This window comes from Ceratotherium simum, chromosome 31 (assembly GCF_057802395.1).
Source record: "Ceratotherium simum simum isolate JZ-2026a chromosome 31, ASM5780239v1, whole genome shotgun sequence".
Taxonomy (NCBI): Eukaryota; Metazoa; Chordata; class Mammalia; order Perissodactyla; family Rhinocerotidae; genus Ceratotherium; species Ceratotherium simum.
The window spans coordinates 14,835,054-14,979,232 of record NC_141930.1 but is presented as its reverse complement, the minus strand read 5'-3'; the positions used below and the strand labels follow the sequence as shown (position 1 = coordinate 14,979,232).

General features: G+C 39.1%; 1 protein-coding gene across 1 annotated transcript; it reads right to left on the bottom strand.

Moving 5' to 3' along the window:
* Positions 1-61,958: 61,958 nt before the first annotated feature.
* On the bottom strand, positions 61,959-122,147 carry TRPA1 (transient receptor potential cation channel subfamily A member 1). Its single transcript, XM_087420437.1, has 27 exons — positions 121,921-122,147; positions 114,972-115,131; positions 113,176-113,351; positions 108,910-109,017; positions 105,468-105,576; positions 105,141-105,286; positions 104,543-104,679; positions 101,346-101,394; positions 99,695-99,794; positions 98,919-99,019; positions 97,745-97,914; positions 97,495-97,659; positions 95,842-95,956; positions 88,013-88,179; positions 85,729-85,822; positions 82,896-82,955; positions 82,265-82,363; positions 79,202-79,272; positions 78,484-78,646; positions 77,483-77,572; positions 75,508-75,677; positions 73,482-73,611; positions 72,605-72,787; positions 69,179-69,247; positions 65,171-65,284; positions 63,464-63,561; positions 61,959-62,822 (listed from the first exon to the last, which is right to left on the bottom strand). Exons 1-27 carry the CDS (start codon positions 122,029-122,031, stop codon positions 62,618-62,620), a joined length of 3,360 nt encoding a protein of 1,119 aa, XP_087276563.1. The 5' UTR covers positions 122,032-122,147; the 3' UTR covers positions 61,959-62,617.
* Positions 122,148-144,179: the final 22,032 nt, after the last annotated feature.

Here is a 144,179-nt window from a genome sequence, read left to right as displayed (position 1 = left end):
AAAGTTCTTTAAGCCACTGGAAAATATATGTGATGTGGTTCTCAGGCGCTGCTTTTTCAGATTTCCATTTCTCCCTTGGCATCGCACCAACACTCATCCCAACAACGTAGCTGGGAACCCAAGTCTGCGTTAGACTGATGGCTTTGATTGCTTCTTTTCCTCAAGTACAGGTGATATTTTGCTTTGTCCACTCTGAAGGTTATCCAGGTGCTTTTCTGGCAAAACTGAATAAGAGCAGAGGCCTCAGCTCCTAGTGGAAGGGGCACATGGGGGCTGCCTATATATGGCAGCCATTTTGGAGGCAGAGAACAATCTAGTGCAGATACCTGTGTGGCTCTTCTGTGGGTAGCGTCAGCTCCGTTTCCGAGGAGCATCTCTCTTGGAACTTCTCTTTCTGTTTTCCTACTGGCAGTCTACCACCACAGCCATCAGCCATATACTTAACCTCTTTGTGAGGTTTCTGAATATGGATAATTCCAAAGTAGACCCAGATGGTTTAAGTAAGATAAATATACAGCTATGATGAGTAGCAGTCCATGGCAAGATTGATTTATATAGTTTTTTCTTAAAGTAACGAGAAAATATCTCTAATTTTTTGAAGTAACAAAGAAAATCTCTAATCTGGAATGCTGAATGCTATTTTTCTTAAAAAAGCAAATCAGAAAATAGTAGTGTGGCTGAATATGGCAACCAAATTTGGATAGGATAATCTTTTGAGGCAAAATTATCTCAAAAGTCATAGCATTTCTTTTGAAAGAAAGAGTTGTATGGAAATTATGAAATACATCATGCCCCTGTATTAGACAAAAATTCCTGGGAGGCTGCAACGTTCATCCTCAAAAGTTTATACTTGAAAGATAAACTCAAGCTGTGTGTTTTCCCTGAGGGGCTGGCTCAGCCATTAGAAGGCCAACCATGTCCTCAAAGGCCAAGACTGTCAGCCTGTCCAAAGTGCATCTTCCTACTGGGACTTGCCTCGAAATGCAATTAGTAGGACATTCGTGGACATCTTTTCGGTGTATGGTTACAGAGAGTGTGGGATCGACTCAACCTGGAGGATGGCAGCAAGAAGACCCTATGCTACTCTTTTCTGAAGAGAGCAAAGATCATTGCTTGAATCATGCCGTATTTAACATTTAAATGCATTTAACCATACAACTCCTAAATGCTGTTTCCCGCCACCATTTATTGAGATGCTTCCCAAGACATTCCATGGCCAGTGGCACGAACTCCATCCCAGGCTCCTCACTCATGGTTTGGAAAGCCTGTGTCATATTTGTTTGCTCTCTGTTTTTTCTCACTTCTGATGTGGATTAAAGTCTGCACTCACAGCTCTCTCCAATAGTTTAAGGATATTTGATCCTTCAGTATTTATCCATTGTTGGCTCTGTTTACCCAAGGGAAAATTAAGTGCAGGGCCTTAGAACACTGAGCGCTTTAATACGCGGATGCACATGCTGATCTCTGACAGATGTGGGTCTTTGGGAACAGAAGAGGAGGTACGTCATTTGCTTGGGAAGCTGCTTATGCAAACTGACTGATCCTGCAGGTGCCCGGGCAGTGTGGCCTGAGCAGTCTGCAACGCTGAGAAAAATGTCTGGTACAGGGACAACTCCCGAAATATTTTCACACACACGCCCGGCCAGCTGGCAGGGGATTCTGAGCAGTGCCTTGTAGGAAAAATAGCGGTTCTAGGAGGTTTTGATTTTAAGTATGTATTACTTGGCTTTAAAGTTTAACTTAGTGTTTTCTAGAAAAAGAAAAATCTTATTTGTATTTGTTACTAGGTCATCTGATTTCTAAATCTACCCAGGTATGGTCCATATCTCAGGCTAAAATGGATATTAGGCAAAGTGGCTTTTGTGCATGTAGTTGAGGGGGCGTGAGTGTGTGTGTGTGTGTGTGTGTGTGTGTGTGGTCTTGTGTATATTTGATGTAAAAGAAAGCCCTTCAGGCAGGTTTTGGTAAAGACTCTTTTGTTTCCAATTTAACTTTTTTTTCTATTTTTGCTGTTACAGGAGCCTCTTAGAAATGAGGTGACATCTTTGGGAACATGCCACTTTTCTGTTGTCCTGAGTCAGCATGTGTGAGGTGCAGGCCTGCCCCACTGCCCCGAAAGTGCCTTGAGAGCTGGGCTGTGTTGTTCTCCTGGGGGTCCCCTGTACCTAGAATGGCACCAGTTACAACCTGGGTGCTCATGTGTTCAACGAAAGCACGCCCCTGACTCAGGCAGGTGTCCCAGTCACCCTAGGTAATTGCTTCTGTGTATCTTATTCCAAAAGAGAAGAAACGCCCTGCAAGGGCCGTCATGGCCCTGAGACTTTATGTGAGAACTTTAGGAAAACCTTATTTTCATCTTGTGTGTAAAATCCTTGTTTTTTCAGCTATCACCCTTTACTGAGACAGCATTGGTGTAAATTACCATCAACATCTTATCTGACTCAGACACCCTCCTAGGACTCTATGGACAGCTGCCATTACCATCCTGAGACCTCCTCATTAAGAGGAGCAGCCCTGGAGCCAGTCAGTCCAGATTCAGATCCGGGGTCTGCTGCTCCCTGGCTAACCTTGACGACTTAGCCTCTCTCTAAATCAGTTGTTGGTGTGAGGATAGAGTCCATCTATGTGAGGTGGTTCGAACAGAGCCTGACATGTACTACGTACTGACTATGTATTAACTATCATATTTTATTGCTAAATTCCCTGGTAACCTCTTTCCTTCCATTCATACCCAGGGAATGAGATGAAACCCAAATGGAATCTGTGAACCTTTCCTTTCCTCCAGGGACCCAGAATGTGGCACTATCATGGGTGTTGGGGCTTTCTGTGACCTCAGGTCTCCTCCCTGCCCTGCCTGCCCATCCTGGCTCTGACTCCCCACCTTGGCTCTGCTCCACGCTGCTGCTGCCCCACCCCTGTCCCCTCTCCTGGCTCTCAGTCTGGACACCAACCCACATCTCCCCACCAACTCCCAGTGCAGATCGCACTCTACCCTGGGTGGTGTAACTTGAAGTGGCCGAAAGGATCTTTCTGCAATTTTAACTTAAACGACTTGAATCAAGTTCCCTTCCCTCAAGGGAAGCCAAAGTCTTACTTTTTGAGACTATCGACTGAGTATCTTCTCATTGGAAGACACTGTTCTCTGTGCCTGGGACACAGCAGTGGGCAAAACAAAATCTCTATGATCATGGGGCTCACATTCTAGTGAGGGAGACTGACAATAAGCAAATAGATATTTAAATGAGTGCTGGGTTTCTGGTGCACTCAAATTTCCTTAGGACTTGCAATGTAGCCACCACAATAATCTCCATCTGAGGAATGTTTGGCCCTGGGGGGCCTCCTATGCAAGTAAAGCCCAGGATGCCACTGTCATTTCAGAGCAAGCAAGAGTCATCACACTGGGTGAGGCTCACCCCTCCAGGAAAATGTCTGCAGCACAGGCAGAGTCACAAGGTTGAGCTGGAGCTGGCATAAGGACGATCCCCTACTCCCAGGATGAGAGCAGCTTCTGCAGGCAGAGCATCTCCCAGCATCACTGGAGAGCACGGGGCCATAGGAAAGGCAGGTAAGTACCAGGATTATAGGTTCAGGCTTGATGTCAGACAGATCTCCTTCAGTATTTAGTTTCACCATTACTTACCAGCAGAACTGTCATCAACAAGTTACTTCACCTCTCTAAGCCTCAGCTTTCTCATCTCCATAATGGGGACAAAATAAATATTTAGGTCATACAGCTTTGTGAGGAATAAATGAGATTATGCACCTAGATTTAAACGAGTACAAAATAAACTGTAATTAATGTTTAAAATCAACGAGCTGACTATTTTGGAGTTAGAAAGAACTACCCTATGACAAAATCAGGGAGATGTGCTGTAGAGACTGCAAATGGAATTTGATAGTAAAGAAAGAAGATTATTTAATAAAGCTCTTGCAGGGAGTAGCATGGTAGGAATACTGTGACTCCTTCTTGGCTCTTCTTACAAAGGGTGGTAGAATTTTCAAATAATAATTTCTCCTAATAATCGATTAGCGGTACTACAGCATCATGGTAATTAAAGCTCTCGAAGTTTGCCTGTATGAAAGCGATTTTATAGTAGGTGGATCTTTGTTATTCCTCCAGTGGCATTCACCAAAGCATCACAAGCAGGTGGAGGTCCTTTGCCAGCATGTTCCAAACTGTCAGTCCTTGGCATTTTCCCATGTGCCGCTCGTGGCCGCTGACTTTATGCCCAGCCTGTCTACACCCGTGCACGAGTTCTAAAGCAATAGTCGTAATTCGTCCCCTTTCTGTTCCATCCAAGCAAGCATCTCAGAGTACACATGAAAAGGTCTTACTGTAGAAATAAACTTGAAGCTCCTCAAATTACTTACAAAAAGGAATTTCTAAACTCCAGAACCATATTATTACCAATAAATCACTTGCAACACAATTCATAAATGCTTGTGATTTATGAATGGTTATAAATTGCTATTCCGATCAAATTCACCAGCCATGGATTTGTGTAAATCAAAATAGTTCTCGAATAATAAAGCAAATTAACATTTTGGGCTTATAAAGACGTGAACACCCAAATACTACCTAGCACCGTTCCCCTTAAATCTTCATTTATATGATCTTAATTTAATCTAGTCTCTTTGATTAGTATTTGCTTTTCTATTTAGTAGTCATAACTCTCAATAGTGGGCCCAGTGGTGCACTTAGCAGGAGTAAATTGGGACGAGATGGGTCTGTGGCTAATCTGAACTAACATGAAGGTAGTATTGGCCCCCAGGAAGTCAGTAAGGTAATTTAGAGCGTTCAAGAGGGCACGGTTAACGTTTGTCCTATCTGGGGTGCCACGAGGTGGTGGGGGTTGTCTGGCACCCCCCAGCAATATTTTGTTAAGCCAGAGGCAGCCTCTTGATTGTCTGGGAAAACCAAATATCTTAGGGATTATCTGAGAATATGGGGAGCAACGTCAGTCCTTAGGGAGAAGGCACCCTTAGGAAGCAGGACGGGGTAAGTTGAGGGGTTCAGAGCAGGTCTTCAGTGCTGGTGAGGAGTGAGCATGAAGGGAAATCAGACTGACACGCGAGCTGGGAAGCAGGGAAGTATGCTGAACCCAAAGGGCAGGCAGATGCCTAGTGTTTCACCCAGGGCGAGCTGGATCCCGGGTTCAAGACAGCAGATGGATCCCAGTGCTGAGGGCCAGGGCTACTACGGCTTGGTTCTCATTGGCCCAGGGGCTGTGCTTACAGGTGTAACAGGACTGCAGATCTACTCACATACTGCTCAGCTGTGCAATGAAATGCTGCATCTTTGTTTTTCTCTGCTGATCTAATCTCCATGGGCCCCATCTGCCAGACCATGGGATGATCAGGTATTCATAATTAAATTTTAAGCTCACTCTCTTCCACTGTCATAGTTTCTTCTGAATGACTCAGTCCCCATCAGATAAACAGTTTGCTAAGGGAACGGTGTTAGTGTGTCTTCTGATGTGAGAGACAGCCTTGAGGAAAAACTTTTATTCCTTCTCACAGATAATGTTAAACAAAACAATTAATTAGGGCCTCTCTACAAATGTAGATTTTTCATGACTTCATTGCAGGCTTCCTTTCCTCCTCCCTTTTCCCTCCTCTGGAACTCATGGTCTCTTTCCCTCTCCCACCAGCCTCCAGAGTTTGCATTCTTCATAAAGGAGCATGGGCCTGTGCACGAATCCCCTGTACACAGTAGACACTCCTCCCAGAAGGACATGCAAAAAAGGGCAACCTAAGCAGATACATATTTTTAGGGTAGAATTTTGGCCCCAAGGTTTAAAAATGAGGAAGACTTTTTTTTCTGCATACTTCAAATGTCACTACTGACTAGTCTCATAGATATAAAACAAGCTTTGGTATCAGCCGTGCTTTTTATATATACATAGATAGATAGACCATACTATATGTCTTAAGAACTGTTATCCTAAGAGAACTAACAAAGAAATTAGACATGGGAAGAAAGCTTGCTTATTTAAAAAAATAATGCCCAAGATTAATGACAGAGCACATAGAAAAAGAAGAGATAGGGCCCAGGATTGAAATAATCAAGGAAAATTGATTGATTACTTAGCTGATGAGTCTGGAGAAGTTTTCTTAGTTCAGCCAAGGTGGTCTGACTTCAGTACACTTGGGGCGTTGTTTACATGTTCCAGAGAGCTAAAGAGGAGAGTTAACCTTGAGGATTTCTGTTGGAGAGACCACATCACCCTGCCTGAGTCCCACTAGGGTATATTTCACTACCATCAAGGTTCTATCTGAATATGTTTCCATTCAGCACAGCATTGCCTTTCAATTGAGGTCAACGCGACCTAACAGATTCAAAGAACCTACTAGTAAGCCGACACTCATGCACAAGTCCCAAGGCAATTGTCATAATTCCTCCCTGGTGTGTTCCATCCAAGAAAGCATCTGAGTCTTCCCCCTCTCATTCCACTACTTTGCCTCTACAGCTAATGCAAGCAAATATGAAAGAAATTGCCTCTCTAGAATTCCTCTTGCATTATCAGAATCTTAGGAGTTGAGACTCTCCACTAATGCGAGGAATCTCTCTATGCCTGATCCAGAAACCTGTGCCCTATACTTTTAACAGAGCGTTGGAACAGAAAATAAGGATATCTGATATTTCAATCTAATTTCAGAATTAATATGCCTCAGAAATAGTTAATTGTAGCAATATATAGAACATACTAGAAATACATAAAACATACTAGAATATACATGAGAAGTCATATGACCATTTCCCTTAGTCCTACGGATGTGGTCACACACTACTCTACAAAGAGGGGAGCCTTTCCTATTGTGAAATGATTTGATTATTTCCTATTATGCTCATTCTAATATGTAATAGCCTCACCAATTCCTATCTTGCCTGGACTGTTACAGTAACGTGCTAATGGATCCCCTCGCCTTCTGACAATGATTCTTCTAACACCTAACCCCATCAGCATCAAGTTATTCCTTTGAAAACATAAATATGGTCATGTCAAATATTATCTTAAAACCTCTCAATGGAATATGATTGCCTATAGGATAAAATTTAGATTTTTGAACATGGCATGCAAGACCCTTTGCTCTCTGGCTTCCACATGCTTCTCCAAAATTATTTCCTGTCACTCTCCCATGTCTACTCCCGTCTCCGAGCACTCCTACCCTCCTGTTGTGCTGTGGTCCATGGTTTCCATGCCTCATACCTATGATCTGCCATTGAGTCCTTCCTTCAATTGATGTACATGCAAGTGCCACTTATCCTTCCTCAGTCTACCTTGGTTTCACCTTCACTTCTAGACAGAGCTAAATTCTTCCCTCTCTCTTCCCATACTCCCTTGTATTCTACTGAGAGCATTTATCATACCTTTGAATCTATTGATTAATGTGCCTGCCTCCTCATAAACCTTGGCAACTTAAAGACAGAGACTTTTCCTCTATTACTTTTATATGCTTCCAGGGGTAGGACAAAAGAGGAGTTAAGTATGTGTTGAATTAACATTAATCATTGAAAGTCTCACAGACGCAAATTTCTTTAACCCCTTCTTGATCCAAATCTACTGAAATTATAAAAAGCTTTTGAAATATGAATGATCTTAGTGGATGGCTCTGGATATCTGTCATTTGACAAAGATATTCTAAATATTCAAAGCCAAAAGACATTTTTAGTTGGGGAATGCAAAGATCATACAGCTATTTGGTAATCAGTTCAGAAGAACCCCAGCCAGAATGTTGGCAATAATGGAGAAAAAGAAAAGTCCCAAATAACTATCATATCATATAACATATATATAATGCTATATACAATTATAACTACAAATATAAAATATTTATTAGCATGTTTGAAAACTATTTTGTTTGTTTGGTTGTTTTTCGGGGCTCCTCAGATAGTGAACTTGGCCTGTGAACTGAAATGAAGAATGAGTTGGAAATTGCCAGGTGGATGAGGGGGAAATAACTCACCAGGAAAGGAGGCTAAGGAGAGCGTGGCTGTCTAGGAAAGGCTGGTGGTTGTCCTACTGGGAAGCACAGAGAAAGCTGAGGAGGAGTTGGGAGCAGATAATGGAAGGTCTTGCAAACCCCACTAAATTCCAAAGACCGTGGAAAGTCTCAGAAGCATTTTTTCCAGGGGAGGGATGTTATCAGACTTGCAAAAAAGCAGACTTGAAAGTAATTCTAAGGGTAGCATAGACGCTGGAAGAAAGAATAATGAACATTATTGACACTTAAGGGATCCTTATTCTGTGCCGGGATGTATTCTAGGCGCTTTACATATGTTACTGCATTTTATTTTCACAGCAACCTAAGAGGTAGGTACTAGCATTTCTTCTTTTACTAAGCTACATAAACAATAAATAGCAAAGCTGAGATTTGAATTGAGGTCATCAGACAGGAGAGTTTGTGTGCTTAACCATTAGGCTACAGTGCTTCCCTAAAGGCAAGGCAGATTGCAGACCAGAGGTAGATAGATTAGTTAAAAAGCAACAGTATAGGAGAGAAATAATAATCTAGGGCAGTGGTGAGGCTAACACAGAGATAATTTAAGAGATATTTAGGAGATACAATTAATTAGATTTGGTAATGCATTGGAGATCAGGTGGAAGATAAATTTGCATATCGTCTTGGGCAGGTAGATGTGATATTTGCAAAGTCAAGGAATAGGAGAAGATACTGGGTTTTGGGTGGAGAAGGAACCTTCAGCATGGAGTGGGATTCAACATGTAAAGCTAATAATATTAAACAGTGTTACAAACTGATGCATTCAGAGTTATGAAGGCATGAAAGAGCAAGTGATCCTTTCTGCTTGAAGAAGACTCGGATAAATAAGCTGGATTTTGAAGGATATAGAAATTTTCTCCAGTTGCAAAAGGAAAAAAGGGGCATTACAGGCATAGAGAGTAAAATTAGCAGGCAGGTTATGGTGTCAGGAAGGCAGGGTGAGTTCCAGGATGTAGTGAGAATTTGGGCAGGGCGCACAGTGTGCAGAAGGGAGTGGGAGGAGATGACACTGGGAAGGTAAGCAGGAACAGCATCGGGAAGGGCATCTGCATGTTTAGGAGCCTCTTGTCTCTGCAGACTAGCAAAAATGTCCTCATAAGTCCCAGGGTCAGCCAGTACCCACCTGTGGTCACACCTCTGGAAGGTTACGCCCAAGGTGACATGTGAAAGCTGCTGGTGAGCTTTCAGGGATCACGAAGGAATCTGAAGCCTAAGCTGACAGGTCAGCCAACCCCGGAGAAACTTCTGTTCTCAACTGAAGATTCTGCCTTGCACTCTGGCCCCAGAACGTGCATTGGTGGCAGCTGTCACCAGGATAGAATTTTGCGCAGTGGTGTGCTCCTGACCAAGAAGATATGCCCAGTGGGGGACTGGTGGACAATCATGGGCACTGTTTCTAAACCCCCCTCCAGGTCACTGTGTCTCTCACGGGGCCGTGCACACAGGGGCCTGCTATTGGGGACAAATCTAATTTATTCAGCAGCTTATTGTCCCCTGCAAGCCACCTTGCACCTTAAATGCAACATTCTCCTCCTTTTCCTTCCTTGTGCCTCAGTCCCTCAAGCCTTGGTTAGGAACCTTTACTTTATGCTTTCAAATTCCATAGCGAGTGCCCTGTGTGTCAGTATCCCAGCAGTTATCACATTTGATTTAGTTATCCCTTTGGTTTTTTGTCTCCTCCCCTGGACTGTGATCTCTTTGTCCCACTCCCAGCCCCTTAGTTCTATGTCAGTGGTACCTAGAATAGTGCCCAGCACATAGCAGACACTCACTCAAGTTTCTTACTGGGAGTAGTCGTATGTAAGATAAAAGGAAGCTTATTTACTTGTTTAACACACAAATTTCTCTCCATGTGATTATTAACCAAACTTTTCTTCTCTCTTCCCTTTTCCCCTCATAGCCAGAACCCCCTCACTGTAGGCTTTGGAAATGCAATCCTTTTGGGGCAGTATGCTTGATTACCTTCACAGAGGATCAAGGTTCTGCTCCTATTCCCATATTTCAAATGATAATTTTTCTTGATTATGTGTGAAATGTGCTTATCTGTGGAGGAATCGATCAGTTATGACCATTCTTGCAGTTCACATCTGCAGGAGGAAACCCTTTCATAAGTGAGAGGCAGTGAGGCCCATAATCTGTGAGATCATTTTAGCCCAAGTGAATTTTTTTACGTCCTTTGTTCATGGAGATTGTGTGCAACAGGGCATACATGTTTCAATAGTAGCTGTAGCCCCAATGAGAAAAGAAGTTTTTCAGTTGTGTCTTTAAAAATCTTTCTTGCATATGTGAGAAAAGAGAGAGAAAAGGTAGAACTGGGTGCAGTCATTTAACAGATAAGAAGGTAAAACTGTTCTCTTGAAATAGTGGAACCATTGGATGGAACCATCGGATGGAACCAGCCATCTCTCTTTAATCTGGCCTCAAATACCAGTTGTACACAGTTTGCTTCCAGTTCCAATGTTCTCAATGAAAAAGGAATGCTGATCATGGGGTTTATTCCGGGGCATTCGTGCCTTATCTGCTATGCGTAATGGGCAGAAAACCTTGTAGATTCTTTACCCTAATGTATGGACACAGGGGGAGGTAATGCTGACTAGTAATCTTGGCAGTTAATTGTTAGAAGATGCAAGTTTTATTTGTTCTGAATATCTAAATCACCTTAGAAGGAGAGAAACAGTGGGCTTCCCAAAGGGAATTGTATCTGAGCTGGATGTTGAAGCACGAGAAGGAGTTAGCGGGCAAAGTTCTTGAGGAGCCGGTATTCCAAAGCTGGGGCACAGCAGGTGCAAATGCAGAGAAACCAAAGACGAAGGTGTCACATTCAGAAAAGTAGTTCTGAAATGCTGAAACACTGAGAGTAGTTCAACAGGACTAGCGTATAGGGTAAGGAGGTGGGAGATGAACCTGGAGAGGTGGGCAGAAGTCAGGTAAGGAAGGACCTTATATAACTCCCCAAGGCTTGTGCAATTTACTTTGAGGTGAAGGAGGAGCTAATTAAAGATTTTAAGCAGGGAAGTCACATTGTTAGATTTTTATTATAGAAAGATAACTTTGAAAGTGGAATATCCAGCAATGGCACGTCAAGGTAGATATACCTGAGAAAATTCCTCTTGTGTGTGTAAGAGACACAGGCAGAGAGACTTATTACAGCCTTCTTTGCAAGAGCAAAGAATAGAAACAATCTAAATACTCGTTGTCAAAGGATTGATTATATCAAATGCTGCAGAGTCACATGAATAAATGTATTAACACAATTAAGTGGTATGAATTTGATCTTTATATAGAAGCATACACTGACTTAAAATAATAATGTTGAACCAAAAAAAGCAAAAAAAGTGATAATTTTAGTATGGTATCATTTATGTACATTTATAAAACACACATAGAACCAAATAACATATGCCTACCTATGTGTATAAGTAAAAATCTAAAAATAAATTGGAAGGTTATACGCCAATCTCATGGTAATGGTTCCCTGAGGAGAAGAATGGGGAAGGAAATACGGTTGAATAAGGGTGATGAATAAAAGAAGCTTTAGCTTTATCTGAAATGCAATATTTCCTTTTTATGTTTTAAAAGGAGGATATAGGATTATACTACTAATATAATTTTCCTGAGGGTATAATTAAGGAAAAGAAGAGACTGATAGAAAATATCACACAATGTTAATAGGTTATTAATTTCTGGGTTGTGAGTGTTTGTTAAATTATGCTCTATATCATTCTATACTTGAAAAATTAATTCTCTCCTTATAAGTAAAAAAGTGTGTACGTGTGCATGTGAGCAGTGGCCAGACAAGTGTGAGTACCAACAATCTAATCACCAAGGGATATGAAAGTTCAAGAAGAATTGTCAACAAGATGTCAAGAGGAGGACCAAAAAGAGTTGAATCAAATTGCGATTAGCAGGTCATTGGTGGCCCTGATGTGGATGATTTCAGCACAGTGATGTGAGTGGAAGTCGTATGGCAGTTGATCAAGAGAATGAGTGGAAGATGAAGAAGGGACAACGAGTTCCATCTATTTCCAGAAGTTTGACCGTAGAGGGAAGAAGTGGATGAGCCAGTACAGAGAGGGATATAGCTTTAAGGAAGGTGGTTGTTATTTTTAAGAGTAGGGAAACTTGATATTGTTTATCTGAAACAGGAAAAATATAATAAAGAGGAGAGGTTGAAGATACATCAGAGAGAGGAGACAATTGGTGGGGTGAGTGTCAGGAGAAAGAAAGAGGAAATGGAACCTCTGGTGGGAAGGCAGGCACCTTCCTGAGGAGTGGAAATTGATGGAAATAAGCAGAAACTCAGAGTTGCAGGGAGGGAGCGATGGAATGATTTTGAGGAAGTTCAGGTCAACAGCTGTAATTTTTTAATCAAAATACCAACTGTAATTCTGCCTTTATTGAATATTATGACTTACATAGAAAAAGTATATAAACATGTACTTTCTTGTACATAGATAATTGTGCTACTATTTATCTTCTTGTCATTATAAGAAATGATTAAAAGTAGTAAAAATGTTCTTCTGGCAATGAGATCAATTTTGATTTCTGCAAGTATAATGAATATTAGAAAGAAAAACAAATTACCAAGTAATGTAGATAGGGATATCCTTTTAAATGAAGCATTTGCCCTTTGATCATGAAGCTTAGGTCTACTCTATGCCAATACGTCATGTAGGAAATTAAATCAAACATACTATGTTCTACCATGTCCTAAGCACGTGAAATACTTTATAGAACCACATTGTTGCAAAACTTTCAAACGATCTATTGCCCCTCCTCTCCCATCCCTACCTTGATGAATTAATTTGGTATTTCAAATAATTAACTGGATTCATGGATATTTCAGTATTTTTTAGTGATACCTTCCTCTTATAATGCAAATATACTTGCAAATACCGTCTACTGACTTCATTCATTCAAGAATACTAATGGAGCCCCTTATATAAGAACCCCTTATAGTAACTTGATTTTCATAGCATCATGGAATTCCAGGACTGGAAGAGACATTAGATGGCTTCTACTCATCTACTTCAGCTTCTAGTCCATAGAATGAGTCCTACTGTCCAATGAAAACCTGGAGGCACATTAGAACCACAATGAGGGGATAAGGGCCTAGCAACATTTTCTTCTTTCTGTAGCTGAGGCAATCATGTATGACTTATTGCCCACTGATGAATATGCTAAGAGCAGCAGTAAGCATTTATTTCTATTCATTCGGCCAGTAGTGGCTGGGCATATACTTATCAAATAAATGCGACATTACATAGGAAACGGTCACCTCCTTTGCCAACCGGGAGCTTCCAGTCAAATAAGGTAGAAAAGCCCCCAGAAATCCAGTAAGACATACAAATACTTAGTATGCTCTACCCAAGGTAGAGCATAACTAGTTTTACAGTCAGACAGCAGCAATTGTTTTGGACAGATACATTGCTACAGAGATTTATGCTTGACAGAGATAACCACATTGGGGAACCAGGAAGTCTTTTATGAGGAAGCGGAATTTGAGTTGGACTTTGAAGGACAGGTATGTTGGGACATGGAGAGGTGGTAGGAGATGGGCATCCCCTGGAAGACTGAGGAGAGGAACAAAGGCACAGGGCCGGGCCGGCCGGTGGCTTAGCGGTTAAGTGCGTGCGCTCCGCTACTGGCAGCCTGGGTTGGGATCCCGGGCGCGCACCCACGCACCGCTTCTCCGGCCATGCTGAGGCCACATCCCACATACAGCAACTAGAAGGACGTGCAACTATGACATACAACTATCTACTGGGGCTTTGGGGGAAAAAAAAAAAGGAGGAGGATTGGCAATAGATGTTAGCTCAGAGCCGGTCTTCCTCAGCAAAAAGAGGAGGATTAGCACGGATGTTAGCTCAGGGCTGATCTTCCTCACAAAAAAAAAAAAAAAAAAAAGGCACAGGGCCATCCAGGCACAGGGCAGGCCTGGGAGCAGAGAGGGCTTCAGCTACAGATCTGATGCTCATGAGAACCGTGATTGGAGAAAATGCAGGAGAAGTGGGTCGAGGTCAGACCATGGAAGGCTCAGGGATCTGCGCTTTATTCAAGAAACTGAAGCAACGCCTATACCCTTCATGTTGCAGAACGCCACGTGGACACTTTCTATTTCGTATGCTTTATTCTTTTTAAACAAAGGTGGAAGGTAAATTTACGTACTAAAATTTCCTTATTTACCCTTTATTGGCTAGATCACAGATAAAGCAGTGGTCACTGATTTTACTACACTCTGTTGAGGGAGGAAGGAGTGTAAATCATGGTTGTGCAGAAAGCAAGGTGAATGATAAAGCTTTGCTCGTGGCGATCTGATGTCTGAGGATAAGATGGTGTTCATACCTAGGCCACCCTCTCTAAGCTATGACCCATCAACTATACTTACACTTAATAAAACTTTTTAGATAATCAAGAATTCATTCATCTAACGGCTTATATGTGCTAAATCTGACTAACTATATCATATTATTGATCATTGCTTTTGATTTTCACTCACCAAACCCTTCCATTCTCAACAAGAGAATTTCTTCTGGTTGGTGTTTCATCATTTTACCTGTTTCTTGGCTCTCTGAGTAAAGAACTATCTTGAATTAACAGATGTCATGAAAATACATGATTGGAATCAGATGGTAAAATCTAACAATTTGAGGATAAACTCAACAGAGATACCACAGAGAGTCACAATTTGTTTTTAAGCACAAGGAAAAGGACAGAAGAGGATTTTTAGGAGACCCACAGAGCTAGCCCTGTTTCTTTGGAGGTCCTGTGGATTTTTGCTAATTTGGGTTACTGTTTCAGTTATCTTCCTACGGAAGAGGTGTCTTATTAATTAATTAGTGAAAGGTTGAAAACCTTTCAGAGCTTCAAAGTGTTTCGAGTTACTAAGATCATCTGATTTATATATTCTTGGAAAGCTATTAAATTAGCTTCATGTAAAGAAATCTACATGAATGCTGATTATAACATGTTCTAGTTGCATATCAGCCCTGCTAAGAAATGACTGTGCCTCCATTCTACCTGATTGCCTAAGAGCAGTTTCAGTTTCCAATTAAAGCATTGTTTGTTGTGTTCTTGAAAAAGGGGGGAAGAGGAGGTAGAATGTGAAAGCAGCAAATCCTCACTTAGGGGATGTTTAACACTAGCCCAAAATTTCTTGTAATAATTGGACCCAAAAATTTGAGTGCAAAAAGGAAAAATAAATCAGTCAAATTTTCAGTTAAGAAGTTGTGTTGTGAGGCTGTAACCCTCAACTCTTTATTTACATAAAGAACTCAACTTTTGATACATTAATTAATTTCAGCCAAAACCCTTACTAAGTTGTACTTTCAGACAAATTGCACTATTTTTAGCAGACCTGTTGGTTTAGAAAAGCAGAAGTTGATGGCAAATTACCCTTTTATTTGGAAAGAGTTTTCGTACTATATTATTATACAGAAGGTCTGGGTAGATTGCATATTTGAATCGTTTTCTCATTGTTTTGACATATTTAATACAAAAGTGTTTTATCATTTTTTCATAAGAATTGATTAAAGTTATAATTTTTGCTAATGAAAGTCTAATTAGTTAAGAATGTGGAAGTGTATTTTGAATTTCCAATAAATCACTTTGGGGGAGGGAAGGAACAAAGGTTGCAGAGCCCCGAGCTATTGTGCACAGAAGCGCCATCTAGTGCCCAGAGTGAGTACCTGCATGCACACAATCCGTGAGAAAATAAAAGCAGAACCCATTCAAGTCCAGATACAGGGACTGGCTCCCATGCGCTCAGCCTCAGTGTTATTATCAAATGCAAACGAAGAATAATTTGTCACCTATTAGTTTCAAGCCCTACCCTCATTTACTTTCAGTAAATTCTTAGGGTTTTATGTTTTTATGCACTTTTCCTCTTTCGAGTATTGGCCCTTTCAAAATGACCTGATAATCATAAGTTGCAAATGACTGATAATTGACCTAAAGTGTCCTCCTCCCAGGATATATTTGAATTCTGAAAGACAGCACTCTACTAATCAACACAGGAATCTCATGGCTTAGTAGGTCTGTAGCTAGTTTTCATAAAAGAAAACTCCTCAACCATTTAAAATCATTGACCAACTATTAATAAAATTTCCCCTGATCGGATGGCATGGTCATTAGAAGACCACTTGGAAGCATCAGCCAGGCATTAAAATTGCTGGCTGTTAATACTTTTCCATTGCTTAGGAGGGCAATACATGTAAAGCAAAACACCACAAAGTTAGGTCAATATATGTTGATATTATGTGTTATTGTCTGCTATTTCTTATGCAATACCATGATTTTTTGTTGTTGCTTTATGCCCAAAATACAGCTTACTAAAAGCTAAGATGTGGCTGATGCCTCTTATGAAAAGAAACAGATATTCTGAGAGTACATCCAGATGAGTGTATTACAATTGTTTTTTCATGCCTGGGTTTTCATTCCCCACCTGATGTACAACCTGCCCATTCAGGACATTCCTACTTGCTTCTACAGCTCAGAGAAGTGTCATTTTTATCATCAAGGGCATCGCTACTACTTGTTAAGAAAATAGTGTCCACAAACTGCATGTCCAACCACAATGAAATGATTAAATAAAATGTAGCATATCTCTATGCTGGACTATATAGACAGCAAAAACAAATTGTCTAAGAGTATTTAATGACAGAAAAATGCTACCAGTATACTTTGATGAAATTTTTTAAACCCTCATGGCTACATTTTTACTTTGATCTCAAGTTTGAAAAAAAATAAAAGAATTTTTTATATCCCTAGAAAAAAATACTGGAACCATAAACTCTTTATTAATTGTGGTTATTTATGGATGCTGGGATTAGGGGCTAAGTTTTAATTTCCTATTCATCCTCAACTGTCTTTTCCAAAATTTCAGCTACTATTTCTGCCAGATTCTATTCTTGTTCTTAATTATTCACCTGTCTCTGTATTCTCACACTTCATCGTGTGATTTTGTAGCTCTCCCAATAAAAAGGAATATTTCTCCACCCCTTATATTTGGATTCACCTTTGTGACTTGCTTTGGTCAATAGAATGTTAGCAAGCATGTCATGAGCAAAGGCCTGAGCAGTGCTTTTGTGGTTAGGATTGCCCTCTTGTGCCTCTGCCGTCTCCATGAGAAGACTGACCCAAGCTTGCCTGCTGGTTCCAGGAGGAGGATGAAACACACGTGGAGCAGAGCCAAGCAGAACCGAGCCCAGATAACCCCTGCCTCCCTGAACGTCTTTGTCTGCAGCTGAGATTTTTGTGGTTGATTGTTATGCAGCATTATTGTAGCAATAGCTACCCAATTCACTATTATTACAAGGAAAAGGTTATATTTGTGATTCAAAGAAGTCAAGTCCAGGGTAATTGTGGGGTAGAAAAAAGAGACCCAAGGACGGAACAGACGTCTCCTCATTGCAAAACAGGTGCGCGGATGCTCATGCTCGGGGCTTCCTCCCACTCTTTTACGTTGTATTCTTAGACAATGAGGTCTTAAACACTTTGAAATCTATAGTCCAGATGTGTAGAGATTGCAAGGACTCCAGGTCGACTCAACTCATTTGCATACTTTTCCTGGGAATTCTTCCTTTGCTTTTCCTTTGGGTCATTAGTAAGGAAATTTATCAGTAGTATATTCCTTGTCAAAGAAGTCACTGTGTTATTTTTCAATTTTCCATGCTTCAGTTTCTTCTTCATCCTACTTTCTCTCTCTCTGTTCCTCCCTTCTTCCCTCCTTCTATGGTTTTCTTTATTACAACAGCAAAACAACACAAAGGGGCAGCAATTCTAGAGGACCACTCCTTTTTTCAAGGACCACTCCTTGGAGCAACTCAATTTAGTACAGGACTATTTCACTACTTTTTTTTCCCCAAAGATGTTACTCTTATATGCCATCATCCTCTGGCTTATGGAGACTCCAGTGCATTTGCAAACCATATTTCACGACATCGACCAGCCAGGGAGAGTGCAACAAGCCCAGTCACCATTCCACTTGCCTCATGCCAAAGCGAGTGGTGTATTAGTGGAGATGGAGAACTCAGAACTAAGCCAGTTTATCCAGAGGGGTTTTGAGGCTACTTCTCTCAGACACGTGGGGTGTTAGGACTGGCCCTGGATTATCAGCAAGGCTAAGGAAATAGCAGTGCTCCCCCATGCCCTGGGCTAGTCAATATTTGGATGCTTAATGCCCAGAGGGAACTAGGAGTCACTCAGGGCTGTACAGAGAAGCTGTGACAAAGGACAGAAAAAGATGGCCACCTCATCACATGTCTTCGAGCAGGCTGACACTAGCTGGTCTCCTTTTTCCTTCTGCCCACTCAACCTCCCTAGATGTAGGGAAGAAGGAGTCCCACTCCACCTCCACTTCAGGAGCCTCCAGCCCTTGCTGGTTTGGGGATGAGAAAAGCTTGGAGTGAATATGAGGTTCAAGCTTAAATAAAACAAAACAACTGGAGTACATTTTAAAAACTAAAATAAAACATGTAATAAATTGAAGTGACTTAAAAAGATGGACTCAGACTAGTATTGTTAAGGAAAACTGAAAGCCAGTTGGAATGGAGAGTTTGACAAAGCACAGTTGAGAGCAGAAATTGAAAACCTTAAACCATTTAATGTTTAAACTCCCAGCCAGTTGAGATTGCTTGCTAAATCAGCTTTGAGATTTGGGGTGGGGAGGAAGAAGAGAAAAACAGATGACTCTTTCTCTGACTGCTCATGGTAAGATAACTGTCCCCTGCGCTTCCCGGCCACACCTTCTCTTTCCTGCCCCTTTCTGCACATTCCAGTGAGGACTTGGCTGGTTTTGTGGACCAGTTACTTTCAGACGAGAGACAATCTCCAGTCAAGCATCCTGCAATCTGGTAGGAAGAGGGGCCAGGTGACTGAGTCCATTTAGGAAGAGGTAGTTGACGCTCCACATGCTCTGTGCTCCTCATAAGGCCTTTCTCTAATCTGAGTCCTCCTCTTGTATTAATGTGTGTGGGGGAGGGGGGAATAGAGGAGTGCTTGTCCCAATTCTCCTAAAATGGTCCTTGGAAATCTTTAAACCTGGAATGGGATGTACTAAGTCTCTTGGGTCCTCATCAGTGGGTTGTAGTAGTGAATTCCAGGAAAATAAGAAACACTTTCTGTGCTCCTCACACTGGCCTGTCTGAAATCCGTAACTCATGTGACTGTAGCACCCCGACATTGCCTCTCATTTGCCCAACCAGCCATGTGGCTTGACCCACTGGCTTGGACTTAACTTTTATTCCTACTGCTGCAACCACTAATGATAATGGTAGTTTATAAAATACAACTACTCTGCACCAGGGCGCTGCCTGCTTTCTGTCATTGAAGTCTCGCTACAACACAAAGCTTTATTAGTCCATTTGGCAGACGAGGATTCTCTGGCTTTAACCATCTCTCTCCCATCCACGGTCAGAGTTCTAATATTTCCTTTCTGACTTTGTGTCCTGCTGAGGCAAGCTAGGAGCCTTCATAGCCACACCCCGCCCAGGGACCCAGGACCACCCCTGTCTTCACCTGCTGCCGTTGCCAGAAAAGGGTCAGACAGGAAGTGATTTTCCAGAACCCGTTACAACAGTTCATGACAACGATATCCTGAGACTCTGCTGACAGCAGCATGCAGACTGTTTCTTCGAAGAAAGATAAGATTGATTCCCCACTGTGTGGGCAAGAGGTGTCCCTTCTTGGTGGCTTTTGCTCACTGCCTCTATTAACCTAGGACTCCTTTGATGGGTCCCCTTCTTTGCAGCTTTCGATACACACTGCCTCGCTTCTCCGAGGTGGCTCACCTTCCTGGTTGGTCGCCACTTTAGGTGACACTCACAGAGGCCTTGGAGCTGCTGGATAGGACCATGGGAACTAGCCATGCTTGTAAGTCAAAAGGTCAAATATTGGCACGTTTACATGCTTTAACCTAGCTCCTCACACCTACCAAACCCAAGGAGAGTGTAGCGGGAGCTGTGTGAAGCAAACCACCATACATTTTATCACAACTGTGTTAGAAGACTTAATAGATAATATACCTAATGAAAATCTTTTTGTCACTTCAAGAGTCCTCTTATAATACAAGTAGGCACCTGTGGCCCATCTTTGGCACACTGGGGTTTTTTGCTAAAATCAAGCACAGCGATGTCTGTTTAACAGAGTTAACTATAAACTGTCATATATCACATGGAATTTGATTGCACGTCAAGTTGAAATGTCAATAAAAGAAATAATATTAAGTTGTCTTAGCAAATGCTAAACCCAGAGAAACTAAGGAAAGTATTCATGGACTTGTTCATTTGAAAAAACTTATAACCATTGTTCAAAATGGCTACTTTTATTTGCTTGAGGTGTTCTCAATTCTGAGAAATTAAAGTTCCAAGTGAAAGAGAATAGAGTCTAGCCTTTCAGGGAAAAAAGTTCCCTGGAGGAAGGTAGTTCTCTTTAAATCTTCCTTAGCTTCAGAGTCAAGCGAATCCTAGGCTGCGAGTTCCTCTCCGATTCTGACTTGAAGCATTTAGAAAGGCCCCTTTCCTAGTTGTTCAAGTCACACGTCCTAAAATCCTGCAGCTGTCCACCCAAGATTGCCAGCAAGATAACAGCTATAAAACGTAAACTGTGAGATACAAAGTTTTGCACATTTTCTCAGTTCTAGCCTAGCGAATATCTTCAGCATCCTTCCCCGCTTCCTAAGACCTGTTGCTCTGGGGGGTTTTATGGCTGTTCACAGGGAAAGGAGAAGATTCTGCAGACCAGTGCAGGTTACCATGTGTCTCAGTTTCTTTAGGGCCTCCAACTTGCCCAGGAGTGACTTGGTTTAGAAATGCTGTGTTGGTTTCAAAGCCCAGCAAGGCAGGAAGGGCCGTCTTTGAAGTGAGTGGGTACAGACCACCCTTTTGCTTTTGCCAGTGAACAAAAGCACAGCCCTTTCTAGTTCTAATACAGTGTGAAAAACTAAATATAGAATACTTTTGTTAAAATCAGATTAGACTAATTCTATATGAAGTGCTTTAATGAAAAATGTTTAATGGTTGAAATACTATAACTCTGGAGTTAAAATGCAGGTGCAAGAATGATATTCTACACTCCCCAGAGAGCAAACTAGTACATACTGTGAAATATCAATTAAAGTTTATAGTTGCCTGGGTTGGCTAAATGTCTTTTTCATGGGAAATTTTCATTCTCTTATGAAATAATCATTTTGGGTTAAAATATGTGCTGAATTATGTGGGCATTCCAAGTTATTAAGAAATGGATTTATTTTACAAGCAAGCTGTAAGCATTCTTTGCTGTTTTTATGAGGTCATCGACATGACTTTTAAATGGGGCACTAGGCCAACTCTGATTCTCACATCAGTTCATTAATTCACACAGCTGTCTCTGAAAACTACAAGAATAATATATACTGCAGACAGAGGGCCAGAGAAGGGGTGGGTGAGATTTCAAGGCTGTATTTCAGTCGGGAGATCCTGCTGACATCATAAACTATGAGAAGACAGCTTAAGCTGTTTGGGGAACAGCAGTAGCCCCCCTGATGGAAATATGGCTGGTTTAATTGATTCTTTTTAGTCTCAGAATATACAGAGTGGGGACATCCAGTCGTTTTTATTCTGAGCAAAGTCCGAACATGAAAGTCGGGCCCTGCAGGAATGCATTAGCAGGGAAACTCCAGCAGGGACCTAAGGTGTGGGGACGGATTTGATTGTGTTAACGATATATGAGCAGCCGCGCTGACATGCGAAGAGCAGTGGCAGAGTTTACTGCACAATGATTTTGTTTTATAGGCGGTTGTGAACTCATCGTCTCTACGAAGAGTTTCTCCAAATGAGATGTGACGAGGATGATATGATTGCAGCGTGAGGGAGGGCTTGGGAGGACCAAATCCTCTGAAGAAGCTTCCTCACCCTCTTTCTACTCCCTGATTTGTAGCAAACACTGAATGAGGGACTTCTGTCAGCCTTTCCCACTTGGTCAGAAAGAGCCATTGCTGATATCTGCATTAAAAACTCATTCTGGTATGCACCCACATTTGGAAGGGTTTGATAGCAAACTGAATTCAGAGGCCACTTATGCAAAACTAATGTTTATAAGAATGCCCTGGTTTCTGAGACCTCCTTTGGCATTCATATGATATTTTTTAAAAGGATATCTGCTGTTTTATACCCTTTAAATTCCAAATTTGTTTTGGTTGCCGTGGGAAGGTGAGCTAAGTCTCTCTGAGAGTAATTTCAGTTTTACAAATAAATCCAGCCAAGTTTTTACGTCTTTGGATGGGGGAACGTTTTAGGAAATGTGACATTTTAAGTGTGCTCTTCAATGGCTCTCCATTAAAACATTGACACCTGTGTACATGTGGATATTGGAGATTTAGTTGCCCTTATCTCATCTGTATACACAAATGTCTTTTTGTACATGTGAATTGAAGCTTTGCATGAGAAACAGATGTGTCCTTAAAGAGTAGAGGACTGCTATTGCTTATGAAAGGGTGAAAAAATTCAAATTTACTGACGAGATCAGGGTTGAAGCTCCTCTCGGCTTCCTCTACATGCTTTTCATCCACCTTCTATACTTAATTATTCTGAGGACAAATGCTGTGGATTTTTCCCTTAGAATCTTGAAATTATGCAAAAGCCTAGCATGTTGAGCAGCATGGTCTTAATCCATTCGGGCTGCTATAACAAAACACTACAGACTGGTTAGTTTATAAACAACAGACATTTACTTCTCACAGTTCTGGAGGCTGGGAAGACCAAGATCATGACACCCCCAGATTCCATGTCTGGTGACAGCCCAATTCCTCATACAAGGCCTTCTTGCTGTAACCTCACAGGGGGGAAGGGCCAGAGGGGGCTCTCTGGAGTCTCTTTTACAAGAGCACTAATCCTATTCATGAGGGCTCCATCCTCATGACATAATCAACTCCCAAAGGCCCCACCTCCTAATACTGTGAGGGTTAGGATTTTAACATATAAATTTGGGGGGAACACAATCTATAGTATTTCACCCCCGGCTCCCCAAAATTCATGTCCTTCTCACGTGTCAACAACTCAAAGTCTAAGTCCGAAGTCTCATCTAAATATTGTCTAAATCAGACACGCCTGAGATTCAAGTACAACTCATTCTGAGGCAAATTCTTCTCTAGCCGTGAACCTGTAAAATCAAACAAGTTATGTGCTTCCAAAATACAATGGTGGGACAGGCATAAGGTAGATACTCCCATCTCAAAAGGGAGAAATAAGAAAGAAGAAAGGAGTGACAGTTCCCAAGCAAGTCCAGAAACTTAAGGCTCAAGACTAATCTTCTTTGACTCAAGCCTCTGCCTTCCGGGCCCACTGGGGCAGAATTCCCACCATCCAGACACTCTGGGGCAGGAGTTGGGCCCCCTCAACTTTGCTGGTTGCTGGGCACAGCCCACACTGCAGCTTTCCTGGACTAGAATTGCAAGCTGGTGGCTCTACCAGTCTGGAGTTGTGGGAGCAGCCCCACTCCCATGGTCTACTAGGCACTGCCCTCGTGGGGACTCTCTGTGGTAGCCCCACCTCTAAGGAGACCCTCTCTGTGGGTCACAGGGGTTCAAGGCAGCTTCATCCTTGGAAATCTGGGTGGAGGCATCCACACTCTCACAGCTTTGCTGGGCATACTGTATGCTGCATTGGGGTCTGCCAGAGCCACACCCAGGGTGACCAAGGGGAACAGGGACAGAGTGTTGGGAGCAGAGTCCAAGGTGTGGGGCTGTGAAGCACAGTGGGCAGCAGTGTCCCCTTCTTTGAAATAGTTATGCTTCAGAGGCCCTTGCACTGCTGGCCTGTGATGGGAGGAACAGCCCTGATGGTCTCTGAGAAGACTTCAAGGTCGTTCTTCCATTGTCTTAAATAATAGGCCTGTGTTTTGTTTAGATGGCTGACTAATCCCCCCACCATCTTGATGAATAGCACCAGACTCCTGTTGACAATGCCAATCCAGATTTATCTCCTTACCAAAGTTGACCACACCTTTCATGTTGTCTCCTGAACAGGTTTCTCATTTTTTACAAAATGGACAGGCTGAGAATTTTCCAAATTTTTAAGTTCTGCTTCCCTTTCTGTTACTGAACAAAGTTCGTTTTGCCCATTGCATGAAAAGCCAATCACTGAGACAAGTTTGCAGCAGAGAAAGGGTTTATTCACAAGGCAGCCAAGCGAGGAGATGGGAGAACAAATCTCAAATCCATCCCCCCAAAAATGGGGACTAGGCATATTTATGGGGTAGAGGGGCAGGGGGGTCTGAAGGGTGGGGATATATGATTGGAGGCAAGGAGCAGTGAGGTAATTGATGATGTGCACAAGTGTAGTCAGGCTTCATGGCTCTTCATAGGACACATGTTCACAAAATGGTAGTGTTAGCATGATCTGAGGGTGGAGTTTTTAGTTCCTTGACATTGAGAGTTCATCTATGGGACACCTGCACAGGCCTAGTTGGTCGTCTCGACCAGCCTGAACTAGACAGGAGTCAACTCTTAGTTCCTGAAAAACAACTCAAGCATCCATCACTATGGTGATCCAAGCCTCAGGGTTGTTATCTATGAGGAACCTAGTGGGAGTCGGATAATATATTGTCTAAGCAGCACAGCTAACAATGGGTGGGTGAGCAACTAAAAGCTACAATTAATAACTGCCTTAAAAACTTTAGTTACTAGATACCTAATCATTAATGGCTAACTGACCACAGATTTCATTTTGACTAACAATTCTATCCTTAAGTCATTTCTCTCTGCTCACATTTTACTGTAAGCAGTCAAGGGAAGCCAAGTTGTACCTTCAACACTTTGCTTAGAAATTGAGGAGCCAAATATCCAATTGCATCATTCACAAGTTCTACCTTCCACAAAACACTAGAATGCAAACATAATCCAGCTAAATTCTTTGCCACGTTATAACAAAAGTGGCCTTTCCTCCATTGTCCAATAAACATGTTCCTCATTTCCACCTGAGACCTCATCAGAATGGCCTTTATCATCCATATTTCTACCAAAATACTGTTTAGGATTGCTTAGGTTTTCTCTAAGAAAATTAAGACTTTCTCTACAGCTTTTCCCTTTCCTTTCTGAGCTCTCACTAGAATTGCCCTTAATGGCCCCTTCATGGCAATGTCGGCTTTTTCTAGCAGGCACCTCAAAACTCTTCCAGCCTCTACCCATTACCCAGGTCCAAAGCCGCTTCCACGTTTTTAGGTATTTGTTACAGCAGCACCCCCACTTCTCAGTACCTATTTTCTATCTTAGTCCACTCAGGTTGCTATAACAAAATACTATAGACTGAGTGGCTTTAAACAACAAACATTTATTTCTCACAATTCTGCAGGCTGGAAAGTCCAAGACCTAGGCACTGGCAGATTGGGCGTCTAGTGAGAGCTGGATTCCTTCTTTATCGAGGGCTGTCTTCTCCCTGTGTCTTCACATGGAGGAAGGGGGCAAGGGAACTCTGTGGAGTCTCTTGTATAAACCCACTAATCCCATTTGTGAAGCCTCCACCCTCATCACTTAATCATTTCCCAAAGCCCCCTCCTTCAAATACCATCCCATTGGGGATTAGAATTTCAACATGTGAATTTCAGTGGGACAAAAAACATCCACTCTATGATAGGAGCCAAGCAGACAGGCAGCAATCCCCAAACATTACTTGAGAGGCTTTCCAACTGGCAGCCACAGCTCTGCACCCACCACCCAAGGTCCTGTCTTAACCTCCACGGCCTCTCCCATAGCTCTGTGGTTGATGACAAGATGTTGGATCAATTGGGAGCACTTCCTCATCAAAGAAAGTTAGGGACTACTAATGGGGAGCATTTGAAGGCTTAGGAGGGCGGGTTCACCCTTTGATTCCCTTGTATTGAGAAATCCAAGTTCAGTTAAATATGTTGTAGTCTGCTTTAAAAAGATGTTTTGTGTTGCATTGGTGTACATAAAGGAAGTGTGACTACAGCCTATTAATAGGTTTTCATTTGTTAAAAGAGAATGATTTTCAATTTTGCATGCTAGGTGGTAGACGAATGAAATAAATGACAGCTCTCATGGGGAAAGAGACCACTATTAGGCAAAACTGGACAATTTTAATTAAAAAGGAATAAATATAAATTAATCAAGGGAGCAGGAACTAAGAGAGAAAATTTAGTGCAAGTAAGAACTTTAAATGTTCAGCAACCAACATTCAGAGTTGGTTGAAATCAGAAACTGCCCTTTCTAGTTTTTTGAGGGATAAGACTTCTGGAGTTAATAGTTGGCAGGTGATGGACTGAAGTTTGTGTCCCCGCAAAATTCCTAGGTTGAAGCCCTAACCCCCAAATGCAATGGTATTTGGATGTGAAGCTTTTGGAAAGTAATTAGGTTTAGACGAGGTCATAAGAGTGAAGCCTCATAATGGGATTAGTATCCTTATAGAAGAGGAAGAGACACGAGAGCTCGCTCTCTCTCTCTCTCTCTCTTTCTCTCTCTCTCTCTCTCTCTCTCTCTCTCTCTCGCTGCCGTGGGAGGACGCAGCAAGAAGGCAGCCATCTGCAAGCCAGGAAGAGGGCTCTCACCAGGAACAGAATCAGCCGGCACCATGGTCCTGGATTTCCCAATCTCTATGACTCTGAGAAATAAACGTCTCTCATTTAAGCCAGCTAGTCTATGAAATCTTGTTATAGCAGCCCAAGCTGACAAAGACAGCAAGTTTACTATGAATTTTATGAATTTGTTCCAGTGAATGAGTCCTTTTTTTTACAGTTACTGAATTTTCTTTTCCGTTAAAAAGATTTGTTTCTATTATTTATAGATTACAGGTATCCAGACATCAACTGTTTCACTGTAGCTGAATCTTCTCGGTTATATATTTCAGGTCATTGTTTGTACTACGTAGTTCACACCTTGCCAGCAACTGATAGCAGCAAACCTGGCATGTGCAGGTGACAATGAAGACATTGAAAGAATTCCTATAAAATGGGGATGTTTTAGGACTTGTGAACCTTTAATATGTTCACCTAATAAATAAATCTAGTATTTTCCTTGGTGAATAAAAGCTGAAATTATTAAAAATATGTTCTTTTCGGGGCCAGCCCGGTGGCGCAAGCGGTTAAGTGCGCACGTTCCGCTGTGGCGGCCCGGGATTCGCCGGTTCGGATCCCGGGTGTGCACTGACACACCGCTTGTTGGGCCATGCTGTGGCGGCGTCCCATATAAAGTAGAGGAAGATGGGCATGGATGTTAGCCCAGGGCCAGTCTTCCTCAGCAAAAAAGAGGAGGATTGGCATTGGATGTCAGCTCAGGGCTGGTCCTCCTCACAAAAAAAAAAAAAAAAAAAAATATGTTCTTTTCTTGTAAGAATATGTGATATTGATTCAATAATGATTGAAGCCCTGTTTTGGCCCCTTGGGTATTCATTCTTGCTCTCAAATAGAAAAATGACCTGGGAGAGAAACTTAATTATTGAATCGATTTGTATTGTGAATAGTTTCTACTTCATCTATTTCAAATATACCAAATCTGATTTCAAATATTTTTCATGTAGGCAATAGTCTTAAGCTCTTTTGAGACTAATACTATTTCCTAATGTCTAGCCATTCCTTCCAAGATTAGATTGCATTTTTTTAGTGACATATCCCTCTGATTCTTTGTTAGAAAGAAAGCAGACCATTTCAGATAATCTCTACTTTTTGGAAAGGATCTTTTATTACTGGTTTTATTTATCCTCAGGAGCACCTGGAAACTATTCTTCAACCATGGAAGGTGGGCTCTGCGGATCTGCTGTCTGGAATTGTGGTTCTGTGGTGAACTAGGTAGCTGGACCAATAATCCACCCATCAAGATCAATGAACTTCAACCTTCCTTCCCTTACACAGGTCCCCATTCCCCAAGTTGTCTAGAGATTTTGTGGCTTCTACTCACTGTGTTCTGAGCCCTGGGAAGCAGTGTTAAGTGGTGGTTAAAAGTATGGCCTCTGGTTTCAGACACACCTCAGTTTACATCTTGGTTCTGCTATTTAAATATATGACGTTGGGAATGACTCTATTTCTTCATCTATAAAATGGGCATCCTAATGGGCATGGTGTCTTATGAAATGGTTGTGAGGGTTAAAATGAGACACTGTGTGTAAAGTCCCTGGGAGTACCTGCACACAGTAGGGACTCAGTAAATTCAGCTCCCTTCTGTTCTCCACATCAGGACCCATTTCTTCTGTTTCCTTTTCCCTGCTTTAAACCGGAAGCTGATTGGAACAAATATAACAAGGATTCACACGTAGATATCAATAACTGATGAAAGTTAGTTTCAGGGAAGTTTTCAACTTTCCTAAGATGATAGAGTAAATGGCAAAGTCAAGGATCAAACTCAGAGTGGTCTGACATCAAAGTCCACGCCCCTGACCACTACGCCAGGCGGGCTTCCAGAAGCCTCCCGCCACACAATAGGGAATTCTCCTCAAAGGCAGCTTGAGATATAGATGGCAAAAAGAGTAGAGTGGACGCTGAACAGCCAAAAATAAGCAAATGTTCTTTATCAAAGGATTTGCAGTATTTGCTCTTAACAAGAGTGGGGACACCCATTTCTCCACATACTAGCTGATACTGACTATTATCGGCTTTTTTATTTTTGACTATCTGGTGAATGAAAACTATCACTTTGCTAGCCATTTAAATATCTTCCTCAGTAGTATGTTGGATTTGATTTTAACTGATTTCTAATATTCATTCATTCAAAGGCATTTTCTAAAGGAAAGGCTTATTTTCTAAAGGAAATAAGAAAATAGGTTACTGGGAAAATGTGATTTAGATGGCATGACAATGGAATTTTGGTATACTATTATTATTCAGAAGACAGTAAGCAGCTGTTTTCTGACTCATGAAGTTAAAATGACAGAAAATATGTTGAATGTACTTGTTGCATGGTTTTTTGAGTAAGACAAAAATAGAGATATTGAAAATCCCTAGAGCCTGACAGTGGATTCCAAAAGACTTACACCAAATCTTAGGTCTCTGGTCAGTGTTTGGTGCAGGATTTGTGTCAGTCATTTTTCTCTTTTAGGTAACTGTGTTTTCTTCAATTTAAGCCATTTTCTTAATGCATTGTACTCTCAGCATTGAGACCTGAGCATCTAGATAAAAGGGGTATATTTTCGGAATTTGTTTTACAACAATTGGTATTACAGAGCCTGAGGATAACAAATGATGCTCAAGGTTTGAGATCTCATAAAGACATGCATATACATTGTTTACATTTTTGCAAATATATACATATCCATACAAATCCATACAGAATGTTGTGTTGGTACAAAAGTAACAATTACAAAAATATTTCACATATTAGAGCACAAAGTAAATCTCAACAAATATCAAAGAATTTTTATACATGGAGAGAGACTGTATTTTCTGAGTAGAGGGCAATTAAATTAGCAATAATTAGTCAAAAGAGATCCTCCAAATACTTTTCAACTGTTAAAATCGCTTCTAAGTAATTCGTGAGTCAATGATAAAATTGTAATTGAAATTTTACTCTTGAATATAGAAGAAATTCCAAATAAAATATTTGCATTTGAACCCACCAAACTGCTGGAAAAATATATCAGAACCATAGGCATGCAAGGAGGAGTTAACATTAAAAACTCTATTAAAGTAAATAAGCACATTAACAATTAGCTGGTGTATTGCATTATAAATTAAGAGAAAAAATGATGGCCTATTAAGTTGAAAATTCAGGAAAAATTGGCTATGCTATGGAAAAAAATAGAATTAGGTCCCAAATTCACACTACATACGAAAATGAATGCCAAATGATTTAAGGGAATCAACTTGAAAAGCAAATTTTAAGCCTTCTGAAAGAAAACATGGTTAAATTTATTTATAACATCAGGATAAAGAAAGATTTCTTGAACACAGCATAAAATGAACAAAACATAAAAGATCAATAAAATTTACTACATTACGGTTTTAAAAAACTGATGAGATGAAAATATCCCCTATAAACAAACAAACAGACCAGTTACAGACTGGGAGAGGATATGTAATTAGCAGGAAGGAATTCATATAAGGAATATATTTTAAAAGTCTCACAACCCAATTGGAAAATGAACAAAAGATCTGAATTTAATGACCAAGAAACATATTAAAATATGCTTACCCTCCTAGTAATAAGGAACATGTGACTTAAAATAGCAATGTGATAAAATTTCACACCCACAGGTTTGGCAGATACTCTGATAATAGTAAGTGTTGGTGAGGAGGAAACTCATATACTGCTAGTGGGACTATAAACTCGTGCAATCACTGTGGAGGGACTATCCACTAAAATTGAAGAGGCACATACCTGGGACTAGGGACTGCTATTTTTGTAACAAAACTTGTAGAACTACTTGATTCTCGAAGACGTGAAAAATACAACTTTAAATAAAAATTTAAATATTCATTCGAACTAGACCGACTAATAAGGAACTATGCCTGGAAATGTAGGCTAAAGTCAAACTTTAAAAACTTCTGAATATCAAACTAAATCGATTTGTAATCAATTCAGATGGCAATGGTAGGCCACTGAATGGTTTTGCACAATGAAGTAATAAGACCAAAGTTATTCTTTAAGACTATCTTACCAAGATGTGGAAGATGGTTTGGAGGGGTCAATGACCAGTAAGGAAGCATTGTATTAATCTGGGAATAGACTGTAAGAAGCTGAACTGGAGGATGGCACTAGGAATTGAGAAGACAGATATAGATTCTAGAAATAACCCATCTGCTGAGTCAACCTCCCTGCCTGCTGCCCTGCACTGCCCTTAATCTCCTACCAGTCCAATACCTCTGTTCCGCTAAGGATGCTCTTGCTCTCACTTGTCCTATGGTCCCCTCAGCCCCTAGAGCCTCCAGGACGTTTTGGACAGGTAGCCTAAGGCCATTGCCTAATACACAACCTTATCCTCCTGGCCTTTCCTGAGGTCGGCCTCCATGCCCAGTGAGTATCATCTTACTCTTTTGGAAGATAACTTGACTGAATTCCCTACACGCACACCAAAGAAGCAAACTTGGCTGCTCAATTTTCTCTTTCTCTTTGGTTGTATGACCGCTCTGTGATTCACCTTCAGAATTCCAACACTTCCATAAATTAAGCACAACCTTGATGATTCAATTTATTAATTAAATTAAATCACTTTTGCAAGACAGAGTTAATATCCTGTGCACTAGCAAATATGCTTCCAGATATAAAATGGTTTGAAAATGTTCCTTCTTCTTTAATTTTTTGTAAGAGTTTGAGAGGTATTGGCATTAATTCTTTAAATGTCTAGCAGACCTTATTTTCAAAGATAATATCTCCACTTAACAGCTATGCAACAGAGGGAGTAACAACAGCTACCTTATAGCTTTGGGATTAAATGAGAAAATAGATATAAAGTCCTATCATAGGGTCTGGAATATAAAAGAAAGTCAATTAAAAGTAGTTTTTATTCCCCTCTATCCCAGTAGGTGTGTAAGGAAAGCTCAATAAATGTTCACAGAATTTTTAAAGCTTATCTTCCCACACACAAGTAATTTATATATTAGTGTAACAATAAATCCTTATTTTTCATTGGTATCTGACAGTGAATAGTACCTTCCAACTTTTTATACAATAAACTACGTAATTAGTTTTTATGATATGAAAAAGTGAGACTTTAAAAATATTTGATTAGTAATTTGTTATGACATTTACAAAGTTAAATTAGGATACGTTTTTGTCCTTTATTGGTACATTAACATATTTCCAAGGTTAACCTTAAAACCTGTAATAACCTATTTTTGTGAAAGTATATTATCAGAAAATGTTCAATAAATCCAGGAAACATGTATTTCGGCTTTGGAGGCTAGACTCTCACCAAAAAACCTTGACAGCTCTTTTTCTGGAAGACTTCAAATCAAGATGATTCAGATCCCTTCCAAATACATTTTTCTTGAATTACTTATTCCATCTATTTTTTACCTAAATTCTATGAGCAAAATCCCCAAACTTCTGATGTGTAGATGAAAAGTTTCTATTTTATTTGCATTCTACACTGGGCACTCAATTCTTCATCCTTTTACATTTCCAAGAAGGTCAACTAAGTAAAGCCTATAATAATGAAATTTAACATTTATTTAGACATACCGATTTCCTAAAAATCAAAGCTGAGTTTCCAACCTTCCTTGTTGTGTTAGGTTGGAATTTTGCTGGTATTATACTTTCCCTTTCAATATATTATGCATAGGGAAGGAAAATGCGTAATTGGAAATTGGGGACACGATTTCAAATCCATTTCCAAAGGCCCAAATGTTCTGACTTTAACTTAGCAGGTTATAATTAAATATTGATCTTATCCTTGATATTTAGGAACTACCTTAGCAACATTAGTTTTATTAATGACTACATGAAATACAATATGCTTAAATGCTTTAAATTTATAATTTCTTTCACAGGAGGAGAGATTTCTTTATCTCATTTTTGTAATAAATTTGCTGATTTTTATAATATTCAGATTGATTTTTTAAATGCCAATGTATGCAAATGTTTTTATTTGGTTATTTTCGCAGCTAGAATCTTTTTCTAACTATTATATTGCTGGGAGCATAATAATAACTACTATATTGCTGTTGGGATTATTTGTAGCATGCCTCACATAATAAATGCATTTAGCTTTAGTTCATATTAACACTCAGTTACGTTAGTGTGGGTTCATTTATGGTTCTATGTAGTGCTATTACTTTCTTTCCCACTTTTAACATGAGATGCTCACGATAGAAATGTTATTAAGATGTAACAAAAAAGAAAAGCCAAATGAAAGTCACTTTATATGAAATTTGCCTCTTGCCTTGTAAAATTAGGGACTCTACGGTTTGTGATGCTGACGATATATCAAATGTTGGCTGTGGAAATACTTGGGTATTTTCACAGGTAGACGTATGCACACATAGAATATGAGTGTAACTTGATCTAGATGGAATTTCACATTGAAAGAAGTTAATTTATTGCATATTTGACCCATTAGATCTGACAACAGAAAAGTATTCCAGAAAAAAATTATAGTACCTACTCTAAAGAATTTCTTAGATGAGTGTTCTGTGGTATTTTGACTTTGAACAGATTATTTTTTCCTTAAGTCCTTGTCAAACAAAATAATTCTCCATCAGACTAAAATGAAATTGCATGTTTTAAAGTTTAATTGAAGATAAACTTACTTTGGGTCAAAGATTGAAGCTTATTTTGGAATTTAAATGCAAATTATATAACTGAATGTGTAAAATAGTAACTATTATCAAAATTCTCCATCAAAATTAACTCAGCTTGTGGAGTTTGACACAAATTCTTTTCCATATTGTTCTTGAGTTGGCACAGTTGTCATCTATTTGAAAGGAGATTTAAACGGTCTCAGGGAAAACTTCCCCCTGCTCTCCCATTCAGGTTGCCACAACATTTGGTATCTGCCATTGTAGATCTTTCCCACTACTTTAAGCAATGACTTAGGCCAACACGGAGACCCCCTCGCCGAGCCTCTCTTGCTAGAAATTTGTGTATCCTTCTCTCTCTCACTTACCAGCCCCCACACTCAACTGATCACAAGTCCCTCCCAAATTCTGTCCTTCTGCACTCCTTTAGCCATTTCCTGGAGCCTCTGAGGATCACATCTCCACTCCTAGGCTGTTAGAAGGCTTTCTCTCCCTTATTTCCTCAGTCACTGATCACATATCTTTTGCATCAAGCACACTAACATCTCACCTTTTCTGGAAGGTTTCTGGCTTTTTCACAATTCCATGACGTTCTCTTCCTGGCTGTACTTTTCTTCTGCTTGGCCCAGAAAAAAGCCTACTAATCCATCAATATCCATCTCAGATGCCACCACCTCTGTGAAGTCTTCCCTCACTGGATCTTCTGGGCTCCCAGCCTATCTCTTACAACACTTACCATATTGTAATATAATTTTTTTTTAACTACATTTCTCTCCACCTACCCACCCACTAGACCAAGCTGCCTGAGAGCCAGGATGACTTCTCAACTTGTCTGGGTCACTGACATGCCTGCATTACCATCGCTGTGCCCAGCACATGATATATCTGACATAGAGTAGGTACTCAGAATATGTTTGGTGAATAAATGGCTGAACAAAACTCCATCAGTTGGAAGTAAACATCAATCTACTTGCTCCAAATACGTTTATCAGGTGCATTTCTCTGGGATTGGAGTAGCCAGGGGACATAGAGGGTTTTGGGACCCTGAAGGAGCAGAGGAGAGGACAGAGCAGGGGCTGAGGAGGCCACGAGCCACAATTCACCTGCCTGGCAGTGGGCCAGGACCAGGCCTGGTCATTGTGATCAATACTAGGAGGATTAAAATAGCAGGCAAAAGAGAGAGGACGGGAGAGGGAAGGGATATCGCTGGATACTGGATCACTTAGATGACTGCTCTGTGAACAAATACATTTTAAAAAAATAATTGAGGTGACATTCACATAACATAAAAGTAACCATTTTACAGTGAGAAATTCAATGGCATTTAGTACATTCACATGGTTGTGCAACCAGGAGTGTTGGAAATGTTTGGGACCTAGAGAAACACATATGTTTCATCCTTTCCTCCGACCACCATTTCACAAAATATCCCTTCAGTAAATGAATACGCTCCACGGCTATCCCCACTCTCAGTCTGGAAGCAAATGTACAGCCTAAATTTGAGAATTGTGTCCAAATGCCTGTGAGATTTGAATTCCGCCTCGTATAATTCTGATATAATTGTGTGATGCTGAGAGAGGAGTTGGAAAGGCAGATCAAGTGGACGACAATAGACTCAGACTGAAACCCACATTTCTGTTCTGAAGTTTGGGACAAGAAATACTTTTATGGTGGCTCTTCTATGTTTGACTTCAGGTGAGAGAGAACACACAAAGAAATTCCCTTATTTAAGGGAGTAGCAATGAACACACACCACATGAATAGTGTAAGATTGTGCCTGATTAACCTCCACTTGACCTCCTAGGGGAGTGTGTGTGTGTATGTGTGTGACAATATATATCAATGTGATATCTTCAGAAAAAAGTGGTAGATATTGGTAAATCTTAAAATATGTAGTTATGATTCTATTTTCTTCACATTCTCTTTTTTTTTCTTTTCTTTTTTGTGAGGAAGATCAGCCCTGAGCTAACATCCATGCTAATCCTCCTCTTTTTTTTTTTTTTTTTTGCTGAGGAAGACTAGCTCTGAGCTAACATCTATTGCCAATCTTCCTCCTTTTTCTTCCCCAAAGCCCCAGTAGACAGTTGTATGTCATAGTTGCACATCCTTCTAGTTGTATGTGGGACGCGGCCTCAGCATGGCTGGAGAAGCAGTGCGTCGGTGCGCGCCCGGGATCCGAACCCAGGCCTCCAGTAGCAGAGCACGCGAACTTAACCGCTAAGCCATAGGGCTGGACCCACATTCTCTAATTGTTAAAATACCCAGTATGGTACCATGCAGAGACCAATATTGGCTAGGGAAAATACAAAATTACAGTCTAGAAATCTGTCTAAATATCTGACGTGATTGACACAAAGAACGGATTTCTCTAAAAATATTGAGACCATGTGACTATGGATCTGTATTAGTTGATGAATTATAATGAATGCAATGAATGCTCTAAGGGGAGGTACCTCAAATCTGAAAAATTACAATTGGCAACCCATGCTAATATATTTTATTATTTTACTCTTTTAAGCTTTATTTTTAGATGACATTTCTTCTAAAAGAAATTTATGTTTTTATTTCTTTAGAATTAGCCACAGGTATACACTCCGAGACATGGAAATACCTCTCAACCTGCCATGACCATCCTGTCACCAAGGTAAGGCTGTCCTCACATTGTTCACAAATGCTTGGTCCAGGCTAATTTCAAGTGACAAAGGAGAAGAGGCTGCCACCACCCCCATAGACAATGCTCTATTGTGATGGAACGAACAGACTCTTAGGAGGTTTATCCTGATACTCAATATATGGTTTCCTTCCAATAACATTGTCTGTTGCTTGCTCATTTTAAGGCATGACTTAACCGATGCTGTGAAACCAAACCACATTTTCTAGCTCCTGTAAGAATTCAGTGCTTCTGAGTATTACCTTTGTTTTCTTAGTGACATCAGTTTGTTTTAACACTCCCATTAGGGATTCTCTTGTGAGAAGAGACGTAAATTAGGCTTTACTTTGTTTATTCTGAGTTTGTCATAAGCAGAGTTTTGATGAAACAATCTTTGAAACTCCAGAAGACCCTACACACTATGGTAGCATAATCCAGTTTCTCCCGCACTATCGCATCTGACTTCCCTCTGAAAAAAATGACTATTTTAGGCAGGAGACAAACAGGAGGGAAAGAAGGGGTTTGGGGGTGAAATTGGGGACAAATGAGAACTCCAGCGCTTGGGTGAAATGTATCTGCTCGCTCAGTGTACCGATTCTCAATCTTCCAGCTTCCTCTACTTTTCCACCCCATTTGACTGCCCCACCTGCAAGGTCAGGGGCTCTGAGGAGCAATTTATAAACTTGCAGCTCATATTGTGGTTGCAGCTCCAGGACTGACACGAAATTAAATCAGTCTTGAGTGCTGTAGGATACAAAAGCTACCTTCCGAGTGTACCGAGCCCTCCACGGCTCCTAATAAATCTTGGAAAGGTAGCCTTCCACCAGTAACCGCCCAGGTTCTCCCCTCACAAAACGACCTTGAAATGGAAACAACAACGTTTTCTTTGAGCCCATATTTCATACCATGGAGAGACAGACGGACACGGAAACCACGTTCCTAAGCACCCTTTTCCAACTCTGGAACAAACGCTTTGTGAGACAATGTTAAATGAGCCCTTAACCTTCTCCTCCACGTTTCCAACTGCTGGGGTCACGTGGTATGAAAACATCCATGAAAAGTTGACTGTACCCACAAAGTTTCTTTATTGTTTTTCAAGAACAGAAGGTAAACCTTTAAAAAGTCAATAAGCGTATAAATATGCCTTTGCTACAAATGTGTCACTGCTCAATTTCCCAGGACACTGAAGCTTATTGCTGGAGACTCATCAGGGTGGCTAAGAAGGAATCAAAGTGGATGCTGTCAGATGGTGACGTTGAATTATACCAGATGATAACTCACATTTTATTTATTTATTTTGTGAGGAAGATTAGCCCTGAGCTAACATCTGTGCCAATCTTCCTCTATTTTGTATGTAGGTTGCCACCACTGCATGGCTGATGAGTGGCATAGTTCTGTGCCCAGGATCCGAACCCGAGAACCCGGGCCACCGAAGTGGAGCTTGCTGAATTTAACCACTACACCATGGGACCAGCCCCCCGTGATGGTAATTTTATGTGTCAACTTGGCTAGGCCATGGTACCTGTGGTACCCAGTTTTTGGCCAAACACCAGTCTAGATATCTTTGTGAAGGTATGTTTTTAGATGAGATTAACATTTAAATCATTAGACTTTCAGACTTCTTTTGGACCCAGGCTTTAACATCAGCTCTTCCCTGGGTCTCCAGCCTGCAGGCAGGCCCTGCAGATCTCAGATTTGCCAGCCCCCACAATTGCATGCACCGATTCCTTAAAATAAATTGAGAGAGAGAGAAACTGAGAGATAGATAGATAGATAGATAGATAGATAGATAGATAGATAGATAGATAGATGGATGGATGATATTTCTCTGGAGAACCCTGACTAGTACATCTCCGTTTTACAAATGATAAAACAAAGCCCTAGAGAGATAAAATAATTTGCCATGGGCCACACAGCTAGTCAGCAGCAGAGCAGAGTGCGGGCTGCTCTTTCTGGCAGGGCCATCCTCCTTCTAGTCAAACTAGAGCCCATGTGCCTCCTAGCCTGTGGCCAACAGCCACACGAGGGGCATGTGAAGAGTTGGTTGTGTTTAATCCTGTCATCGGTTTATTGGAAAGCTTTTCGCTGCAGCCTGCGTGAGGGAAAACGATTTGCTCGGGATGAATGTGGCCACCAATGCATTCCTTCCCTTAATCTAAACAGAGCCTCAGACACACTTCATTGATCATGCCTCTAAGCTGAAAGGTCGCCTTAATGCTGGCCAGCAAATATTATGTTTCTCAGGCAGCCCTATGCTGTCAACCACATTTCCTGATCTACTCTGATTAGATATATAAACAGCTTCAGTAAAACAGAGCCCAAGCTTTGCTGTTAAAAATATAAGATAAGGCTTCCATAAAGATTCATCAACAGCAGAGACGCTGTCTAAGTTAGGCCTGAACCCTCAGAGCTCACAGCTTCTTTTTTTGGTGTTGTAAGAAGGTCAGTGGGCAAATAACCATGATTTATAATCGTTTTAATAGGGGCTGGTGCTCCGGCTAAGGGACACACTGGGGAGAAGAAAGGGTTAAAATAATTGAGCAGGGTCACAAAGTGGTCTTGCATTAACGACCCAGCACATGATCGACATTACTAAAAGTTACTTAGTTATTTTGTGTCTGCTAACAAGTGTGACCCTGTCCCAGCTAAGAACAGGGACGAAGGGGCTGATGCCTGCATGGTGCAAAAACATGAAGGAAGAATAAGGACTTCTCTGAAACTCCGAACAAACTAGTCAGTTAGGGAAATGAAGCAATCAAAACCACACATTTTAGGGGCTGGCCAGGTGGTGTAGTGGTTAAGTTTGCACGCTCCACTTTGGCGTGCCAGGGTCTGCGGGTTTGGATCCCAGGCGCGGACATATGCACCGCTTATCAAGCATGCTATGGCGGCGTCCCGTATAAAGTAGAGGAAGATGGGCACGGATGTTAGCCCAGGGCCAATCTTCCTCAGCAAAAAGAGGAGGAGTGGCAACAGATGTTAGCTCAGGGCTAGTCCTCCTCACACCCCAAAAAAAAAAAACCACACATTTTATACCTTCATCCATCATGCCTGCTTCAGATACATCTTGTACCATAAACACGTGTGAGGCAGGACAAGTTTCCGGCATTTTATTATAGATATGTATGTTTAATTGGTATGCGTTTCAAAATACTCCTCTAACATTCGTCCTGAGGGTGGACTCGAGGATCTAAAGGATTTTTCCAGCTCCAGTTCCTTTGAATGTGAACATGTGCCTTTTCCAGATAATTTTTTGTATTTGTTTTTGAGAAGGCAAAAAAGGGTTGTCAATATTGGTTTTAAAGAGGAAAAAGTAAGATGAGACTATCCAAAGTTGCTTGGTGCGAAAATGTCAGAAGTTAACATACTAGATGAAGTTTTAACGTGCTCTGATATTTATAGATAACTTCTAAAAGACATTTTGCTCACATAAGAGCTGACTACTCCCCACTTTAATGATCACTTGCAATTTTCCGAAACTAACCAACACAATCTCTACTCAATACTAAACATAACCAATGACAAACACTGAACGGTTACTATGTACCCAGCACTGTTCTTTACACAAATTAGCTGAGAAAATCCTGTCAGCAACCTAAGAGCTCGCTGCTTTTTTCTGTCTTTATTTCAGTCTATGAAATTATACATGGTAAATTTATACCTTTCTCGAATTAAAATAATATTCTTCCAGGCTGATGCCTGGTTTGGGTTAACATCAAATACAACTGTATTTTATTTTCCCAAAATAATAGGTTTATTTTCTTGGAATTATTGTAACCAATGGTTCCTACGTCTGGCTGTGCATCAGGATCACGTGAGGAACTTTCCAAAAACGCAAGTTCCTGGGCTTGACCCGGACTGCTGAACCTCTGCGGGCGGGACTCAGGAATCTGCATTCTAACAAGGAAGTGATATTTTTATTCCCTTCTCGGAAGTAACCGAGTCACATAAGGTTAAATAACAGCCTGAAGTTACACTGAGAGTGAGTGGAAGAACTAAATGCAAACAGAGGATGACCGTAGGGTTTTTTTTTATTATTGTACTTCAGTTGGTCTTAATACTGTTTGTGTTTTTGTAACAAGCAACATATTTTCTTTGTACAAGGTACTCAAACACTAAAAGCTAAAGTGACGTTAGGCTGCACTGAGGGCACATTTGGGGAACTTAGGCAACCCCTCAGAGGCTTCCAGAAAAATGAGCACCTGTGGACTGTCTTTCATTCTTTTCTTTAGGTAGAATATACTTAGACTTGGTTTACACACGCGAATGGGTTTCCATTATTAGATTGACCTGGAGAACCCCTCAGACAGATGCGGGTCTGCGAACACAGCTGTAGAGAGATCTGGGATCATCCGTGTTTGGGAGGAACAGACATAACCCTGAACCTAGAATTAGAAGCCCCGGGTGCCAGTGCTGTTCCATCACTTCCTATCTGCTCAGCCCTGAGCAAATCTCAGGACTGCTTTGAGATCACTTCTAGCTTTTCCTTTGAAGTTTCAGGGGCACCCTGAGACCCAGGGCTCCAGGCATCCTCTGAGAGGAGGGCAACAACCTCCCTGAACGAAAGCTCAGAACAGACGTTCAGGACACGCTTTCGTGAGCCCATTTCTGAATAAAAGCACATTCTTCAAGAGGGACAAAACGTGAATCTCTGATAAAATCCAGGCATGGAGAGCCTTAGAGAATGTTCTCACTTGTAGTTCAGATTGGCTTGCTTGACAGGACACCTCCTCTCCCAGCCTTAGGTGCTGGGGAAGGACAGGGTGCGTTTAGCTTTCCATCTGCGGAACGAACGTTCTGTTCTGCGTGTCATTTTAAAAGTTCCTGCAACATAGTTCCCCACATTTTCTAAGGGAAGGAATTTTATATTATAAACGTTACACCCGGGGCCTTTTCTGTAACAGTAAATTATTTCCTTAATTTTGTCTTAATTCCTAAGTACACAATGCAGAGATAAACAGATTCGGCCTTTTACTATTTAAAGCTCTGAAGTATTTATATATAAACCCAGGAGCACCGCTATCCATAGTGTGCAGGGTGATAGGGATCAGGTTAGTCTGCCTTAGAGTGCATTCTTTGGTTGTAATTTCCTGTTTATTCAAGGTAAAGAAGGGTCTTGCTACCACAGACTGGAATCAGACACAGGCCATTTGCACCCACGAGAGCTGAAGTTACAAGGACCATCTCTGTTTTTTAAACAAATTGTTTTGACTCTAACCTCTACAGGGTTTAGCCCTGCCCATTTCCTCATCATGTTTATGCTCTGTTGCTCTATTTACATATTTCTCCCAAAACCCTATGATTGCAGCTGCACACATTGTGATTTCTTTCCACTATAATGTAACACCTTTTCCTTCTATATCACATCCCGCAACTGCTACCTATGGCATTGCCAAATCCATTCTCTTCTGCTGTTCGCTGTCTGTTGATTACCTCGCAACATCTGCAACAAATGTGAAGCTGCCAATGATTCGATTTACAAAATAAAGAAATAGGACAATTCTTTGCATCCCTAGCTTCATGAAATGCAATTTATCCTACCATACCTGTTAAGTTTAGTTAAATTGAAAGAAATGTTAGTCTCCCAGACTGAAGTGTGAGCAACTCAACTCACGAGGCTGAGCCTTGCAAGTCCTCTGGGCCTTCACCATTATTAGCACAGTTAGAGCCCTGCATTGCTGACTACTGCCCTGCCTTTGTGCCCTACTTCTTGTTGGTAAGGTCTTTCAGAATGCAACTGCGATTGGTGATTAAGCTCTTTGCTTTCAAAGCAAATACCCAAGAAACACTCATTTTTGGTTTCTGACTAATCTTCCTATTTTCAGATGCAATGCTGACTAATCTTCCTATTTTCAGATTCGATGCTGAGTGGACTTACAGAAATGCAAAGTAAGTAGGTAGTTTAAGAATTAGCAAAAGTTCCTTAGTGAGAAATTGATCTAGCATCAAGCGACATCCACGTGGGTCACTAGAACACATTTCGAGAATATCTTATAATCTTACGACTAGATCTACGAATGAGCCCATGCACAGTGCAGGAGATAAATAGGCTAGATCTTCTGGAAATTCTAGAGAACAGTTAAGTGATGACCCTTTTCATTTTCTGTTTCTGTTCTGATTCAGTTTTAACTCTTGCAGGGTGTTAGAGACTTTTATAGGGTCCTGAATATTGCTCTTCTAATCCGATGTTTGTCAACCTCGGGCTGTTGACATTTTGTGAATAAGTCTTTGCTGTGGGAGCTGTCCTGTACATAATAGGATGTTTAGCCTCATACTCATTAGATGTGAGTAGCGTTCCCCCCGCCCCCACTGTGACAACCAAATGTCCCTGTCCCCCATTCTTTGCCCCCCATTGAATACCACTGCTTTTATCCTATACTCCTAAAGTCATAGAGGGCAGAGTAGGGAGCAGGATGCAGCTCCACCGAGCCGGTAAGGGTAGGTACTTCCGATGGGCCACGTGGAGACTCTACAGAAGGGAGTCAGCCACTACCCATCTTGTAAAAGACCCCTCCCTAGAGGACTTCCAGCCAGGGATGAGGAACTTAAGCCAAAAAAGGCTGGATATATGATATTGAATATAAAAGGTGGGGAGACAAAAATGACCAGCAGAGGAGCCATAACTTACACAATTTGAGGTCCCCAGCAGAAGACTCAAGAACTCACAGTATCATCCCGTGAGAGAGTCTGCTTTGGAAGTCTGCCATACCCGAGGGCATCGTTGTTAGATTAGAGCTGCACTAATCAATTAAGACTTCTCCTGCTTTCCCCTTCCTGTAGGAACCAGAGGCAGCATACTGAATGTGGAAGGAGGGATTGATGAGGAAAGAGAGGAGGGGCCAAAGTATGACACATCCTGTCCACACTGCAAGCTTCTAAGGCAAGCCAGGCTAGGATAAGGGAAATGTTAAATTAGGTGAGAACCTTTCATTTTCAGAGCAAAATTTTTGTTACCTAAAAGTGACTGGAAGATTTTCACTAATGAGTGAAAGGAAATGAGTCCTCAGAGTACGTTTGTAGAGTCACACTTAAAATTGCTTCCAGCTTGTAATTTACCAAGTATTCAATACTATAACAGGCATATTCCCAACTTTGAGATCTTCAAACTAAATGAAAGCAACACACATTCTGCATTCAACTGCCATTATTCATAGGAAAATAAAATGCCCTAAAAGAAGAAAAATATTGGTTTCTGTTCACAGAAGGTTGTGACCCGAACGTTGTCCCATCTCTACCCTGTTTTGGCTTTCTTTCCTGTAAACAGTCAACTTTCCTGGGTATTATGTTCTTGCTTCTTATGTTTCTTTTCATGTCTTTAGCCTGTATCCCATAGTGATGAGACACATTGCTGCCTACTCTCCTCTGTAGATGTGGTAAGGGAACAGCCACAGAGCTCCTGCTGCCTCCAAGCCTTTTAAAGGACACCTTAATAGGTGGGGCTGTTTTCCAGGAAGACAACCAAGGTGTAGAGAGGTCTAGACAAAATATTTCACTAAAAATATTGAGGGAAATGGGCTTATAGAGAGAGAGAAGGGAATGAATTGAATAATAAAATGCCCAATAATAATCTTTCAATTTATAAAATCAAACTGGAAAAATTTTGTGCTAACCAAGAAGTCTAGTTAGAGCAGGAGTTAGAAGCAGCAGATATAAAGTTAAATATGAACCACCATTCTAAGACTTTGCCTGTGCTGGTGATTGGATGGCTATTCATCAGGAAAACACTAGAAGAGATCTTAAATCGGGCAAAAGAAAAAAAAGTAGATGAAAGTGTCATTATTGTAGTCAATTCAGTTATTGGTGGTATTTATTGGAGGCTGCTCTGGGGCAGCCCTGAAGTCTCTGTTCATTACCATCCTCACTGGCATTCCCTTATTTCTGGCTCTGAGAAGGGCTAGGCCTGCTTTGTCCTCAGACTATGCCCTACCCTTCACCCTCAACCTTGGCCTGTACAGGAAGGCAGAACAGGGCCCCTGAGTGTAGATGATGAATAAACTCTGCCTTTGCATTGAATCACTAAAAGATTTTGCCTTTCTTCTGTGCTATCAGATACTGGACAAGAAGAAAATGGACTTTTTCCCCAGGTTTATTGAGATATAATTGACACATAACATTGTCTAAGTTTAAGATGTACAAGGTATTGATTTGACACATTTGTAAATTGCAAAATGATCACCACCATAGCTACCACATCCACCCTATCACGTAGTTACCATTTCTTTCTTGTGGTGAGAACATTTAAGATCTACTCTCTTAGCAACATTCAAGTATATTAAACAGTATTATTAGCTATAATCACCATGCTGTACTTCTTTTTATTTATCTTCCCCTTTTGGAAGTCTAGTCTCTCGATCATGAACTTCAGCCCCTGGCCTGCCTTCTGTTCTTAAGCAAACACTTTCAGATAACTAATGACATCAGTGTAATCATTTACTGTGTCCACATTCTGGGAGAGACAATAACTTCAGGAGCTCCGGCTGGACCATCAACCACGGAAGCTCATCCTCTGCACCCACGTGCTGTTCCTTGTAATAGGCACTCAATAAATATCTTTAGAATAAATGAATCAGTCAGCCAAGAAAGCTTAATTTTATCTTATTTTAATTTCTGGGGAAATAATTTTTTGTTGCATTTTTGTCAGTAATAGGATGAAAATATGTTTTTAAAATAATGTCCATCAGTTAATTAGAAGGATTAATTTTGTGCTCCTTAGCTGATAACTGTCACAGTAGTGAATTGTGTTTGCCAACAGGATCTGTAGAAAGAAAATCAGTTGAAGCGTTGTAAGTAGAAAAAGACCAAAGTAGAATTGCAACACAATTTGCAGAGGCTGAACAAAGGAGAGCTCAATTTACATCCCGTTACTATAGAAAACTGAAAGTTACTTAGAACAGCCTGGCACATACGAAATGCTCAGTAAGTGCATTACTGAGCATTGATAAGATGATATCATTATCATCATCATCATCCCGTGGTAACAAGATAATTTTAAGCGGCATTCAGATAAGACATTAAATAATGTCAAGTTACACATTGATGAAGTTATTTCCTTTTTAATTTGATTTCAGTTATTCTGATAACCTCCAGAAGAATGTTGCCAGTTGGTACTGGTATATCTTCTACACTAGACCTCAAGCTCAGAGCTGGAATTTAATAACATTGTATTGTTTTCATTGTATTTATTTATTATTTTTATTGAGGTAACATTGGTGTATAATATTACATAAATTTCAGGTGTACATCATTATATTTTGATTTCTGTGTAGAATACATCATGTTCATTGCATTTATTTTTATCATCGCTTTCTGTTTATTACAAACAATATTGATTTTTATTAATGGTAGTGTTTCAAGTTTCCTTTAAAATAATATATATTTATGTGTATAAAGCAAGTCGATTTAAAGAAAATGTGAAGTTCCTGTTAGGACAGGAGGTATGTAGATCAGGCAAAATCCTGATGGTGGAAGGCATATGTCTAAGGAGTTCCCACAAAGGCCCCAGTCCGTTCAATTTTGCAGATCTCTTAAACTTAGGCAAGTTTGAGGTTTTTGTTTTTGTTTTTGTTTTTGGTATTCTTTTTCTTTGAGCAGCTGACAAGCGTGGCTCCACCATTTCAAAGAGCAAGTATATATTTATGGAAGCCTGAACGGAGCTGGAGCTGGTGGGAAGTAGAAGAGGGCTGAGCGGTCAGATCCCGGTTCAAGCGCTGCTGCCTCCCGCAGCCCGCCGCACTCGCCAGTAAGAGCACCCCGCCAAGCCACCCGCCTTCCTGCTTAGGGTCCCTCGACCTCTCCGAGAGTCAGGGGAGTCTGGGCTGGCGGCCCTGCCCTGCGAGAGCTGGGGAGCATCGCTCCCGCGCCACGCGGGGTGGGGGCGGCCGGTGGGCGAGGGCTGGGTGGGTCACGCGGGGACCGGGGGGCGCGGGCGCGGGATGCTCGTCCCCCGGCGCCGACTCCCGGCTCTGCTGCGCACGGTCGCCTCCGGACGGTGGCGGCGGCAGGCTGAGTTGCGCGCAGCTTCACGGATAAGAATCCCGCGCCGCCCTCCCCTTTGCAGGTTAGGATTGTGACCCCCTTTCCTCCTGCAGGCAGCGACCCTCAGGGGCCTAGGCTCACTCTTTGCAGGGGGCTGTTTCAGTGGCTTAAAGGGAACCTGTCCTGCGTATCCCACCTGTCTGAACATCCTGCCCCTAACCGCGATGTGCAGACCCTTCGCGGGACTTCTGTCCCATCTCTCTCGGCTTCAAAGCCACGGAAGCCGGCGCGAGAGGAAATGACCGTGGGCAGGACGCTTCCTCCAGCCCGGTAACCCAGCCCGCAGAGAACCTACTTCCATTCAGCGCCTTCGGCCTGGGCGCTTAAAAAGTAATAAAGAAAGTATGCAGGCCAAGATGTCTTGGTTCCATTTCCAGTGCCGTCACGAAGGAGCTGCGTGACCTCAGACGAGTGACGTTACACGAGTAACCTTCTCTGGACGTTAGTTACTGCGTCTGAAAACGGATGGAGTTGGACCACGTGACTGTTAAGATCCCTTTCAGTTCTGATGGTCCCAGATGCTAAACTTCTGCTTCCTGAGGATTTTTAATAATATAACACCATCTCTTCCCTTAGGAATATTATACACTTTTAGGGAACAAGACTAACAATTAGAAGACACATACCACAGACTTGTTTCACGAATGGCAAAACGAAAAGAAAAACTAATAAAATATATATTTAAAAGACTCAAAAAATAAATAAATAAAAGACAATATTTATTGAGTCCTCCAAGTGCAAAGCATTTGACTAGGAATTGATGACGACAACTAAATAAATACAAGTATGAACTATGGCCCCTGTCTTCAAAGAGCTTATATATATATGACATTTCCATTAACGCATATAAATGTGAAAGAGCAGAACACAAGGCAGCACTAAGATGAAGACTAGAGAAACTGAGTATTAGGCACAAGATAGAGACAAAACTATAGTTGTGCTTAGAGAAGGAAAAAAATAATGTGTTTCATATTTCATTTGGATGATAACTAAAGCAGGGAAACAAGGCAAGAGCGGATCAGGTGATTTTTTGGGGGTTCTATGTCAAGACTCAAGACAGTCCAAATATGTCCATTATTAATGACACCCAAGTCCTATTTCCTAATAACTGCTATCATTCACTGCCATCTAGTGTTAACCAAATGAATCTTTTCCATATTATTTTGTTTTCCTAAATTTCTTTCCTAGCCCTATGTATTCAGCTTAAAATGGAGCATGCAAGCCGTCTCTCCTGAACAGCTAGTCTAGTGGGGTGAAGTCTGTGTCCTGAAAAAACCATGTGTTTCCTGCCCACCCAGACGCACCCTGTGGCTTAGGGTCTCCAGCTTATTCTCTGTTCATCTTCCCTGGACCACCGTCATTGGCACCAGCCCTCTTTCCATGGCCTTTGCTTTCAGATGCTATAATCTCATAAGACTAGATGCATCAGTTGTTAGGCAGAAAGTTTCTAGTAGAAAGAGAAAGTCTATAACTCACAAATACATTGGAGAGATGACTAAGAAAAGTACCTCTCCATTTTTGCAAGTGACTTTAAACTTTTACTCTAATAAAACTCCACATCAAGAGAAGGCTCTTAACTTTACATTATAGAAATACTTGTGTTCCAAAGGCTCTGAAATATTTTCTAAACACCAACTAAAGTTTATTTAGGTAAACATCAAATTGCTTTCATGTTTGTCTTATAACTTAACAATAGTAAATACATCTCTGGGCACGTATGGAAATGACCTTTGTTTCAAATGTCTCCAATTACTTTGTCCAAATGTCCCCAATTTGTTTCAAATACCTCCAATTGCTCATATAAAATTCCTATTACAGTTGTTTTAGTGAACTTGTTAAACAACAAAATACTATCCTTAGACTATTCAGAAACAGAATAAAAAGAAAAAAATTTACTCATAATATTAAAATTGAAATCATCTATATTTATAAAACACTATCTTAAGTATTGTAACTCTATCAAGCTTCATTTTGAGTAATTTGTATAATCCCTTAACAATAGTGAAGCTAAAATATAGAAAATTCAAAATCACAGTTTATAAGAGAGAAAAATTATTGCTATATTCCTAGATCTTCAGAAGTAAGCTTATTTGGAGGTTGCATTAACTTCCACTCTCAGGTTGTAGAGATAGGAGAATGAACCCAGCATTTGGTAGAGAGACATTTTATATTGGTAATGGAAGATATGTTGGAGCAGAAAAATCTCTTGTTCCCTTCATTTAATTCATTCACTCTTTCCCTCTCTGTTTCAGTTTCTTGATAAGGTAGCTTTATGCTTACCTGAAGATGGAGATTTTCATCCAAACCCTTAAGCTGTTTTTCATTCTTCTGATATATTTGTAAGGCTGTTTTGGCTCTAGACACTTGAGACTGGATTTTGATGCCACTTCTAGAATCTAGAGTAAATCCTTCTTGTACTGTCATCCGTTAGTTCAGCAATCAGTGGTGTGCTAGGCCTTCCCACACCAGCTTGAGAGACTAACGTCAAATTTTCAGGAATTTTGCAAGTACCCACGTATCTCTTTTTTTTCCTGAAGTTTTTTGATTCCTGAGGTTATCAGAGCAGGAAGAAAGTTGCTAACTAGTCCTTATTTGATTAAGCATATTGATAGCCAGGGACCAGCAGCTACTGAATTCAGGGAATGAGCAGAGCATCAGGAGACAGGAGGAGAGAGAGCTCTGGAAGTGAAAGTATAGGCAGTAGGCTACGGATGCTGTCAACTCACAAGGAGGGAAGGTAGCTTTCTTTAATAAAACACACACACACACACAGAGTCCAAACTTCCAAAGTTGGCTCTAGAATAAGTTCTGCTATTTGGGAAGAAGAGAGTGAGGGACCCTGCTCTGTCACGTCTGCCGTTAGAGTAAGTACTGCTACCCCTACCATATTGGCCTTAGGCGGGCTCTGCTTCATCATTTAAATATTCTCACCTAAGTCTGCCCAAAATCCCTTGACTCAATAACTGGCCCACAGCCTGTTTCACAGGAATAAAATGTTCAAAAATAAACTATAGTAAATTCTTCAGAAAGAAGAGAAATAAACACACAGAGTGTCAGAAAACTAAATAATTTGGCTTGCAAAAAAAGTGCTTTCTCTCTGGGGGCTTTCAGCCGTTATCCCATTCCCCATGGACCTCCAGAAGGAAAAAGAAGGCCTTGCCTGAAATACGTCATTAACTAGTTTCCAGCGTACTTCCTTACCAACTGGTTTTCTCTTTAACACTTAACCTCTTGCAAACCCTTGTAGATATTTGTGCCATTTCAAAGACTAGGTTGAGCAAGGTTCTCTCTACCATTTAGCTAAGACTCATCCTCAATAGCTACATCTGGAGGATGAACAAGCCATTGGATCTTTTTAAAAAAATTGATTTAGCTGCCTTCAAGTTTGGGGGTGGTACCTTACTTAAAGTGCCAAGTTTCACAGTAGTTTATTCACTGCGGGTTCTTATCAGAGCCTTGATTAAGCCAATGTGCATTGTGAACCTGGAGTAGAGGTGGTTAAAGCATGTAGCATTTCCCACATTTGACCATAAATTTTCCTTCAATGACATATCCAGCGGTAATACCGAGACAATCACCGAAGCAGTGCTCCTCAGAGTGTAACGTGCATACGAATCATCAGGCAATCTTTTTATTTTTATTGAAGTATAGTTGACATACAATATTGTGTTAGTGTCAGGTGTACAACATAGTGATTCAACATTTATTTACACTGCAAAATGATCACCTTGATAAGACTAATAACCATCTGTCATCATACAATTACAATATTGTGGACTATATCGCCTATGCTGTATGTTATGTCTCCATGACTTATTTATTTTATAACTGGAAGTCTGTACCTCTTATCCCCTTCAGCTATTTTACTCTTCCCTCCACCCCCCTCCCTTCTGGCAAGCACCTATTTTTTCTCTGTATCTATGAGTCTGTTTTGTTTTGTTTTGTCTGTTCATTTGTTTTGTTTTTTAGATTCTACATGTAAGTAAAATCAGGTAGTATTTTTCTTTCTCGGTTTGGCTTATTTCACTTAGCATAATACCCTCTAGATCCATCCATGTTGTCGCAGATGGCAGGATTTCATTCTTTTTATGGCTAAGTAATATTCCATTGTATATGTATACCACATCTTCTTTATCCATTCATCTACTGATGGACACTGAGGTTGCTTCCATATTGTGGCTATTGTAAATAATGCTGCAACGAACGTAGGGGTGCATATATCTTTTCAAATTAGTGTTTTTATTTTCTTCGGAAAAATACTCAGAAGTGGTAGTGCTGGATCATATGGCAGTTCTATTTTTAATTTTTTAAGGAAACTCCATACTGTTTTCCATAGTGGTTGCACCAATTTACATTCCCATCAACAGTGCATGAGGATTCTCTTTGCTTCATATCCTCTCCAACACTTGTTATTTGTTACCTTTTTGATAATAGCCATTCTGACAGGTGTGAGGTGATATTTCTTCTTTTTTTTTTTTTAATTTTTTTTTTTTTTGTGAGGAAGATCAGCCCTGAGCTAACATCCATGCTAATCCTCCTCTCTTTTTGCTGAGGAAGACCAGCTCTGAGCTAACATATATTGCCAATCCTCCCCCCCCACCAAAGCCCCAGTAGATAGTTGTACGTCATAGTTGCACATCCTTCTAGTTGCTGTATGTGGGACGTGGCCTCAGCATGGCCAGAGAAGCAGTGCGTCGGTGCACGCCCAGGATCCGAACCCGGGCCGCCAGCAGCGGAGCGCACGCACTTAACCACTAAGCCACAGGGCCAGCCCGTGAGGTGATATTTCATTGTGGTTTGATTTGCATTTCCCTGATGATTAGTGATGCTGAGCCCCTTTTCATGTACCTGTTGGCCATCTGTATGTCTTCTTTGGAAAAATGTCTATTCAGGTCTTCTGCCTGTTTTTTAACCAGATCATTTGTTTTTTGGCTATTGAGTTGTATGAGTTCTTTATATATTTGGATATAAGGGGGTTACCCTTCTTATATATTTGGATACGTCAGACATATCATTTGCAAATACAGTCTCCAATACAGTAGGGTGCCTTTTTGTTTTGTTCATGGTTTCCTTCACTGTGCAAAACCTTTTTAGTTTGATGTAGCCCCATTTGTTTATTTTTGCTGTTGTTGCCCTTGCTCGAGGAGACAGATCCAAAAAATTATTGCTAAGACTGATGTCAGAGAGTTTATTACCTATGTTTTCTTCTAGGAGTTTTATGGTTTCAGGTCTTACATTTATGTCTTTAATCCATTTTGAGTTTTTTGTATCTGGTGTAAGAAAGTGATCTATTTCATTGTTTTGCATGTATCTGTCCAGTTTTCCTGATACCATTTATTGAAGAGACTGTCTTTTTCCCATTGTATATTCTTGCCTCCTTTGTCATAGATTAATTGACCATATAGGCATGAGTTTATTTCTGAGCTCTCTATTCTACTCCATTGATCTATGTGTCTGTTTTTGTGCCAGGTGTACATACTGGATATATGTCTTGGTTACCATAGCTTCATAGTATAATTTGAAATCAGGAAGCATGATACCTCTGGCTTTCTTCTTTCTCAAGGTTACTTTAGCTATTTGGGGTCTTAATTTTAGGATTATTTGTCCTAGTTCTGTGAAAAATGCCATTGGTATTTTAATAGGGATTGCAGTGAATCTGTAGATGGCTTTGAGTAGTATAGATGTTTTAACAATATTAATTCTTCCAATCCATGAGCACAGTATATCTTTCCATTTATTTGTGTTGTCTTCAATTTCTTTCATCAGTGTCTTGTAGTTTTCAGTGTACAGATCTTTCACCTCCTTGGTTAAATTTATTTCTAGGTATTTTATTCTTTTGGATGTAATTGTAAATGGGATTATTTTCTTAATTTCTCTTTCTGATAGTTTGTCGTTAGTGTATAGAAACATAACTGATTTCTGTACATTTATTTTGTATCCTGCAACTTTCCTGAATTCATTTATTAGTTCTAATAGTTTTTTGGTGGAGTCTTTAGGGTTTTGTATCCTGTTGTCTGCAAATAGTGACCATTTTACTTCTTCCTTTCCAATTTGGATGCTTTTTATTTTTTATTTTTTTCCTTGTCTGATTGCTGTAGCTAGGACTTCCAACACATGTTGAATAAGAGAGGTGAGAGCGGGCATCCTTGTCTTGTTCTTGATCACAAAGGAAAAGCTTTCAGCTTTTCACCATTGAGTATGAAATGAGCTGTAGGTTCGTCATATATGGCCTTTATTACGTCGAGGTATGTTCCCTCTGTATCCACTATGTTGAGGGTTTTTATCATAAATGGATTTAAATTTTGTCAAATGCTTTTTCTACATCTACTGAGATATCATATGATTTTTATCCTTTGTTTTGTTAATTTGGTGTATCACGTTGATTGATTCGTGGATATTGAGCCATTCTTGCATCCCTGGAATAAATCCCACTTGGTCATGGGGTATGATCCTTTTGATGTGTTGTTGAATTTGGTGTGCCAATATTTGGTTGAGGATTTTTGCATCTCTGTTCATCAGGGATATTGGTTTGTAATTTTCTTTTTTGTGATGTCTCTGTCTGGTTTTCGTTTCAGGGCAATGCTGATCTCATAGGATGAATTTGTAAGCAATCCTTTCTCCTAAATTTTTTGGAATAGTTTGAGAAGGATAGGTATTAACTCTTCTTTAAGTATTCAGTAGAATTCACCTATCATACCAAGCATCTTTTCTGACCACAATGGTGTGACACTAGAAATCAGTTACAAGAAGAAAATTGGAATAAACACAAGCACATAGAGGCTAAACAACACGCTACTAAACAACCAGTGGGTCAACAAAGAAATCAAAGAGGAAAGCAAAAAATACCTTAAGACAAATGAAAAAAGGAAACACAATGGCCCAAAATCTTGGGGACACAGCAAAAGCAGTTGTAAGAGAGAGAAGTTTATAGCTATACAGGACTGTCTCAAGCAACAAGACAAGTCTCAAATAAACGATATAACCTTACGCTTAAAGGAAAAATAAGAACAAACAAAGCCCAAAGTTAGTAGAAAGAAGGAAACAATAACGATCAGAGTGGAATAGAGACTAAAAAAACAATAGAAAAGATTAATGAAACTAAGAGCTGGTTCTTTGAAAAGATAAACCAAATTGATAAACCATTAGCCAGACTCATCAAGAAAAAAAGAAAGAGGGGTCAAATAAATAAAATCAGAAATGAAAGAGAAGTTATAACTGATACTACAGAACTACAAAATATCATAAGAGGTTATTATGAACAATTATACGCCGACAAACAGGCAATCTTGTTAAAAATGTAGCTTCTGCTTCAGTGGATCTAAGGTGAGGTCTAAGATTCTGCATTTCTAACAAGCACGCAGGGGATGCCCCTTCTGCTGGTCCACAGCCCACACTTTTAGTAGCAAGGCATTAGAACATTCAAGAGTCAAGAAGAAATATTTGGCATCTCAGTGAAAGAGCAAATGACACCATTGAAGCATATCCTATGCACCACGAGGACAAGTTATTTAAACAAGTATTCTGTTTAGAGGGAATGAGGGAATATGAGGCAAACCCATATGAAGAACAAGTTTTAGAGGGAGCAGAGAGCAAGACTAAATTTAAATAGCTTAACCAGGGCAGGTCTCATGCAGCTGAAGTTTAGGTGGTAAATTAGCTGGAGAAGGGACACAGGGATGGTTAAATAGCCCTTCAATCGGCATATGGACTAAGGTAGCTTCATTTTTGTCATTAAAACCCTGGTAAGAGGGGAAGAAAGCCAGGCCCAGGATTGGTTCAGATTTAGTTATTATTTTCTCTTTCTATCCACAACCTCAAGCTCCCTGGCTTATACATTTTTTAAAACTCTTTAATTTATTATTGAAAATGGGATATTAATGTTAGAAATTAGAGGGGGAAAAATGGACTGGGATCAAAAGACCTAACCTGAGTCAGGTGAGGAGCTAACACTACAAAATATAGTCAGATACGTAAAGGCTTCGTCAACCCTCCTATCTCCAAAGACCCATCTTTCTGACCAGGCCCTGTTCTAGTCTGGGAACTTAATTTTGGCACCTGTGCTAGTCCAACAGCTGCTCATCTCTGCTAGCTGCCTTGGCCTAGCAGCCTCTTCTCTCCTGGTTCCTTGGCAACTGTGTTTTAATAACCTTTGTGGGTCACACAATTCATAAACGTAGAGCTGGGATTAGGCTAATGGAGGTGTGATAAGATTCTCTCATATTTCTACCAATGATTCATTTCTACCAGTTATAGCTTGACATATTTTGAATAACTTATTTGAAACAAAAAGGTTAATAACTCATGACTTCCTAATAGATCAAAACCTTATCAGTGTAAAGCAATATTTTTGCCTAATTTTATAATTTTTCTCTTGAGTTCTTTGTGTTCAGTTCATTTTATCACTCCTGGTGTTTACATTTTTCAATTTATCTTTGATTATCTTTCTATAATGCTAGTTTAGATTATTCTCTAGTAATTACATTTCTTAACCCTAATGGAGAGTATTTTGCCTTTTACTGATGTTTATATTTGTGGTCAGAATTGATAGGTTTTATTTTATTTGTGTAGTCCTGTTTATGTTTTTGGATTTTTGTGGATTTTGATGTTTTCTTTTTTAAGCTCTTTTTATATTGCTTGTTTTGTGTATTTTCTTCTTCTTTTTTAGTGTATTGATAGAGATCTATTCTGTTTAAATTAGGTTTGTGGTTACTTAATTTTTAAAAGAAATTATCTACCCTATATTTCTTTAGTTTCAAATGTCAGGTATGAAACAATTTTTTTATTTGAATAGAATTGACTCCTCGCTAAGAAAAATGAATGATTTAGTATGTTTACCATCCCCTGTTCACCACCCATAACCGTGAAATGCAAACAGTTTGACATTTTTTCTAGCTGTCAGAGCTGTCAGTGATCAATTCTGAAAGTATAATCTACAGCTACGTAGCACTGGCTTGGTATTTGAAATGAACGCAGTGGAAATTTACGAATGGGTTAGTCATTTTCCCGTAAACATCTGTGTCCTGTGTCAGACACATCTATGCGATAACCTTCGTGATCTCTTGGAACATTGGTTGATTAGTGAGAATTCATAGGTGTCTCTTGTTCCAAAGTTTGGGCTCTTGCATGATCAGTTAAAAATAGGTTATAAAATATCGTAAAACAACTATCCCGTGCCCAATAGGACCTTAGAAAACATTCGTGTCTTCATGTTTCAGCCCTGTGTTTTATTGTTCTTGTCTTACCTAGTGGAATTGCTGCACATGTCAAATGGTGCCCCTCATTATAGTGAAAAATGAAACAAAAGATGCTTTTTTTCTGTTACTTTACATCTTGAAATAGCCAAAATATATACACACGGCACCACGAGAACAGAGAGTTTGCTTTTTTCTAACTTGTTTTAAAAGTGCAGTGCAGACAGGCTAAATCCAGCTGGGAATTCTGTGGGTCACCAGTGTCATTAGCAGTGCAGAGTTGAAGCCCCTGTCTAGAGCTGACTCGGTAGAATATTTACAGGGAAAAGTTAAGCTGGAAGTGTATTTTTGTTTGTGTTGCCTTAAATCTTCTCCTTTGAAGGTTATGATAGTTGCTTAATGACTAAGTGGTTATTTTTTTCAGTGATACGTTCCTTGTTTAATTCAAAAGCATCTGATACTTCTCGTCTTAATAAAAAATTTTGTTACACACATAAAACTGCATATTAATAGAACAGCCCAAATGTGTTGTCTTAGTATGCTATTTACCCATCTGATTTGTGTCATCTGAAATACACTGTTTAAATCAGATTTTACATTTGAAAAATCATCTTCAGTAGCAACCCTCAGTATATTCACTTGTAATTAGCTTGTAGAATGTCATTTTTCAGGATGTGAATATATATGTATATACCCTTGTGAGCTTAAAATCTGCAGCTAATTACTGTTTTCTGATACTTTGTGTATATATACATGCAATATTTTCTCTGATAATGATTTCCTAAAATATTTATTTAAAAGCAAATATTAGCAATAAATGAAAACATTTAAAATTGTACTTATTTTTGCGATTGCCATTCTAAATGGTTTAATCAAAACACCCATACTGACTTTTCCCCCACTTTTTCCCACACGTCCTTTCCAAGCAGGTAAGGACCTGACTCTTAGGAAACATTTTACCCCAGCAGCAAAGCTGTGCCTAATCTGAAAGGCCTACCCCACGTCTTTGCTCTAGTAGCGTGCTTTTCAAACTAAACCACCTTACAAACTAAAAATAGAACAGAATGACTACTTTAAGCAACTCAGCACTTTTTTGGCCCTCTTTTATTCTGTTTTCGAAGTGGGTTATGGTAATTGTGTACCAATCTTGGGGAAAACTAAAAGCAACAATTCCATCTTTCACAGATTCTTCTCTTGCTGGATCTCCACGTGCAGAACTCTAACGGCCCCAGATATGGGGTTCTGCTCATGTGAGTAGAAGAACCATTTGGTTTCATACATTTCCCATCTTATTCAAATTTGGATGAACAAGTAATTTTTAGCAAATTTACAATTGGGAAAGTTTTTAAAGTGGCACTCGATGGTGGTAATTGCACACATTTTCACAGGTAGTTCAGTATTGCAGTTTTCCGGGATTTTTCTGGCTTCTGTAGCACACTTGGCATTTGAAAGGTAAAAGTATCTGGGTCATCCTGCTGCCTGAGGACCACCTACCGTGCTGGGGTGGAAGAGACTTGAGTCCCTTGCTGAAGACTGCAGTTTGGCTGACTGGTGTCATTCCTTCACAGGATCTAACCAGTATCTCAAGGGCTGAGGACACCACCCAGCGTCACAGTAAACTTGGGACTTGCAGGTTTATCTGGTTGTAAAAGATTTTGCATCTGCCTAAGGTGTCCTGAAAGTAAAGACGTCTGCACTCTCCAACCCCAGCTCCTGGATTGTTTCCACGACGATTTCCTCAGACCATGTTGGCTTCTTCAGAATCAGCGCTCTGTGCCTGCCCAGCGTTTGGTTCTTGACTGATCTGGAGTGGTTTTGCCATTACCAAGTCGACTTCTAGACAGGAAAATAATTGCCTTTGTTAAGCCACTTGGTTTTTCCCCCATATTTTCCTCTTTTTGTGGCATTCCTTAACAGGAGACCTAAACTGAGGATCCTACTTTGCCTTGTACCGTGCCTGCAGCACGTCTTGTTGAGAAATTTGAGTTCTGAGACCAAGTGTTTCTGTGGGGCTGTAGAAGATGTGGTTATTATTCTAACAGATTCCTGAGCCTCAGTATCGCTTCCAAATTAGATCTTTGCAAGCTTGTTTAGAAAGTGCAAGTGAAACCTTCCTTTCTGGTTTTGCTGGTACTGACACACTGCTGAGACCCTTTCTGTCCATAATAACTTTCTGTCCAGCCATAATAACCCTACTCCTCCTCTTCTCCATCAATTTTTAAATACAACTGAACAATTGTAGTTACCACTGATAACTTTCTCCTCTGAGAGTTTTCTTCCTCAATACTCATTTTTTTTTTCAGATTTGGTTCTAGAGAGGGGATTATATCTCCTTTAAGCTGCTAAGTACTTCTAATTCACATAAAAGGACCATTTTATACACCTGATTTTTCTGTGTACCAATTTACTGGCAGCCTAAATACTGTAACGCTACAATTGCAATTGAAGCCTCTTTAAATTAGCACCACCATCTACCTTTGCCTTTGCAAGTGACCAGTACATTTCAACAGAAGAACGAGCAGAATCATATGTAATTGGCACTGTAGGTTTTCCTGAGATAAAGATCCTCCTGCACAAAACGGAAGTTGCTATCAATGAGGTCTTCTGTTCCGGCTCAGTATCAATCACTCCTCTAGAGGGCGCTGGTGTCATTGTTGACATTAGTTGGGTTACAGCTCAGTTATCTTAGTTCTCCTTTTGCCTCCTAAGAACGTGTGGAAATGCTCTGATCCCTGTTTTAAAGTTAAACGTTTTAAAGTTAAACGTTTCTTAAATGTACTTTGATAGGTTTTTTTTGTGTGTGTGAGGAAGATCACCTCTGAGCTAACATCCATGCTAATCCTCTTTTTTTTTTTTTCCTGCTGAGGAAGACCGGCTCTGAGCTAACATCTATTGCCAATCCTCCTCCTGTTTTTTTTCCCCCAAAGCCCCAGTAGATAGTTGTATGTCATAGTTGCACATCCTTCTAGTTGCTGCATGTGGGACGCGGCCTCAGCATAGCCAGAGAAGCGGTGCCTGGGTGCGTGCCCGGGATCCGAACCCAGGCCACCAGTAGTGGAGCACGAGCACTTAACTGCTAAGCCACAGGCCGGCCCTGATAGGTTTTTTAAAAATCACTTTCTACCATGGCCAATGATTATTTGTTTTGGAAGGATGCAACTAATTTCCAGGATGCCTTTTAAATCTCATCACCCTTAAAAATCAGCCTTTAAAATAAATCTGTGGCCTAAACACATTTAGCAGATAAAAAGAGAACCTGGAAAATTCCTATATGTACTAATATTTATATCTAGTCTTCAAATGATATGTTTTATTTTCACCATCTTCTTATAAATCACCATCTCTTGAAACAGATATCAGACCAGTGGAAGGACTGTCTAGATATACAGTATCTAGTCAGATTAAAAGAAGCAATTTTCCCGTTGAAGTTTTTACAAATTACAATATGTCACTTGTGATCTGCTAACATAGGGAGGTCATGTCAAGTGCACAAATTAAACTATATTTGAGAAATTTTGGAACCAAACTGGGAAAAAAATCTGAAATAAGATATAATGGCTGAATTTTTAAGATAGTCCTTGTATAATTCTTACATTTCTCAGTTTGGATAAAAAGGAAAAAAAAGCTTTAAATAAATGATTGTTCTTCTAGGTCTTTGCAAATGCCTTACTGTTCTACAACGGCTAGTATTTGTTGAGTGCTTATACTACGTGCCAATTCACTCTTCCAAGCATTTTACCTGCATTAATTCATTTAATCCTCAATGCAACTCTATGAGGTATGTACTTTTATTATCCCCATTTAACAGAGAGTTTAAGTATCTTGTTCAAGGTCACACAGCTAGAAAGTAGTTTGACTTGGAGCTGACTCACGCAGCCTGGCTTCAGAGCCTACACACTTTCTTTCATTATGTCTGTAGTGTCTCATGTCTCCTAACCTTCAAATGCACTCACCTATGAATGTTACATCGCAAATATCTACTCAGTAACCCTCCAAGTATAAAGTGCGTGAAGAAAGAATTATCTTTCATTTGATTTTCATTTAAAAGACAGTATAGCTTCATGAGAAAAACACAGAATCCAGAAGTAGATGGCTGAGTTGGCACCCCAGCAATGTGACTTTGAAGAAGCTACTCAACCTGGAGGTGTCATGATTTCTTTCATAAAACAAGGCTGATGATAGCAATGGTACCTATCACATATGGTTGTTTTGAGAATCAAATGAGTTAATACATAGCACTTGGAGCAGTGCCTGATGCAGAGTAAATACTTTATAAGCCTTTTTCTTGTTAGCATTATTTAATCTGCTCATATCAAAATGTCTAAAACGGTTTAAAAATAGTGACAATGAGCAGATAACTTGATGAGCAGATAACTGGTGCTCTGTTGATGTTAGTGATTTGAATCTGAACCAAAAACAAAGGTAAGAAAATATTTAATCAAATCAAATATTTAATCAGTTTCTCTAAATGTGAGATTCTTATTGTAGTATACACATTCCAAGATTTGTTTGGCTAATGAGATCCAGAAATACCTGGGAGCTTCAGCTTATATCAGGCTGCCAATTAATTAACTTCCGGGGAGAGTCCATGAGTAATTGTTATGGCATGAAAATTCCAGTGTTTTATGACCCACTCCACCTCAGGTAACTCAGTTCTCCTAAACACACTGCAGTAGCATTTACTGATGTAGGTACTCCGCATGCATGATATTGTCCAATCCTACCAACACGGCGGGGATATATGCTCTTATCACTATTTTAGAGACATGGAAGCATATCCAGAGTCGCTCAAGCAGCAGTAGTTAGGGTCTGCATTGAGGCTCAAGTTATCACAAAGCACGAACTCTTTCTATTGCCCATGCTAACCACAGTTAAAATCCATAAACAAACAGATCGAAGCAGTGGAAAAAGGAAGAAAAGTGGTGTTTTAGGGTCTCTTCCACCAGTTCGAGGCAAATCATTCAAGTTCTCGAGGGCACAGGGTCAATAGAACAGGGACACCAAACTACTTTTCTGAGACAGGCTGAACCAGTGGACTTGCAGTATCTTTCAGGCCTATGATAGTTATTATTTTCTGATTTTTCTTGTTTATGTATATGTATTCATTGAGCATCTAATATGTGCAAGGCCCTGTGCCAGGAGTTACAAAAGATGAACAAAAAATGAAACAGGGTATAATTCTTTGGATCATTTGAGACTAATGATGATAGTGAACCATGGACCCCAGAAGTCTGCCCCCTAGTGGGAGAGAAAGTCATGGTCAGCGAAGCAGGCCCAAGTGCCAGAGGAGAAACGCAGCATGGCCAGTTCAGAGGAGGCAGGGAGCATCATCAACTGGGGCTTTGGGGAAGACTTCATGGTGGAGTGCCATTTGAAGTGAGCTTTAAAGGAGGTGGAGAGAGGGCATTCTGGGGGGAAGAGAGCACAGGAAGAGGCAGGGAGGTGGCAAACCATGAAGTGTTTTGATGAAGTAGTGATCTTTTGATTCGGGTGAAGCGCAGAATACTGAAAGATAAGGCTAAATTAGATTGCAGTGCCAGGTTAAGTAGATTAGGTTGCTTTTGAATGAAAAGGAAAGTCTTTAAAGCTTTTTAGCATGGATGTGAATGCTCAGAGCTGTACTTTAGGAAGATTAATCCGTACGGTAGGTCAGTTTCGAGTCTAGGGGCCTGAGAGAACACTGGTACCATTGATGGAAAACAGGAAATCAGAAGGAGCTGGTTTTACCACCAACCCATTCACAATTATATGTATTTCATTTGAAAACTACGGAAATGCAGAACTGGACTTTGGGAGAAGGGACAGACGAGATCATGTCAATTTGTCAAACATAAGTGAAGCTGTGCTATGGTGATTGCAAAGGAGTGTGCCAGGGAAGGTAAAGGACAGATCTCAGAGATGTAAACATCTAGCTAGCAGGCACAAGAAAGAAGCCAGTAAGAGGAGAAGTAGAAAAGGAGCAGTCAGAAAAATAGTGGAAGCAGCAGGAGAATGCAGGGTTTGGGGGTAATAAGAGAGAATTTCAGAAAGTAAATGATGACTCATTAAGTTGTAAGATACAGGTAAGATAACCTAATTCAATATTCCCCACAACAGGTGTGGTGTAGTGTTGCACACATTCTTGGTGTTCAATAAATGTTGAATGAAGATCTATATTGTGCAATGCTACACAAAATTTGAGGAGTGTAAAGACTGTGGAAAGACCATGCATTTTCATGATCAGGACATCCCTGGTTATTGCCAACCTTTCTGTTTTAAGGAAAATAAAGGACAAAGATCTTCTTCATAGCAAAGATTAAGGCAGGTACAACACTGCCTCTAGGCCATATGTTCTGTTGGACCACGAATGTAAAAATGTCTGTTTTTTTCATATTACATATTGTCACTCAGAATTCTGCCTGTTTGTATGGGTGAGTGTGTTTGAGAATATGTGTGATAGTGGGAGGCGGAGACCACCAAGATGTCCATCCCCAGAGAAGAGATGAGTCCAATGTGAGGGTGCACACAATGATAGTATGCAGCTGTCAGAAGCCTTGTATGAGATGGACTGATGGTACCACAGTTGTATCTTGTAGATATAGTGTCCAAGGGAAAGAAATAAGAAAGAGAACAAGAACCACAGCACAATAACACCTATGTAAATAAACACACACATGAAACAACGCTGTTCAACATAACCCAAGGATACATGCGTGGGCCAAGACGTGCATTAGAGTGGATGTCTCCTGGGGGTAGTGAGGGAATAGACATAAGAATCAGGGTGAAGGGGAAAATAAAACAAGAGAAAGACCTTGAAAAGATCAATCATGAGGTGTTTGATTCGTGCTTTGTAGTGGACATCAAAAGAAAAAAGGGGACATATGATGGAGGCACTTTTTGCAAATTTCAAAAAACTAAATGCAATAAAAGGCTCACACAATACGCAGTGGAGTGACTACATAGGTTTTACATTTATTATGATCATCGGCAAACAAAAAAATACAGAAGTAACATATGCTATCTATAGTAAAATTCATGCATATCACAAGGCCTATTAACTTGGGCCTCAATTCAAAGTGACATCAGGTGTGTTGGGAGCAGCACGAAGGGTGGGGAAATGTATTATGGTCAGAACAGGGTACACAGGGTTCCACCCACAGGATCTTCCAACACAAAAAAGCATACCAAATGGTAGAACCCAATCTGATTCTTTATTGTCTAATACATTACATATTATATAATTATCAAGCAGGAATCCAGTATCGACATTTGTATTCTAGCTTAACAGTTACAGTTATTACTCCTTATCATTAAAAATGTCATTCTAGCAATTAGTTTTCTACCCATTCAAACAATGAGAGGTAAAGTCCAACTTGAACATGTCAGCAAGTATATTCCCAATACATAGTGACTGGCAGAAAATATGAATATATATATAGAGAGAGAGTTTATTTTTATATAGAATGCAGGAACCATGATTTCACATGTGGTGAAATCAGAATCAGATTTCTGCTTTTTCCTCACTCTTTCCAAATTGGAAATTAGACCCCGAAAGTCACGCAAACCATCCCCGCATCAGAAGCCCTGTTGCATTGGGTAATTAATGCTAAGGGCAGTGTGTTTTTGCCTTTACTGCTCTCAACACAGAATTCCATTTGCTGTTCCTTTGTTCTAACTGCTCTTTTTTAAACCTGTCTTGAAAAGAACTATGGTTATCTTCATCCTCTGTCTCAGAGATGATTTCCATCTTCTGAATGATGAGTTTAATGAGTTCATGCTGTTTTTCCAGAAGAGAAGTGAGATCCTTCAACCTAAAAGAACATACACATTTCATGAATTCATATTCAATTACCCTTTTAGATCTTTTGAGTGCAGAAAGGCATAGGTACTAGAAGTGTTCTGTATCAGATGAACTGTGCTCAGGTTATAGCCTCACAGTAGTCATAATCCTTCTAAGGAATACATATTTTTAAAGTTTAAGTGATTTTCCTAAGGTTACATTGTTAGTTCATGCCAAGTTTACTTTTGTTACCATTTTAAAGATTAAAACACTGTTGTGCAGAAAGGTTAAGTGACTTGCCCAGGGTCATACAGTTAGTAAACAGCCCAGTAGGCTTTTGAACTCAGTAAATAAACCCTGAAGCACTCATGCTTAACCACTGTACACTATATAGCTTATCGAGGGATCCTCAAAACCTTTTAGAGCTTTGATGTATGAATTCCAATGGCTCACGAAGAATGCGGTTCACTGATGGGCAAACTCACTGGTGAACAGCAGCAAATAAGTTGTTGCGTCTAAAAAATGTCTCATGATTTCCAATATACTAGCAACATCAGTCAATTAAAGCATGACAATATATGAGATATGTAAACACAGATATACAGTATAACCTTACACTATGCATCATTTAAGAGTTTTAAGTTTCTCAAATACAGATAAAAGGAAAAATACCGGTATTTCTGCTTCAATATTTCTGTTTCTAAAGATGTATCAGCATTTGGTATTTCTTGTCTTGCTTCTTGGGTGCAAAAGATATAACAATACAAACGCTACGGGATAAAAGATTAACAGTTACTCAAGTTGAACTCAATTCAGGAACTAGTTCTTGGACTTGTGCCATAAATCAGCTCCCGAGCCAGGCACGCTGGCACCAACACTCTAAGTCACAGCCGTGGCCCTCAAGGAGCTCAGGCCATTGAGAGAAACAGACATGCAAAGAGCTAGAAACAAAGTCATACACATTATAACAGAGGAATGCACAAGATGTATAAATAATATAGACGAAGGAGTAAACCCAAGTGTGGGATTGTTTAGGAAAAGGTTTAACCAAATCATTTTACATTTTCTCATGAAAAAATGAAAAATTATAACCAGTGGTATTCCATACAGGATTAGTTGTTAATCCTCTAAAACTGCTCTGCACCCTTAATCAGCACAATGGAATTTTACATGGAGAAATTTCCGAAATGCTATTTTAGTATTTTTTTAAATTTAGTGTCTTTTAAACCATTGGTGGACTGGAGAGGGTCAAGGACAGATGTGAAATGACCAGGAACGAGGTGATTCTAGAAGTCCAGGCAGGAGAAGATGACCGCTTGCAGAGGCCACCCAGGAAGTGGACCAGACACGCATTGATTAGGTGTGAGGAGAGAGGGAAAGAGAGAGGATATGTCAAGAACGACATCTTACACAGGCACATGGATGACGTTAACTGAAATAAGAAACTTTGGAGAAGGATGGGGCTTTTTCACTCTTTCCCTGTAGGCTATGTCAGGAGGGTGGAGGGAGGACCATGAGTTTGTTTTGAACACACTGAATCTGAGGGACCTTTGAGACACACCAGTGAAGCTGTCAAGGAGACAGCTGGATACAGGAGCCTGGAACTCAAGGGAGAGCTCCAGGCTAGAGAAGCAAGCTGTGGAGGCTTCTGGATTCAGGAAGTAACCGCAACCACAGATATGAGTGAAATCAGATTGGAAGACAGTGCAGACTTACAATGAAGCCTAGGCTGATACTCACATTGACTGTATCATTTTAGGACTACACAATGGAAAATTAACCTACAAAGAACTCAGAGAGACTATTCACAAGCCCGGGAGGGAGCCCAGGCAAGGTTAAGATTAGCATCCAGTACTTTTGACTCTTAGTATGGTCCCTTTTCCATTATAACACAACGGCCTTGCTTAGTCTTTGACACTTTGTATATTTTCTATAATGTACACTCCCCACGTGTGTGTGTGTATCTGTGTATATATACATGTGTGTTCTATATATGCACATACACACGTATGTCTGCACATATATGTGACATATGACTAGGAAAAACAAATGAGGTGTACTTGCACTGTAAAAAAGATACTTAAAGGGTATGGCTCGTCCACCTGCCCATCTGCTCTCACAGGGATACGGTACATATTTAACACAGATGCTGTGGATGAGCCACTTGGAAGAGGAGAACAAATGTCTCCCTCCCCGCTGCCCCTCACTTTCACATTGTGGGGAAATCATGCACTTTTTTTTTTTTTTAAGGCACAATTATTTTTTTCCCACAGGCAGAGTGATTCAAGGTCTATAAAAGAGCACCCTGAGGGATAACACGATGAATGAACGCCAAGCAGAACCATGGTATTTATGTCAGTATTTGTTACATATACTTACTAATAACGCTCCACCATATCGGGGTCTGTTGGGATACACGACAATGGATTTCTGATCCACTTTGTGTAGGAACCAGAGTGGCAGCTTCTTCTCTAAGCTGGTATGAAGTTCCACCTAAAGTGCATTTTGGATTTATTGATAGGAATCATTAATCAGCATCTGGAATTCTGACACTGCACAGAAGCAACTATTAGTACAGCAAACTGAAAACAGACTCCTGTGTCCTTGGTTCTGCACAAGCAGCTGGACCGGCCAGGTTTCCTTCCTCCCTAGCTCACCATCACCCACATGCCCCTACCTCTCGCCTCGTCCACTGACAAGACCGGGGCAGCAATCTGCAGGCGGGGGCAAGCTGTTTAAAGAAGGAATTCAATTTAAGTCAGCAGATGTGTACTGTTCAGAGACTGTGACTGACACTGGGGCTATAACGAATAAAAAGATTTAGTTCATACTCTCGGGTGTTCTAATACTACAGAATGTGCACAGCTGGGAGGGTGGATGGCATGGATGTATACCTACGACAGGAGAGAGGAAGGAACGCGTAAATGGAGGAATACAAAGGTAAGCAGTGAAAGAATTAGAAGCTGCATGTCTAAGAGTATTTTATAAATTTTTCACGCTGTGCTATCTGGTGGAAAATGGTTTATCCATGACGTATCCTGAGTATAATTTTTATTTTCACAGATAGATACAATCTTTTGTCTCCCCTAATGTTTTTACCTTGAGTTTATATTTAGTCTAATTCTCATATTTTCAACTTTTCTTTTTGTTTGCATTTGCCAAATTTCCTTTGACTCTTTTTGTATAGCCTTTGTATCTGTTGTTTAGCTATGTTTATTGTAATTACCATGTAAGTGAGATTTTGCTTTCTAATCTAAGAGCATATTTTTTTAAATGTTTGGACATTTAAGTGATTTACATTCATAAATGGTGAGATGGTAGGAATTTCCCCACCACACTGTTTAAAATCGTAGCCCCGGGGCCGGCCCAGTGGTGTAGTGGTTAAGTTCATGCGCTCTGCTTTGGCGGCCCAGGGTTCACAGGTTCAGATCCTGGGCATGGACCTACACATTGCTCATCAAGCCATGCTGTGGTGGCATCCCACATACAAAATAGAGGAAGATGGGCACAGATGGTAGTTTAGGGCCAATCTTCCTCAAGCAAAAAGAGGAAGATTGACAACAGATGTTAGTTCAGGGCCAATCTTCCTCAGCAAAAAAAGTAAAAAAATAAATAAAATTGTAGCCCCCCTCTCCCACATAACACACTCCCTATTTTGCTTCCTTGCTATTTTTATAGCACTTATCACGACTTAACATACTACATATTGGTTCCAGTTTCAAGAAAAACTATATTTTCCTGTATCTTATTAACAATACCAATCAGATATTTTCTCTGTAATAAATAATTTCTGTAATAAATGAGTTTCTGTAATAAATAATTTTCAGGGCTCCTTTTGTCCCTTGGGTCTTTAGGGCAATATTCCTCTCCCCCTGCTATATACGTTTTTCAGAGGTCACATGTTATCATTCACTTACTCAAACTTGATTGAAAAAGATTTATTCAAGCCTGGTGTTTGCCAACAGACAAAGCACATGGTATGTCTTAACCTTGTTCATTCTCTCCATAGGAGCTGCCAGATTTCCTCTCTCAAATATGGTCCCGGGGGAGGATGGTAAGCAAAGCCTCAAGTCCACTCTGAGTGGGTCTGGTGGGACCCACCGAGCGTGGCTCCTCCCGGCTAAGGGAGCGTCTTCACCTGCTCTGAAGGGTAAGATGCACTCCTTGGGTTGCCTTTCCTAATTTGCAGCAGGTATATAAAAGTTTACGGAGCGTCTACAGCTTCCAGCTTGTGCTGGAAAGTGGGGACACCAATGTTAAACACAAACAACTCTAAGCCCCTTAAAATACTCCCAACTGTCCTTGAGGGACTAACTATAGTTTGCTTAATGAATACATCTCCCAGCATGCCCTGTCCCAGCGACCCTTCTGTCCCCACTTGTGTTTGAGATGATTTTGTTTGAGGATCAAATGTCCCTTTATGAAATGCTACCCGTCCCCTTACGTCCCTGGTTCTGTTATGGGCTCAGACTTAGGTTGTAAGTCTGATGTAGGGAGTTGTACGTGGATATAGAGTTGCTTAAAAAACAGCCCAGGGGAAATAGGAGAACGGCTTCCTGGTTTTTCTAGTCGATTCTGTTCTTGATCCAAAATGAGGACAAATAACATGGGTGACCCTGCTTTGCCTGCTTCCTTTATAGGCCTTTGTGTTGTTTTGTTTCTGGGAGCAGAACAAACCTAATACAGGACTGTGCTTTTCAAATCAACTGCACTGCCACCGTAGTTTAGCAGGATTCCCCCCAGACATCTGACCTACTGCTGCTGCTTATATTGTTCTTTTTACTTATTTTCCCTGGTATTTTCAAGAGTTATTAGTTATGAAGTTCTGTTGACATGCCCGCCAAGAGGCTTACGCATCCCTTCCCTCCTCATCCAGCTACCTGGAGTCCCACACTCCATCTTAGTCACATAATAACCAGTCCTTAGCTCTTCCTTCCTCCAATCTCTCCCCACTAGACCAAAATAATGACAGATCATCTTAAATACCACTTTCATTTTGTCCCCATTCTTCAGAAGAGCTGATAATAACTTTCCACTCGCTAACAAAATAACTTGAAGCAGTTTATCATTTCCTGCCTTGTCTTTCAACGCTGAAGTTTTTGTTTGCTGTTTTTGAATAAAACCTTCTATCATCTGAATCAGCCTTATCACCCTCTACTGAGCCGTCCTTCCAGCCCAGGGGGCCCTGTCACACCTCCTTAGCCATTTCTCCTTGTTCTGCCTTCAGCTCTCTGCTCCTGCTGGGTCTCTCCTTTCTGGAACAGCCTCTCTGCCTTCTAAATCCCACCATCTTTCAATGCCCGCCTCACATCCCAACTCTTTCATGTAGCAGATCCTTAATTATTTTGCATTTATTTTCTCTACCTGACATTTTAACTATTTAATTCACATAGTTTTGTTCTTTAATGTTCCCAGCTCTCTGTATAATTCATAGCTTAGTCACAGAGTGCAGAGTTTAAGGATGGTTCTGAATTTTGATTTTTTATACTCTGTTTAGTTGGTGTGCTCCCTAATTAGACTTATTTTACTTGTTAAAATCAAAGATCACATCCCTTTAATTTCTCTGAGGTCTCATGCTAAGTTGTACTGTGCTTTGCATACACCATGTACTGGAGCATTTTTAAAAACAAATATATGCTAATGTATAGCTGAATGAATAACAGAGAAGAAAGTAGTGTGAGAAGAAGAGTAAAGAGGAAGTTACATCTTAGCATGAATTTTTCTTTCTCTTAAACTGGCCTAAGTTTCTAAATGCATATATTCAACTGGTCATCAGATATTTTTAAAGTATCAAATATTCTCATTCAAATTTGAAATTTAAAGACAATGCAAATAAGAGCATACAAATAGCTTTGTGTTGTATAACAAGAAACTATCTCACATGGTTCAACAGCCAAGGGCCTATCCAGAAACCTTTGACTCTAGCAAATTTTACATTAAATTATCTAGAAAGGTTAGAAGGATGTCATAAGGGTTCAAAACCTCATGGATGCAGTTAAAACCTCAATATAACACATGCTGTGGGGACCTTGTAATTCTGTGCCCGGAATACCAAGAGCTCCTTCGAGCAGTTAGGCTGTGACAAGACAGACTACCTCACAGCTGTGATGTTCTTGGTCCGGGAGCCAGCCACCTGCTTGACTACAGGTTGCCAGGAAATTTCTCAATTTCTCTTCTGCGATTGTTCTAGGAAATTTTTTTCATCAATTTTGATTCTCTGACTACAGGAGGTATACCAGGGGGCATGCACAGCAGGCACAGTATTCTGCTTCTCAGTGCTGGAAAATACTCGTATTAAATAACTGTTCTCAGAAATCAGCTCTTCTTATACATGAGTAATTAGGGTGGTGCTAATTTCAATAAGTTTTAAATAAATACAGTACTTACCTGCATAGCAATCCTCTTCAACAATGCATGCTTCTGGACCTCGGCAATGTCCCCAACTGCCAAACCAATCTGAAGTACAACACAGCATTGAATCACTACCAGTTTAGTGGCTCACCTAAGAATGCATTAAGGTCTCTCTGGCTACAGTGGACCTGTAATTGCCTAGTGGTGGCCTCAAAAGACTTTGCTAATGCGTCTTACAGAAACTGCAAAGCCTATATATACCTTTGCAACAACGATGACCACATTGGTGGGTCCAGTAACCTGAAGTGAAATCATGAAAAATTAAGACATCCAAATTACCCTGGAATTGATTTTAATTTAAAATTAAAATATGTTATTTTTGGAGAGGACAGGGGTGATGTGACATCAAATGCTGTTGGTATAGCCATGCAACACGATTGCAGACCCCAGGAGTTTAGCATCTAAGGTGAACAAGAATGACTTGACAACACGGAAAAGCGAAAAATTAACGCAATGAAGGAATTTATATCTCACATGTTTGGCAGAAAAAGGTATACTTTAGGGGTGAGTGCAACTCTGGTAAAAATCTAGAAATCCATGGCTAGAGAGAATTAGGTGATGGGAAGCTATCAGCTCAGCTCCACTCAATCCAAATTAAATCAGCTAACAAGCGCTCACTCTTGCACTATTTGTTAGACACTCAGGACCTGTCGATGCTGAGCCAGCCCCCTGCATGCTGCAGCCAGAGAGGAAAAGCCAGCGCAGGCTCTCAAGGAGCTCAAAGTCAAGTCAGCTCCACGAGAGAAGGGCTCTGTCTGTCTGGGTCACCACTGTACGCCCGGTGCTAGATTAGAGCAGGGCACCTAGTAGGTACACAAAACAGCCACTGAATGAAACCACAGTGAAAGAGTATGTTCTAGGATGTGCAAATTAGCACTGAGAACCATATATAGTCAGCAAGTAGGTTTTATTTGGCAGGATGATGTTTTTTGCTTTTTAATTTGCAAGCCTTGAGATGGGCATTCTCTCTACTATAGATCAGCCCCATCAAAACCAACTGCCTCATAACTGCTGCTTCATGCACTAAAGATACTGGCCTGGGCTCTGAAGACATCAGAGCTTGTGAGTCACAGAATGGATCAATTACTAATATTTAGTAGTAGCTAACATTTATTGAAGCTAGCCCTGGCAGTCTAGTGGTTAAGATTCCATGCTCTCATCACCACATCCAGGGTTTATTTTCTGGTCAGGGAACCACACCACCCATCTGCCGGTTGTCGTCCTGTGGGGGCTGCGTGTTGCTGTGATGCTGAAAGCTATGCCGCCAGTATTTCAAACACCAGCAGGGTCACCCATGGTGGACAGGTTTCAGTGGAGCTTCCAGACTAGAGACTAGGAAGGACCCAGCCACACGTTTCCAAAACAACTGGCCATGAAAACCCCATGGATATCAGCGGAGCATTGTCTGATAGAGCACTAGAAGGTGAGAGGATGGCGCAAAAAGACCAGGCAGGGTTCCGCTCTGCTGTCCACAGGGACGCTAGGAGTTAGAATTGACTTCACGGCACTAACAACAACAAACATTTACTGAATGCTTATGATGTGTCAAGCACTGTTTTAAGTGCTTTGTATTAGCTCATTTCATCCTCACAACAGCCTAGGAAGCAGGTTTTGTTATTATCTTTCTTTGATTTGTGTCATCAAAACTATGATAACACAAGAAAGGGGCACCCGATGCAGACTAGGGCGATAGCTGGTTAAGGAAGTCTGCCCAGGAAAGAGGGTGCTTGAACTGAGTGTTGAAAGCTTAGAAAGAGTTAACCCAAGGTGGGAGGGCTTTCCAGGACAAAGAACAGCCCGTGCAGAGCCCAGGAAGCAGGAAAGAAAGCCTGACACACCCAGTGAATGTGAGTGGTGCATGTCTGGGCAAATCCCGGGAACAGTGGGGAGATGGGTGAGATCTGAGTAAGATCCAGATCACAAGGACCCTGACATGCTATGCTGACAGGTTTAGACTAGATTGAAGCTTTTGAAGAGTCATAGAAAAAATTTCAAAGAGCCACTGATGGACCCAGCTTTTCATTACCAAGACATCACTGGTGACAATTTGCAGGAAGGATTAGACTAGATTAGAGGAGTGAGAGGAGACAGATGCTCTTCAGTCTACTGCAGCAATACAGATGAGGAACAGGAGGGGCATGCCAACCGGAAGTAGGTTTAGGAGGCAAACATTTTTTGGAAGAACTGAGGAAAAGCGGGTGGGTGGATCTAGAATATCTTCCAATGGTCTGAGTCAGATGAAAGTGCTACTGTGAGGCAGTAGCAGAGTTTGAAGGAAAGAGAACATTGTCAGTCTTGGCTCTGTTGGTTTGATTTTTCTCTGGAACATGCAGGTACAGATGCTCAATGGGTCCTGGATATGTGGATCTTGAGTATGGCACCAATCTGTACTACTGCTATGCCAAATTCCCTTCTAGATACTTAACTTCCAAAACACAAGTGATTCTAAGAGAAGAATGTGGGCTTTATGTCCTTCTTTATTATTCTCAGTGCTATCTTTTTATTTTTCTAGGTCACCAAAATTAAACTCTGGAGTTGTATCAAGTAAGTCAATCAAAAAATTAAGTAGTCTGTATAATTTTTTCTTTCCAGAAACACTGTCTAGCATAGTCCCTGGTACATAGTCAGACTCAGAAAAAGTTTCTTGAATATGTGCATGTACACATAAATGAACAAGGAAAAAATATGCACTGTAATGCCAGCTAGTGCTCTCCAAGGACCTGGGAGATACTTCTGCCTGCATTGGCCAAAACGCTTATGGCTGAAGCAAGTTCTCTGTGGAAGGGTACATTCACATCTGCTGAGGGGGTCCAGCCTTTGACTGGTTTAGAGGTGGCACCTGAGGGCCAAAGATGCCCTCTGCATGACATGCTCTTCCCCACTTGAATCTCTGGTCAATGAGAAATTCGAGGGCAGAGACGAGGTCTTAATCCTTTGCTCCATGAAGGTCTCTGCCTAACCTTTGACCTCCACCCCAACCTCAAAGCAGCACACACCATCTTTATTTCCTATTCTGCTCTGTGGTTCTTCATAGCATTTATCACCCCCATGACATCATGCTACACATTTCTTTGTTTACTACTAAACTTCCTGACTAGTTTATAATCATGTAAGGACTGGGTATCGGTCTGTTTCATTTTCCACTGTTTCCTAGCACCTGGAGCAGCGTCTGGCATTTAGTAGATCCTTGATAAGTATCCGCCAAGTGAATGCATCTTTGCATCCCCTGTGCTTCATGCCCTGCCTGGCACACCCCAGGCACTAAACAAATGCTAAATGAATGAATTTCATAGCAGTCCCTTTTTCCCTTCATGGAGGGAGATTAAGGAGGCTAAGAATAATTATCATTATTAAATGCCCCAAATGATCAACAAACAGAAAATATAGGGATAAATTACTTACAAGTAAATTCATGAGGGCAATTGGGACAAACATTGTGAAGATAATAAGTTGTGCAAAAGACAGAACTGGATATGTCAATTCATTTCTCAAAAACGGTTCTAGGAAGGCATCGCGATAATTGATATCTCCTAGCATCATGCTGAAGGTCTGGATTATAGAAAGCAATGGAGAGCTGAAAGCATCCTGAGAAAAGACAGTAAGGTGAAAATGAAGTGCAAAATGCAGATAATGAGAAAATGCTTCCTGGAGAGTAAAATGATAAAAATCATATTTAAAATATTTTTTAAAAGTCATAGGACTATGGCTACTGAAATACAGTGACAAGAACTACTAATAAACTGGTGGTAAAGTCATCAAAAAGATCATGTCTGCACATATAACAAATCATGCATTATACATAAACTTTTTGACAATAGGAAAAGCCACTTAGTAAGACCGGCCCCGTGGCTTAGCGGTTAAGTGCGCGCGCTGCGCTACTGGCGGCCTGCGTTCGGATCCCAGGCGCGCACCCATGCACCGTTTGTCCGGCCATGCTGAGGCGACATCCCACATACAGCAACTAGCAGGATGTGCAACTACGACATACAACTATCTACTGGGGCTTTGGGGAGAAAAGGGGGAAAAAAAGGAGGAGGATTGGCAATAGATGTTAGCTCAGGGCCGGTCTTCCTCAGCAAAAAGAGGAGGATTGGCATGGATGTTAGCTCAGGGCTGATCTTTCTCACAAAAAAAAAAAGACTATATGTTTTCCTGCTATTATATCAAAATATTAAAATATTGTTGTATTATTAATTTTCTAGGCCATTAAGATTTAAGTATAAATATATATTTCCAATATTCACAGCAACAAAATCAACTGCTGATTCAACCGCCTCACCTGTATGCCCAGGAGCACATAAAAAGTCAGCCCGAAAGCCAGAAGAAGGAAGATAAATACGAATGTAGACCTCAACAAAGTCTTCATAATTACCTCCAACATAACGATGAAAATCCCACAATTTTCAAATCTAGGAAATTTTAAAAATTAAAATATTTATTCACTTTTCTGGTCAAAATGTATTTCATTCACTGTCAATGTTTATCATGTATGAGGTACCAGGTTTCTCAGACGAGATAATTGAGGCTAGTTACTCTTGAAATGGAGCCATGAGACTTCATGAATAGTCAAGTCTCATTTTCAAGCTGTTCATCCCACTGCTTTGTTTCTTCTTTTTTTTCCCTTCTTGTTAATGTTTATCTTTAACTGTTTTACCACTTGACCACTGGACATACTTCAACCAAAGTAGGAGAGAAAAATCATAGCTTCCCAGTATCAAAGATAATGCTGCAACATGCTTGATAGAGGGATTAGAGATGAATTGTGCGATGCATCCAGTGGAGACTGATTAAATGAGCTCATATGCCCAAAGGCTCCTATCACAGGCCACCTACATATGACTTACCTTCCCCTTCCTCACAGCTTCCTGAGGTTTCCTTTTCGTCCCCCAGCAACCTACACTGTGATATGTTTGGGCAGATAAGGGGTGTGTCATCTGGCCACTAACTTGTAGTTTTCCTTTGGCAAACACAATTTGTTAAAAGAGGAGTCACAAGACTTTAAAGCTGAAAAGGGCTTCAGAGGTTGCAGAAACTAAGTTCCCAGAGATTTCCAGTAACTCTCTAAGGTCACTGATAATGACAAAGCCAAGGGAGTGGCGGCAGTGCCTGGACCTGTTTTGAAGCCCCTTGACCTCCAGGCCACTGCTCTTGCCGCCATATCAAGGGGCTTTCCAAGGGGCTGGGCTCAACCCCACAGCACTGTGCTCGTGACACAGCAATGCGGACAATACCGTGGGAAAAATATGGTCCCCGAAGTTGAAAAGACTTGGGTAAACTGCCTATGTCTTGACTTACTAGCTGGGATCTTGGGCAAGTTACTTAACTCAGTGACTCCGCTTCTTTTATACACCACAGGTAACAACATTTACCTCTTGTTATTGTAAAGCTTATGTGAAATAACGTATTTAACTCAGCATCAGCAATTGTGGGAGGTAGGGGAGTTTAGCCCCTTTCCCTTCTAGAATTAGATTCTTTGGGCTTATTTCTTCTCTTCTCTATCACTATTATTCTCCATACCTATCATTTCATTTTGATTGTTTTAATCTAAAGTAAATGCTTACCACATAATACAGATAAAAGAAGAATAGCCAATACTTTTATTGCTGTTTACTCCCCACATTTAATCTAGATTGGTCTAGACCAGTGGTTCCTGACCTGGGGTGATTTTGCCACCAGGAGGATATTTGGCAGTATCTGGAGACATTTTTTGTTGTCACATGGATGCGGACAGGTTGCTACTAGTATCTACTGGGTAGAGGCCAGGGATGTTGCTAAATATTCTACAATGCACAGGATAGCACTCCACAACAAAGAATTATCTGGTCCCAAATTTCAATAGTGCCAAGGTTGAGAAACCCTGGTCTACACTCTGAACTCCAAACCTCCCTCCCCTTTTCCTTAATAGTATGTAAAAGACATCTTTACAGCTTAAAACAATTAGAGAAGGAAGAAGCCAGTTATACATTTATGGTACTTGAAACAGTTCTTCTTTTCATATTAAAAATGCCTAAAGGGGGCCGGTCCAGTGGCGTAGTGGTTAAGTTTGCGTGCTCTGCTTTGGCAGCCCGGGGTTTGCAGGTTTGGATCCCGGGTGCAGACCTACACACCACTTATCAAGCCATGCTGTGGCAGGCATCCCAAAAATAAAGTAGAGGAAGATGGACATGGATGTTAGCCCAGGGCCAATCTTCCTCAACAAAAAGAGGAGGATTGGCAACAGATGTTAGCTCAGGGGCTAATCTTCCTCACCAAAAAAGAAAAAAAAAAAGCCTAAAGGACGTAGAAATCATTCAAGCTGGTTTTACCTCTGAAGGTACATTAAGAAGTTTATCCAAGAGAAGTATATAGCAATTGCTCCACAATGCCACTGCACATGAGCTGGTATACCAATGAACAAGGGTGACACAAAAATGATGCTTGTCGTGTAGATAATCCATTCAAGTACATTGCAAAGATCCAAGAAGTAATTCCTTTTCTAGAGTTGAAAAGAATGAAGAATTACCATATGTAGACACTGAGACCTGGCGTCTTATGGATGGTTATATATATGTAACCAGTAACAACATCTTCCTGGCATTGTAGTTGGAGAGGAGTTTAGGACCAAGGGGCCAGCTCCTGCCATTGTGGACTGAACTCAGAGCTCTGAGTACAGATCAGTGTTGGAAGTGACCCAACAGCCTCTTCTGTTGACCTGGCACTTTGGGAGTCTGATGTCTAAGGAAATCCTACAAGTTTCTGGGCTTTCCTCATAGAGTCCACTCCATCTTAAGGAAACTCCTGGGGGGCTACAAGTTGCTTTACTAATTCCTCTCTGCCTATACGCAGACACGCATGTGGATCTCTCAGGATACAAATAAACTACAGCTGCTTCTAAGAAGGTTTGAGACATGCTAAAATTTAATTACCATAATGATACAGTGTCATTTCCTATTCTTAAAGATGTCATGTTTTGGACATTAAATTTCCTGCAGACCGTTTAAATATCAGCAAGAAAGTGTGGAGATGTAATCTGAGAGAGAAATCTTATAACTTGATAGTTCAATTTAGACTATAATCTGCAATTGTCATCTTAAGAAAATGAAAATAATGACAAGAGAGTAAATAATATGCCCTACATCATTTAAGGTACAATGGAACAATACAGTCTAACTCTCAGAATGGTGACAAGTTACTGAAAGTATATACAGAAAAGTACTTGCAATGTGTCATATCAAACAAATGCAAAGCACTATTATCATCATCAACATTCTTTAATGCAAATATTCATCTGGCTCTATTAATTTTCACAGGATGTAAGGTGTTGTATAAAAGGTGTATGACTTATAATAAATAACCACAAAAAACATACCAAAAAATGAATAATAAAAGACTTTAAACCTCCATACAGAGAAATAAAAGATCGATGCCATTTATCAACCAAAGCAAGAGCCTGCAGATAATTTACATAATTCTTGTGTCTGATCTGAACTTGGTTCACTCATTAAAAAAAAGAGTCCGAAGTAAAAATTATGCTATAAAAAGTTCCCAAATTTTATTATAACTTGAAATTTCATCCAATAAAGAAAAGCATTTCTTAAAAAAGGAATTCAAAGAAAGGCCTATAGAAATGGAGTCTTGGGCCAATAAGTTCTTTTATAAACATTTACATTCAAAACTATCAAATCCAGGTGTCGGCCCCATGGTGTGGTGGTTGGGTTCGGTGCATTCTGCTTCGGCGGCCCGGGTTCCCAGGTTCAGATCCCGGGCACAGACCTACACCACTTGTCCGCCACACTGTGGCAGCAACCCACATATATAGTAGAGGAAGACTGGCACAGATGTTACCGTTAGTTCAGGGCTAATCTTCCTCAAGCAAAAAAATGAGGAAGATTGGCAACAGAGGTTAGCTCAGGACTAATATTCCTCAGCAAAAAAAAAAAAAAAAAATCAAATCCAAAATCTAGCTATTATGTTAGCAAAATATTAAACTGATAAAAGAAAACACAGAAAAGTCCTTCACAAATTCATTTGTAGCTAGGCAGACCCATAAGGACTAGTAAAACTGGAACATCTCTGTTTCAGATATATTAAATTAACTAAGTACCATCCAATGCATGGACCTTATCTAAAATCATGTGATTTCTACATTTTGAGAAGTTTATGCTTGATATTTCCAATCTATACATTCATCAAGATATGTGATTTTATTGACATATATTATTTCAATAATAGTTTAGCAATTAATTTACATTCTGCATATTAAAATAGTTGCAACTTTAGAGATATAAAATGCGTGTGTACCTGTTGGAAAATTTGGGCCACTTCTTTGCAATATCCAAATATACTTGATAAAAATACTAAAATCATGCAAACTCTTATAGAATATGAATTCTGAAACAAAAAATGTGTAAGACAAGCAGTTATGAGGGACATAAAACAACACTTTAACTTCTTCATAATTTCCACTATTAAACATTTATTTTGTTTTTCTTTTGCTTCATTTCTACGTACTGTCCATATCTGCCTGAAAGAGAAAACTACTGTGATGTCAATATAAAGATGACACATACTTATTTCATAACGTCCTTATTAAGAGTGGTTTAAAAGTGACAAATGGAAACCAGACTTTTGGTGGTGAACACTACGTGGTGTATACAGAAGTCAAAATATACTGATGTACACCTCAAGTTTATATAATGTTATAAACCAATGTTACCTCAATAAAAAACTGCCAATAGGATTCTAAAGGAATATGAATCTATAGACTCACATAAAATTTTTTTTATTGTGGTCAAATACACATAACATAAAATTTACCACTTTAGAAGTTTTATATTTTACTTGTACATTTGCATTTTATAATGTACAATTCTGTGGCATTAAATACATTCTCAATGTTATACAACCATCACCACTATCTAGTTCCATAACTTTTTCATCAACCCAAATGGAAACCCTGTACCTACTAAGCATCACTGTCCTCTCTCCATAATCCCTGCAGCCACAAATCTGCTATCTTATAGAACTATTTTAAACTTTTATACTTCAGCATTCAAGCTAGCATTGCCTACAAGTCAATTCATTTTAAATTAGTTTACAAACTCACTTCTTGACCTATTTATTTATATTCTCTGTCATTCCACAAAGAATTTTAGGAGAAATTGCTACCATATATGAATTCTGTAGGCTATTTGTAATCATAAAAGTCTTGACAATTCAGATTTATTATAGGATTAGTATCCCAAAGAAAAAAAACACATTTTTGATAATCCTTTATTTTAAAAGTTGAAATTTGAAAATACCTTAGTGTCTAATATTTCTGAATGATCACTAGTTTCGTTGATGATTCCAGTTGAATTGAAAGCCACACCTGGCTTTATATTGACAATAAGAAAGGTCATAGGCAAGAGACCAAGACAGTAAGATCCTAGGTTCATAAGATGGGCTCTAAACCCATAGGCCATCCTACAAAAAATAAGCAAACCATAATTGAGTAATTTCAACCAAAAATATTTACTTAAGATAACTGTTGAAAAAGTAATTATAATCTCTCTCAGAAATCTATGTGGTAAATTCACTGAACTTTAGAACTAAGATCTTCGAATTCACCTTTTTTATTTCCAGAAAAGGAGTCTCAACTTCCAAGCAAATCATTACTTATTTAAAATCTCGTGAATTATTGGAAGAACAGAGACTTAGTTCACACCTTCTGACTCCAAGTTGAGTGCTCTTCCCAGGAACACACCTGTCACTTCATTGTCCCCCACACTGCAGGGCCCAGGAATGCGTCTTCATGTCTTATATAATGACTCCCCCCCCCCAAATATTTCATTTAATGTCAAAGATAAATCGATGCGTTTTTCAATACCAAATTTGCCATCGACACGTTTCTTTTTCAAAGTGTAAAATATTAAAATAACAAAATCTGAAACATTAAAATACCATTAAAACAATTATTTAGAAGACTTTTAATAAATTTAATGGGGGCATCATTAAAAAGAAATACTCCTTAATACCCACCATTTCATAAGTAAATATTCTTTACACACAGGATGGTTGAGAAGCTCTATGCGGTTATGTTGCACCATTGCCTGAGAAGTAAGGAAAGAGCAATAAAAAGACAACTATATTAAACTTTTAAGAATAAACTAAGTTTTTGTTTGCTGGTTTTATAACTTTATTTTGATATCATAAAAGTAACACTTATTTAAGAATATTTGAAAAATGGAAAATTATATCAAGAATATATTTTTTTAAAAAAACACAGGCTAGGGTCCGGCCTGGTGGCGTAGGGGTTAAGTTCCTGTGCTCTGCTTCAGCGGCCCGGGGTTTGTGGGTTCAGATCCCGGGCGCGGACCTACACACCGCTCATCAAGCCATGCTGTTGCAGGCGTCCCACATACAAAATAGAGGAAGATGGGCACAGATGTCAACTCAGTGACAATCTTCCTCACCAAAAGGAAAAAAAAGAAGAAACACAGGCTAGAATCAATCATTTTATACAGATGCAAGTATTTGATCAGTTTGTTTTATTTCAATTTCTCACTAGTGGAGACAGCGTAAGCTTTTTAATCTTACACAGAGTTACACTGGAAAGGACATTAAAGATAAATAAGCAAGAGCTATACCCTTGTTCTTTCCTTGAAGAAACAGGCTTATCTTTCTAGAAGGATTTTAAATAGTAGAGCACCCAGAAATAGTAGTTAAATTAGCTTGTGGATTATAAGGTTTCATGAGTTATTGGGAACTACTAGTATTTATTTCAAAATTAATTTTTAATTATTCAAAAACACAGAGAGGGAGCGACGTCAGCAAGATGGGGGAATAGGAAGCCCCAGAAGCTCCTTCCTCCACAGAGACAGGAGACATCAACTTAACAACAAGACACGGACAAACTGCCATTGTGATAAATCCAGAAACCGGTTAAGAGGCTCCTGCAACCCAGGTGAGCCTGTAGCCAAGAAGAACCACATCAAAGACAGTAGGAAAATTCATGGCATTTACTAGCCATAGCCCCTCCCCCAGGACAGAGAAGAGAGACCAAGAGAAAACTCCCAACCCAGCTTCTCCCTGAGGAGGGAAGGAGTGGAACATATGTCCAATGTTCTAACTTTTCAGGGGGGCTGGTCCATCTAGACTTTCAGACTTTGGTGCACAATAATATTCTGTACCAGATCAGCTATCCCTCCAGAAGAAGCCCCCTCAGCTCCTCAGATCTAAGGTGAGGTTCTCTATGTTATTAAGACACTACCCGGGACCAGCCTGGTGGCACAAGCAGTTAAGTGCGCGCGCTCAGCTGCGGCGGCCCGGGGTTCGCCGGTTCGTATCCCAGGTGCGCACTGACGCACCGCTTGGCAAGCCATGTGTGGCGGCGTCCCATATGAAGTGGAGGAAGATGGGCACGGATGTTAGCCCAGGGCCCATCTTCCTCAGCAAAAAGAGGAGAATTGGCAGATGTTAGCTCAGGGCTGATCTTCCTCACACACACAAAAAAAAGACACTATCCAATTGTGTGCCGATATGTCGCCCACTGAGTACAGTGTACTTATTCAAGTCAGCTGTTTCTTACAAATTATACTGAGTCTATATTATATACAGTCTATTTCTTTTTAGAAGCTACAAAGATTTTATTTCCTCCTGTTCTCATTCTGGTAGTGGAGAAAATAAACTCTTTCTGATAGAAGTTTAAATTACAATTTAAAGAAAAAACCCACATACATACACAAAATTTCTCCTCAGTATATCTGTAGTGTAGTTACTTTTAGGTCACTTGGCTACTGAGTCTGAACTATAATAACAACTGCAAAGTCTCACACACTCCAGTGGAGCTAAAATGCTTTACATGAGCAAACGTGAGAGTCAGTTGCCATCGCCAGCCTCGGGGGTGTAAAAATTCACATGACTCTTCACCCTTCACGTTCCAAGTACTCAGTAGGCCTTCTAGATTTCACTTTAGGTGATGGTTGGTACCATGGTCTACACCAAAGGCTTCCATGTAGGGAAATGAATTCATTTAAGGTGGATGAAAATTTCTAATTGCTCTAGACCGGTGCTGTCCAATAGAACTTTCTGCAATGACGGAAATGTCCTATAACTGTGCTGTTCAATAGGAGAGCCACGAGCCACACAGACTACTGAGCACTTGAAATGTGGCCTCTGCAAATGAAGAAATGAATTTTTCACTTTATTTAATTTTTAATTAATTTTTAAGTAGTCACATGTGGCTAATGGTCACCATTTTAGAGAGCACAGATCTACACCCTAGACCACATTCTGCAAATCCAACCATCCTATACGTTTTCTTTTGCATGCACACAATTTTAATTTGTTGCCAATATTTATACAAGCCTGGGCTCCCATTCTCACATGGCAACAATTTATGGCAATCAGTAGCTGCTATCCTTTTATACCAGGAGCCATGTTTCTCACCTGTTACCTGTTTCCTCTGCGGTTATGTGATACCCCTGCTTTAGGCCGCAGTGGATCATCTGCACAGACTCTATTGCCTCATCTAGAAATATAAAAGTACTCTTCGGAATAGAGCTGGTTTAGAGCAAGTCTCTCGGAAAATTTGGGTCCATACTGTGCATTTAGGGCCTACATTCAGATTGGGTTCACTCTTCCAGAAGGATCAAAGAACTTCTGAAAGGTCAGAGTTGACTGTGGAGCCCAGTGGTTGGCTGAACGTGCAAGCGATGACTGTAAAATGCCACCCCCTGCATTTTCCTGTGGTTTACACTGGAGGAAACCCTTCAATACGTATGTCTATACTTAGGTGGTCGGAGATGGGGAGCAAGTGCTGACTGTCAGCCTGTGTTGTCCATGGTTTACTGGTTTATTGTCCAGGTTTACATGACCATTAGGACGAAAGTAATCAAGAGTGTAGGACTTTAATGGGACCAAATTATAGCAATTGTAGAAAATGACTGCTTTCTTTACTAAAAAATAAAGGATTGGGCCACATGGCATAGACATAAAACTATAAACCTGGAATTCTCTTCAGGCCCCTTCCTAGAACTATTGTACCAAAACACTACGGAACCTGTGTAGAAACGACCCGGATAATGAAAACACTGGACTTACGTTGAGAGTTGAAAGAGGCTCATATTTAGCATCCTGTACAAGTGCTACTTTTTTGGTGAATTCTAATGGACACTGAAGATATCGGAAATTATACTCAATCTGTAGGAGATATAATTTTTAAAAATTACAGACTAGTACAGAGCCCAAAAGTAGTTCTGGACAATCAAATACACAAGTCTACAATTCTGCTGAAAATTAAGTGATTCAAATAAAGTTGAGTCATTTCACGTGGAGAAAAGTAAATGAAGTTATTGCGTATTTGTTTCGAAAAATAAATATCCTAGAAAGCTGTTATTCGATTGCTTTATAACGCATAGTCATGGAAAAAGATGAATTCTCAAAAGATCACTTAGACTTTTTAGAACTTCATTCTTCAGGCATATTACCCAAGAAAATATAAAGGCTAGAAATGACCCTAAATAATGCTTATAAGGAACAATTAGAATGTTGGGGAGAACCAAGGATCTAAGGAAAAAATTCTCTCACAAATAGATAATATAATAATATGACAAAGGAAGACAATAATAACCATCCTTTGAGATTGTGGAACTCTAGTAAGATTATTTTTAATATATTTTTTAAAGAATTATAATAAAATAAACTTCAAAGTATTATGATAAAATAAACTTACATGGTAGTCTCGGCAGGACTTGTCTTCAGTGGAGGGTATTATGCAGCAATCTAAAAGTACCTTTGAGAGAGAAAAAATGGCTAAGATACTGGGCAGGAGACTACATAGGAGACAGGATTTGATCCCATTTCTAAAACAACACCTGAGATATTCCCTTCCCCTTCCTTTGCTTTTTCCATCTCAGATAAACTATAATCCACATCATTCAGGAACAAAATTTAAAACATAAAATGTTACAACTACTACTGGGTGCCTCAGAAATACCAAGTGATTCAAAAAATTACCATGCACTTCAGAATGAAACTGCATTTACTAAAATTTGAGTAAGAAATATTCCATGAGTTTTGCCTAAGATTTGATGTCTTTCTGGGCTTGTAGAGAATATATAGATCACTAAGGATTCCTCTGCTCAGTATCTTATAGCGATAATTTATTGTCCCCAGTCGAGATCTTTCAGTTGAGCAATGGGTCTTTCTTTGGTCTAGGTCCCGTCTCCTGTAATGCTCGAGCCTGGAGTACTGTGTTTGCTTCTGGACCTGGCTTGCTAAGCAACACTGACAACTATTCATCCAGAGTGGTGTAGACAGGATAGCAGGGGACAGACGTTACAAGGAGAAATGCTGAAGGCTCTCTAGTTGCTTAACAAAGGGAAGAACACTTAAGAGGTCATTAGAGCTGCCCCTAGGGTGTGTGGAAATAAATATTTTTGAGGGGTCCCTGTCTACATAAACAATTTGAGTCACTCCAAATCTGTGTGTTGGCACAAATTCATGATCCCAACGAAGAAACACAGCCCAGTCAGGCTGCCCTCCTAAAACCGAATCTGGACGAAGTCTCTGTTGGTGATCAGGCAGTGGTACCAAGGGTCATAATAGATATCACGAAAAATAAAGACAAAACTAGTCAGTAGGGCTGTGCAAGGCAGAACCAGAGAGGCAGGCCAGGTTGTTAGGTTTGAGAGCTTTGTAATAATCAGCATAGGCAAAATAAAGGACGGGCTGCCTGGGGAGGGGGGCGGGTACAGAGGGAGGAATTATGTAAGTCATTCAAATGTGTGATGTGAGGCTCAACTAAAGACCTTTAAGTTCCCCTATTTAAAAAAACTTCACAATACTAAAATAATATAAAGTCATCATAGAAAATGAACTAGAAATATATAGTAGCATAAAGAAGAGAAGAAACACCGATCATAATCCCACAACTGTGATAATTCTTATTAACATTTTGGTATTAGTTCTTCAATTCTTTTCTATGTTTTCCATATGTGCATATTTCTAACATATTTTTTTTACTATCATCAATAATGCTGTAAGAAACGTCGTCATTGTATATAAATCTGCCTCTACCTCTGATTCAACAATTGGAATTACTGAATAAGAAAGTCTGAGATCGTTTCAATCCTGAATATTTATGTGCCCTTCAACGAAATTTATGCACCTAAAATGCTAATCTATGAACTGGACTGGCCCCAATTTCCACTAGATATTATAAAGAAAAAATGCACTCTGAGCACTTAGCACATACTAAATGCTTACTGAACCCATAAAAACAGTATGTGTTAGTAGCAGTAGTACTAATAACCACACAAGCAGTATAAAAATAGTAGGACGTATAATATGGGCCAAGCACTATCCTGAACACTTTATATAGTTTACCTCTAATGTTTGTAATCACTTTCCAAGATCAGTATCAGCATCACTGTCTTAGAGATTTTAAAGAAAATAGAAAGTAAAGCTCAGAGAGGTAACATGCCTTGAAAGCAGCACAGCAAAAGGCAGAGCCAGGAGTAAATCCCAGGGCCACCAGGCTCCAAATCTAGACCTCTGTCCCCTGTGTCACTATGTCTCACTGCCTCCTCCAGTATTTGAATGTACTTTTCCCTATGAATGGCATTCGAAGTCATTCCTCTTTTCTTGATTCTTCTATGTCTGTCCCAATCCTCAAATCTCAACTTTCCCAAGAGGTCTTTCATCTGCATCCTTTAACACTCACGTGCTCAACAGTGTGTCAGTGTTTCTCTTGTGGTGGGTGTCAGCCACGTGCTGGGTGTATGTTTAATCCAGCACAGAGAATCACACATTCAGAGGCCCACAGGGACCAGGCACATAGTGTAAACGTCTAAACTGTGCCAGCCTTAAGAGCTCGTTCCCAGTGTTCTTGAAATGTTGGCTCTCTTGGGCTGGCTTTTATCTTCATAGTTTGGATAGAGATAGAGGCACATATAGAGAACTCTCTCTCTACTACAAGGAAAGCAATTGCCCAAGCATGACAGTATGTGTCAACTAATGCCAGGCATTTGAGCTAAGTATACAAGAGGAAGAGGTGGGGTGCGCTTGCCCCATCTAAAGGAAGCAGCTGCTCCTCGCCCAGCGATTCCTGCCTTGCGAGAAGGTAGGCCCAGTCCCCAGATCTTCTCATCGTTACAGGACACCAGATATCTGGATCCTTAAGGGAAGCATCCTGGTTTTAAATGTTAGCAACTAATGCAAATTTGAAACAATGACACACATGCCAAAAAAAACGAATCTAGAGGTTCTATTCAGCCAGCAACCACCATTAGCAGCCTCTGCTCTAGACTTGGATTATTTAAATAAAAAAATCTGTTGACCATATTTTCCTATATTCCACATAACAACTAATAGAATTCTTTAATTGAAGTAGGTCCTTATTAAATAACTGTTGGGTCACTTCCTTTATAGCCTATGGAAAACTAGAAATTTTATTTAAAGATGGAAATAACTACTATTTAGGTTGTGATTACAACAATAAATCCTCACATTATATATTATATGCCAAGCATATACTCAGAAGCAGTTTTGTTTGGAAAACTTACTTTCATGCATTCAGGGAGGTATTCTACCATTTCTGTGACTGGACATCTATTGCTTGGAGAATAATGACTAAAAACTTTCAAACAGTCTTCCCATCTGTAAAAATATATACATATATAATAATAATAAAACAAACACAAGTCTTAATCCTTCTGTTCTGCACAACAGCAAAACTACCAGTTGAAATTCCAAATTATATCTTTAGGAGAAACCTGAATTGGTTCCAGTGGAACCAATATGTGAACCATGATTAATCCATTAATAGGGTCTTTGTCCATTAATGGAAACTAGAAATGTGGGCAAATTTCAGTATGGCTGTTATAATCACTGTTCTCTTTCCCTAAACGCCTTCTAAAGAAGGAAGGCTTTTACCTTCTTTTTCTCCTGAAATCATGAACTAGTATGAGGTGGTCATGTTGGGTAGGGATATCCACGTTCACCTACAAAAGCAACATAGTACTGGCACATGACACTTAAGATTTAATCCATGCATATATCATGTATTGAATTAAACTACAAAAATAACATGTGTCAAGTACATTAATAAGCATGAGTTCAGCCAGAACATTGCAGAGTCTGCCCCTTTCTTCATTGCCATCCAGTTGGATGGGATAAGAAGATGTTTATGATGCCAAGGAGGAACTTTACTTCCTACAACAGGAAGTAATGAAGAGCTCATTTACCTCCAAGATTCTATCTATGTAAGAGGAGACTACTTCTAAAAACTACCCAGATAAATTTTCTGTTAACCCTACTGGTAAAATCCATCTAGAATATCTGCATAATCAGTAGAAAAGTTCTGGTTGCATACTTGCATTGACTAGTGTTTCAAAGGAATGATCAGCAGGGAAATCTGGAGACTGTCCATGCTCAAAAACAAAGGCTTGATCTGCTTTGAATATGAGATTGTTCACCTCTGTGTCCACTACTGGGTGATACCGGGTCCTTGTGAACATCTATCTGTGATTAGATAGAAAAGTTTATGTTCAAGATATGGGACAAACTACCCTCCAACTTCATCATTCAAACTCATGGGAGCATGATTTAGAACTACCATATGATCCAGCTATTCCACTGCTGGGTATTTATCCAAAGAACTTGAAAACACCAATGCATGAAGATACATGCACCCCTGTGTTCACTGCAGCGTTATTCACAATAGCCAAGACTTGGAAGCAACCTAAGTGCCCATCAAGGGACGAATGGATAAAGAAGATGTGGTATATATACACAATGGAATACTACTCAGCCATAAGAAACAATGAAATCCAGCCATTTGTGACAACATGGATGGACATTGAGGGTATTATGCAAAGTGAAATAAGTCAGAGGGAGAAGGTCAAATACCGTATGATCTCACTTATTAAGTAGTAGATAATAACAACAACAAACAAACACATAGAGACAGAGATTGGATTGGTGGTTACCCGAGGGGAAGGGGGGGGAGGGCAAAAGGGATGATTAGGCACCTGTGTGTAGTGATGGATTGTAATTAGTATTTGAATGGTGAACATGAGAACATGATGTAATCCATGCAGAAATAGAAGTATAATGATGTACACCTGAAATGTATACGTTATAAACCAACGTTACCACAATAAACAAAAATAAAAACCCACAACCACAAAAGATTACATGCTAAGGGAAATTCCATTGCATGGCGCTAGTAACAACATGGATTTACCTCGGAGAATATTTTCACCACCTTCCAGTTTTGGGGGTTCTGTTGATAACAGAGTGTCAAGCAAGTTCACGTAGGGCAGGGCAGAGTTTGCTTGACAAAGACCATGGTGCCAGACACAGCACATGCCTGAACCCTGTGAGTCTTACGAGAGTTCTAGGAAGGTTGTCTGTGCTCCCATGATTTAGAAATGGAAACTGAAGATCAGAGAGGTTAAGCAACATGTCTGTTGTCACCCAAAGAGTTCATTAAAAATTTTATGTAGGGGCCGGCCCAGTGGCACAGAGGTTAACTTTGTGTGCTCCACTTCAGCGGCCCACGGTTCACGGGTTCGGATCCCAGGCACGGACCTACACACCACTCATCAGGCTGGGCTATGGCGGCATCCCACGTACAAAATAAAGGAAGATGGGCACAGATGTTAGCTCGGGGACAATCCTCCTTACCAAAAAAAAAAAAAAAAATTTTATGTAAACAACTGACATTTTAAAAATGTTGATTAACAGCTGAAACTTATTCTTTTTCTCTTTCTGTTTCCTCTCAGGTTGTAAACCCTGCCTCATGCCAGAGGACACTAAATGATAGCGGACAGGAAGACGGCATACCTTTTGTTCCTGATGGTCGTAAGAACCACCTCCTTCCTCTTACTGTGAATTGCAACGTGCAGAAAGGAGGCTTGCTGCTTGTTCAGGACGATGTCCGCACCGTAGCTCAGAAGAAGTGCGACGGCTTTGGCGTGGCCTTCCCTTGCAGCGAAGTGAAGCGCGGTGTTCTTTTAGAGAAAATAGAAGACGGAAAATCCGGTGACAATGGCTAATCGTCCTTCTGCTGTTTTACAGCTGTGTTTCATTGTTGAACTGCTTAAAAGAAATTATTAACAAAACTAACCATTTAATACCAAAATACATAAAATTTAAAACTGATATTCAGAATCAAGTTTATTTTCAAAATAATGAGTTTACAGTTCAAAAACCTTGTGTGTGTGTATGGGGTCGGTTGGGGAGGTCTATGTGTGTATATGTAAATTCCGAGTGGCTTGTTTTGCTTTGTTTTTGCAGTGGGATGATTCCACAAAGACAAAGGACCAGATTTCAGGGTCAGGATGTTGGAATGAACACAGAAGAAAATACTTCAGGGAAATGTATCATCTAGTAGAGCAGTGGTTTCTAGATTTTGGATTTTCATAGGCTTTTAAAATTAGCGAAAAAATCAGAGATTGCTATATGGTTGCCAATCTTTAGTTTTGCCACATAAAGACATTTTTAAAGGCAATTACAGGAGGAAGTCAAGATGGCGGCGTAGGCAGACTCTGAACTCACCTCCTCCCACAGACACAGCCAATTTACAACTACTCGTGGAAAAATTACCCCTGAGACAGAACTGAAAACTGGATGAGAGGAACTCCTGCAACAACGGACAATCCTAACTGAGGTGGAAGAGGCAGAGACTTCCTTCTGGAGAGGAAAAACGCCGCCTTCACAAGCCGCCAGCTTCCCGGCCGCCGGGAGCAGCTCACAGGTATGCAGCCTCCCTGGAGGCGCGGGGTCCTGAGCCGGGGAGCGCCCCCGCTGTGGGCATTTTGTGGACCCAGCACAGTCGAGACAAGTGGCAGAATATCTGACTTTGCCTGCTGCTAAAACATTGGGGGGCACCCCCAGAAAACCCGGTTCACAAAGAAACTAAAACTGGCTCTTAAAGGGCCCACGCACAAACTCACCCGTTTCAGAAAGCATCCTAAAATCACCAGAAAGAAAGATGCACAGTGCTTTGGTGACAAGAGACTCACCTAATAGGCCCTGAGTGCATCTTGGTGAGGGGCGAGACCTCTCCAGGGACTGGGACATTGGCGGCTGCCACTGTTGTGGCCTGGTGTGGGGATGCTGACACAGAAGACTTTGGAGTTCTCCCTGGGGCCTGCTAGCCCAGGGTCTGCCCCACCCACTAGAGCACCGATTTAATCCAGCTCAGCCAGGGCAGGCAGCCCACCCTAGATACCGGCCCCACCCAACAACAAGCCCTCAGGCAACTTGTGGGCCTGCATAGATTGGTGACTGGATTCTCTGCAGCCTGGCAACTGAGCCCACTTCAGTGGGGCAAGGCGTGCACAAGGAGCAGGTGGAGAGTGTGGGGCGGTGGTGGAGTGTGTGGGGTTCCCGCCGTGGAGAGACTGGGTCCGCTTCGGGAGGTCGGGGCGCGCACACAGAGCAGGACTGTGTTGACTGTGTGTGTGGACCTGTGGGCAGCAGGGCTTGTCAGCTGCAGAAGACTTGTGCTTCTCAAAGACCCACATAGGGTGTTTGCCCCACCTTCCAAAGCCTGAAACAATTGGGTGCTCCTGTGCCTGAGGGCAGCCCCACCCAGCTGCAATCCTCTGAGAGCTGACAAGAGACCTAATAGGCTAGAGGTTTACAGCAATTCTAAGGCCCTGAGCCTAACAACCTGCCACACTGGGGGCCTACTCACTTAAAAGAAATACTGCAACACAAATGTGGTATTAGAACTTGCAGCCAACTGTGCTGGGGCTCCCCACACCTGACAAAGAGACTGAAGGGCCCACAACAACTACAAGCAGCTGAGCATTACAACAGCTGGCCAGGAGCATAATTCAGGCTCCCTGGGTGCCTACAGGGAGAGCAATCAGGCCACAACAGAAGGACACACGTAGCCCACATAGGGGTCACCCCTGGAACACTGAGAACTGAGGGAAGCACACTGCAGGCCTCCTAAGCCATCACTTACATAAGGTCACCTATCCAAGAGCAGGAGACGTAGCTGACCTACCTAATACATAGTCACAAGCACAGGGAAAGAGGCAAAATGAGGAGGCAAAGGAATACATTCCAAGTAAGGGAACAGGACAAAACCCCAGAAAGGAACTTAGTGAAACAGAAATGAGCAACCTACCTGACAGAGAATTCAAACTAAGAGTGTTAAGGATGCTTACTGATGTGGGGGAAAGAATAGATGAACTCAGTGAGAATGTCAACAAAGAAATGGAAGATATAAAAAAGGACCAATCAGAAGTGAAGAATACAATACTGGAAATGAAAAATTCCCTAGAGAGACTCAAAAGCAGAGTAGAGGATACAGAAGAACGGATCTGTGAGCTGGACGAAAGACTAGAAGAAATTACCCAAGCTGAACAGGTAAAAGAGAAAAACATTAAAAAGAGTGAGGACAGTCTAAGGGACCTCTGGGACAACATCAAGCGCACTAACATCCGTGTTATAGGTGTCCCGGAAGGAGAAGAGCGACACAAAGGGGCAGAGAATCTATTTCAAGAAATAATAGATGAAAAATTCCCTAACCTAAGGAAGAAAACAGACATCCAGGTACAGGAAACACAGAGAGCCCCAAACAAGAGAAACCCAAAGAGGCCCACACCAAGACACATCATAATCAAAATGTCCAGAATTAAAGATAAAGAGAGAATCCTAAAAGCTGCCAGAGAAAGACAAGTTACATACAAAGGAAACCCCATAGGGCTATCAGCTGACTTCTCAGCAGAAACCTTACAAGCTAGAAGAGAATGGCATGATATATTTAAAGTGCTAAAAGGAAAAAACTTACAGCCAAGAATACTCTACCCAGCAAGGTTATCATTCAAAATGGAAGGAGAGATCAAAAATTTTCCAGACAAGCAAAAATTAAAGGAGTTTGTCACCAAGAAACCAGTGCTACAAGAAATGTTAAAGGGACTGATTTAAGGGGAAAAGAGAAGACCACAAATAGGAAAAATTATCTATTTCCATGATAAGAACGTAATAGATACAAATGCACAAAAAAGAGGTTAGATATGATATAAAAAACATAAAATGAGGGAGGAGGGGAGTTAAAGAGTAGAACTTTCAGACAGAGGTCAAACTAAAGAGACCATAAACTAAATTCTGTACAGAAGGAGAAAGGAACAGAGAAGGACTACTAAAACACTGAGAAAAAAAAAAGTTAAAAAATGGCAGTAAGTACATACTTATCAATAGCTACTTTAAACGTCAATGGACTAAATGCTCCAATTAAAAGGCATAGGGTGGCGGATTGGATCAAAAAACAAGACCCATATATATGCTGCATACAAGCGACACACTTCAGACCTAAAGACATTCACAAACTGAAAGTGAAGGGATGGAAAAAGATACTCCACGCAAATGGCAATGAAAAGAAAGCTGGGGTAGCAGTACTCATATCAGACAAAATAGGCTTTAAAACAAAAACTGTAAAAAGAGACAAAGAAGGGCATTACATAATGATCAAGGGAACAATCCAACAAGACGATATAACACTTGTAAATATCTACGCACCCAGTGTAGGTGCACCTAAATATATAAAGCAATTATTAACAGACATAAAAACAGAAATAGACAGTAACACAATAATAGTAGGGGACTTCAACACTCCACTTACACCAACGGATAGATCATCCAAACAGATCCATAAGGAAACATTGGCCTTAAATGACACACTAGAACAGATGGACCTAGTAGATATATACAGAGCATTCCATCCAAAAACCGAAGAATACACGTTCTTTTCAAATGCACATGGAACATTCTCCAGGATTGATCACACATTAGGCCACAAAACTAGTCTCCATAAATTTAAGAAGATTGAAATAATACCAAGCATCTTTTCTGACCACAACGGTATGAAACTAGAAATCAACTATAGGAAGAAAATCAGAAAAGCCACAAATAACGTGGAGATTAAACAAAATGCTACTGAACAATGACTGGGTCAATGAAGAAATCAAAGAAGAAATCAAAAAATACCTGGAGACAAATCAAAATGAAAATACGACATGCCAGAATTTATAGGATACAGCAAAAGCGGTTCTAAGAGGAAAGTTTATAGCAATACAGGCCTATCTCAACAAACAAGAAAAATCTCAAATAAACAATCTAACAATGCACCTAAAGGAACTGGAAAAAGAAGAACAAACAAAGCCCAAAATCAGTAGAAGAAGGGAAATAATAAATATCAGAGCAGAAATAAATGAAATAGAGACCAAAAAAAAAAAGAAAAAATTAATAAAACCAAGAGCTGGTTCTTTGAAAAGATCAACAAAATTGACAAACCTTTAGCTAGACTCACCAAGAAAAAAGAGAGAAGGCACAAATAAGTAAAATCAGAAATGAAAGAGGAGAAATTACAACAGACACCTCAGAAATACAAAAGATTATAAGAGAATACTATGAAAAGCTATATGCCAACCAATTCGGCAATCTGGAAGAAATGGATAAATTCTTAGAATCATACAACCTTCCAAAACTGGATCAAGAAGAAGTAGAGAATTTGAATAGACCAATTACCAGTAAGGAGATTGAAACAGTAATCAAAAACCTCCCCAAAAATAAAAGTCCAGGACCAGACGGCTTCCCTGGTGAATTCTACCAAACATTCAAAGACTTAATACCTATCCTTCTCAAACTCTTCCAAAAAATTGAGGAGAGGGGGAAGCTCCCTAACTCATTCTATGAAGCCGACATTACTCTGATACCAAAACCAGACAAGGACAACACAAAAAAAGAAAACTACAGGCCAATATCACTGATGAACATCGATGCAAAAATCCTCAACAAAATACTAGCAAATTGCATACAAGAATACGTTAAAAAGATTATACACCATGATCAAGTGGGATTTATTCCAGGGATGCAGGGATGCTTTAACATTCGCAAATCAATCAACGTGATACACCACATTAATAAAATGAAGAATAAAAATCACATGATCATCTCAATAGATGCAGAGAAAGCATTTGACAAGATACAGCATCCATTTATGATAAAAACTCTGAATAAAATGGGTATAGAAGGAAAGTACCTCAACATAATAAAGACCATATATGAGAAACCCACAGCTAATATCATCCTCAACGGTGAAAAACTGAAAGCTATCCCTCTAAGAACAGGAACCAGACAAGGATGCCCACTGTCACCACTCCTATTTAACATAGTACTGGAAGTCCTAGACAGAGCAATCAGGCAAGAGAAAGAAATAAAAGGGATCCAAATTGGGAAGGAAGAAGTGAAACTGTCACTATTTGCAGATGACATGATTTTATATATAGAAAACCCTAAAGAATCCACCAGAAAACTTTTAGAAGTAATAAACGAATATGGTAAAGTTGCAGGATACAAAATCAACATACAAAAGTCAGTTGCATTTCTATACACTAACAACGAAGTAGCAGAAAGAGAAATTAAGAATACCATCCCATTTACAATTGCAACAAAAAGATAAAATACCTAGGAATAAACTTAACCAAAGAGGTGAAAGATCTGTACACGGAAAACTATAAAACATAGCTGAAAGAAATTGAAGAAGACACAAATATCATGGAAAGATATTCCGTGATCTTGGATTGGAAGAATTAACATAGTTAAGATGTCCATACTTCCTAAACCCATCTATAGATTCAATGCAATCCCTATCAAAGTTCCAACAACATTTTTCACAGAAATATAACAGAGAATCCTAAAATTTATTTGGAACAACAAAAGACCCCGAATAAGTATAGGAATCCTGAGAAAAAAGAACAAAGCTGGAAGTATCACACTCCCTGATTTCAAAATATACTACAAAGGTATAGTAACCAAAACAGCATGGTACTGGCACAAAAACAGACACACAATTCAATGGAATAGAATCGAAAGCCCAGAAATAAACCCACGCCTCTATGGACAGCTAATCTTTGACAAAGGAGCCAAGAACATACAATGGAGAAAAGAAAGTCTCTTCAACAAATGGTGTTGGTAAAACTGGACAGCCACATGCAAAAAAATGAAAGTAGACCCTTACCTTACACCATACACAAAAATTAACTCAAAATGGATTAAAGGCTTGAATGTAAGACCTGAAACTATGAAACTTCTAGAAGAAAACATAGGCAGTACGCTCTTCGACATCGGTCTTAGCAACATATTTTCAAGTACCATGTCTGACCGGGCAAGAGAAACAATAGAAAAAATAAACAAATGGGACTACATCAAACTAAAAAGCTTCTGCACAGCAAAGGAAACCATCAACAAAACGAAAAGACAACCTAACAATTGGGAGAAGATATTTGCAAACCATACATCTGATAAGGGCTTAATCTCCAAAATATACAAAGAACTGATGCATCTCAACAACAAAAAAACTAACAACCCAGTTAAAAGTGGGCAAAAGACCTGAACAGACATTTCTCCAAAGAAGATATACAGATGGCCAACAGGCACATGAAAAGATGTTCAAAATCATTAACTATCAGGGAAATGCAAATCAAAACTACAATGAGATATCACCTCACGCCCGTCAGAATGGCTATCATTAACAAGACAGGAAACAACATGTGTTGGAGAGGATGTGGAGAGAAGGGAACTCTCATACACTGCTGGTGGGAGTGCAAACTGGTGCAGCCACTATGGACAACAGTATGGAGATTCCTCAAAAAATCAAGGATAGAACTACCATATGATCCAGCTATTCCACTGCTTGGTATTTATCCAAAGAACTTGAAAACACCAATGCCTAAAGATACTGCACCCCTGTGTTCATTGCAGCTTTATTCACAATAGCAAAGACCTGGAAGCAACCTAAGTGCCCATCAAGGGACGAATGGATAAAGAAGATGTGGTATATATACACAATGGAATACTACTCAGCCATAAGAAACGATGAAATCCAGCCATTTGTGACAACATGGATGGGCATTGAGGGTATTATGCAAAGTGAAATAAGTCAGAGGGAGAAGGTCAAATACCGTATGATTTCCTTCATTAAGTAGTAGATAATAACAACAATAAACAAACACATAGAGACAGAGATTGGATTGGTGGTTACCAGAGGGGAAGGGGGGAGGGAGGAGGGTGAAAGGGATAATTGGGTGCATGTGTGTGGTGATGGGTTGTAATTAGTATTTGGGTGGTGAACATGATGTAATCTGTGCAGAAATAGAAGTATAATGATGTACACCTGAAATTTATACAATGTTATAAACCAATGTTACTGCAATAAACAAAAAATTTTAAAAAAATAAAAATAAAATTAAAAAAATAAAGGCAATTACAATCCACCATTTCAAGAAAGAACGTATATTTCAATACTCGCTCTCCAAAAAAGGAGGAAGAACATCATAGCAGAATAAAGGACAGTCCTTCAAATCAAATACACTTAGTTTTATGAAAAGTTACCCTGCCCTCTTTATTTTTCTCCCTTCACCAAGGAGTGGTGAAAATTTTATCATCAATCCACATAGGCCTGTGGACCAGCCTCTGCGAAACTGAAGAGGTGTCTTCAACATGCACCCATTAAGTAAGTATTAGTAAGAACCCAATACAAGGCTATGAATGAGGCACGGAAGGGAAGAGGGTAGCTGAGAAGAAGGCTCTCTTGCAACTTTGGAAGCTTCTTCTATGCCAAGATTTTAGGTAGGTATGAGGAATGCAGTACATACCCCTTCTTCATCTAGCTGATCTGTGCACTTGAAATTAGTGTCAAGAATGACCTTCATGGTCTGAGTGTACCCGCCCAAGGAAGCATGATGCAAAGCAGTCCAGCCATTGTGGTCACTGTTAAAGAGGTAAGAAAAGACGTGTGCATTCAATCTACAGAGAAAAGTGGGAAGGGTTGCCATCTGGATCATTAATCTGAAAGGTGGGCTGATGATTAAAAAAAATGGATATCTGAGTTCTAGCAACTAAATATTTATTACATATTTATAACAAATGAGCTAACTTCAAGCCTAGTGGTGTTAAATGATCTACCTATAATGTGATCCACACATACTTTTTTAATTTAGCAGATTAAAATATAAAAGTATATAAACACATTATCAAATACTTAGGGGTGTGTGAAACTAGAGTTAGTATGTCTGTGTCATACATATTTTTCTCAAGGCTGTAATGTACTTAAACACGCTATTTTAAATCTTGTTTTATTCTTTCACTGAACATTGTATCAAAAAATTTCCATGATGATGGTATTAGTCCTCATGGCCACAACAATAATACCATCTTACAATACATAGCTATAAGATACTTAGCTTAGTGCCGTTTATTCTTCTAAGAGCTCAGGTCTGAAGAGATCTTTCCTCTGTGCTCTCAAAGATGCTTACTTAATCCCTTTGGAAAATGTTTATACTTACAGAAATTAAGATGTAAATACAATGAAGGCTTGTCATGTTTTTAAATTAAACATAGGAAAAAAACAGAGATCGTGATACAATTTAACTTTAGTGCTAGTGAGTAACTGTCTAAGGGTGCAAGAGCCACCTCGCTATTTCAGTGATGGTGCAATTAAGCAACAACTCTCTGGCCTGGGTGCACTGGAGTCCCGTTTACAGGTCTGCTGCCTGGTGATGCCTTGGAAGCAGGAAGGAACTGAGGGAGTATTCATTTCGCAGCTGCCTCACTACTTTGCTGGGATTTGTACTCTGATAAAGAAATGTGTTTTTGAACATTAGCCTAATGAGCTCTTTGCTACCACCTTGGTGAAATTAGAAAATAGCTCATCATATCTCTATGAAACTTTTCTGAGTTTTCCTTTTCTTTTTACAAGGATGTCATTTAATTATGCCACCTTTTTACTATGCTTGATTATTTCAATTTGGTTTTGCTCCTAGAGTTATATTTCCTTACGTATAATAAAAATCAGGAATTTTTTATGTCTCACGTTGTAGCTTAAAGGGAGCTTTTTATGTCCATCATTCAACAGACTGAATGAAATATCGAGTCTTTGAATTTGTATGGTGTGTGTGTATGTACACGTTTTGTATCTGCATAAGAAGATGGCAGCATGATGAAGTAACATATGAGGAACTGTTTTACAAAGGTTCTGGGAACTACTCTGCACAAAGCTACTTATTCTATGACCTTGGACGAGGTCTTCAACTCTACAGAACTTGATGTCTTCATTCATCAGTTGGGAATAATACTGACTTCTCTTTCAATATTTGAGAAGTCATATATGTTTTGAGGATTAAATAAGATGAATAAAAGCACTTAGTGAGATAGAAACATAGATATCATAATTAAAAATAAAATAGAAAACCTGAAAATGGCTAACTAATTAAAAAGAATACATAAATATTCCAATCATATATCCTCACCTGAGAAATAATGCGCCTCTTTTCAGAAGAAGTTGAACTACTTTATCATGCCCATTTTTTGCAGCCAGGTGGAGTGGAGTCATTCCATGAAGGTCACCTTCATTCAAAAGCCTCGTATCACTCATGTCTTGCAGGAGCCTCTGACAGGTGTTGATACGCCCGTAACTTAAAAAAATTAGGTTTCATATTTTTAAAGCAAATATTAAACAGAAAGAAGACGTGCTCATATGGCACATAAACTGACCCTTACCTGGCTGCAAAATGTAGGGGTGATTTCTTATCTTTGCTTTTGGAATAAATGGACACATTAAAGCCAAGGAGGTTATTTACAGAGACAGGGACCCCCTGTCTACATGCATAATGTAGAGGAGTACACCCATCGTTGTCTTCATCCATTACCACCTCTTTAATATGTTGCATCTATGGGAAAAAAATTAATATTCTAAATATAACTCTATCATGCTAATATAGTGTGTTTTTCTAACTATTCTGTAGGACAGCATTTTCCAACAAGGGCCAATATATATACCTTGAAGGCAAAAATATAAATAACCTAAAGGGGACTAGAGTAAAATAAATATGGATGATGGTTCATGCTCTGTCTCCCTATAATGTACATTACCATATTAAAAGCTTTGAGAAATCCTAAGAGTATGAAATGTACTTAACATTTTTAACCCAGCATTTCCCAAACGTAGTTGACCACACACCACCACTCTCACGCCGTCACTTTTTTCCTACACATAACACTTAAGAGTTTAATGCTAATGTGTTCTGTTGGGCGAAATGGATGAGATGTTAAAATTAGTTTTACTTTATCTTTTATATGAATATTAAATAAAAAACGAATGGCAAATGAGCAGCGTAATCCAATCAACAAATATATTTTAATTTTTGTTTAAAATATTCAAATACAAATATATTTTTGATTCTTTATTAATGATATTGTCAATATTAGAACTATTTATTATAAAAATATGATATATACAGATACACCTAATAGTCAGTAAGTATTGGTTGGTGAATATAAACATGGAGATAATGTTTTCAAACTTGTCAGCAAGTTAAGTATGTTGAGTAGTTTTTCTTAATTGATGGAGTATTGCTAATTCACTCATGTACTTGGCTTTTCCACTGATATGCAATTCGTAAAGGTCAGAGTGAAGGAAAGTTGACTTCTTATAGATGGGATGTATGGAAACCTCCTCTGTAACTTGGAAAATTCAATCCCAATGTAATTTCCATCATCATCATAATCATCACCACTGTGTTGTAAAAAAATACTCAAATATGGCATCGTTATTTTAAAATAATTTTTAAATCCCAGAATCAGTCTTCATAATAATAAAAATCGTAATACGCAAAATTGCTTTACTCTTTGTTGAACCCAACTCAGTTTATGGAAATCCAGACATACATATTACCTGCATAAACTCAGGTCGCAAATTTTTTAATCCATAAGGTTGCTGTACAGTCAAATGCAAAAAATTACGTCCAAGATGATCTTTTATGTCTACGTGGGCACCTAAAAAAAGTACAATATAAATATAACTTCTATTCATTTATTTAAAGCATGGCCTATGGTGGATTTTCAATTTAAGAAAAGATTTTTGATTTAAAACTTTGCCAACCTTTAACTTACAGGAAACTTTATCTAGATAAGAAAACTAAATATATTTAAAAATAGGTTTACCTTACAGAGTGTGTGTGTGTGTGTGTATGTGTGTGTGTGTAAGGGGGGGTAGAGAATAGGTAATTTATTAGGTTAATTAATTAATATATAAGGTCTTACCTTCTAAAGCATAAAATACAAAGACGGAGAGATTAAAGATCAAGCAAGAAGAGGGGACGATACTTCTCTTATTTGTTACCATACCAGGTTAGTATCTAAAATGGGGACAGTTATAGTACCCACATCACATAGTATTAATCATTGAGAGAACGCAGATAAAATGTTCAGCAAAATACCTGGGACATAATAATTGCTTTATAAATGTCATCTATGGTTGTTCTGAAATTATCTTTTTAAGTATTTCTCCCTTACCGGACTGAAAATTATTCTAGATGTGAGAAGTATTCTATTTATCTTTGTATTCGTAGTACCTGGCTCAATGCCTGGCACACCATAAATGGTTAATAAATGTTTATCTAGCCAAATGGAGTATTAGTTTTAAAAGCTTGTCTTGGGCCCTCATGGTACCTTTAGAGAGTAGCAAATTTACAGTATTCCAAGATGCAGAAGCAGTTGCTAATATAAGTGGAGAACGTCCTTCAGAATCGGTGCTATTAATATCCGCTCCCTAAAATAAAACAAGTCATTCAACAAAGAGCTATAAACAGACAAATCAGCTTACATTGCAATCTGTAAATAATGTTAATTCATTGGGATAGAGCGTCCATAATATGGCTAGCATTCAAGCCTATGACTTTAGAACTGCTTGAAATTTCCCCATATGAATTATATGTTGTCACATGAGAAATCAAGGCATTCTTTTATAATTTCAACAATAAAACTTATCCTCACATGTTAATCTTTTGACTAACATCTGGCAATAGATCTATATTACTATCTAAACCATAAAAATAAAATCCTTTAACCTACAGCAATAGTTTAGTTCCCACTGGAAGAAAAGATTTTTAAATGTCCATAATAAAAAAATCTTCCAAATTTATTGCATATGTGATTTTAAAACATTCACAAGAAATTGTTCACTTTTTAAAAAATCTACTCCATCTTAAACAGATGAACTTAACTGAATTGAAATAATTGAAATCCTAAAGTAAAATTTTAGCCAAATATTTGAGAAAATTTGTATTTAAAAATCACGTCATACATACATATTAAATGAATAAGTCAATATTTACCATTACCTGCTATGGTTATAATATTGGATATGACAAGAAACAGAGGCTTTTAAAAAGTTCCTGGAAAGAATTCTATCTAGTGGACAGGGTAATAAAATAGCTTCAACTCCAGTTGTGGATGTTTCCCTGTTCTTTGGGGATCCACTGAACAGGGAAGATGATGGCAGCCGTATTCCCTTTGAAAGCAGCATGGTGGTGAGGTTCTGCTACAGTTCTCCTGCCAGGGGAGGAGACGGCTGCGTTTGCAGGAAGCCAGGCATGACAAAACTATGGCAAATCATGAGTCTTCCCAGGATTCTTCTAAGTAAATATCACAATTTCCATAGTTGCTATTGACAACAAACACGTGTTAAATACTACAAATGGAACTACATCCGCTAATGATATGGTGGGGCTTAAATAAATACATCATATATTCATCTGTCTAAATGGCTTATTAAAATTTAACTCAAAAGCCAACTGATTCCACTCTCACAGTGAAAAAGATCTCGTGCTTTCACTTGTAACAAATCTTGGACAATATCTCCAATTTCTCAGTTTTTCATTGTTTGAAAGATGGCACTGAGGCAGCTGGGGCAGAAGCTTACAATGAAGGGCGAAGGTGACATGTGCTGCCTCCACGTCAAAGCCACCTGCGCTGAAGAAGGGTCAGTGGAGTCGCCAAGCCTAACACTCTCCTAGGACCAGTTCACAGAAAAGCTTTCCTTGCCATGTACCCACCAACCCCCCCCTCCACTAAAAACACTGGTACGGCTATCAAAAGTACACTTTGGTACTTCTAACTTCATGGTAATGAGGTTTGGCCATTGTGCATTCATACGCAACATACTCTATTCGCAAATGTGTCAATTATCTTCTCGTAAACATTTTTGCTGATAAGCAAGAAATTAAAATTTGGTTTCTTTTTGAAAATTCATATTATGTATTTACATGATTTTTTTAATTATGACTAATAAGAAGAAAAAACTTGTCAATGGAATAGTTACCACTGAAATTAAGTAGTCTGCTAGTTCATGGTGATCAAATAACGAGGCTCTGCAAAAAGAGAACCATAAGCATATTAAGGTACTATTGACAAAATATATAAAATAAAGCCACTATACTCAGCATGTCAATTTAAACGATCATTTCATAGCATGATAAAATGCTGGAGAATTAATAACCTTTCGAAATCTAGAATTAGTCTTTTGTATATAAATTTCAGAAGTAGCTTGCCAATTTTCACCCCAAATTCACAAAAGGTTGCATTATACTTAAATTACATTAAATATACCTAGTAATTGTAGGAAATAAATAATAATATTAAAGTCCCATTTGATGGTTCTTATATCTCCCCAGTCGAGAGCTTTGCTGCTCAAAGTGTGGGCTGCAGATCAGCAACACTGGCACCATCTGGGAATCTATTAGAAATGCACGTTCTTAATAGATCTGGACATTGAGGCTTGGAGAGGTTAAATGACTTGCCAAATGTTACCTAGCCAGGTAGGGCTGGAACTCCATTCCCCTTACTCCAAAGCTCACTATTTCAGCCAGAACAATGTACTGAGGTCTTTGCACTACAGTAACAAAAGGAATTCTAGCCCAAAGAGCGAACTTCCCTTTGAAGCTCAAAAAAAACTCCAACAGTCACTGGCTATTGGAAGGACATTCCAGGACTACAGATTAGTGTTAGATTAATCAGAATTAGACTGAACTGGTCCAAGAAATTTTCAGCCAATCCAAGTTCAGTATGTCCAGTTAGAGTAGTCACCAGGCTAAGGTGATGGGTCAGGGGGATGGGTCTATTTTCCTAAAATAGTTCCTTTTTATGCATATTTGTATATTAAGCTGTGTTCTAAATGGACACATTTTACCTATACCCAGATCATTGGGTTTCTAAATTAGCTAAACACTGAAATCACTTAAAAAGTTTTTTTTTTTTTTTTTTTTTTTTATTGCAGTAACATTGGTTTATAACATTGCAAAAATTTCAGGTGTACATCATTGTACTTCTATTTCTGCATGGACTACATCATGTTCACCACCAAAATACTAATTACAACCCATCACCACACACATGTACCCAATTATCCCTTTCACCCTCCCCCCTCCCCCCTTCCCCTCTGGTAACCACCAATCCAATCTCTGTCCCTATGTGTTTGTTTATTGTTGTTATTATCTACTACTTAATGAAGGGAATCATACGGTATTTGGCCTTCTCCCTCTGATTTATTTCACTTTGCATTATACCCTCAATGTCCATCCATGTTGTCACAAATGGCTGGATTTCGTCGTTTCTTATGGCTGAGTAGTATTCCATTGTGTATATATACCACAGCTTCTTTATCCATTCGTCCCTTGATGGGCACTTAGGTTGCTTCCAAGTCTTGGCTATTGTGAATAAGGCTGCAATGAACACAGGGGTGCATGTACCTTTGCAAATTGGTGTTTTCAAGTTCTTTGGATAAATACCCAACAGTGGAATAGCTGGATCATATGGTAGTTCTATCCTTGATTTTTTGAGGAATCTCCATACTGTTTTCCATAGTGGCTGCACCAGTTTGCACTCCCACCAGCAGTGTATGAGAGTTCCCTTCTCTCCACATCCTCTCCAACACATGTTGTTTCCTGTCTTGTTAATTATAGCCATTCTGACAGGCGTGAGGTGATATCTCATTGTAGTTTTGATTTGCATTTCCCTGATAGTTAGTGATTTTGAACATCTTTTCATGTGTCTGTTGAAATCACTTAAAAAGTTTTTAAAAATTCCTGAGACACATCTCAAAGACTCTGATGTAATCTGGAGTATGAACTGGCATTGGGATTTTATAAGCTCTCTACATGATTCTAATGTGCAACAGCTTGCGAATCTCCAGTCTAGAGGTTAGTCTATCTATTGAGTTTTTGTTTTAATTCAATGGCTTTTTTTTTTTTTGCATTTCTGGGGTTTCCAACTGGATCTTTTTCATATCACCAATCTTTGATTCTTAAATGCCAATTTGTTTTTCATAATCTGTTATCCTAATCTACTTATTTTTACATTTTTACATAACTGACTATTCCTTCCTTTAAACTTCTGAACATCTTAATTATCCCTAATTTAAAATTATTTTCACATTGCCCTATTATTTCTTATTTCCCTGGAAGTAAATTAGCCTTTTGTTGATTTTGCTGTCTTTTATAATTTTCTTTTATTCTATGAAATTTAGTTTGCAAACTCATCCTAAGTGGGAGTTCCTTTCTATTCACATATATCCCACTGTGGCTGGTTGTTTTGTTATTGTGTACATTCACGCCCCACTTCCCCGGCTTAGATCCAGATCCTATGTTGGTAGCTAGAGTTTCTTTTTCCCCGAGACATATTGTAGATTTCCAGGTTCAGTTACCTATTGGGAATATCTCAGCTCTTTTCTGCCATTCCAGGCTTCCAGCATGCTCACAGCTGCGTGTATGTGTCTGTGTGTGTGTGTGTGAGAGAGTGAGAGAGAGAGAGAGAGGAGACAGAAAGAGGAGAGAGGGAAGACAGACAGACAGGGAAGGCTCATCTCAGCTACCTCTGTCACTCACACAGGGAGCATTTAATCCTTGTCTTCCCAAAGGTACAAACTCAAGTCTACACTGCCTGTTCCCTGTCCTAGCATCTAGTAGGCCTATAATTTCAGACACTTTTTTCTCTGATGTGTATTTCTGTTAAACTCCATAGAAATATTTATCTTGTTTGGAGCTTGGCTATCATTTCCTAAAACTACATGTTTTGAAAACATTTACCTATAATTGTGGTGGTGAATGGAAAGGGGAACAGGATGGGGAAAGGGGAACATTCATATGTATCTGCTCCATTATCTTCACTAAAATTGAGGATAAGACACACATGAGGAATTGAAACAGATTAGAAAGGGCTTGGACACCCATGTATGTTGACCGCCCAAGCATATAGGAAATTAACCTTGCGCTATCCACCGGACTAAGAATTGATCCAGAATACGCCACTGGAGGTTTTATTCTGTGAAAATCTATTTAACTTTCTACTTTGATTCCAGAGGAACACAGATTTCAGTTGAACCACAGGAGCTTTGTTATCTTTGTTCTTTTCTTTTGGACTACAGAATTTCTGCCATGATAAGGGCTAACTTTTTCTTGCAGGGTATAATTTAATACGTGAAGACTAAAAATCTGTACACAGAATGATAGGTAGGAAACTTGCCTGTGAAGCAGTGTCTCCTGATTTCCATTCACTGCGTTAACAATATCGCTGCTACCAGAATAGGAAGATATCATCAATTTAACAATCTCAGTGGCTCCCTGGGTGGCAGCAAAATGTAGGGGTGTGCACTTTCCATTCTGTAAAGAATTTTGATATCAGAATCACTGTTTAAGTCCAATTTTAACCTAAATTCAGCTGTGAATTTTTTCTTCCCAGGTCAGCACAGTCAAGGAATATGGAATTTAAGATGACAAATCTTAATCAGTTTCATCTATTGAAAAGTATCAATATAAAAATCATAACCAGCAATTTTGCTTCCTTGCAATCTGACAGCTCTTGTTAGCTCTGACAGTACCTCCACTATCATTATCAGTATCATTATCTTTACTGTATCTGTATTCTTGTTTGCAATTGTTTTTGGTAGCTCTCCAAATTCCTTAGATTGAAATTTGGGATACTCTCTTGTTCTGCTTCTACATGAACTGAAGGAAATAATACCTATTTCAATCTAAATTAACTATAAAAGAGCTATAAAGCATTTTGGAAAATAACTTGACAATTCTAAAATAAAAGTACCACATAGAGTATGAACAATTACCTCCATCAGCTCCAACTGTGCACCATTGTCCAGGCACATTTTAATCATTTCCAGGTCACCACTCTGAACTGCCATGTGGAGAGGGCTAGCTTTCGCTTTATTCACAAAGTTAATATGAGACTGTCTGCTATATCCGTGTTTTTCACCTTTAGAAGAAAATAAATTCAAGATAACAAATATTATAAATAAAAGGAATTTTTAAAAGAAAGGATGTTTAGACTTACATAAAAGCCCATGTATAAATTCTATTAAATATTTTTTTTAATTAATAGCATCCACCAGAATAGACTTCTTTATACCATATAACGTAGGAAAACCTCCACTCACCAAACTTCAATATTATTTCCATGCACTTTTTGGCACCAAAAAACGCAGCCTGGTGAATAGGGAAACACCCCCATTTATTTGATTTACATGGCTTAGCTCCTTTATTGAACTAGTGGAAAAAAAAGAACAAAAAAAGTCCAATGACACAAGTTAAACCCCAAGCATAAGGATGGACAAGAATTTATACTCCTCTCCCAGACCATTTCTCTAGTCTGTGCCTATGTAAAACTACATAGAAAAAGCTTCATACGATACGAAATCTAGGCAGGAAGGTAATTTTGGAAGTATGCTAAGATTCTGAAATAGAGATACTATATTTTCCAAAGATGAAGTAACAATGTAGAAACAAAAATATCAATCTTGATGCCCCAGCAAACTAAAGTCAACACATTTTTCAATGGGATTAATGAGATATTTTTAAACATTACTCCTACACCCATTCTCAATTCCTTATACAAATAAAGTGATAATATTTCCCAGATTCGTTTCCTCTCATTTGTGTAAAATTAATAAATGACTGGACCAGCACTCTTGTTAAACTATGAAAATTAGGTATTTTCACTAATGGAAGTTCTCTATTAAAAAGATGCTAGAACTGAATCATATATTACCTTGGCTTCTGAGTCAATCATTTTCAACTATCATCTAATAGATCATTGGACTTCAGTTTAAGTACTTTTTATTTTCACAAAGGAAAGACTTTGAAAAAGCAGAAGTGTGAAGAAACAAATATTACCTGTATTCGCACCTTCTAGAGACAGCATTGGTTTACATTTTAGAAGATCTTTTTTGTGTGTGTATTTCTTTGCAAAAGTAATTATTATGCCTATATTTGGCTTTCTATCTTGCATTTTACTTATAAATCAAATTGACTAAATTCTGCAATTAGTGTGTAAACTAATTGAAGACAGAGGGGATATTTAAATTCTTTACAAATAATGAGAGTTCAGAAATATTTATTAAGATGTGAGTATAATTTAATTGTTCCCAATGTTTGTGTGGTCAGATTCAGGGTAATATGATGATAATCAGTCTTTGGTTACTCAGAGTTGATTACATATTTACATTTGATGTGAGAAAATATTGCTTTCTTTGCTTTATTGAATTACTTCTTTTTTACCCTGAGAGTATTTATTCTAGTTTCAAATCTGTCTTTTAATTTTAAAGGTTTGGTATCTTTACTTTTTAGTTATTTGGTTGACTTAAACATTATTAAATATATGGGGATTTTTTTTTTAAAGATAAAATGGAGGACAAAATAATAAATATGAGCCAATTATACTGTGTCATCATACTGTTCCAAAAATTTTTTACTTAATAACATTTTTTAGATATGATTTATCAAGTACATATTCCATTTTGGGGTACAAAAAACTTTATACAATGAATCCCTGTTATTGAACTTCAATTTTTTTTTTCAGTTTTCTCCCTCTGATATAGAACATTGATGTTAATATCAGTAATAGCTTTAATTATCTCCCTGTGATGTATTCCAAGAATTGGACTTGATGAATCAAAAAGTATTCACACCCACAATGAATGCAATTCCCCTACTCACCAAAATTTCTCTAACACTGTATATCAACAAGGTTTTTTTCATCCTTCCAATTTAAGAGATGAAAAAAACGATCTCATTGTTTTAACACGTTTCTCTTTGATTATTAGGGAAATTAATAATCTTTATGTGTCCCTTACCAATTTTCTATAGAGTGTTGTCTTTTCCTTATAGATTTGTAAGAATACTTTACAGATAAATTCATCTCCATTTAAAGATAAATAGATGGACGTAATCATATGCTTTGTCTACTCAGGCAAATTGATGTGCTATAATCTGATATTGAACTATCCATACATTCCCTGGATAAGGCCAACATGGTATTGCGTGTTACTCTTTTAACTATTTCAATGAATTAATTTGCTAGTATTTAATATTTTGCATCTATGTTTATTTATATGTAACACTGATCTACATTGTTCTTTTGAGAGGAGCTGTCAAATTTTGGAATTATTATGTTTGCTTCATAAAATTAATCTGGATTTTTTACTCTTCCCTCATGCTATGAAAAGATTACCTGAAATGGAAACTTCTTCCTTGAAAGTTTGAAAGAACTTGTAAAATCTATAAAAACAGGTAATATTAGTGATAATGTATTCTATTTTTTTTTTACTTTTTATAGTTCTCTACACATCTTTAATTTTTTAACTAATTTTGAAATTTTAATTGCTCTCAGCTATTTATCCATTAAAAAGGATTTTCAAATTTTTTAGGATAAGATTGTGCAGAATAATTTTTTTGTCATTTAGAAATTCTCCATCACATCCAGGTAAATCCCTTTGTTACTTCTAATTGTGTTGGTTTGTACTTATCTTTTTCTATTTTAGGTAGACTTACCAATACCATGTCTAATTTATTATCTTTTTCAAAAGAATAACTTGATTTATCAAATTATTCCAAAATTATTATTTTTTGTGTTCAACTTTACTATTTCTTTATTCCAATTTTCTTTTGGTTTATTTGAGGCTTTTTTTTCTAAATTCTTGAGCGTTAATTTATTTTCATTCTCTTTTTAGTCCAATCGTGACAGCTTTGTCCAGGACATCTAGTAAATATTTGTAAATTTAAATATCAGGACGATTTTTTTAACTATTTTATTTCATTTTCCTACTGTCTGGGATGGTGGAAAGGGAAAATCAAGTGATAAAAATCTAGAGCCTGGCCTAAATAACATACAAGTGATTACGGGATATTTGAAAGAAAGCTATTTACTGGAATTCTGGTACTACACTCAGAAGAGACTCTATGTGGAGCAGGAGTCAGTCATTTAGATGGGCATCTCCCGAGTTTCAGTGGATGGCTCCAGGAAATCTCACCAGGACAGAAGGCTGGCTCTCCACCTAGGGCTGTGGCTATGGACCTCAGTCATTATATCACACAGGGCTCCCTTTCTGAGAACGCATGGTAGAAATTTCTTCTCATCTTAGGAACACGAATGCCTATGTTTTTCTTGGCTTTTCTTTCATGGGCCCAACAATAAGTCTGAAATTGACTATATTTATCTTTCTTTTGACTATTCAGGAGCCCAGAGTCAAAAGTATGACCCACCTTTATTAACATACAGGCTATTATACTTTGTATTTTGTATTCTAGCCTGACCACCAGCTGCATCTTAATTTTTCCTGTCTATACTTTCTTTTCACTTTGATCTTCTCACATTTCTTTTAATGCTTTCCTGTTAGTCTTCTGTAAGCAATCTCAGATCCACTTAAGAGTTAAGGGGTGTGTCCATCTACAAAAACACACAGAAGTATTTTTTTCTGACATATTTTCTGCATTTTTTATTTTACTAAGAAGAGAAACTGAGAGCTGTTGTAAATAACAATAATTCATGCTGTACTAATGAAAAGATAAAGAAAGCGGGAAAAATATGATTAAAATACAAACCAGAATCTGCAGGGCTTCGCTATTATCTTTGGAACACGCAATGAGCGCGGCTGTGTTTCCATTTTCTCCTTCCAAATTAATATCAGTACTGCTGTGCTCAGTCAAGACCTACACAAAAGAGGGGAATAACTGTCAAAAAGTTAACGTGCAGTTTTCCGAATAGAGTATTTGTCTTCCACTAGATTATAAGCTCTGGAAGCCAGGGCCCATTCATCTTTTTCATCCCTCTCCCATAGAATCTGGCAGAAAACCTTGCACATAAAGGGCACTACATAAATTTCTCAAATAGATGAAATAATGGCAATTTCTAAATCACAGCAATTAAAGCAATATGGAGTTGTGGAACTAGAAATAGAATGAGCATTGTAGAAACTAGTTAATACTTCTCACTTGTATTAAGTGAGCCCTGTTAACTAATATCTTTAAGAAAACAAATTTGTGGAGCCATTTGGAATGTGTGGGTGGTGGAGGAGGAAGGGAGGGAAAGAAGAAGGGAGAGGGGAAGGGAGAGACGGAGAGGGAAGAGAATGGCTTCCTTTTCCCTCCTAGTCATTTTTCCTTTGACCTAGATCGCAAGTATTCTGGGAAATGTCAATTAAAACTCCATTCTCTTCAGCAGAGAAAAGAGAGTTTCATATAACCCTGGTACAGCTTAACTCAATTAATTCAAACTTAGTCCGGAACGTGATTTCTATGATGTAACAAATTAGCATTCCTGATAAAAATGCTAAAGCAACTTTTCTGATGGAATTTAATTGAAGACTTGTTACCCCTTTACCTGGTTGACTTCTGGCTGATTATTGGCCAAGAATCTATAGATCTTTAACCAGGCTTTATTTTATATTAAATCTAACAATAATTATCTCATATAAATGTCTCTCCCAAGAGAGAAATTTTTGAATTGGCTTAGTAGAGGCTTTTTCTCTGGCAGCAAGACTGTGATAAACCTATAATATGTGCTAATAATTAAATTGTTTAAAAAGAATTTATTAAACAAGCTATTTCCTAAAAACCTTGACTTTAAAAAAAAAAGTACACAACCTCCTATCAGAGCCCCTTGTTAATAGAATGTGTGCTGATGTGTCAGCAAATGAATTAAGCTCACTAATTAGCACTGCTCATAAAAGAAAATTAAACTGAGATTTTAGTACATGAGAACATATAGGGAAAATATTGATGGATGTAGGAAAATGAGAAGACAAGGCTCATTCTACGGACTTGAGGCACTTCCACATTCTGTTCCTAACACTCTAGATTGACATGCAAATAAACTTATCAAACTCTTTAAGAAGAGATCTTTCTCTCTTTGCCCTCTTAGAGTCACAGATGATAGATTTCTAGCATTTATAAGGGTGTTATTGTTGTACCACCATAAGCACAATCTTTCAAAAAGCTGTGTTACATTCTATGTGGCAAGGGTTCCAGAGAGAACAGGTAAACTGTGCACCCACTTCAAATTCGGTCATGACCAGGCAAGTCTGGAAGGGTTGCAGGTGAGGCCTCCAGAGGTCCCCCTGATGAGAATCCAGGAAGCCTCATGGTAGGGTCAAACCACTGGATACTGTGAGGTTAAGCCCCAAGGACCAAGGCCTGCAGGCTATTGAGAAACAAGGCCACCTCCTTAACCCCTAGACCATTGTGCCCCAGGGAGCACTATGCATACCGTTGGTGTCTGTGCAAGAACTTGAGGTGATATGTGGGTAACAATTTTTTACTTTACAACCACATAGGCAGTGATGGAGGTTTGGGGGAAGGCTGGCAGAGCAGTCAATGGAGGAGCATTCTAAATTGTCAAGAGCTGGTGGGGTACAGGCCTGACCCACAGGTATAACTGGCAGAGGAAGGCCATGAGGACTGCTACTTGCAAACACATGGGAAAACTCCAAAATTTCTCCTCCTTCTATTCTCTTCATCTCTGGTGAAGCAGAGGGGTTAAAAATATTTTTTAGACTAAGTTACCTCTGGTAAAACCAAGTAAAGGAGAGACAATTATTTCAACTCTCTTATAACCCTACTTTTCTTCTTGTTCTGAGGTCACCCAGGAAAACCTTTGTTTTATCCACCATCCAGTTTATAAACCAGTTATGGGCTTATTTCTAAACTTATTTTCTATTTCTATGTGATATTTACTTTTTTGTATTTCTTAGTCTGAAGATTTCTCATTTCTAATTAACAGTAGCCTTTCAACTGTTACCTGCCTTTGAATTCCCAAACCACGCTTTCAGAGCCAAGATTAATTAAGTCAATGGGCATTTGTTTCTGAAAAGAGCCTTCAGAGGAAGCACAAGAGTTCCAGGGGAAAGATGTGACATGGGGGGTGAGGGGGGGATGTCCTTGTGGTCACTATGACACAATCTAGATGATACAGAGGCAGCACCTGGCTCATGAATAATACAGACACTTAAAAAGCAAACTGCCTACTGCCAAAGGCTTTTCCAATAACTTCCTCAAGGGGCTGTCTTGACCCATCTTCTTGGGTGCTGATACCTAAGCTCTTCCCTTCTCCTTTAGCCAAAATGCCCATTATGCATTCATTCATTCATTCAAGAGCCACCACTTACCAGCAGTGCTGAGGACTGGAGATATTTAGATTAGTCACACACAGTCCCTCCTTCAAGGATGACCAGCCAGAGGGGGAGAGAAGCACAGGGATATTTGATTACAATACCATGTGCTAAGAATTATAATAGAGCTATATACAAGGTACAATGGGAAAGCTTAAAGGATCCAAGGACTCAGAGGGCTGAGAGGAAGGTGTCTGCGCTAAAGGAAACACAGAGCTCATGGACACCCCAGAGAGCTCTTTGGTGATTTATAGATAAAGTAGGTTTTGGTGTGGTGCGATTGACCCAATGTTTTTGTTATGTTGAAATTCTAACATTCATATGTTGAAATCCTACTCCCCAGTATGATGGTATTAGGAGGTGGGGTCTTTGGGAGGTGATTAAGTCACAAGGATGGAGCCCTCATGAATGAGACTAGTACCTTTATAAAAGAGACCGCAGAAAGCTCTCTTGCCCCTTCTGCCATGTAAGGGCACAGCAAGAGGATGGCCATCTATGAACCAGGAATCAGCCTCACCAGACATGGAATCTGCCTGTGCCTTGATCTAGAACTTCCCAGCCTCCAGAATGCCGAGAAATAAATGTCTGTTGTATAAGCCACCCAGTCTATGGTATTTTGTTATAGCAACCTGAACTAAGACATGTGGCTTAGCACAATAGCCAAGTCATCATTCAACATATTGTTTCTACAGGAAAACATATTAAAAGTTCCAAATTGCCTACCTTAGAAATGAATCTGGAACACGATCCATTTGTAAATTACATTCCTCTTTAAGTAAGCACCTGTGTTTTCTAGTGTGTCTGTGAGACTCTGAGATGTCGTTTCAAAGCCACAGCCTAAACCTTACCCTTTAGGCATTTACCAGGGTTTCCTCTATTTGACTAAACTCACTCTCAAGCCTTGAATAAAAGAAGAAATTTCCCAAGAGAATAATTATGTGTCTAAGAAAAACAGTAAATCATAATTGTGTTTTCTGTCTTCACTGAGGCACTCATCACCTTCTTCCTTTTAATCATTAAATCGGTCAGGTACAAGTGGTAAAGCATTAACTTGCAAACATCAAGATGAGAACAAAATTCCTAATTCTTGTTTTCACCAGTTATGTGACATTAGACAAGTTATTTAATTCTCTCTCTGCCTTGGCTTCCTCAGCTATGAAATGGGGATAATAATAGTCTTACTTCATAGTTTTTTTTTTTTTTTTAAAGATTTTTATTTATTTATTTTTCCCCCCAAAGCCCCAGTAGATAGCCGTACGTCATAGCTGCACATCCTTCCAGCCGCTGCACGTGGGACGCGGCCCCAGCATGGCCGGAGAAGCAGTGCGTTGGTGCGCGCCCGGGATCCGAACCCAGGCCTCCAGCAGCAGAGCGCGAGCACTTAACCGCTAAGCCACGGGGCCGGCCCGGTTTGTTTTTTTTTTTTAATGAGGATTTAAAAAACTAAAACATACAAAGCTCTTAAAAAAATGCTGGTACATAAGTACTCTTCAATAAAGATAAGACTATTGTTATCATCATCATCTTCATCATCATCACCATATAATCAGCTGATCAGGAGTAAAGTTAACGTTGTAATCATTACATTTCTTTCACCCTGGCAGCTTAGACTGGCCATCCTGGCCCAGGCAGAGATAGCTGGATGTGGGTCCCAGCCCACGCTACGATGGTCAGTGCCTTGGGAACCAGAGGGCAGGCTTACCTTCATCACCTCGTTGTGCATTCCCTGCACAGCTATGTGAAGGGGTGCCATCATGTTGTAGTTTCGGATGTTTGGGTTGGCTCCTTTGCTAAGAAGAAACTTAACACTTTCAACCTGGTTTTTTTCTGCAGCCCAATGCAGAGGAGTATTTCCATAATCATCCATCCCATTCAGCACTGGAGAAAGGCACCAAAATTGGGTTAGATTTTGCTTGGACTGTATTCAGTACCTGCTGCATGCCTATTCACTTCAAAGCCCAGTGACAAGTGCTATTGCAGTAGGCTTCACCTTCTTTACGAAAAAGAAAAACATAGCTTCAGTTCTCAAGACACATGTAATGAACACCTATAGGGGATGCCCGGAAGTATGGCACTGACTTTGTCAAATGAGCTAGATGTCTATCTATAGCATCAGTAAGAAATAGCTCCTCTTATTGTTACATGTTATCTGTGGTATGAATTTGGGGAGGGTTATAAAATATTGAGCTTATATAAAAGCAATAACTATATGCCAGGCACTCTACTAAGTTTCATACAACCATTATTTCATTCAACCTTCCAACAGCCTACAAGGAACCAGGAAGGTTTTTCAGAAAGATGAGGCCCAAAGAAATTCAAAATCTTGCCAATGTTACACAGCTAGTAAGGAGTTCTGTAAGTTGCCTTAATTCTTTGAACATCAGTTTTCTCGTACTCAAATTTGGTTAAAAAAAAAAGAAAGAAAATAAATATATATGTATACCTTGCAATGTTCTTAGGAGGAGAAAAAAGACACCACTAATAACCCACAAGTCGGGAATTAGAGCTTGAGCCCCTGACGCCACACATGGTTTCCATGTATTTCTACAATACGATACAATTTCCATAGCCTCACCTACTTCCTATGCAACAATGGCCCTTGGGGGTGGCTCCTTTCCTTCTATATTTCTAGTCTACCAGAAAACTAGATATCAGTCTACTGGATATTTCCAAATGGATGTCCCCTGGGCCCTTCAAACTCAGTATGACCAAAACCAAATTCATTATCCCCTCACACCCTCACACTCACTTTTCTTCTGTTTTCTTACACACCTTCTTTTCTGGATGGTTATACTATTAGCCTAATTTCCTAAATTGGGAATCTCAAAGTTAGTTCAACTCCTTGCTACTTACTCCTCACAATCAATCTTTTATCAAGCGCTGTCCACTCTACATGGAAAATAGCTCTTGAATCTCTCCCTTCTCCTTATTCCACCCTCAAAACCCTGGTGGGCTCTCATCTTTTCTTTACTACTAAAATAGGTTTTGAATCAGGCTTCCACTTCCAATCCATCTTCCACAATATTGACAGAATTATCTTAAATAATAAAGGTCTTATCACACCACCCCACTGCTTAAGCCTCTGTGGCATCCCTTTTCCTTAGTTGACTACAGTTGAGTTTCTCAAACACGGCTGGGGTGAGGGAGCATGTTACATCTTCTTGGAGTCTCAAGTGTATTCAATGATAAGCAATTTAAGTGTAGAATGACCTCATCGGAAATAGGTCCATGGAAATTTTATGATCTATCATAAAACTTCAAAGAAAATCTGTGCTTGTTATGGGGTGTCCCAGATCGCTGCACTATCTTGGCAGAATTTCAGTGGGAAAACTTGAAGAGTACTACTGGCCTGGAGGGAAAACCACACTCCTGAGTGAGATATTCAGGCCCTTTATAATCTGGAACTAATCTACCCTTAAGAATCACTTCCTACCACTCTTCCCAGTGAATCTAATGGGATGATGGATTTATGGAGCACTCATTGTAACATTTTGTTACCTTCACAGGAGGAGTCATTGATGATCATCTCCATCAATTCTACCCGACCCTCTTCTGCAGCATGATGCAAAGGGGAGGCATTCATATCATCATATTTCCTTAATTTCTTTGGTTTCTTCACAAAGTTTTGTAATCTACATGTACTTCTTTCACAAACCACCTAGAAGCATATAAAAAATTATTGCCTCAAACAAGTGTATGTAAAACTTATCAATATAAGTTAATCGTTAAAAAGTTATCATCCAAAACTATTTATCACACTTACAATAAAGTAAATATTTTTTTTGAAAAACACAAAATACTTACAGACATATAGAAGGTACGAGCAAATGCCTAAACACTGATAAGTACATTAAATAAATGATTTGATTTTCTGATCATAAACTCATATATGCTGTAGGAATAAAGGCCTTGAGAAAAGTTTTGAAGTAAATGTAAGGACGTGATCTGAGAAATAATAAGTATAGCAAAAATAAAGAGGAATTTTCTTTGTCGGGTGAAAATGTACTTAAACTACAGCACAAGGGATTTTGGTTAGATAAAAAGATTTTCAAGAATGCAAGGATTAAGTCTAGGAATCTAAATTAGTGTTCTCTCTTTGGCCCTCCTGCCAACAGTCAATTCCCACCCAATGTTTCCTTATATACCAGAGCTAGAATCATACTGCAGCACTGTCACCTAACTCACTTGATCCACACTCTAGAATGGCTGCCCACTCACCCCCAAGAAGGAATAATTCCTCCCGTTTTGACTACTGGAATCCTGCAGCAGGCCAAGTGTCTTGACATGAGTACAGCCATGTTTGGCCGCTCCATTGACCTATAGCCACCAGCACACAAAGAAATACAAAGCTGCTTTCTGTGTGGTGGGAACTGGCCCTTCTCCCGCGGAGAGAGTTGCAGGTTGTAACATTTCAAGGCTCTTGGAGCGTCGTAGCACGGGATGGACTGGCCATCTATGCCAGGCTGAGACGATAACCAAAGAGAACAATGCACGTACGCAACTACTGGGCTGGGACGTTAGCCAGGGGGCTCAGTGCACGTACGCCACTGATAACCATTTTGTGCATGGAAACACTAAATGCTTGCTCTGCAAACTCTGTAATTGCTTACTCTGAAAATTACTGATGGTATAAAAACTGCTGGAAACTGAGCCCTAGAGAGAGTTCCACCTGTGGAAGGGACACCTTGCCCAGGACGTGTGATCCTTGCCCAGCCGCGTCGATTGACAGGGCTCTCCCGGCAGTGGGGCGTGGATGTTGTGAGTAATTGATTTGATGTGAAGTAATTGATTTGATATGAAGTAATTGATTTGATGTGTTCTCTTTCCGGTCAACCTGGTGTTTCTCTTTCCGGTTGATTTGTGTCATTTCTCTTCAGCCGATGTGGGTGTTTTCCCTTTCCAGTCGTGCTGATGTTTTTCCCTCTTAATATTTGACCTATTTGGATCTGTTTGCAGACTATCGCCTTTACTATCCTCTATACAATAAAATATACCTTCAGTCCATTTGTTTGGAGTGGAAAGTGTCTTTTACGTCTCCGATCGAATCCCCGAACCTCTCATAACACCAAGTTAGGTCAGGTTTGCCACTCATTGCTCTCTGCACACAGGAAATGCCAGCATTACTGTGCATTTACTCAGGGCCAGATAGCAGGACACTGAGAGGTTATGTCATTCGCCCAAAGGCACACAGTAAGTGGCAAAGTCAGAATTTGAACAGGAGATGCACGGAATACATATTTTGGCTGACTGAAGAACGCTAAAAACCAACATACAGTAGAAGCTGAAGCTGAGGTCAAAACCATCATTATAGAATAAACTATGTGATAGAATAAGATACTATAAAGCAGAGGAAGAGACTTTGTAGAGCAGACTTAATAAGTTTTGGCCCAGTTGGCTGCTGTCACCGGCCTGCAAAAGTGTCATTCCAACAGATGCTCACTTCCACTAATGTCACTGGAGGAACAAGAGCTTTTCTGACTATCTTATTTTTCTCTAACACTTCTTTTTCTTCTTCATGCTCTTTATAATCTTGATTATGCCTGGACTGAAGATGATTGCTCGTGGATGACATGGGGCTTCCTCCTGGTGAAATTCTGAGGTGACAGTGTTGACATTCTGCTTTTGATTCATTCCCACACAATATGAAAAATTCTAAAAGAGGACTTTTTCTTGAAAAGCTCATGGCCTAAATGGAATAAACTCACTAAAAATAAAATAAAGCTTTAAAAATTATTTTATTTAATGTTATTAATGTTACTACAGTAAACAAAATTTTACAAAAGCCTTCCTGTCATAAATTTGCTTCTATTATCCTGCCTTGCATTATTACTTAAGTTCTTATAAATATTTTGGACCAAAAAGTATATTCTGTTCTTCCTAAAATTAACTAACGCATCCTCTCTTAATATCCATATTAACTGACAATCTAGTTCTCTATTCAACTACTTGAAAATTCTTAACATACAGAAAATTAAGAATTTTAAAAATCATTAATTACAGTTATATTTAATTATACTTCAATTAACCGACAAGATTTTTATTTAAAGTTGCTTCTAGAATTCCTGCCTGTATTTGAAAGTGAACCTTTAGGTAATATCAATAAATATGAATGACATACCCTTTCTATTGCTAACATTTTTACATTGTTTAGATATGATAGCACCACTGATCACACACCAGTTCAGAGACGCCAGAAATGGCACTGAATTAGGTATTCTGATATTTGGTCACCAAAGCCAAAGCTGAATTGCAGATTTTGGCCCCAAACTGAGGCTGAAGCCAGACTCCAGCATTTCCCTGAATTGCACGCAAGTGTTCTACTCCGGAAGCCAGGCCCTTCCAGCACCTGCTGTGCTACGTGTTAGTGTGATGCATCAGCTTTACCCGGCTTTCCACTTGGATGATGGGCATCCTTGTCTCTCTCCTAGTTTCCACTCCACCTATCTTCTTGCAGCTGTCCTAAATCTTCCCTCCTCCTCAAGGCCTCCGTGATAGCCACAGTACGCCATCCTCTAGTCCGGCCTCTCTGTCTCTCATGAGTGCACACTGGAGTCTTCCAGAGGCCACAAGACGTGTGGTGACATCACGGAGCTGACGCTTACCAAAATGTGTGCTATGTATTCTCATGCTTTTAAATTTTTCCCCACTTTAACCTCTAATATAGTAAATATTGGCAGCTATAACCCCATAAACAAGCATTCTTTGGAATCCTCAATATTAAGTTTAAAGAGGTCCTGACACAAAAAAAAGTTTGAGAAACACTCTCTGGTTCTCACCTCACACTGTCTACATGAAATGCCTGCTACACACTTTTATACTTATTTTCCATGAGACTTGCAGGTATGTAAATAATTTTTCCAGAAAGAGAGAGTGCAAGAAGGAAAGAAGGAAAATCCAGAGGCCTTACAGAGCAGCAGGTGAGGCCATAGGGACTATTACACACACTAGAACTTCCCTGACCTGTTTGGTGAATTTTAATTCCCTAGAGGCTTAAAAAATAAATGGGAAAAATTAATGGAACCTCATTACAATCCTATGGCAATATGTAGACTAAAATTACCTCTCGATGTTTCTTCCAGCTTTGCAAATACATGATTAAATAATACATCTGTCTGAAATTTTTCCAAAGCTATTTCTTAGCAAATATTTCATCCCATGGACCAAAAGCAAAATGTTCTACAAGACAGTAGCTTATCATGGAATCCATTGTAAAATGACTATTTTCTGAAAATGCAGAAACCTCCCCCAAACAAATGATCCAGGCACTTGCTTTAACTCTACCTTTGACTGTGACTGGTCACATTTTACACACGATAATACATGTGTCAAAAACACTAATTTGTTAGTTTAAAGATAACCAGAGCATTTCTCACTACTGAAATTAAAAGTGATCACGAAATAAAATGAAGTGTTACAGTATTTAATGTATTTTAATACAGTGAATAAAGAATTGAGTATATTAGGATTCATTCAGTAAATGTCAAGTTAACATAAATAAAACAAAATCTTAAAATTTTGAACTTTGGCTTTTGCTCTGTTATCATAGAATAGCACCTAAGAAATCACTTCTCTATGGCGGTCCCTTAAATGGAGATGTGTCACTTTTCAACAACAAAAGTCTATATAGGCTACATATAGCTTTGATGAAGGCAGGATATGACAATGAACATACAACCATTTCCAAATTTACACATATTCAGGAATAGATTAAAAAATGAGCTTCTTACAGATATTGAGGCTCTTTCTCAATGTCTCACCCTGTCAAAGAAATTGTTTACCTAAATTCATTTGGAAGTATTTTAGCTCTTGAATTTGATTTGTTCTTCCAGTGATAATAAAGGGATTGTATCGCATACCCCACAGTGACAGAAAGCGCAATGTATAGGTCTGTCCAGTGATGTGCTGTCAACCCAAACCCAACTACACACTCTTGGGAGCAAGTACTAGTTTCAGATGCTCACAAGGTGCTGCTGAATTCACAATGACAAAAGAGCATCTAAATACTTCGTACAAGCTCATCAGATGTGCTCAACAGTCTGAAACTAAAGAGTACATGACCTGGTACATCAGGTTTTGAAAAGGTTTCTTAAGAAAGCTCTGAAAGTAAGCCAAGGGTGTCATTTAGACAAATTATTATATACTCATTCTACGTAGTGTTCTACTATCACAGGGTCACTTCGGATTCTTTTGCATTCTGAACTATATCACTAGACACAGAACATAATAGACTACATCACTTTTAAAGAAACTCATTCTAACTAAGCCTTTTTAAATGGAGATATCAAATACATTTGTTTTAGGTTGCTTTAATGACATGCATGTAAGCAGGAATGGGGCAAAAAAGAGGGAAAGTAATGAGATTATAACAAATGAGAGGTCAAATGCTAAAGTATTAACTCCTTTCACAGGAAGTCACTGGAAAAAGCTAAAGGCATCAGTTAGACGGTTCTTTTTCCACATTTCTCATCTTCTAAGTTTTCTCAATCCTTCAATCTTGTTAGTATTCTTGAGATAGTATGTGTGTTCTAGACAAAATACTATACACCTTATCTTTTTAACCAGGAAATCCTTAGAGTTCACAACTCTCCACGGTGTTATACGTATTGATTTGCAATGAGTCTCACCACTGAGATTTCTACAGAATGATCTGGAAGTACTGCAGGTAATAAAAGAAAATATATAAATCCCTCAATCTACGAGCTCTACTGTGGCTTCTAAAAGGCTTAAATAACATAAATGGCTTTATTTGACTTAGGCAATGAAACTAAATAAAGACAGTTAAACAAAAATGTGAAGAAAAATAAGTTTGAGACTTTGTGCTGTAGATATCTTTCAGCAAATATCTCTAGAAAACAAAACAACATCAGTAAGTAAAGGACACATTTCTGGTGTGATTTTCAAAATTTTAAAATTTCTTCCTGTCTCATAATATTAATTCTAAAGACACTATCTGAGTGTTTGAAACCCACTCATGACCTTAGTTCTTTGGGTTAAGCCAAAAGACTTTGGTTAATATGCTAATACTAAGTAGGAGAAAAAAAGTCAGTGTTTAATCTGGATGTGCAAATAGACTCACCTTGGGATGCCTGGTTTGTTGGTTTATGTGATTTACTACACATGCCTGACTCACACACATGACAGACAACAGTGTCAATTCATGAAACTTGTTTAGAGGGCAATTTGGCAATTTCTACCAAAATTAAAGCTATACATACCTCTCGACCCCGGTAGGACTTTAACATACATACATAGTCACTAAGGTACCAGTGGACAGACAGATGAAGCCACATCCACACTCACAGACACACTCAATCACGTGTGTAATAGCAAAACAAAACAAAAACACAACCTAAGTGTCCATTGATGCAGGACTGGTTAAATAAATCATAACACATTCATACAAAAGAATACTATGAAGTTGCTAAAAAGAGTGAGGTACACCTCCAGGTGCTGATTTGAAAAGTATTCTAGAATGTATTTCGTGAGTAAATCAAAGTGCAAATCTCTGTGACTTCATATTTTGTAAATAAAAAACATATACGAACGTGTATTTTTATAGGCATTTTTTCCCCTGGAAAATACATAAGGAACCGTAACGGTTCCACTGTGGAAAGGGATCTATAGTGGGGGTTTGGAGAAACACTTTTAATGATATTTTAACGTTTAAGAGACCCTTCCTCCTGCTGGCAACGTGAAGAAACCCACCGGCGGGCTTTCTGAGCACGCAACAGCCTCTGCCCTCAGACGGTAGTGGTAGGTAGTGCTGCCTCTGGGTGAGAATGTCCCAGGAACTGCCTAAGAAATAGAAGCTCCATCCTAGCCCTTAGGAGCTCCGGGGAGACCACCTACCCATATTCAAAGGGTCTCTTCCTCCACAGTCTTTCCCGACGCCCGCATTCCCTGCAGGAATTTACCAGTCCTGCCATTCCCTGTAACGCTTCCATCAACGCAGGCGCTGGTTTCTCTGTTTCACTCCAGGAGACAAGAACGCTTCCCAACCCCACCGCACCTCTTGAGTAGCCATGCAACTACCAGATACAGCCATTTAACTGGTTCTTAGCTACAAAAGGGTCAAGCGAAACAGCACACACCCCAAAACTGTCTTGATTTTAGGCAGTTGCTAATTCTGCCAAATGCCGAGGGTGCTTTCTGGGTAGGTCTCCCTAGGCTGCAGTTGCCCATCCACGCGCAAGAACAGGGTGAACAAACAAGCAAACAGAAAGATCAAGCAGGCACTGATCAAGGCGGCCCCGCAGCTCCCCGCATTCTGGGCGGGTCCCCTCTTGCACCGCACACACGCCCCGAAGCAAGCAGCCCTCATCTCGCTGCCCTTCCTGCCCTCCCATCCCGGGGCTGCCCGCTGGGAAAGCTCGCACCCCGGAGCGCAAAGTTCAGACGAGCCGACCCCCGCCCGGACTGGGGGACCCCTCCCGATCGCCCCGGGTACCTTAAAGGAGTCCCTGGAGTCGTCCATGTCGTCCTCCACGCCCTGGTAGACAACGCCCTGGGGCTCCTTCTTCTCCCCGAGGCGCAGCATCTTCCTCAGGCCGCGCTTCATTGACCCCACCCCGGACTCCTCCAGCTGCTCCCCACGTGCGCGGGCACCTGGGGCGAGAGAGCGCGCTGAGCGGGCGCCGGGGGCCGGGGTGCCGCCCGGGTCCGCGCCCGAGTCCCGAGCTCCGAGCGCTTCTGCACCGCGCACTTCCCGGGGTGCGAAAAACTTGCTTTGCATGAGGCCGGGAGAACTTCTGGAAGGAGTCCCTGCCTAAGCTACTTGTCGCGCGGGAAGTGGGAGGGGCGCAGGGAGGAGGCAAGGACGCAGACCTCGCGTCCCCGCGCGGCGAGGGGCCTCCCCGCTTTAGGCGGTGAGCACGACTTGCTTGTCTGGGCTGCAGCTGCAGCAGCGCACCCCGAGACTCTAGGTATCAGGTCAGGGTGGTTCCAGGGAATCTGGAATCTTTTATAATAAAAACCCTAAGAGCTCCTCCCCTCCATCCTTGCCCACAACCAAAGAGGGAGAGGGAGAGGGAATAACTGGGTATATTCGGAAGATTTTTACTCTTCAGGATTTTTTTCCCCCAGCTAAAAACCGCTGGGTCTGGGTTTCCCAAGTCCACTTCATTTTAGAAGCCTCTTTGATTTGGAAATAAGGTATTTAGAAAAACTTCTCTTTCCAAAAGAAAAGGGAGAATGATTAAAGCCTAGCGCGGGTCTGAGCTAGTAGGCCAGTGCGCTTTGAACCTCAGTTCCCGTTTCCTGTGGATGACAATACTAAGCCCCTAGGGGTTTGGTGTCTCAGCATGGCTAATAAAAGGACTGTTGCGTTGAAGGTTAGTCGTATTGACCGGTGTGGGCTTGTTTACCCTCGGCTTTGAAAGGCTTATCTTCACGGACCTGTGTTGCTACGTTTTTCTTAATCAACAGCATAGGTGTAAATTGTTGCGTGGAAGCCATCTCCTCTCAGCTGGAGAGGCTAGTTCACATTTATGTAGGGACAATGGAACCTCTGAACCTGTTGCCACTATGTTTAGGCCACAGGGTTAGAAAGCAAAAAACTTCCTTCCAAAGCTAATGACACTTTGCACAGTATAGAACTTAGCTTTTACTGTCTTCTGTTTGGACGATCTGTCTGCTCTTTTAAGGCCCTAGATTGTCATATTCCAGCGCCTAACGCAAGACCCGTGTAGATCCAGGACCTGGTATAGAGCCAGCACTAAATAAATGTTTGTGGGCTGCCTGACCTAGTGGCCACACTGGGCTAAACTCAAGGGTAGGTAGAATGGTCACGATGATATTGAGGAACTATGGGAAGGTCCCCCAGATCTTCCAGTAGATATGTCAGGTTGCCATATCCATGTCAGTTCCACCCCTGGAATGGAATTCCTTGGAAGGATGATATTGAAGTTATCACCAGTCATCAGACTATGAATGTGGCCTGCTGAAAGCTTGGCGACAGATACCACGTTCAACTTCACCACCTGCTCAGTTTTCCCATCATCATCCGCATTCAGGAGTACAGAACAGGGATCGGCTGCATACCTTGCTATTATTTGGTTGAGGTAGGTAATGTCTTTGGAAAAACCAATGAAGAAAAGAAGCAGAGGGAAAGGGAAAGAGAATAACTTTGAGTCACTGCTATCCACCTGGAATTTTCCATATATTAGGTCTTTCTTTTAAAAAGGAAACGCTTCATAAGAATATTAAGATTTTTGTTGTCATCAATTACTAGGTCAATTGCTTTTCTCCTAACACTTAGCTGAAAAGGGTCACTAAGGCAAACAAAGAATAAAGAGAAGTCTGGAAGCTGGGCAGAGGGCATGTCATGGTGGCAAGCATCAGTTGGCTGTGTTGGTCTTAGAGAGAAATGTGGGGGTCAGGGAATTCCAGGGGTAAATTGGGTGCTGGGAGGAGGGTCACAGGAGGCCAACACTCCTCCTGTGTAATATTCACTGGCTTTAGCTGCCAGCACGGAATCTCTACAGAATGATACCTTCTGCATTTTTGCTTCTGTACCCCTTTTTCATCCCCCAAATCACATATTCTTTTTAATTTGTCCTCTCCTGTTTTAACACTGAAAAATAAAGATGGCTGGTGTTATAGATCGGACCTTTTCCCCCTACTTTCTGCTTATGAAAACAAAGAGATTGAAATATTATTATGTTCTTTTATCTTTTGCTGGACTTGTCCATTTCAGGCACTTTTCAGGAAGTATCCTCCTAAGACCTCTCAGGAATTCCCATCAGTGTCTCTTATTAACAGTTAAATTATTTCCTATCCATTAAAAACATCATTTTCATAAGCAGGGCTTCTTTTTTAAAGTTACTGCATATCCTGGTTTTAAAATGCATAATGCAGACTGTAACCACATGGTATCTAGCCATTTCCAATCAAGATCTTATTTCCTTTAACGTTTAATTATTGGTGGATAGTAATAAAATGCAATATTTTTACACCAATAATTTCAAAATATGGATAATCACTGGAGAAAATAACTTTTATAGAAATTTCCAGAAGGTAGTTTTTATTATCAAATTACTTTTTGTTGTTACACAGAACTTTAAGAAAATGAAAAATATAATAGAGAGAATTTTATTTAAATTCTCAGGGAAAATATAGTTATATACATATCTCAGCCCAGTAACTTTTTACAAAAAAATCTAAATTATTAAAAATTATCTTTCGTTATTTGATTCCTTACATTTAAAAAATTGTTTGTTTATTTGTTCACAAATTAATTACAAAAATACTTATTTTATAAAAACATCATTAATCCAAATATATTATTAGTAGTACCTATAACTGAAGGTCAAAATGTTTGGTTACCTTAAAGTGCCTTAATGAAATAATATAATGAAAAGGGGTCCAATAAACCCACTAAGGAACAGATACTTTGTATTGCATCTTTTTTAAAAAACTCACCCATGGTAAGTGTACAGTTTGATGATTTTTTAGTACACTTATACAATTTTACAACCATCTCCACAATCCAGTTGTTTTTTTTAATAATTTTATTTTTTATTTTTTCCCCCAAAGCCCCAGCAGATAGTTGTATGTCATAGCTGCACATCCTTCTAGTTGCTGTATGTGGGACATGGCCTCAGCATGGCCAGAGAAGCGTTGCGTCAGTGCGCGCCCGGGATCTGAACCCAGGCCGCCAGCAGAGGAGCGCGTGCACTTAACCACCAAGCCACGGGGCCGGCCCACAATCTAGTTTTAGAATACTTTCGTCACTCCACAAAGTTCCTTTGTGCCCAAATGCAATCAATCCCCTCTCCCATCCCTAGCCCTTAGCAATCTTTGATCTGCTTTCTGTCTTTATGGTTTTGCCTTTTCTAGAAATTTCAGATACATGGAGTCATACACTATGCAGTCTTTTGTCTCTGGCTTCCTTTGCACAGCATAATGCACTTAAGATTCATCCATGTTATAGTGTGTATCAGTTGTTTCTTCATTTTTATTGCTCAGTAGTATTCCATTGTAAGAATATACCTTATTTTCTTTATCCATGTACCAGCTGATGGACATTTGGATTATTTCTAATTTTTATCTATCATAAATAATGCTGCTATGAACTTTTTCATACAAATCTTTTTGTGGACACATATTTCCATTTCTCTAGGTTAAATACCCAGTAGTGAAGTGTTGGGTCATATCATAAGTATGTGTTTAGCTTTGTATGAAACTGCCAAACTGTTTTCCAAAGTGGTTGTACTGCTTTACAAGCCCGCCAGCACTGTATGAGGATTCCAGTTTCTCTGTATCCTTACCAAAACTTAGTATCAGCAATCTTTTTGATTATAGTCATTCTAGTGGGTATATAGTAGTATCACATTGTAGTTTTAATTACTATTTCCCTAATGGCTAATGATATTGTGCATGTTTGCATTCCTTATTAGCCATTCATATGTCTTCTTAATGAGATGTTTATTAAATTCTTTTGCCTCTTTTTTAATGGACTTGTCTTCTTACTAATGAGTTGTAAGAGTTCTTTATTCTGGCTACAAGGCTTTTATAAAATAAATGATGTGCAGATATTTTCTCAGTGTCTGTGACTCCTCTTTATTTTCTTAACGGTGTCTTTTGAAAAACAAAACTCAAATTTTGACAAAAATCTAATTTGTTAATTTTTTATGGATTGTGCTTTGGGTGTCATATTTAGAAATTTTTGCCTATGCTAACATTAAAAAGATTGCCTTCAATCTTTTCTTCTAGAAGGTATATAGTTTTAGCTCTTACATAGATGCATTTTGAGTTAATTTTTGTGTGTGCTGTGAGGTAGAGGTCTAAGTTAATTTTTATTGCATATGGATATCCAATGGTTACCATTTGTTGAGAAATAATATTTTCTTCATAGAATTGCCTTGGAACCATTGTCAGAAATCAATTGACCATAAATATATGGGTTTGTTTCTAGACTCCCTATTCTATTCAGTTGGTCAATATGTCTATGTTTAAGCCAAAACCGTAGTCTTGATTTTGTAGTTTCATAGTAAATTTTGAAATCAGATAGTGTAAGTCCTCCAAATTGTTTTGGCTATTCTAAGTCCTTTCCACTGTAAATTTTAGGATCAGCTTGTCAATTTCCATGGAAAAGCTTGCTAGGATTTTGAAAGGAATCACATTGAGTCTATAGATAAGTTTGGTGAGATGTGCCATCTTAACAATATTAAGTCTTCTAGTCCATAAACATGGTATTTTTCTCCATTTGTATAGATTCTTCTTGATTTCTCTCAGCAGTGTTTTATAGTTTTCCATGTACAGGTTATATAAATTTTTTATTAAATGTGTTGCTAAGTATTTTTATTAGATTTAAATAATTTTGAGTGGAATTGTTTTCTTAATTTCACTTTCAGATTGTCTGTTGTTAATAGATAGAAATACAATTGAATTTTTATATTGCTCTTGTATCCCACAAGCTTGTATCTTGCTCATTAACTTTAATAGTTTTTTCTAGATTCCTTATAAATTTATACATATAAGATCATGCCTTATGCTATAAAGACAGTTTGCTTCTTCCTTTTCCTACTGTATGCCTTCAACTTTTTTTTTTTTTTTTAAACATGAATACAGAGGTTAGAAGCTCCAGAACACTGGTGGATAAAAGTCCAGAGAGTGGACATCCTTGCCTTTTTCTCAGTCTTAGGGGAAAGCATCCTCTTTCACCTTTACCTATGATGTTAGTAGTAGGATTTTCATAGTCGCCTATTACCAGGTTGAGGAATGTATCCTCTCTGCTTACTTTGTTGAGTTTTTATCACAAATGGGTGTTAGATTTTTCTCTGATACTTTCTCTACAACTGTCGAGGTTATTGTGTGCTTTTTCTTATTCATTCTATTATTTTATATTAATTGATTTTCTAATATTAAATCAATTTTTTATATGTTGCTGGATTCAGTTTGCTAATTTTTTTGTGTTTATGTTCATGAAGTATATTGGTCTGTACTTTTCTTTCTTGTGTGATGTCTCTGTATGGCTTTGGTATCAGTGTAATAGTGCCCTCACTGAAGGAGTTAAGTGTTCTCTTCTATTTTCTAAAGTAGTTTGTACAGTATTGGTAGTATTTATTTCTAAAGCGTTTGATAGAATTCACCGGTGCAGCATTCTGGGTCTGGGCTTTTTATTTTCTTTCTGGGAATATATTTCATTACCAATTCTCTTTTCATATCTTTTATAGATTTTTTTAAATTTCGTATTTTTCTTAGTAAATTTTGGTAATTTTTATCTTTCAAGAATTCAGCTAAGTTGTCTATTTAATGGAATAAAGTTGGTCATAAAATTTCCTTACAATCCTTTTAATTCCTGCAGGGTCTGTAATAATGTCTCCTCTTTCATTCCTGATTTTGGAAATTTGTGTTATCTCTCTTTCCTAGCTAATAGTTTTGTTAATTTTCTTGATGTTTTCAAAGAACTAACCTTTAATTTCATTGATTTTTCTTTACTGTTTTTCTGCTTTCATTTCCATTGTTTTTAATTTTTTTTCCTCCATTTTTTCTTTCTTTCTAATTACTTTGGGTTGGTTTGCTCTTCTCTCTCTACTTCCTTGATATATAACCTTACGTTATTGGTTTTAGATTTTTCTTCCTTCAAGTGTAAACATTTAAAGCTACAAAATACTTGTGTTAGCTGCATCCCATAAACTTTGGTTTGTTGTGTTTTCATTTGTGGTTTCTTCTTTGACTCACAGGTTATTTTTTGGAAGTGTGTTGTCTAATTTCCAAGTATGTGGGGTTTCCCCAAATTTCTTTCTGTTGTTGATTTCCAGTTCAGTCTGGTTGTAGTCAGAGAGCATACTTTGTATGATTTCAGTCCATCTAAATTCAAATGTAGACTTACTGAAATGTGTTTCATGGCTGGCATATGGTCTATCCTGGTGATTGTTCCATGTACACTTGAAAAGAATGTGTATTCTGCTGTCATTTGGTAAAGTTTCTGAATATGTTATTAGGTCTAGTTGGTTAATAGCGTTGCTCAAGTCTTCTAGATTCTTGGTGATTTTCTGTCTATTTTTCTACCAGTAACTGAGAGATGAGTATTAAAATCTCCAATTATGACTATTAAATTGTCATTTATTCTCTCAAGTCTGTTCAGAATTTACTTCATTTTGGGGAGTGTCTGTTCTTAGGTGTATGCATATTCATAATTATTGCTGTTCTGTTATATTTTCCCTTTTATCATTATGAAATGTCTTTCTTTGTCTTTAGTAATATTTCTTGTTTTAAAGTCTATTTTGCCTGAGATAATTACTCCAGATCTCTTATGTTTACTGTTTACATGGTAGATCTTTTTCCATCCTTTTATTTTAAGTCTATTTGTGTCTTTAATCTAAAGTGTCTTTCATATACACAGCATAGATCTTGCTCTTTTATCCAGATTGACAGTCTCTGCCTTTTGATTACAATGTCTAGTCACTGACATTTAATGTAGTTGTTGCTATGATACTGCCATTTTGATATTTGTTTTCTATGCCTCATATCTTTTTCTGCCACTCTGTTCCTCCTTTACTGACTGCTTCTATGTTCAATAGTTCTTTTAGTAAACGACTTTAATTCATTAGTAGATTTTTTATAAGTTATTTTCTTAATGTAGTGATTACAATGTTCATGTCTAACTTATCACAATCTACTATAAGTTAACACTTATTTAATTCTAGTAAACTATAGCAACTTTGCTCTAATATGACCCATTTCCTCTCCCTCCTCTATACTATTATTGTCATATGTAAGACATTTATACACATATATTATATCTATGTATGTTATATAGTTCAAAATAGTGTCATAATATTTACCATATCCAGTGCTCTTCATTTATTCCTGTAGATTTGAGTTACTGTCTGAGCGTCATTTCCTTTCAATCTGAAGGACTTCCTTTAGAATTTCATGTAACGCAGGTCTGATTGAACAAAATATTAAGGGATATTATTGCTGGATATAGAACTTGTATTCGACAGGTTTTTTTTTTTTTTAAGCACCTGGAATGTTATTACACTGCCTTCTGGCCTCTGTTGTTTCTGACAAGTCATCAAAATATCTTATTGTTGTTCCTCACTTAAGATTTTTGCCAACCTCAAAAGTTAATGATTGTCTGTATCTTGCCCATTTACAATATAGTAAGCTTAGCATGAGTGCATTTCTCTCCTTCATCCATATTAAAATATGCAGTATTTTAGTTTCAGATTTTTAAAAATTAAACTTTATAAGTTATTTAGACAATTGTAAATTGTGTTGTTATATTTTATATTACTGTTTCTCACAATCTTTATCATTCTTTTTCTTGGATTCATATTAATTTTTCTGGATTCCATACATAAGTAGTTCTTCTGGAGAAGGTATATTGGTGGTAAAATTTCCAGGTCCCTGAATGTCCAAAACTGTCCTTATTTTGACTTCCTCATGGATGGCAGTTTAAATAGATATAAAACTCCTTGAAAGTAATTTTCTCTCAGAAATTTGAAAACTTTACTGCTCCCTTTCATCATCCGTTTTTGCAGATAAAATGTCTTATATCAATCTGTTTCTCATTCATTTCTTGGTAATTTGTTTCATTTTCTCTCTGGAATCTCTGAGGATTTTCGTCTTGTTCTTGGAGTTATGAAATTTCACCATTATACAACTCAGTGGGGGATTTCTATTGTTTACCCTGTTCTTTACTCTGTGGTCACTTCTAATCTAGTGATTTTCTTTGGCTCTGGGAACTTTTCTTCCATTTTATTTAGTGTCATCATTTATTTCTACATAGGTTAGGCATCTTTTCACGGCAAGTAAAACACAACCAGAACTGGCTTAACCAAAAATGGAATTGATTGGCTCACAGAACTAAAAAGGCTTGTGATAGTGTAGTATTAATTTAAGACAGAGATTGATCTGGGCCTCAATGTCATCACAGTTGTTTCTCTCTTTCCTTCTATCTCTTTGTTCATCGAGAGAGAAATTTCTCTACTTCTTTGAAGGCTCACTTACAGCAGCACCTGGCTGAAATCTGCCAAATTTATGTCCATTGGTATGATCACTTAATTTTCTACCAGCTCTACAGGATTTCACAATGTACCATTGACTCTAGTTGGGTTATGAATTCAATCTTTTAGTCAGTCACCATGGCCAGAAAAACAATGATCTGATTATCCAGACCTGAGTTACATGCCTTCTGTGGAAGTCAAACTTGGAAACAACTTTGCCCAAATTGCGTAGACTGAGAATGGAGGAGGGATGGTTTCCAGCACCCTGAGAGAAATTGGAGTATTGTTGGTAAAAGAAGGAGGAATTGATGCCGAGTGTCTATTTCCAGCTGGATATACAGATATTTATATACTTTCTTTCGATTTGATTTTTCTGGATACATATGAAAATTTCCTAATCTATTTTCCTTGCATCTTAAGCTTACTATCGTATTTTTTCACTTCTTTGTTCTTTTACACTGTATCATGGGAAAATTCTTTGCCTTGATCTTCCAATTCACTATTTTATTTTTCAGTTATATCCATCTATCAAGTTTTTTTTTTTTTTTGATTTCTTGAAGAAATTTTTATTTCAAAATCTCTGGTTAAGCCTCTGTAAATGCCATATATTCTTACATTTTTATTTTATTTTGTTCTAAATTCCTGATCTGCTTGCCCTTTTAAACCTGTTAAATGGCACACACCATTGGTCTTTGTTGCTTTTACAAATCAAAGAGGGGAGAGGTGCTGACAAGCCTCATCCTAACTGTTGCTTCCCAATTAGTAACCACTGTAATGAATGCCTGAAGACCACCTCTATATTCCTGTGGTCAGTGGCTTCCCCACCATTCTTCCCATCACAGTATTCTTTTGCCTGTGTTTAACTTGTCTTTTCCTTCATTTTTATATCTCTGTCGATCTGGTCCTGTCTGCCTTCCATCTTTCCAGAATTCTTGAACATTTCTAGACTGTTGGTGGCATTGTTTTTTGTTTTCCCATCTTGGTTTGGATTTACTCTTTATTAAAAAAAACATTTTTTTGCCATTTCATAGGTTTTCAGATGGGAAGGTAGGTAGATATGTGTGCTCAGACAACTATCCTAATCCAATCGTTTTTTCTTATTTTCTGTGTAATTTAAAAAAATTCTACCCTGTTTCTGCCAAATTGTATAGAGAGGAGAAATTTTTAATATTGCATGTCTTGAAATATTTACATTGCATTAGAAAAGGATTGGGTTGAGGAGGAAGGGAGGAAACTAATGTTCATGAGATTCTACCACTCACCAGGTCATGTTTTGGTTTGGTGACAACTGAGTACTGGATGGAAAATTCTGCTTAATATGGATAAATAGTAAGATAAATTACACATACACACACACACACACACACACACACACGCACACACACACACATCACTGTGGACACCTGTGAAATGCTCTTTCCTACCAGGGAATCAGAGAAACTCAGTGTACTTTGCTACAGAGAAACCTGAAGCAGATTCTATCATGTCTACTACCCAGAGGACCAACTGATATACTCAGATTATCCAAACCAGCACCATGCCCAGGGCCCTTGGCAACCACAGCCTACAGAGATGATTGGAACAATTAATAAAAATGCAAATCTGATAAGAGTATTTAAAATGTCAGATACAAAAAAAGCTAATTAAGTTGGCTCCTTAGATGAGAAAAACCTTGTTAAGAGTCAATTGTGTCATGGCAAATAGGATTTCAAATTTTAGAATAAAGCAAGGTATATACATTTATTTTATTTGAATTAAATTCTTATAAATTTGCACATACTTTATTCCTTTACTTAGTCAGATGATGAAATTAAACTTTATGTTGTGAATTTTTATTTCTAACTATTTAACCTAAAGCAACATCCAAAATTATATAATAGAATTAATCTTTTCATTGTGAATTTTTATTTCTAACCTGAAGCAATAGCCAAAATTTAAAATACGTTTCCATGCTATCTGCCAGTGAATGAGAGATAATGGCAGATTTCTCATAGTAGCAGTATTACTTTATAGGATTTGAAAGTACAATTGAAGCTACCTGCTAATTATAAAAAGCCTCTGTGGTACAATTTCACCTGCTATGCTCTTAATTTATACCCAGATCATTTTAGACTGGGGCAGTAAGACAACAAAAGAAAGGTCTTTTCTCTTTAAGCACCTCTGCTCTTTACCTTAATAACTTTATTATATATAGAACTTTTTGAGCACAAGAATATTTTAAATTATTATTATTTAAATTATTTAAATTTTTATTATTATTACTTAAAATATTTTATTGAATTTATCTTATGTAGCTAACACAAGTAATATCTGTAGTTCAAAGTCTGTCTTCAGTATATAGAGATATTCTTGTTTCACTATTTCAAGGATCTATTAACTCATCCCAGTCTGTGAAGAGAAAACCTTTTTAGGTTTTCAATTCTTAAGACTCTCAGTCAATTCTGGACAACTATAGCTCAAATAATTCCAATAGAATTAGATGTAAAATAAGGTTTTTATTTCATCCAACTTATGATGGGAACTAGGTCAGACTGACCTAGTCATCATCAAATATAAAATCAGAACCTATATTCCTTATAGTTGAAACCCAGACTGGCATTTCAGATATTTAATTAGTATTACGATTATACTAATTTCTTATATCAGAAAGCTTGACTCATCTAACATCTGAAATATATGTATTATCCTTTAAAAATATGAAAGTTACAAGATATTGAATAAAAATTATGCTTACCTTTATTCATGGAAATTGACATCCTGTTTCTGATGTTTCACGGGCATAAATATCTACTTAAGAGAACTGTTCCTTTTCTCGTACGGTCAATAGGTTGCACCCACTTTTATAGTCCCATATAATTATACAAGGGGTGGTTCATTTTAAGAGTCAATATTATGCCTTTTTATTAGACTACCTTATATAAATGATGAGTGAACACAGTTTTCATAACTTGAGCTTTGAAATTTGATTACTGGCTACTGAAAAGGAATCACCTAATTTAATTATTGCTTATAAGTTTATCTCCCCTACATGGCCCCTTTATAATGCAATACCCCAAATCAAAATAGTTAGCAGTGGTAGCCTAAGGAGAATTGTCTAGCTTTTGTGGAAGACTAACATCCTCCTACTGAATAAAAGACAGATTACCAACAAAAGTAAAGGATTGCAGCATTGTCATTTACTTGTTAAAATCTGTTATATTCCAGTAAATTGGGGCCAAAACTGAGTTATCCAACAGAAAATTTTCCAAAATAAGTGACAAATGCCTCAAACCATAGGCATGTATCTGTGTCTACACAGATACAATTTGAAGAAAAATAAATTTTTAAAGAGAGTAACAAATTACCTTGCAAAAGCTGTAATGTTTTTTAAATTAAGCTAACTTTGGACATCAAATATGACAGTTTGATTGAAGATACCCCATCCGAGGCCTTCTCTGTTTTCTGTCCCTAAAGGATTTTTATTCACTCGTTCAATTACTAATTCAGAAACATTTACTGAGCAGTAACGACAAATGAGGTAGTGTATTAGGATTTCCCAAGGAGCTGCCAGCTTCATGAGAAAGAGAAGTAGGCATTCACAACAGAGTGTACGGAGTATATTAGCATTGGCAAACTGCTGTAGAAAGAGTTGGTACCTCAGCTATGCAAAGTCCAAAACAGGTATTCTTAATCAGCCAGAAACTTTTCTTCAAGGGCTGGTTCAGAGACCAAGGATCCTACGTTGTGGTGACTGTCTTCTTCATCTCACGGCTTCCCATGCTGCCGTGTTCATTTTATGAGGAAAAAGCATGGGGCAGCTCTAGGGGCATTGTTTTGGGCCAGAAGGCCCATTGTGGCCACAACGCCATAAAAACAGTGAAGGAGGCTGGGAAATGAAGTGTCTAGGAGGAAGTGTTTGTTGATAGTCCCTCCACAGGGGCTGTGGGACCACAACTATGGGCGGGAGGTAGGTCAGGGAAGGCTCTCTAAAGGAAGCAAAGCCCATGCTTTTGTAATTGGGTTTGTCCATACTGTAGGATTTAAAACTCCATGTTTTTTTTGAGATCCCTCTAATAGCATTGTAGGGGATGAAGCAAGCAAGCCAAAAGTGGGATCAGTAAAATCAATAAGGATGACCCAGTGGTCATGAATTCAGAAAGGATGAAGTCCTGAACCTTGGCAGTGAAAATAAAGAGGGAGGAAGGATTCGTTAGACCTCTAGGACATGAACACTACGGAAGGTGGAGGACAATTGGAAGGTGAGATGGTGAAAGTGGAATCTAGAATGCTTTGGGGTTTCTGATTTCCTGGGGAGGGGAGCAGAAGAAGGGAAAAGTGGGGTGTGTTCAGAGAGGAAGGAGGGAAAAAAGATTGTCACCAGAAAGCCATGAGATAAGAGAATGTCAAATGGTAGAAAAATTTAACTTTGCAAAATCTGCGAAACAGTAAATAAAATGAGGACCAAAAAGTATCCTTTCAACATGGAAACTAGAATCTTGCTGGTGACCCTGCTAAGAGCAGTATGAGAATTTAAATCTACTATTGATTAATAATACACATTTCACTAACACTGGCGGTAATAGAACTGCATTTGTTATGATAAATAATGGTACCACTTACTCTAGTGTTTAAGTGATTCAGTTATAGATAGAAGGAGCTTTGATATTTATCACAATGATAGTTGGGCAAAATTTAAAATGAATCTGATTACTCTCTGAACGTAAAAAAAATTATCTCTAGTACAGAACTACTGGACTCCAACCCTGATATTTCTCCATGCAAAGACTTCGTCTCTGCCTAAATTTGTTGGGAAATTTGATGATGATGATGAATATGATTATTATTAGTAAAACATCATGCTGAGTGATGCAATTTGAGATAACATGTTTAAAAATTCAGTATCAAAATGACAGAAAATTATGCTATAAGCAAGAGTGATCACTTGTGAGTGATGACAACAAAATTTCAAGATATGCTGAGTCAAAAAGGATTTTTTCAGATCCTCAGACTGAACAATAATATGCTTTAGTTATTTACTTGTCAAAAGTAAACATTTTAATAACAGACATTTTATATGAAGTACAAAATCTCTGAAGTAAAAGGAATAGCTTACAGAACTGGTAAATTGGTAGAATAGAAAATTGTGGTTTTACAAAGAAAATAACCTCTCAAAAATTAAAGTACAATACTGCATTATCTGGAATAACAAAATCTCAAAGAACAAAAGTGATGCAGAAATTCACCTATAAAATATATTTGGTTATACAATCCTTGATACCCTTACAAACTGAAATGGTGTACCTTTTTCACTACATATTCTATGAGAAGCTCAAAAGCTTAAGTGGAGAATGATCTGCATTTATTTTAAACTTATGGTGAGTTATTGCAAAGAAAATAAAAGAAGCAATCTGTCTTTTATGTTTTGTTATTTTTGCTTTTATTTTTGTATGGACTCTTATATGGACAAGGATGAAGTAAATACAATACTTCCATATTAGGAAATAAAACAGCTATAGACCAACATAGAGAACACAACAAAAATTGGTCGATTGCCCCTGTAGGAAATCAGCAAACCCACGCCCAGATTACCATCTACCCATAGAAGATCCCACAAATGCTCTGCTAAACCAGACTTTTCCAGGCCACGAGACCAAAAGGTCGTGCAATGACATGAAATTCAAAATAAGAAGACCAAAGTTTGAGTCCCAAGCTGCCATCTGGCAATTTTGTAACCTGAAGTTGGTCATTTAGTTTCTCTGAATTTCTAATCATTTATGCACAAAGTCATAAAACCATCTTCAGTAGGATTATGTTAGAAACAAATTAGACAATGTATGAGAAAATGCTTATTAAACTATGAAGTGCTGTATGGCATAATCATCTGGGTTTTACAAGCAGCATTACAAAATGCTTATTTATTATGCTGATAATCATTTCAGTAACATGAGAAAGCATTAGGAGCACAGAACATTTATGAACCTTTCAGGTGGAGAGACATTAAATCTTGAACTCTTCTAAAGTCAAAGGTGCTTTTTTGTGGTTCTTGGGAATAAGATAAACATTTGGGGAAATAAGTATAGAGTAATTTTTCAATTAAGTCACTGTAATAAAAGGCAAATAATGCGTCGTCTTTATTCCAGAGTCGCCAAGATACTTAGAGTAATTACTGGACACTGTTCACTATATTGATGGCTGACATTTATGACTGATCACAATGAGCTAGGATTCATACTTATTATCTCATTCAAGTGCTTTACATTTATTGTCTCATTGAATTCTCATGACAACTTACGAAGTAGGTCCTTTATTTTCTCCATTTTACAAACAAGGAAACTAAGGCATAGACTGGTGGAATGACTTTCCTAACATCAATGTAATATGGCTTTTAAGGACTGTTCTAGATAGAGATTCTGTAACATCTTTGGTTGTCAAATCTAACATTTAATAATCTCCGTGCATCAACAAGTTGCCTCACCTACTCCCTCCATTGCTCTGCTCATGTGATTATTATTTTTATCTGTAAACATTGAGACATGGGAGTCTGATTCATCCTGACTGTGCTAGGTAAATACTTCCAGACAAATTGCTTGCCCCAGAGGAAATCCTTCCACATATAAATTTCCTGTGCTGTGGTTAAAGAAAAGGAAACAAATTACAATTACTCACTTGCTCAGTGAGGTACAAAATTATTCCAAATTAGGGTTAATATAGGACAAATGGTTTATCACCCTCATTGGGAGATTCCAAGCACAGACCCAAAGGAGATAACCAGTTAATCTCTAATAAAGGGAAACTGAGAGCCAGGATGAACATAGTCACCCCCTTTCCTTAAAAATTGCTGCACTACTATTGAAAACATCAAAGGAAATATCACCATTTTCTTTTATATCTAACAACATTTAAAGTAAATCTCAGTGTACAAATTGAAATAAAATATTGGAATGACTACATGGCCAAACATCAATCTCCTATTTTAAATGATACATTCACTCAGTTAACATTTGCTGAGGACCCTCTGGGCTAGATGCTGGTGATATAACAAGACATGGGATTGGGGGAAGCCCCATGGCCTAGTGGTTAAAGTTTGGCATGATCCACTTGGGCGGTCTGGGTTTGCGTGTTCAGATCCCGGGCGCAGACCTGCACCACTCATCAGCCACACTGTGGCAGTGACCCACATACAGAATAGAGGAAGATTGGGGCTGGCCCGGCGGCGCAGCAGTTAAGTGCGTGCGCTCCACTGCAGCAGCCTGGGATTCTCCAGTTCAGATCCCTGGCGCACACCAACACACCGCTTGTCAAGCCGTGCTGTGGCAGCGTCCCATATAAAATAGAGGAAGATGGGTGCGGATGTTAGCCCAGGACCAGTCTTCCTCGGCAGAAAGAGGAGGATTGGCATCGGATGTTAGCTCAGGGCTAATCTTCCTCACAAAAATAAAAAAGAAAAGAAAAATATATTTGTTATAAAAAAAAATAGAAGAAGATTGGAAACAGCTATTAGCTCAGGGTGAATCTTACACACCAAAAAAAAAAAAAAAAAAAACATGGTTTCTGGCCTGAAGACCTCCTTGTAGAGGGAAAAGCACTTAGATGTGTTTACAGGAGTCAAGAGATGGTGGAGAAGGCATTTCAGGGAGAAGAAACAGCAAGAACAAAGGCTTGAGGGCCTGAATGTCTGATATAAGTTTTTCAATGCCCTTGGAGCATAAAACTGATAGGTGAGTGGCTGCATAGGTAGGTAGAAGTGAGATTGTTGAGGCCTTTAGCTCTCATCTTGTAGGTTGTGTGAGACATGAAAAAAGATGGAGCAACATTCAGTTTGCTTCTTAGAAAAATCAGTCCGGTGCTGGTCTGAGGAGTAGTTGGAAGGCACAAAACCTAAAGACACGGGGACTAGTTCGGAGGTCCTAACAGGCCCGCGATGATAAGAGCCTGACTGGGGGCAGTGGAAATGCAAATGGTGAGGTCTGGTGGATGGCAAAGATTTATAGGCGATGGAAACAGTAGGAACTGTAAGCAGTTCACTGTGGGTACGTGAAAGGGGACTTCTCCTTTCTGAGATGACTCTGCTTCAGGGTGGTGGGTGGTATCATTCATCTGAAGATCAAGAGAGAGGTCTGAACTCGAGGTACAATTGAGAACATCAGAGTAAATGAAATCAACCAAAATGAATAAGCAGAGCAAGATTGCAAGCCAGACTAGTATCATAAATGAGTGAGGGTTGGTGGAAAGAAAAAACACTGTGCAAGTGACATAAATGGGAGTGGCAGACTTGGGGTGCTATGTCCTGTGTAAAGCCTGCTACTCAAACTGTGGTCCGTGGAACCATCAACATTGCCATTACTTGAAAGCTTATTAGAAACGCAGAATCTCTGGCCCAGCCCCAGAGCTACTATATCCAAATATTCATTTTAACAATATTCCCAATTGATACTCAGGCAAATTAAGTTTGGGAAGCACTGGTCTGAAAGGTACAATTGTTTTTCTGCTCTAGATAATTGTTTTGATGTGGGAATATGGGCCCGGTATTGTCAAGTCTTCTGATTTCTCAAGAGGCAATTTCCGAATTTTAGGAGATAGCAGGTGGCCAGGATCCCAGAAGGAAGCAGAATTATAACAGATGATTCAAATATAGCGACTTCAATAAAAGGCCCTCTTGTAGAGGCTGGTTAGGATTAAGAGAAGGAACACTGGATGGTGAGGCTGTCCATGGCTAGCAACAATGCAGTGGGAAGCAATACAGCTTGCTGGGGCTAAAGGAAATGCAGAAGAAATGGAGTTATCAGATCACTTTGAGAGCTGGAGTGCTAGAGGAGGGGCTGCCAGCAGGAGCAAGGCTATTGCCAGAGACACAGCACTGAAGGAGGGAGGAAGCAGGAAAGAACCACCTTGACTTCTGTCTCTTGTTATGTTCAATGTTCTGCTGGTGTCTCTGTTGGCCAAACCCATGTATTAGCAAGCTGCAAGGGAGCCCGCAAGAGTCACCTCCCAGGGCGGCTGAGCAACACAAAAACAGGTAGAGAAAGAAGAAAGACTGTGCAAGGCAAACCAAAAACTCTTTGGGTTGTATCTAAAATAAACAGAGAGGAGAGTCAAGAATGATGTCCTGGGGATTACCACCTGGACCCCACCACTTGGGTGCGATGCATTGCCTTTTTAAGTGGTACCATGGTGAGTTAGGAGACAGAATGTGCTACGAAGGAGTATCTAGGGCTACGAAGGGGCCCCAGAAACCATCCAAGAATCTCCACAAGTAGGAGCTGCCATCCTCAATTTATCTCTGCTAATCCTCTTCCTGTGGCTTTTAAGTGCTATCCTGCTTTCCCTTTTTCTCCTGCACACTGCATTTCAAGATTTCTTTCTTTTTTCTTGGGTGAGCTCCCTTTAACGAAGATTCCAGTCCTGTTCGTGGGAATAATCTGATCCAATTCCATCCATCTGTTCAAACAGTAAAAAAATCTGCTCCCCTTATAGACCATGCTCCCACAAGATGCGGGCCACCACAGGTACAGAGGCACACAGGATACGCTGCACACCTTAGATTTGGGCGCACACTGAGCAGCTCAATTTTCTTTCTGCACGGATGTTAATCATCCATCACGATCAGGTGTTTTTGTTACCAAATATTGCCTGATTTTCTGTAAAGTTGCCTCATCGCTACTTTAGAGTGTTGTTGCCTAGTCACAAGGGTGTCTAGGCGTATGAAAAATTCAAAACATCAGGAAAGCTATCTTAGCAAGTGAAATAAATATTTGGGGAGAAGATAAACTCAGATGTGTTTGTTCCCGAATAGTAACCGCTATATAATCTCCCTCTTTATTTGTTGATTTTTCCTTCCTTTGGTGAACTTTTGTGCTATCTTTTGGGGTTCTTTGATACATTTTCACAGTGTTATTTCACAGTATTCACAGATTTCTCAAAAATAACTTGGTGATCTGGTGTATAAAGATGAAATGTCATCAGAGGTGCATACGCTTTTAATTATTTTTGCATGGTGGTGATGAACTTGCATTCCTCTATTAGCACTCCTTTCTACCAATTCTTTGTAGCGTTATTGTAGGATTGAAAATATCTGCTTAAATATTATCCTCATCCCAACTTACTCACTTAGCTAGAACAAGTTTACATTCCAATATGTGACCTGACTTATGAGCCTTCCATTAAATGCATGTGTGTATTTTCGTATCTGTGCACTAAAAGTATTAAGAAATAATTGTTTTTAATATTTTTTCTTGCTTTTCATGTTGATTTCTGTTGACCTACATTTGGCATATAACACATATGAGAGAATGCAATGTTGGAAAACTCACGTGAGGACTTTTGTTCAAAATGGTGCAGGGTGGACAACCACAGTGCAACCCAAGACAGGTGTTATTCCTTGCCGACCTGAGGTCCATTTCACCTTTTTCTTTGAAAATACTGATTTTGGGCCGGCCCGTGGCTTAGCGGTTAAGTGCGCGCGCTCTGCTGCTGGCGGCCTGGGTTTGGATCCTGGGTGCACACCGACGCACTGCTTCTCCAGCCATGCTGAGGCTGCGTCCCACATACAGCAACTAGAAGGATGTGCAGCTATGACATACAACTATCTACTGGGGCTTTGGGGGAAAAAAATAAAATAAATAAAATTAAAAAAAAAAAGAAAGAAAGAAAATACTGATTTCATGAGCCCTAGGGACTAAGCCATATTAGGTCTAAACTGATCATGGTAATTTCATTCCACTTTGCCAGTGATCCGTCTGGGTATCAATACCCAGAATTTGAGACAGAAGGAGGTTGGCTGGGGGGCAGTGGGCTTCTGAGAATAATTTTTCTCCTTGATTAAAGGAGAGAACCATATCATGAAAGGCCCTTTTCTTCCTGCCCACTTCCTTCCTTCAGCTTTGGACATTGTCATGTGAGAATTTAATGCTTGGATCTGTGCCAACTATTTTGTGACATAGGGCAAACACCCTGAGAAGGGAGCTGGCATGCTAAGAGTGATACAGATGGGTGAACAGATTCTATGTCTGTGACACTATCATAGAGCTACTGAGCCAACCCCGCAACTCCTTTTCTCTATACTTTTTATTAATGAAACAATAAATGCTTTCTTTTTCTTGCAGTTAAAAATATTCCTTCTAATAAATAACCTCTCCAAATTTGTCATTGAAATGCCCATGATGACACAGGCAAAATACTAGCAACTCATTCTAAAAACAAAACAACAACAACAAGCCCTTATCATTATTTTTTCTCCTTTATTAAAAATGGCACAAATTTTGGAGGTGTCTCTTGAGCACCGGAAGAAGAGAAAACTAATCAAAACCAAGCAGAGATTAACCCAAAATTTTGGCTATATTTCTTATGGGGGGCAGGGGAACTCATTACCCATATTTTTCAGAATAAAATCAACAGCAGGAGTTTCTTCCATATCCTGCTTATCTGTTGTGGAGGCCAATTACAATGAGGGAAGAATCAATATTTATAGCTTTGCCAATGTACTCCTCTCCTTTTGTCACCGTAAAAGTTTATTAATTGAAAAATTGTCCAGGAAAGCACCATCATATTTCAAAGGCTTAGACCAACATCCTCAATGATGACTCAAGACTCCTAACATTAAGACATGTTGAGTAAATATAGGCTGTGGTAATATAAATTCCTTTTGCCATCATAAAAGAGAGTATCATTGGTTTAAACATCCTGTGCTCAAGAAATACCATAATTCCTTTATATAAATATCCAAACCAAAGTGATAAACACGGCCAGTCTATTATCATACGTCACTTGAATCCACAAAGCTATAATTTGCTGGAAAAAGCTAAATTTCCATTTTCTGCCGCTTGAATTATTCCATGAGCCTTCTTATAATTGTAAACTCAAATATTGATTTTTAAAAAGCAATTTCATCAAACATATTTGCTCATATGCATCATTCCACAGATAGAATATAATAAAAAAACATTCAACAAAACTAGAAAACTCTATCATAGAGATCCATAGGAAATGGGAGCATTTTAAACACAGAGTTTCAGTGTGTGTGTGTGTGTGTGTGTGTGTAACATTCAGGGAACATTGTCATTTCTTGATTAAACAAACCATTAGTAACTAAATTTGCTTAAACGTATATAGATATTCATAGATTTGAACTAACAGGTGAAAAAAATAAGTCAGGAAAACAATATAGGAATCAGATCTGAAATTGAATGAATTTCAAGAAGAGTAGACTTCAAGTAGAGTGAGTGAACTTCTCTAGCTCTAAAAAACTGTGTATATGCTGTTTGGAAACTTGAAGGCTGGCTGCATTTTTTATAAGATAAAGGGATTATCACCAATTTTTTAGTATAATAATGTTATTGTGGCTATGTTTTTAAAAGTCGTTATGATTTAGAAATGAAATATTTCTTATGAAATATTTACAGATGAAATGAATGATACGATATCTGGAATTTGCTTCAAAACAATAGGGGAAGTGGGAGTATATTTGAAGTGAAATTAATCATAAGCTGAACATTGTAGCTGAGTATGGTTACATGGATACATGGCGGTTGATTCTACTATTTTGTCTACTTTTTAAACAATTTAGTGAGAGAAATCTCAACTAATTTTCACAAATCGAACATACTTGTGTAACGGGGACCCAGATGAAGAAAAAAAATATTACCAGAACCTCAGAATACCCCACAGGTGCCCCTTTTAGTAACACCCCCACTTTCCCAAGGATGATCACCATCCTGGCTTCTCACATTGTATCTTTGCCTATTTACGTGATTTATAAATGGACACTCCTTTGTGACTTGATTTTTCGTTCAATATTAGGATGAGGTATTTTGGAATTGTTTTACACATTTATTCTCATTGCTGCATATATTCTAATGTGTGAATATTCCACCATTTACTTATCCATTCTATTATTGACTGACATTTGGAATTTTTGGAGTTTTTTGCTGTTACAAATAGTGCCACTATGAAAATTCTATTTCATGTCCTTTGGCAAACATGCATTCATGTTTTTGTTGTTGTGGTTGGGTATACACCTGGAATTATTGGGTCATGGAGTATGTATATGTTCATTATAATAGATACCACTAAACTGTTTTCCAAAAGGGTTATACCAATTTATATTCATACCTGCATTATATAAGTGTTCCGGTTTGTCCACATCTTTGCCACCACTTGGTATTTTCCATCTTTTTCATTTTTTATTTCTGGCAGGAGTATTGTGGTATCATGACGTGGTTTAAATTTGCAATTCCCTGATAACAGTGAAATTCAGCAATGTATAGGTTTATTAGCTATTTGGATATCCTCTTTTTTGATGTATATGTTTAAATATTTTATCAATATTTTTGGGATATCTATGTTTTTCTTATTGATTGTAAGAGTTCTTTATATGTCCTGGATAAGAGTCTTTTTATCAGGAATATGTAAAAGACTATCTTTTTCCACTCTGAGGGTTGTCTTTACACTCTCTTAGTCGTGTCTTTTGATATATAGAAGTTCTCAATTCAACATAGTCCACTTTATCAACTTTTTCTTTTATCTTTAATGCTTTACGTGTACTATTTTAAACAAATAAATCTTTGCCTACCCCAAGTCACAAAGATGACTTCTTATATTTCTTTCTAAAAGATTTGATATTTTACCTGTCACCCATAGATCTACAGGGAATTGGTTTTTTATATATGGTGTGAGATGGGGGAATCAAAGTATACTTGTCCCTCATATGAACATCTAATTAACCCAGCACCATTATTAAAAAGCTATTTTTGTCTAGCACGTTGCTAGGTCAACT

Excerpts from the sequence above, each read along its gene's own strand:
- TRPA1 (XM_087420437.1), bottom strand. The coding sequence starts at position 122,031 with ATGAAGCGCGGCCTGAGGAAGATGCTGCGCCTCGGGGAGAAGAAGGAG. Across the intron at positions 105,577-108,909 it reads GCGAAGCCCTGCAGATTCTG|TTCAATAAAGGAGCTAAGCC; the intron begins GTTTGTATTTTA and ends TTTTTCCACTAG. Across the intron at positions 101,395-104,542 it reads CAGGAGACACTGCTTCACAG|AGCCTCGTTATTTGATCACC; the intron begins GCAAGTTTCCTA and ends CTCTTTTTGCAG.